This window comes from Ischnura elegans, chromosome X (genome assembly GCF_921293095.1).
Source record: "Ischnura elegans chromosome X, ioIscEleg1.1, whole genome shotgun sequence".
Taxonomy (NCBI): domain Eukaryota; kingdom Metazoa; phylum Arthropoda; class Insecta; order Odonata; family Coenagrionidae; genus Ischnura; species Ischnura elegans.
Window position 1 is genome coordinate 74,019,367 of NC_060259.1, and position 105,375 is coordinate 74,124,741.

A 105,375-nucleotide genomic window follows, 5' to 3' on the forward strand; every position below is an offset into this window, starting at 1 on the left:
ATTGTTAAATATAAACAAAAATCCTGGATAAATTAGTATATGGACTTAGTCCCCTCCCCCCCCCCATAGATCCGCCACCGTCTACCACAAATACTGAGAAGTTACAAATGAGACGTCGTACTAGTAATTTAGTTTGCTAACAAATACATCTTTCCTTTCATGGATCATGGTTAGCGTTGGCTATCATTTGAAGTAAATGAAGTATGGAATAATGCAGCGCGATGGACAAATTCTACGTTAATGCTGAGATAAAAATGTAACATTTGCATAGTTTTTACAGCGATTATTAATCCATCTTTGTGTGAAAGCACTATGCAATGCTAAATTCATAATTTCAATATACAAAAAGAATATAAATCGTCTCTTTATCTAATTTTGAAACGATATTCAGCAACCGTTCAATGCCATATCTTAGAAACGCATTTCTATTGGACGGTACACCAACCATTCTTTTTCAATCCCTATAGGAGGTATAGTCCGCTCAAAGTTAATTTATATCTCGTTCACTGGTTTCAACAACAGTTCTTTTTAATTATTCTAGAGAAATAAATATTTTATTGACTATTATCGCGGCGTCTTCGATCGATGAAACGCAGCGCATTTTATTGCATTCAAATATCTTCAATTAGGTGCATGCTTTTCGTTGTTCAGTAAAACAAATGGCTTACTTCAATCCATACAGAATAATGCTATTCATGGACACCATTGAAGGCTGTTCCTGGCGATCGTATTTTGCCAATTAGTTTCTAACATATCACTTCTGTATTGAAAATGTAACTGCATTTCAGCCATAGTATAAAATAAACAATTTCCATTCTTTATTTAACGACCATCTGGTGAACCCCACCATAGTGACTGTCTCCTCTTACTGAACTTTCTGGGCTCGCAGCGGTGCCTAATTCAAGGTAGGGTTAAAAAGACCGGGTCATCCGTACTCCGCACATTTTACCTACCTCGGCAGATAAGAATGTCCGTTTTTCTGCACAGCGCCCAAAGCTGCCTGAACACAGACTTTACATTTACACACATTGCCCCTAACCCAACTTTCCTGGCCAAGAGCGTCCAAATTTCGAATATTGTTGCTATTCCAACAGCAACAGATCGTCTCCTGGATCTTAAGTAGGTGTATAGTTATAAATGTCTGGTATCCATAGGCTGAAAACAGATTTGTTGTGTAAATATAGTTTTTTGTTAGCTGTTTGAGACGCATAATATACATAACCAACCAAAACAAAAACTAAAATCAAATTTAACTTTCAAATTTCAGTGAAGTGGAACAGTAATACTATAAAAACACAACTTCGCAATATGCCATGCACAGGGGCGGTCTGAGGTGACTTGGGGATCTCCTCTAGGGCCCATGATGGGACTCTCATTATCGGAGGATTGAGGCGTCCTCCCAACGGAAAATATAGGAAATCGCATTCCCGGTAATGGATTTTGACGCTATTCCGGTTCTTAAAAACTAGATAAAAGTTAATAAGAAATAGCAATTTCGAAAGAAAAAATACCATGAAAAGAGAGAATTTCGCAGCTAAAAAAATTAATGATGAATTAAAGTTAAATTACCAATTTAGTGATTTTTTCCTTGAGACTGCTCTGAAATATAAAAAAAACTAAAGTAACCTTTTCGAATAACCCGTTCAAAAAGGCATCAGGTTTTCTTTTATCTCCTGACACCTTTATTTTATTTATTTTCCATATGATATTTTTACAATGAGTATGCTGCGATGAAGCAACTGATAAAAACGTAGAATTTTATAATTGTAAATAAGGTTTGGTTCAAGTAAATTGAGTTTTTCTTATACAGGCTTCACGATAGACGCGAGAGCTGTGGGGCCCCCCTAAGCTCGGGGCCCTCGGCTATCGCCGACCAGCCGACATGGCCAGACCGCCCCTCGTCATGTACCTAGCATACATTACACCAAGCAGGAATATCCCACGCACAGCCCCCACGCACGTTCCGAGCAACTGGTCATTTGAAAAATGTAAACGCAAGGATTAGTGAACCTTTTTCCATGGTCATAAAATGTTCGAAACAAGGATGCGAGCTAATAGACCTAAACTTTTAAGCTATAGAAATGAGGGTCACTGCTAGCGGGTGGTAGCTAATGAGCTCCGAACGGGGATAAAAGTCCTGCGTTACCCAAGACACCTAAGCGAGGGTATCCTCAGGAGAGACAGGATCCCTGCCGAGGCTTACAAGTTAATCTCAAACTGGAGGGAAGGAAGAAGAATGGCGTTCTGAAGAGTGCTTCCGCGGGAAGATGTAAGTGATGATGTAGCTTTACTCCGCGTCGGTAAATATTTGTTCCGGACGACAGTTTTGTTGGCGTTGCAGTCGCCTTTTTCAGGTCACTGAAATAAGGATGCAGCATTTTTTCCGCTTTTTAAAGTATAGCCGTCGCTCCTGATTGGCTGTTAGAGATTGCCTCTTTCCTCAAAACGCGTTTCCAAGCCTGGGCGAGGGACTAGCCATCTTTTGAAGCTGTTTTCTTTCTATGTGCTCTCTATGGCCTCGGGCCTTATTTCAGTGACCTGAAGAAGCCGACATCAATGCCGGTGAAACTGTCGTCCGGAAGAAATCTGGATCGGTGCTAAGTAAAGCCCGGAAGATATAATGTGCGGGCATAATGGGGATTTCATGCGGTACTCCGAAGAAGTGTTTCTGAGTTCATCATCTGGGGTGGAGGACGAAAACTTTTTGGCCAACGAGGAGACTGCATAGCCAAATGGATCTTGCCGTGCCTGCTCAAATTCCCATGCCAGGTAAATTCAGAAGATTGTAGGTACCTACGATGCTTATAACTTATCAATCCCCGGCTAACGGCTCTAGACGGTATTTTCACGAAAAACAGACGAGCTGATCTTCATATGTTTCTGATTATTTACGAATGCATACCTAGAGGAAGGAAGCAGTGGCATAATGGAACGCTTGGCCCAACAGCTGTAGAGATGTTGGAAAGCCATTACATATTACCAAAAGTATGGTTAGTGGTTAATTATGGTTAGTTTTATGACCAATAAAAATTCAAACGTCAATCCCAAATAAATTCTTATTCCAGAAAAGATAATGTTAATGCATGTATTATGATTGATGGCATTTTATGCTATATGCTTTTTAAATAAGAACGTTTAAAGATATTTCGCTTCCTTGTAGAAATGAGCACAACTTAACTTTCATGACCACGTGGAAGGATTTGTTTGTCCTCCAGTAAAACATTAGTTTCCTCAAGGCGTATGGCCATTCAGAGCAGATAATATATTTTCGGGTGACAGGGGACGAAATTGATGTAAGCTTGGGTTAAATAATACAAAATAAGCACACTCCGTGATATTATACATTCAAATTACTTGTGAAATTAAGTAATTATTTTTACAAAATACAATAGGACTAGTGGATGGATAGGAAAAGCAGAGATAGCTCTAAGTGACGCGCGGTAGAAGCTAGTGAGGAGTGCTTAAACGTTTTCCTCATTTTGAGGGAGGGGACTGGCCCCCTAGAGTATCCTCTTGTATACGCCCTGATTCTGAGATTAGTAGAAGCCATTGGCAATATTCCATGCGGAGTTCTTCACGCTACCCTTCCCAATAGTCCGGCCGCCGAGAGTTGTCCGTTGACAGATAGAAGGGGTAGGGAGCAAGGTTGCAAGGTAAGAAAGGGAAACGCCCGCATCACATGTAAACAAAAGGGTTCCGTGAAGAAAGCAGCTAGAAGGGACGAGGAGCGTGAAGGATCCAAAGGAAGAATCCTTTGTTTTGGCGATTCGCAGAAAGGGCTTGTTTTTGGTGGTTCAGGTTTGTTTCAGTGCTTCATATGCATGTGACAACGTCGTATGACTAGGCAAGAGTATGAGGTGCATTTGGGGGGCAGCGATTGGTTGCAAATCATGTTGGCGCAGGATGACCCGCCTTTTAAATTCGCCACTCCTTTTAAAGTGCCATCGGACAACTCTCGCCGGCTGGACTGTAACACTTAGAATTCTTCTCGGAGGCCTCTTAAGTGCCCGCAAATATTGGGGGCCCAGGACAAAGTTCTCCACTTGTACCAAGCCTCCAGTTAATACCAAGCATACTTGAGAAGAGGCATTCGAATACCCATGCAAGTTCTTGAGAACCGCATTTATCTGGGCGCTCGAATCATCATATGGGCTAAGCCAAACCATTTCCCCTTACATTCACGTTGTACACATCCAGGTAATTCAGCGCTCAAAGAGAAATTCAAGCATCAGCCTTAGATACTGAAGTTTGGTGATATTCGTCCACTTATCTGGGAATTCATGTATTCGCCAGGGCACTCATGGGCGTACCCAGCGAGGGGCAGGAGAGGGCAGCTGCCCCGCCTAGAAGCAAAAGTAAATGCACTTAAAAACTTTCGTTTGTTTTCAAACAATTTTTATACAAGAAAAGTGACATTAGCATAAAATATGTGATTAAAATAAAAATATTTCATTTTTGAGCACCCAATTTTAAAAACTTTTACCGCTCTGTTCTAATTTTCTTGAAGCTTTTGTTTCCTACACCTTTCCTGTGTACCAACTTGAACGACCACGGCTTGCCCTTCTCAAGTTTTGATCCTGGGTACGCCCTTGGGGGCACTCATGAACTCAAATAGATGCATGAGAACTCTAGTAGCTATCTGGGTACTTGAATTCCGGTATCTATGGGTATTCGATTAACATATAGATACTCGAATAAGTATAATTGCGTCGATACAATAGGGTGGTTTCCTATTATTTTTTTATTGCCTAAATCGAAAGATTATTGCTCCTGGAGTTCGCATTTCACGCTCTTAGATTTTCGAGTGACGATATGTATTTTCCGCGATTAAACGAAAAGTGAAAATTTTCAAGCGCACGAAAACGCGACGGCTAAGTAGGAATGATGGGAAAAGTCCGTGTGACGTATTTCTGGTTCCCGCTGCCGCCCAGTTAGGTGACCTTGAGGGGAGGCTTGAGCGCTGATACGACGCAAAGTACCCCGCTAGCAGGTAGCGCTTGGCTTAAATATGGATTATTACTACCTTATCAAACGAAGCAAACTTTCCGATTAGACAGTTTTAATAAGTGATTATTAAGAGATCTTTCTCTGAGCTCTGTGACTCATGCATGCATTGGTAATCTCAGACGATGTAAAACTCCTATCCTCTCGTGTAGAAACTAGGTCCCTGTGACGTCACGTGGAGTAGAATCGTATGGGCGCCAATCTGGCCTTTTTCAAATGCGGTTAAAATTGACTATTGCCATTCGTTTAAACTGGGATTTCTAAAACCAAATAATAATTTGTATATTACGAATACTCCAATGGTGGGTAACGAATAGCAATCAATGCATTTCGTTTTCTTTGATGAAGGAAACTACCCTATTGACGCAATTCCAACTGAGACTATGCTATCTCCATTCTTTGTGGCCCGTGTACCTTCTGGGATACCCTACCAAAGCATAGAAGTACTGTCTCAAGACGAGGCTATAACGCTTCGATTACAGATATTTTAATAGGATCAGAGGCGTCCTGACAAAATAAGTAGTGCCAGAACGCACTTTCCTTAACTTTTTTCCAAGTGAAATATTACTCAATGAGTTATTTTTACTACAAACTACGTCATTATATTTTAAAATTTATATAACTTTGATTAATCTATAATTAAAGTCTGGTTTATATCATTTTTGCTCATATTTTGTCTTCTCATAAGTATGATAAGACAAAATAGGCTAATTTACATGTTTTGGAGACTGAAACGGAACACTTTGTGGTAAAATTAAAACACACAATTACAATAAAAAAGTTTTATTTACATGACCAACTATCATATATACCCTAAAGGAAAGATATGGAACTCAATGTTAAAAATCGCGTAGTAAGCTCGATTGTAGCGGAGCCAATCGTTCCTACATGACAACCATATAAGACATAGTAACCAAAGGTGGTGTTTAACATTTAATGAAATATACAAAAAAATGAGCATATTGATTTTCTTTAAGTTCAATCCAATCGTTCCTACATGACAACCATATAAGAAAACTTTTGTTGTTTCAAGGTTTGAAACATTCATGGCATCTGGGACTTTTTCAATTGTTTGGGATTTGCTTACTTCAACAATCTTTTCGGCTGCCTTGTGACCAGAAGATGTTTTACGGTCGAAAATCTTTTTCCTCACCGATGTGAGTTGAGCAGACTTAGTTTTACCATAAAAAGCAATAGGGTGGTTTCCTATTATTTTTTTATTGCCTAAATCGAAAGATTATTACACCTGGAGTACGTATTTCACGCATTAAGATTTTTAAATGACGATATCTATTTTTCGCGATTAAATGAAAAGTGAAAATTTTAGAGCGCGCGAAAACGCGACGCGTAAGTATGAATGCCGGGAAATCTCTCCGTGAGACTTATTTCTGGTTCCCGCTGCCCCCCTGTGAGGTGACCATGAGGCGAGGCTTAGCGCTGATACGACGCAGGCTGCTAGCGGGTAGCTGAGTACCCTGCTGGCTGGTAGCGCTAGTCTTAAATAGGGATTATTAATACCTTATCAAATGAAGAAAACTTTCCGACCTTAGCCAGTTTTAATAAGTGATTATTAAGACATGTTTCCCTGAGCTCTACGCCTCATGCATGCATTGGTAACCTCAGACGATGTATAACTCCTATCTTCTCGTATAGAAACTAGGTCCCTGTGACGTCACGTGGAGTGGCATCGCATGGGCGCCAATCTGGCCCTTTTCAAATGAGGATAAAAATGGACCATTGCCATTCGTCTAACCCGGTATTTCTAAAACAAAATAATTTGTATATTATGAATACACTAATGATGGGTAACGAATCGCAATCAATGCTTTTCGTTTTCTTTGATGAAGGAAACTACCCTTTTAGGTGAGAACGCCATTCATTTGAAATTCTCGAGCGCTGTCTTAAACGCCCCTAGTGCGAAACCTGTTCACAAACACTACAGCCAAGCTTTCAATCCTTACAATCAATCCAAGGAAATGCTTCTTGTTTCACTCCCTCTTTTCTTGGTTCCAAACATATGGCCACTTCAAATCATAGACCATAGTTCTATCAGACTCATCCGGCTTAGGGCAACGTTCAATTGCATTACACTGTTCAGTAAAATTATCGTTACTTTCCTCACCTGTGGCTGTTGATGAAGGAGAAACAGAATGGGGCTCTTTTTTTCCTACTTCGAAAAATGAAATTATAGTTTTTTGCTTCTTACTTTGAGATTCCATTGCGGTATTATCCACAACACTTATCACACTTGAATAAAGTATTCTTCTACGCTCGTTAACACCTAGGCCGAAAATAACTATTTTAAATAAATATGACATAACACACGCGAATTACCATGACTTGTTCAAGTACATTATACACAAACTGTAAATAATCTGGTAGTTGAGCATAATGTCACAGTTGACATAGACTAGTGCAGAACTATCCAGTAAACAAACAGACAGTGAACAACAACAGGGCAAGCGGCCGCGTTCGGAAGAAGTGAGGTTAGGGAGTTTTTTTAGGCCGATTTCAAATGAGACGACTTTCCGCCGGCCAATGTTCACAGCTCGGCGCCGTGAAATCCAGAGTCGTCTCGTCTGAATTCAGTTGCCATGTGCCTTAAGGCAGTCTGAATTTCAATGTAGCTCTGTGTGTATTTCACGCCGTCAACGGTGCAACGCAGGGCCGGATTGAAATGGGCGCCGTGCTGTCTACAAGGCGATTCGACTCGTTTGAAGCTTATGGTTATTTGAAGGCAAGGCGCCGTGCGTGGACGATTCAATAAAAATATTGGTCTTGCATTTTGAAATAGAAAAAAATATGGGCTAAGACATAATGAAGGCAAAAAAAAGTTTTCACATAGAATATTTATTAAATCATCACAGATGTTTTCCAAAAAGATAATTTAGATTTAGAGCTAACTGCATACAGACCACAATTTGAAATTATAAAAGTACAGAAAAATCATATAAAATTCAATCCATGATAGGTTTATCATGGTTCACATCAATATTCCCAGCAGATCATTTCTTGAGCCTAAATACATAAAGGTATTATTTACATATTTCATACCACTCGAGTGCTGTGGAACTATAAGTAACAAAACTGAAACATTATACCAGAATACAAAGGTCAAGGGGAATTTTTTCTCATGGCAACTCATTTAAATTTCCCTGTCGTTCACACAGCTGGCTTGAAGTATCACACTTCCAAGATTGAATAAAGAATCATCAAAAATATTCCTAGCCTCATGTAGAGAACTACTTCAAGATAATCCACAAAAACTAAAAATCATGCCATGTATCTTCCCAGTTCCCAATCGAAGGCTTCCTGATTGCCAAAGCAGTCATCAACTTTTCTCGGAAATTAAATCAATAATGCTGGGGAATGCCGAGAAAATAAATGCACAAGAATATTATATTTCAGAACCACTTCCATGTTGGCTTAAATTCACCTTCAAGGCAACTTTAATTTTTAGCTAAAACCCACAAAAGTAATACTTACAGAGAAGAATTCCTCCTGTTGGAGCTCTAACCATCAAAACCAAATTCTTTCAGCAAGCCCAATAAACCGAGTGGATACATACATATTTAAATATATTATTAAGTACATATACATGGACCCATGAACACATTATGCATAATTACACCAGCAACACCCCTGCCAAAAGTCACTGAACCATATAGACATCATTTGCAATTTACTGGGTAGCTTCTTTCAATCACCAATCTCTAGCTTTTTCTAACACCAGCTATCCATCTAAAATTAGACATTTCTGACCTAATTTCACTTTCTGCATACCGAGTAAACCTAATCAGAACATATATATATGTAAACATAAGGCTGTCTATATATTTACATAAGGATGTAAAGATGATGCCAAAAGGGTGCTGCAGTGACTTGATACGTTGCTGGAGCACTTAAACATCACGTTTCATTCGGGGGTCAGCTTAAATCACATTATCTCCATCTGTAATGCAAGAAAAACATTTCTTAGTAGAGCTATCCTAAACCCACTTTAATACATATCTATTAAATAATATTAAAAAAATAACATTAGCATAAAGAGCATTGAACATATCATTACTATGCATATAGTGGTCATGGAAAGCATACCAAACCCCTAATTAACCTTGCATTGAGTAAAGTATTTTCAATCAGGGAAAGTTTTTGCTTTCCCTCAAAAAAGGGTACATGACTCAGGTGCGCAGCTAGGAATTAAGGCTAGGGGGGATTTTAGGTGCAACTAACATCAGGGGGGGGGGGGGATAGGGGGGGGGGGATGGGGGGGGGGGGGTCTGAGGGTGTGGAATACCCGCCAGGGTATGCCGGAAGGTCGGTGGTTCTCCCCTAGAAAACTTTGCAGTTAAATGGCTCAAAATGGTGAGTTTAACTGCTATCTAAGGGACATTTCATGAAACCTTACACTATTCTATAAGTAATATTAATCCAATTAAGTGAATCGGATTAAGCTAAAGGTAAAGAATTTCTCTGAGCTATGGGGGGGGGGGGGGTTTCAGCCTCCAAAACCCCCCCTCACTGTGCCACTGACATGACTTACCCGTTAAATGTTACCAGGAATGAATATAGTCATACGATAACCAGAAAAAAATAGAATCAACTACTGTTATGCAGTGCTTAATTGTGGGTGGTTAGCCTAAAGTTGATATTCCTACTTGTTTTATGGTAGTGATTATTCTCTATGGGCTGATTTACGCAAGAAAGGTAACAGCACAATTCACAATGGCATTTTTTATCTATCTGGCATACAACTGCACGAATTCAGAACAGGCTATTTTGCTATATAGCATTTATGCATGGGTTCTAACAATTCACTGCTTCACACAATGCAATTTGAAATGCACTCTGATAGGTTCGTCAGATTATGCAAGTACATGTCCCCTGTAAAGTGGGCTTAACACAACTGAATCCAGCTTTAGCTCTTTGAGGTGGCCAGAGTGGCGAGATGGCCAAAAAATGTACCATGGGAAAGAATTCTGACGAAGTTTGTGCCTTAACAGTAGGTCTGAGAGAAAAGCAAAATCCTTCCCTGTGGCATGGTATTCCCAGTCCAAATTCATGATGAGGACAATTCATCAAACACATTGAATATTCCTATGTCAGGAGTATTACCTCCACTGCTTCCCTAAGGAAAGATCATGGAAGCCAAGTGGATTTTGAGTGAATCATGCTGCCTAGCCCAGATGCTAGGGAAGGTGCTTGTTATGAAAAGAAGAGAGGGGGAAGAGAAATGATGAGAATTTATGTCTAGTCAAATTTCAAATGAGTCAAGTGAATTTTGTCAAATCAATTGTTTCAGAATGTCATTAAATATGAACAGAGTCCACCAGATTGCTTCAAGTTACTAAAAAGTAGAACTAGAGGTAGATAATGAGGAAATGGTGTTAAGAGGGCAATCTACAGGACTCAGAATATGAATTCTCTAATGCACCACCACTCATGTAATTGGAACAATAAATGCCCAAGGGGTGGGGCAAGCTACTGGTATTATCTCCGACTTTTACTGTGAAAATAAAGTATTTGAATTGCCCTCATCATAAATTCTGCCAAAGAATAACATGCCATCAGAAAGTAAGCAGATTTTTTTGCATAGCAGTAGTAACTGCACATGATTTGTTTGGTATACTATTTTCCTTGTGGTACATACTGGCAAGCATGAGGATATTTAAATCCTTAAACTATCGTTTACAGCTATGTAGTTCACTTCAAAATATGAGATTAGAAGTGTTTGTTTATGTAATTACAAGAGTAAATTGCATAGGTGATGGTTTTCTGGGTTTACACCGCGTTGATACATGTTTTGCGGACGACAGTTTCGGGCGCGTTCCAGCTCCCGTCTGGAACGCGCCTGCAATTTACTATTACGGAGGCTTCCGCGTTTAGTTGATTGGTGATGGTTTTCCGGGTTTACACCGCGTTGATACATGTTTTGCGGACGACAGTTTCGGGCGCGTTCCAGCTCCCGTCTTCGGGTCCAAAAAGACCCGAAGACGGGAGCTGGAACGCACCCGAAACTGTCGTCCGCAAAACATGTATCAACGCGGTGTAAACCCGGAAAACCATCACCAATCAACTAAACGCGGAAGCCTCCGTAATAGTAAATTGCATAGTTTAAGTGGGGCTACTGCAAGCCAAAATAGGTACTCTATTTTAATCTTACACATTCAGTGCTTTGACTCGAAACCTAGTTTGAATAGCTGAGGGTTAAGCTCATCCCAGACTAAACTAAAAATATGTGAGTCTAATGTATTCAGAGAAGGGGTGCCAGTTCTTTTCCCAGAACCATATCGCACCAGGAGAATTTTTGTTGGTGTGTCCAAGGGCTCCCACTGCATTTCTTCACCCATGACAGCGCATGTAGTGTATCCTTTGAAGGCTTTTCTTGACAATGGGGTAGCCTTTACTGACACAATTTAGACCAGGTGCATGTTGAAGCTTACCACTGCCAAGGCATTCCTCATGGAAAACTCACTGGCAGTATCATTGACTGCTGATTGAATATGGCTAGAAGATTAAGAACATCAGCAAGATATCTATCTTCAAGAATCACTTGATGCTATGAAATTTCACAGTTACTCTTCATTCACCTTTGGGGTTGTGGCATTAAAAAGAGCCATGGAAATGATATAGAAATTCAGAACACTGGAGGGCACCTCAACACCACTTCTGCACACGGCCTTGGACGGAAAGACAAGAGCACCAAAACAGGGACGTCAATGGACCCGAGAATACCTTGATCATCTGTGAAGTCTAGACCAATGGTATGACAAGAGTAACACCTCTGTGGACAAAAGTCTGAGATCCAGCCATATTTCTAAAATGGATTCAGACTACACTTTATGAGTCTTCAACCAATCTACCCATCAAACCAAATTTTCCCGAAAGAGAATACTGGATTAAGGAAGGAGAAATCTTCATGATAGGGCCAACATAGAGTTCACCAATCACTACATGAAGGATGGATTGGCAAAATACAGTATTTATAGCTGCTACCCAAGTAAGAGGATTCCAGTCCCGCTCCAAAGATATGCCTCTATCTTCCAGCTGGAGGTGTGCATAACTCACACAAGCACATATGCTGCTAAGAAGATGGGACCACGTGACACGCTACAGTACATACTGAGTCAATTGGGTCTAGATGCCCTGTTATCACCAAATTCTGCTGCAGGTATCCAATATAATAGGCAGCCATGGTAATGTAGTATATTGAGTACCACTTCATATCTTGAAATGAAAGACTAGAAAGACTTACAAAGGCCCGCTACAGTATGACAGGCCAAGAACCAAAGGCACCCTCAACAGGGATGATTACATTGCAGAACCTCACCTAATACTGGCATTTAACTCCCCACAGAGAGACTCTGGACTACCAAGGAAACTTCTGCTCCAAGGCCATAATGAGCAGAGAGGGGAGGTATGAATGGTCACCCACGTTGAAATGTTAAGAAGATGTTATCTTAGGGTGACCACCACCAAGTGAAGCTCCCGGACGAGATGCATTCTTCAAACCCCCCAAAATATAATTTTACTACATCCAAGATCTTCTCTTAAAAAATCAACTTAAAATGACAGTTAACCTTCTAATTGGACACTATTGTGTTATCAGACATCTACAGGGGAACATGGATTCTGGAAGATGTAGACAGCGCAAGAAATGGAATGGAACTACATCCCATGAGCTATGCAAGTGTCCCAACATCATGAGGACATCACAGTGCTTCTAGACACCAGGGTGCACCATTTTTGGAGCCCAGGCAGATCCTGCTGATCTTTATCTCCCTTGACAATATTTAACCACTCCAGTTGACCTATGGGTAACAACTCCAGCATTGGTGACAGACACCCTGGTGCATGAGATGAAAGAGTTCTCTATTAGGAACCTATTAGTAACCACAGAAGTCGTTCATCTAATCATCGAAGTACCCCCATGAAGTCTAGGAAGAGGCACCTGCGTGCACCATTTATGGAGCCCATGTTGGTCAAGGATACTCCCAAAGGGAACCTACTGATCCTTAGCAAAGGGTTTTAGAGGTTATGTAGCATGTGCATTCTGAAAACCATGTTTCCTACCCTATGAGGAGAATCCCTGAGAATTCTTGCTGGCTGTAAATTCGCCAGTACATGCTGTGGCCCACTCATGTCTTCAAGAGGGTCTGAGCTGCTCTGTAAACTGTTGTGACAACCAGAAGTATTCACATACTTCCAGAAAAATGCAAGGGATCTGTAATAGCATGAGGAAATTTTAGTCCACCCACATACAGTGCTATGTGACTTGGAGATTATAATTTCAAATTTACCTGGAATCCTTAATTGCACCAAGTGTGAGAGAGTGACATTTTTGGGCAGTTATATTTACATATTTCTTATAGAATCATTTGATTTTCTGAGGAAGTGAAATTATTTCCAAGCATCGTAATCTAGTTAAATAAATTAATGCCTCAGAATGTGCTAAAAGCAATCATTTAAACAAAGCTACTAGGTGGCAAGAGAGGAGTTGGTTCATAATGAATCTCACTTGTCAACTATAATGGACAATATTTCCTAGAAATAATCATGTAGCCTCCAGGTTAAAATGTGTGTGAATTATATGCACCCTAATTAATCAGTGGTCAAATATAGACAGAGTAAAAATTCTCTAAAATAATAAGTGTGTGAGGCACTTTGCAGTCCGCTGTTTCTATTTTAACATAAATTTTGTAAAATTGTAGCCATTTTTCATTCTCTTTCAAATTGGCTAACTTGTACTTGAGGAATGTTAGGAATATAGCGCGGGAAAAATTTTCAAAAGGTAAATATGCTGCCAGCTGCACTTACAGGAATAAATAGAATCATCGAAATACATATCTCTCACGCCTTCTTCATTATTTAAAGAGCTTATCGAAACATACAATATCTATTTGTTAACTCTGCATTCGATTTCACAGCCACTAAGCAAGCATATTTGGTGGCAGAAGCCCCTTTGAGATAGAGTGGTTACTGTTGCTTATTCTGTTACCTTACTTTACCATATTTCCTTATTCATTAGTACATAGTTATATAATAATATATATTAGCATGGCTCAATCCTTTCATTTCAAAGAATTTCATCAAATATTCCTCCACCAACACCATATTTCACTTCTCCACTTCTATATGCTACAAGCATAACTCAATATTTTCAAACTAGCAATGCTATTGGTAGAGACAGGGCTAGGCTAGAGGGGGTTTCAGGCACAACTAATACTGGGGGGCCTGTGGTATTGCATACCTGCCAGGGTAAGAGGGATGTGTGGGGACCCTCCGCCAGAAAAAAATAAGATAAATAGTTCAAAATGGTGAGTTTTATGGCCTTCCGAGGGATATTTAATTAATCTTCACACTATTCTATAGGTAATATTAATCCAATTGAGTAAAATAGATTTAACTTAAAAATTTCTCTGAGCTCTGGGGGGGTTAATATCCCCCAAACTGCTGCGCCACTGGGTAGAGAAAAGTATGCACAGATTTAAAAAATGCATCTATACGAATATAATTTTTTTTCCCAAATGTACTTAACAATTCTGTTTCACTTTAGATAGTCATAAATGGCTCACATCTTACCCTTCCGCATCAAGCATGAACAACTACATGCATCCACAACTCGTGGTTGAATACCACTCAACAACTTGATTTAATCATTTAAATATCCCCATCAGCTAGACAAATGTGGGTGACATAGAATACTCTTGGTGACACCGCCCATGTCACATGGGTGCAACTGTAGGAGCCACACAAAGGGCAACCCACATAGAGTAGTCATATTAAAAACACAATTGGATAAATCTTAACAACCACCTCCCCATTTAAACATGGAAGGCTAAATAGGAAAATGAATCCCAGCAACTTTGAGACAAAGTGCTCCAGTATTAGTGTCATGCTCCAGCAAATGGGGAGCCAAAATCTACATTGGTTTCTCCTCTGCTAATATGTACTACACAATTTTAACTATTTAACGACCTCCTACTTGCTTTATTAAGTCAGAATGAAGTTATAAGTAATCAATATTTTCAATTCAGTAATTCAAACAATAATACCAGCAATCATACAGTGTGTGGATTCAGACGTAATATGACGAATTCCAATTTTTTTTAATTAAAACTAACTGGAGATTTTCCACAAACACTTTTATTCACACAACCAGTTTCAAAACATTTGGTATTAGAATTGGGCAACTTTTTCTTGAAGAATGCACCGGCTTGTCAACAATGTCAAACCCTGTCCCTCACCCTGCACTTTTGTCCCTCACCTTGCACCAAGTTTGCATTCCACCATCTTCAATGCACATTAGCCAAAGGATGAGAAAAACCTTCCTCCCTACCACATGCAACCCAGCAACACCACTTACATACTGAAGACTTGGAAGAACTTTCAGAAAACTTAACAGCCAGATCTCCCCCCTCCTTTGCTAACCTCTCAGTGTTTATATTCTGTGACCTTGTTTTGAACCACGACTGATATTTCCACCAGACTTTATGCCTTCTTCTTCTACATTGGTTCTTTAACCTTCCCCCACACGTCTCCCCCTCCTCTGTCTCTCCTCTACTTGTTCCCTTCCAGCATGTTTAAATGATGTGTTTCTAAAAAAGTCACCAGACAATAGTATAAAATATATTCATACTGGTCGTGTGAATGAAAGTTGTGGTGGAAAATAGCCAGAAAGTTTAAACTTTCACACAATCATCATCCCCACTGAACACTGTAACATCGCAAATTTGATAACTTTGGGATTGGTAGAGAGTATTTTCTAAAAGCTGGCGGACGTGAGTGGATGATAACATTGATGGAGTTTAAGATTTTTGAGGCTAAGTATGAAATGTCTCATGCAGTCAATGAATTTGATTTCTTCCAGCTATTCACTGCACTAGGTTATGGAGAGGGTGAGTAGAATTGTCCACTTTGGGTTTTATTTCTTTACTGACACACTATTTCAGCTATCCTGCCTGCCATGAGCTCACTTAACCATCCGTTCCCTTCTCTCTCATCATACATCTCCTATTCGTTATATGTATTTGGAAAAATGTAAGATTTCATGAGGACCAGACAACTTGCAATTCCACTAAATCCTATTTTCTTAGCATATTTCACACCCTACACAGATAAGTTTACATAGATGAATACCCAATATAAAACAGAATTATACACCTTGTAAAACTTCTAGCTATAATCTGGTTCCAAGAATAAAAATACTTGATATTCTTACGGGAAGAGACTCATTCATTAAATTTTTTCCGTGGAGGGTTACTACAGGACTTTTTCATTTCCCAACTTTTTAAGATGAATTCAGAAAAAAAAATTCACAGTTTAAAAAATAAAATAGGGTAAATAATGCATCAAAACAACTGATTGAGGGAATAGTTGATGAAACTGCATATGAAATAAAAAACCTTAATAAGGTCCTACACAAAATTTTCATTCACTGAACCTGGTTTTGAGAGAAGGTACACATTTTCAGGGTCAATATCCTTTATCATATCCATCTTTTGAAAATGAATTATGTCCTTGACAATTAGTTTTTATTCACCAATATTTCATTAAAAGCACAGAATTTTATGCAGTAACGTGCATGGGTGCGAAGTTAAATACACCACAGGATGAAGTTCATCTGACAGGCAATTGGAAGATCTGGGTTCGAATCCTGGTTAAGCCGAATATTTTTACATAGCGAACATCATCTTTTGGTGTATTTCATTAAAAGCCTATCCTCAGTAAGCCTTCTTTCCTGCCCTTCATCACACTATGCGGTAAAAATTATTTATTTCCCTGAAAATGCTCATCAAGGTCCAATTCCTAATGTTCGCATCAATGCCCAAAGGTATATTGATTTTTATGGTCTTACAGGTCAAAAAATGGCCAAATTAGCAGTAGTTCCATCAGTATGGCTGCTTTACTATAATAGTCAATACTAACATCCCATAATACTCTTCATCAGCAGGTCCTGGCAAACCCAACACTACAAACAACCATTCACAAAGCCATCAGCCGCAGAGAGCCCTACAAGGATCATCTAAGCATACTAGGCCAGCGGCAGCATCTAACCTCGACCGTAGTTGGTGGCTTGGACAGAACAAGGTAAGTATCCATCTTGTCCAGTAGTTGTGTAGTTAAACTCATCACGAACTGAGACATGCAGCAGCTTCTTAATCCTTCAGGGGTACAAATATACATACACTGGAGAAGGAACATGTGACTGCTACAAACGTGTTCTCATATGTTCCACACTTAATTCTACAGTCATCTTCATCACTAGCAAATACATAAATGTGCAGTGTAGTGTGGCGTAGTCCAGAATTACTGATACTGAAAGCAGGATCATGACAACAGGCTGTAGGCACTTGATGGATGAGGATACATGGAGGAGGAGCAGAAGATGGAGAAGCAGCCGATGAAAACTCTTGGTATATATTGGGTGAGGAGGGACTTAAGGAGAGATTAGGAGAACTTCAGGAGGCTGAACGAAATGTTGATGGGATGGGAGAAGTTTAGGTCCAAAACAGGAGGGATGGGCAAACTGGAAAGAGGAGGATGAAATAGGTAAATGAACGAGGTGATGATTGAAAATAAAGTGCAACCATAATAAAAGGCAAAAATGAAGAGGGCAACTGAGTAACAGTAGGCATGGGTTGGATGAATTTGTTGTCTGGAAAACCTATCATAAAGGGTACTTACTTTTGTTGGTTTATAACTTTAGAACATATTAATATCATTTTAAGTAAACAATTAATAGTTTCTTCAAATACTTTGTATTATATACCAGAATGGAAGGAGCTAGTCCACCAATATCTTAACAAAAATAGCCAGAGTAGAGCACGATTTTTGTGCTCCCGTGCGAAAAATCCACAGAGAAAAAATCATTCGCCTTGACCGGGATTTGAACCCGGATCCCTCGATTTCCGGCCGAGTGCTTTAGCCAGTTAAGCTACCGAGGCGTCATTCATCCCTGTGGAAATTTGTGGATCCGGGTTCAAATCCCGGTCAAGGGGAATGATTTTTTCTCTGTGGATTTTTCGCACAATTGTGCATTGCGGGTGACTCCCGTAAAAGTTATCACCGTGGCTAGTCCCGGTATACTTAAATTCGTTTTGTGCTCCCACTTTTTATAATTTCCAGCGTTTTGCAAATTTCTTTAGGTTTCCCATACAAATGCAAAAATTAAATTATGTACATTGCCATTTATGGCATTTCCCAATTTTCTATCACTTTTGATCCATTAAGAGCACTCACTATGGTAAATAGTTCCATAGATTATTCCCAAGACTCTGCTCTCTGACAATACAAATACAGAGGTGGATTTAAAAGACTGCCAATATCATCCCTATACAAATAGAAAATAACACCAGTTACAGTAGAGCCTCGGTTACACGACCCTCAGTTATACGATGACCTGACTAATATGCTGATTTTTTGTCCCGTGAATAACCAGATATTATATATTTATTTCAACTATAGTAGATGATAGTTAATAAGAAATTATGATCTACGGGATACCTCTTGGAAGATTTTCTAGAATTTTTCCAAGGTTATGTTTTCCATCGCCCCAGCGAAATAACGTCCAAATGAGCCGTTAAAAATTCTCCCATACCAAAATTTTGGCTTCCAAGGTCATTTAAAAAAGATTATCGTATTTGCAGTATGGACGTAAGTCAATAATGAATCAGCGCGATGGTATAAACAGCATGCATGGTCTCATTCCGCGGGCTAATGCCGCATCTGCAGGACGAATTGAGCCAGAGGGAAGTTGCTTACGCAGCGGGAAGATCAAAACTGACCCAACTTGTATGTCAGGGGGTTTAATGAAACATAGTTGGACCTTGATAGCTAGTAGTTCAACTCTGCCTTGGGGCAATTGTTTATTTTTTAACAGAACGAGAGTTCGTGCAAATACCATCGGAGAATAACTCGCGTCGTCAGTTGTCACGGAATCATCTAAGTCAAATTCAAAATGTGAAAGATAAGGCAGTTGCTTTTGACTCAGAAATGACATATAACCATTACATGGAAGTCCAAAAAGTGTCCGGTGTTGCTATCAGAAATGGAAAGTAAAATATTCCATGAAGATAATTCATGCGGCTTGTGAGTTGAAGTTCCTGGGACTGAATTTGTGGAAGAATGCCGACAGAGAAGCTATACCCGGTAGATTCAATCTACTATGGCTAAAATTTCATGGGGAAATTCTTATTTAGTTCGTAAACATTATACAGAGGGGAGATTTTTCTTATTGCTCACTTAAAAAAAAGTTATCTAAACACTGGTAATATTTAATTACGGAATATCCTGGGTGACAGTGGCATAACTAGGAATATGCTTTGGGTGGGGGGGAGGGTAGTACCTGAGGGCGGCTCCCCTCACCCCCCCTCGAGGGAATGGGGATTCCCGGAAAATAAAAAAAGACATGCCTGTAAATATATTTTACATCATTTTGGCACTTAAAATTTAATTTTAAGCAGATGGAGTTACTGTATATCAAAACTAGACAATAGTTTCAAATATTTTTTTTCATTTCACTGAGGCTTTGGGGGGGATCTATTACCTCATCCCCCCATATACTTACGCCACTGCCCGGTGCCGTGTGCTGCATATGGTATGATATGTTATTTAGAGGATACGTTGGTACGTTATTTAACCGACAGCTGGGGTCATTTTAGCCATGAGGCAAGGGAGGGAGGATAGAATCCCTGTGTTGGATTTAGCCAGGTTGTAACAAGAGGCTTAAGTAGGGCTAAACGTCCCATCAGCAGGACGGTGTGTTGCACTGGAAGTTCCCTCCACACTACTCTCAAGCAGGGATACTGCCATCTCTGAAAGGTTTCTGCCACTGCCAGGACTTGAACCTGGGCCCACAAGGTGTGAAGCCTTCGTGATGCATCAGTGAAATTTTGCACCCTAATCAAGGGGTTAATTTGGATGACTTTCCTCTGGTATCTCATTTCTTCTATCTCCAATCTTGGGTTTGTCTTTAGGAGGTGAAATGAATTTCCTGTAAACTGCTGTTATTGAGCCAACATTTTTCTAAAATCTTGGCTTCTCTGTGAACATTTAGTATCACCATTCTGAAATTTCTCCAGTATGATAGCCCCGCGGCTTAGAGCCAGAAATGTTAGCAATTCGACCAAGACATTCAACCATGAGTAATGTTGTTCAGGAATGCAAAGTTATGTTTCTCTTGAAGTAATGCATCATCTGTGGTGTGGCTTGTGAGTAAATAAGATTATTATGCTTCAATTTCTTGCCTCAAAATGAGTAATTGCATCCTGGAAACAAAATGGCCTCTATTGAAAAGGATTTCAGGCTAAATACCGAAAAAGCTCACACATTAAACTTCCTCACTTATGAAACTTTTTCGGTTCTCCTCTGAATGTTTCATAAGTGAGGTTCTACTGTAATTCCATCCAGTAAGTACGAAACTGCTTCAACAATGAAAGAATCTACCTATAAACTTAAGGCTTCATTCAATTTAAGGCTACTGAAACTGTCATAAATGAGCATAAGAAAATTCAATCTGAGAATTGGTCTTAGACAGTCTGCATACTTCCACCTGACTGAAATATCAGCTTAGATATACTTTAGGGGATAAGTGAAATATGAACCTTACACAAATTCCATCTCATTTACGCAAAGAAATGATTAGTCCAGACGTATTTATGATGAAGAGCAACATATTTAATACATATTCTACCGCATTCTGCAAAGCAACAGTTAAATCATATTAAATTTATTAACCCAAATTCACATATTACAATTTAATTCAGTAACAAAGTAGTAAGATCGATGAAGATGATTCCATTTGGCTTGCAGTTGTAGAAACGAGTTGGAACACTGATGTTTTCACTAAAAACCATGATAAGAGAAGTCCATGTCCTCATTAAAATCTAGAGTTAAAAGTTTTCACTGTAGTTACATCACACGTTACAATATTTCTTCTTAAATACACATGCAGCCTTTAGTCTTTCAAGCCTGCCTCTAGCAGGCTCATATTGTAGATAATGTGAAAGGTTCACTTTTCTCCATGATGCTCCAAGGTTATTGAAACATCATTTCAACATGATAACAACAAAATTTCACCAAGACACTATGCCTTACAAGCATATCATCAGACTTTTTACATCACTCCAAATTCCACCACCATTTCACTACTGTAAATGCTGACAGCATCTTGTTGTGTAACTTATCAAGATATAGCAAAAGATATAAATAGCAAAGAGTGATATCGGGAACTAATTGCAATGAAAAGTCCTTTCCATTTCAGAATTTTGACATTTACTTTCAGGAAAACTGAGAGGAATTTGTAATATTAGCAGAACAAAGAGATGTTTTGGTCAGCCATATCCAAGTGTGTCAGGACCTCAAGGCACATTGACCAACACAAAAGAACAAGTTATCAACTTCAGATACAAAAGATGCTAGCAATATCTGCAGGGTTTGTGCAGCATACAATAAATTTCGGCAAACTCCCATTACTCAGAATATAAACTCATTCACAATAAACATAATTTGGCTTAATCCTGGTTCTCTGATACCAAATCAATTTTTAACTTCCTCGACTTCACCTCTTTTACCTAAGCAACCCACTAGGGCCCCTTGGTTGCCTTCAAACGCAAACTTCATCAGTCACCCTGCAGGGCCAAGACTAATATCAGCAACTTTTCCTGATGCCTTCATCAAAGCTTAGAAGTTAGGTGTGGTGAATGTTTCAAAACAATGATTTCCATTCCGCAAATCATTAAAAAAACAAACAAGATGGAATATACATCCATTGCTAATTCAAATAGCTCTGGTAAACTGAAACTATTAATTTTGATCAGCAAGTAACAAAAAAATAATAAAATTGAAATTTCAAGTATGCAAAAATATTTTTTCTTTGACAATATTTTGATTCTATTAATGCTGCTCACAGTGTATGACTTGGTAAAGCATAAATAGTGATCTTCGCATAGGTAATGAGAAGAAGAGGGCATCATTTGGGACCTGAAAGCTGAATATTTTGGCTTAGCCATGACGATCAACTGATGTAATCCAGGATGAGACTCACATTATGAATTACACAAATTTTCTCCCAAGAACAAAACCAAATAGAACCCGATCCTAGGCCTAAAGTTCCCATTGCATTCGCTGACAAGCCAACTCGCTTCCTGACGCTAACTCATAATGCGCTAGTAATTTTGGTGCCCTAAGTTGCCATTGTCTCCTTTCACAGCTGCATTTTCTAACCTAAAATATGAAAAATTGGAATTACTGATACCTGTTATGGGATGAAGTAGAGCAAGAGCTAAAAATGGATAAAAAAACCAGTGTTATAGTTAATAATCGTGGTGCCAGTGGTCCATAAAATATTATCAATATAGTAAGGATTAAAAAATCAAGATAACTCCAACATAAGAGGAAAGGCCGTGATAGTAGCCATGCCATGTGAGCTTAAAAATTATTTCACCAAAAAAAATGTAAAAAAAAATTGAAAATCATATTCCTACAATTACAAACTGTAGTAGCATAAGGAAACTTTTTCCAAAAATATGGACAAAAGCTGAAAAATGTGGGCGAGTGCAAAAACTTGGGGAATGACTCAGGTGCACTTTAGAGGTAAAATAGGCAAGTGAAAATGCTATATGCATGCATAATTACTGAACTTTCTTGATATCTATGCAAATACTTATTACATAAATATTATTTTATAAATGCCACCCACTACCACTGAGTAAATAAAACTCCGCGACCTGTTAAATGCCTACGGCTAAAGCAGTATGGAAGGTTTGGATTCAGAGATAAAGGAAAATTTGGCACTCAATATTTCTTGCAGCTACTAGACTTTTCCCTCCTGTCTATTTTAAGGTAAAAGGTATGTTTTTAAAATTCACTAGTTTTACTATCCCCATTAAAATGTTATGTTGGTAAGCCAATGTGAATTCAAGGGAACTGGGTGAGACTAGAGTCCCTCAGGAGATAGTGGTACGACCCACATTGTGTAAATTTCATGCACACTATTTAGCTGAGATTATGTCATGTGGAACAGTGGAACTAGGAAAAAGTGGTTATACTATAACCGCTACATGACAAATGTTTTTTTTCCTTAAAAACTGCAGTTTTCCAAAATAAAGTGCTGAAAAAAGGAGCTGGAACCGAGAACCTATGCCTTTGGAATGATTTATTTGCTTCTCAGATGATCAATTGATTGAAATTAATGCTGTGGACAATATTAGCATTCCTAAAATATAATTGTCTTAAGCGATAGTTACTTTAGCATATACAAGTGCTCATTTTGGCTTACTAGTCAAAAACTTAAATTTGCCATGGCTTTTTTATATGATGGCTTAGGAGCCATTCCTAAATTAAAAACGAAACTGGGTTCTCACTTCTTTTTGCATCAATTAATTTCAAAGCTGATTCTTTGTGGCACCAGTTCCTACCTCAAGAACTCATAGGGAACTAAAGAACCAAACCGACCCATTCCTACTTGTATTAGTACTTGCGTTCCCTTGCCAAATCCATAGAACTGCTAGTAAATACTTATAAAATACATGCCACTGGCAAATCCTTGATAGATATAAAGGGTGTGACTACAGGGCTCAAGAATTAACATAATTTTGATGATACTCTGTTCTGTACTTATTGTTAGCCTTCTTGTAACTAAAATATAAGGGTTATATGGTAGTGCCATTAAATGGGAATGCCATGAAACAATAGCCATTTTGTTCATTACACAAAATAAACCATGATTAGAGAGGATTTATAAGCATGAGTGAAATTTCTCTTGCCCTAATCTGTATATAAACCTTACCAGGATCACATAAAAAAATCAATTCACTTGTATTTGGATTAAAAAAAGGGTTCCAAAGTTAATTATATCCTTGCAAAACATTTCCAAAAGCCAGGCAGGAGCTGAAGATACAGAATAAACACACTTAAACTGTGTTAATACTAAAAAAATATGCAGGAGGAATCTCATGCTATTAGGGTCAAACAGGTGTTAAATTTTTAAATCACATTGAAGAGAACAAGGAGTATAGCAACATTTCTCCAACCACTCTCTTACATCCCATTTTCCCAACCGTAGTGAAATCGAATGTCAATATTGTGATATTTTAACATGGATTTTTCATTATTTCTTCGAATTACCAAATACAGTGCAACCTCGATAAAACGACACCCCACGGTGCACCAATAAACACTCGCTATAGCGAATTGTCGCTTTACCGGAGGTGGTGCAAATAATAGGCAATATACCTCATATTACTCCTTTATTTTTATTTTCTCACTTAGACGTGTTTGATGTCTTTTGGCCATGGTTTGTTCCATCAAATGCTTTCTATTCATGCAACTCATGGACGTGCAGGTATGCTGACAACTGCTTTCTGCCGCCCGAGGAACAAAAGAAGATCAAGCATTCGCGAATGCTAATGCCACAATATTTTCACCAAAATTAACTACTTATTTATCGAACGACAGTTTACCACATAAATTTGAGACTAAGCACTCCATTAACTTCATTTCTAACAGATCGCTAGCAATTACAGAGATTAAGGAGTCTTGGTGTAAGTTTTTCTGGCGGTGAAACCCTCGCTATGGCGAGAGCCAACACCAAAAGGACCTCGTAAAAACGAATTTTTTAACATGCTTATAACAGGATCAATTGACGGTGCATCGGCTATCTCTCGTAATAGCGGGGGTCTCGCTATAGCCCGTACTCGCTTTAACGAGGTTCCACTGTATGCTCCACTATCTGAACACTACATAAGTCAAATTTCCTGTCCACATCCAATCAACTAATCCTCATAATCTCTCCTTTCTTCCAGGTTCTCTCCCAAGCTATGGTTGCACATCCAAGTCTTGCAGGACTTATAAGCAGTGGAAGCGATGCATAGTTTTAAATATTAAATGTCCAAAGCAAGATGCAAATAATGCACGTGTGATGAAATTCTAGATTTCATGCACCCAGTTTGGTATCGCTGCAAGCAGTGTGGCCAATCAGAAACGAGAAAATCAATGCAACTACAGCTGTGATCTAAATCAACCAACTCCAAACTTTTTACCATTGCATAATGATCCTATTAGTGGAATATAAGAGAGCCCAGTCAGTCATTCACTTTAAGTGAAATTAAACATTATGGACTAATACACAGCGAGATGTTGCAGATTCAAGTCCTGCCTCAGTAGGTTACCTCCACATACGACATGGGTATTTGTCACCATTTCTATAGTTAATTGTTAGAACCAACAAGGTAAATGCCATTACATGCTGTTTTTTTGGGATAGCTGGAACAAAGCATTCATCAAGTTAACTAGACAGTGTACAATGAACTTAATTGCATTCCTTGACAAAGCATCGATGGGTAAATAAATACCATTGAAATACATGGAGGGGCCCAAATGCATTGCCCTTAATGACTTAATCCACATGTTGATGAGGGTGACACATACATGAATACATTTTGTTTTCTGGATCAGGCTCATGCAACAGTAAAACCTACATTTTTACCACTTATATGAAATAAAAATGCTCTAGCCAAGCTACATGTGCATTAACCATATACTGCATTTGTTATACAAGAAAATTTAGAAGAATAAAAATTCCAGATCATCAAAAGCATTTCATACAAAAATGTTATAACACATGCTCTTATACCTTTCTTTAAACATCTCAAAATACATATGGACTCATTCACCCAATATAGAGCACTGATAATGTTGGTTGTCAATTGCTAATACACCCATTCCAATTATCAAAAAGTCCCAATTTTCAAACCAAACAAAAGCTCTTTTACGCCTATAGCATGAAGGAACTTTGCCAATAACTGTAGAGACAGAAATTCAATTTATTACTGAAGTTAAACAGTTGAAGCTGAAAAAAACCGTAATTGATTCAAACTCATTACGTACTTATCGTTTTAATGAAACATTAGTATGAAGGTTTGTATTTTTTGCCAGATGTTAATACGAATTATCAGCGAATGAATTTTGACATCCTCATTATTGATACTCAACTGTAATCATACACTACATAAATACAACTTAACCGTTGATAACCCAATGTTGCTTCCAAGCAACTTCAAAAATGTATAAATTTAGTCCTATTTGGGGAATATCAAAACTACCCATTATTTTTGTGGTGTTAATTTCAATGACGAAATATTTAGTTACCATGATAAACATGATTTAATGGAAAATTTTCAAGTTTTCAAAATGAAAAGTCTTGAAATTTAATTTCTCCCTGAAGTAGCTTCGGGTTAGAAAGGGTTAAGGAGAGTTAACCAATTCAGTGATAAAAAATAACAGAAGACAAACAACACCAGTGACAAGGCAACACTTCAATGCTCCTTGAAAACTGAGGAAGCAATGGGACAAAGAGAGGTGGAGGATAATGAAAGCCGAAATGAGTTTAGAATGTAGAGGGTAGAATAAGGCTTGACTGGGATTCCAATGCAGAACCTAGGGACACCTCATGCTCTATCATCTACCTCGAGATCCCACGACTTTATAGTGAATTCGCACAAACCCCACATATAGAAGTTTTGGTGCAAATCCTTTTTTTAAGATGCAACATCAACAGATTGTAATCAAGGAATAAGTCAGTGGATAAAAACTCATAACTTGCCTTAGTTTGGGAGCAGGTACCTAACATAAGGTACCTCAACATCTTCTCCATCTGCATCATTACAGCACAGCTCAAAAACCAAAGCTTTAACGTGTGGTTCGATCTTCTTTTTGGAGACCTTTTTCACAACCTCTTGCATCCTGATAATAAAACAATGTAAGAATGAGTGGAACACAGATGCATCAGCCAATCAGTTTCAGATTACCATGATGTTAAATTACCATTATTCACTTCATTTAAGGATCACTCATGGATGAATGACCATCTATATATGTAAATAAGCCAACACAGCGTCGTATCACATTCAATAAAGTATGTAATATTCAATTAACAGAATTTTCAGCCATTACAACAAGGGTTGTTTGCAAAATAAGGTCTACAAGGCCCCAGAGTTCCAAGGATTCTCTAAATTCAAGATTTGGCAAAACAGGTGTTTAGCTTAGTTTCCTGCCTACACATTCCAACCAATCTTTAGCTGTATTGTTTGGATTTGCAGGCACTGACAGTGTAGTGTCCACTTACCATAACCACTATGCGTGAGTTACATTCAGTGATTTGTGTGCTAATGACACTATACCTATAGAAATATATCATTAATGAAATGTCGTGTAAAGAGACAAAAACGTACAAAAATTATGCCAGGAGTTTAAAAACAGACTGGCAACATACGTGGGGAACAACATCTGTTTTGGACAAAATGGTGGACAGAGTGATACTTTGAATCTGGGTGACAATTCAGGAGCCATGTAAATTGATCCCTAATACCATAAAGCCTAATTATGACATGATTTTGATATAAGATTTGTAATTATCATAGCGTGTTCAAGGTGGGTTGCCAATATATTCACCAAATATCACCCACACCAAGACGGTGAATAGACTTGCAAATTCTTGAGTGCTATGTAGGAGAAAGTGAGGAGTTTTAAGGCCGTGTTCCAATTCATAGGATGCACCCTGTGCTTTTGTGCTCTTTCGCTCTTCCCTGCTCTGATTGCAACTAGTGCCACCACTGTCCAGTGGCAGATTACAAAACTGGAAAAAGTTGAATAACAAATTTTGAGGGCATGGCAATGTTGCCATTGTGCAGTTAGTGATGCAATTATTAGTTGCACTAAATGGAATTACAGAAGTGATAACGCATAAAATACGGCAAAGGCGACGGAGAGTGGCTGAAATTGTAGCCATTAAATTCACAAAAAAATTTATTATTTGTGACTACTGATTTCGTACAGCATAATGATCAGACAAATTGAAGAGGTTTTTAAATCTGAAAAATATTTAGTAAAGATGTCGTTAAAATGCAAAATAATGATCACTGCGAGCAGCTATCCGTCGTAATATTTTAAATGCAGAGAGTTGACAGATTTAGGGTGTCCAGACAATCAAAGCAGGAAAATTCATCCATAATTCCAGCTTTTCCAGGGAAAGTTTACAAAATTGCAGGTTAATATTACATGATTACTGCGGTAGATAGGAATTATAAAACATCCTAAATTAATTCAATGCTTTTAAATCATACTGTGTATAGGATATATATATAAGGACAATGAATAGGTTAATCAACATAAATTGTATTTAAATTTATTCAATGCAAGCCAAGAAGCTGCTTTGACCTCATAAGTACATGTTGACGCCACCTGGCATTCTATTTTTTGTACTTGATAATGACCTAACAGTTGAAACGTGTCGTACTCTCAATAAAATTGTGGAAAAGTACCATCCCTCTAGTCTTTTAATACTTACATGATTTCATTCCACTATATTTCACCTGCTTCTGTTACTTTCATGTTTTTGAATCTTACTTGAGTCAAGAGTGCTAGACGTTGCAATTCTGTTGTCTTGTCAGACATTTCACGTTTCGGTGCGACTGTAAAAATTCTACTCAGCTGCTGCACTTAAAATTACGACAAACACAGTTTACGCCGGAAAATGGGCACTGAACTGGAAAAATTATCTGTGAAATGAATTTCAAATAAATGATTTTGAAATTCCAGGCTGGAGCAAAAATTCACGCACAATTCCCGACTTTCCCAGTCGCTGGACACCCTGAGATTCACATGTATTCAAGATTCACTCGGATTAGAGATTCATTACAAACGATTAACACACTGAATCATTGCCTAGAATCAAATCCCATCCGAATCCACAAAATGAACCGAAATTTCCACCTCCAGCGGTCGTAGTCGAATCCTTGCGCTCTCGTGCTCTTCGACTATGCGCTCTTCAGAGCAGAACCTGGAGCAGGTTGGAATCGCACTACGTGACATCACTTCCAAAATGTTATGGTCGAAATGTGCTGGTTAGAGCGAAAGAGTGCATTTACGATGGATTGGAACACAGCCTAGGATTCAGTTGTCACTGAAGGCAACACCACCCACCTCCCCTACAGCCCGTATCTACTTCATAGAGATTACTTCTCTCGCCAGAGTGGAAGCCACACCTGAGTGGCATTAATTTCAGGAATTGCTAAAGGGATTATGTAGTTAAATAGTAGAAAAAATTGATTGCTGATAAACTCATTTCTTTTGCAAGAGAAAATTGGAGACCCTCATATTTACTCTTCTACACTACTATCTCTTGCATATGACGTAGACTTTTAGAGTGAATAGTGTGGAATTATTACTCGAGCCTAACAAGAAATCTGATGATGTACCTTCGATAAACTATAACTACCAACTGAACTGGGTCATTCCTAAGCTATTCAAATTATTCTAATCCAGTCCAAAGGACATTAATTAGCCAAATTAATACAGAATTGTATAATATTTATGTTCAATAAGCTTGAGAACTATTGGATTATGATTATCTACAAGCTAACTACAGAAGACAGGTGTGATTAGTAGTATGACCAAATGATTCAAAATTGTGGCTCATCATAAATTTCACTAATTTTTTTGCAGGGAGGGAATCCATGGAACCAGTATGATAAGTCCTCAGAGAAACGCCTCCTGAATCCTGATGGGGACCGGGATTTCATCACAGCAGTGACATGGTTATTTGTGAGTAGTAGTACTTTTATAGCTAATTTGGAAGGATGTGCATCCACATAATCCCCACTGAAAAAATTACAGCAGACTCCCTATTATCTGGCTGCAGTTTATCCGGGTTGCGGATTATCTGTGCACAATTTTCACTCTCGCTCAATTTTTTCTGCGATCTTTATAAAAAATAAAATCGGATGCAAAATCATCAGAATTACGGCATTAATGCTAGGATACACCGGGCTTATTATTTCCTTTACAATCCCCTTCGTAAAACGGAAGCGATCACGTGCTAGCTGCATTCATGGGAGCACCGTGTTCCTGTTTTCTAAGACCCAGCGCACACGGAGCGACTATTTTGTAACCACAGTTGGGAATCAGTTGCGTCTGCAACCAGTTTGCAACTGAAACATAACTTCTGTCCGCACACGGATGTAATGACAAAGGGCTGGTTGTAAATCAGTTTCGTCCATTGTGCAATCAGTGAAGTGTTTATTTAGTGCGGTACGTGTTGTTATTTAGCCCTTGCCTTGGCCGTGAGCGCTTACGATCACCGATTCATGCGAAGAAGACGCTGTGAACTATTACCAACAATATGTTCATAGCGTGTGCTCGTCCCAAAACAAGGTGCGGAATGAGGTGCCATGAGGTGGCAAGTCGAAACAGAAGAATTTTCAAACGTTTCGGATTTCTGGTTTTCCGGGTTTCTGGATTCCGCATTTGAGGTCCTCAACTGCATTGTTTGCCTTAAAAAGGCAAATGATTAAAATGATGTTACTATCTTTGGATACATTAGTCAATGTCCCTGTCATTTTGCAAGCATTCTCATCAACCTACTGCAATAGTCATTGACTTAATAGACTGCCTTGATGTTTTCATTGTGAATATTTCATATACAGACAGTCCTCGACTTCCGTACACTAGACTTTCATACAATTCACACTTTCATATGCTTCAAATTAACACCTTGTACTTGACGTATATGCCAAATTTTGACTTTCGAACATTTATCTGTACATAAATTTTTGAAAGTCCTGTTATGTTTACTGCACATCCCAACATTCAACTGTTTCATGTAGCAGTATATGCGGACAATATAAACGTATATGATTGAGGGGAGTGCTGACTTTAATCAAAGTTATTTTTTGAGATAGACTCTGCCTGCTAAAGGGTTCTTTATCAAGACAAGAAGGAAGATGTAACTCAGCCTTCATTGGGGAGATTTTTCAAAAAAGTTGACTCGACACCAAACATAGCTTTCAATAAAATTAACAAATACTAATGCTTCCTTCTAATAGTGTTTTCCAGTTCGAGTGCTGTTTAATTCATGTACAAAATTTACACCTTCAGCAACTATATTGCATGAAATATAATCCTAATTCCAAAAGTCTTTTGTCTTTTTTGAATAACATGTGGAAGATACGACATCCCGAGATACACTGTGATGAGATGTCACCCGCCAAGGAATTTTGGTGCTAAAATTTAAAGATATCTAGAGTGAGGGTTCAGCACTTGGATTTTGTTATACTTCTTGATATGTCTTTTTATTTATAATGGACATTTAAGTGGAATATCAACTTAAACACTGAGAGGAAGTTTCACTAGGTACCCAAAGGAATTCTTGTTTTTTAACTGTTATTTACATTTTCTGCATATTTTTGAAAGGCATTATATAACGTAAAGAATTATATTAATTTATTATTAAAAATTAGATAGTCCAAATGAAATCTGTGAAAAAAATAAGGTTTTACTACATATCTTTCGCTCTTATGGAACGTAACCCCTAATTAGTATGGAACTCAATGGTTCGACTTTCTTACATTCGACTTTCGTACACGTTTTCAGGAACGCATTGTGCGCGAATGTTGAGGACTGCCTGTATTACATTCATTCTCTTTCTTTTCATTCACATGTATTTCTGTCAATGTCAATCCATTTCCTCTCATTTCCATCCATTTCTTAACAAATTCTTAACAAACATACACCATTTCTCAGAGTTGTATATGAATCCCTCGCTTGTTCATAACAAAAGGAGACTTAGGGGTTAAATTTGACAATTTGATGTAACAAACGATACTTGCCCATTTAAAGGATAAGGAAATAGTGGTTACCCACGGTAGTTATGTTATACACAAGAATTTGGTTTACTTACGACAATTGCATTCTTTCATTACGCTTGGCAGGGGGCATAAAGAAAGAGTACAGCATGCAGACGCCTTGAGAGAGCATTGTGATTTCAAGTTTGTATTCATTTTTGAAGTGCTCAATAAACTGCTGAAGGGTCATCTCTCCCTGAACTTCAAAGCGATCCCATAAGGTCCACTCGAAGTCATAGAACTGAAAAAGAAACCAATATTAATAAACTTAATCAAATAAAGTGGTTAATGGTAAAAATACAAATTTCTAAATGTTTAAATGGAGGTAGTGATTGATGAACTGAAAGTCTCCGTAGACTTGTTAGGAGATGAAAACAGTGAATTGTAAAAATTTTATTTCTAAACCCTAAAAAATCACTCTTTCCAGCAAATTATCTCTATGTCTCACTCATATTTAACTTTTAAATTGAACACCACCCATAATCATCATCATTTGTCAATAATCCTATGATTGGTTTGACACAGCTCTCCATTTCTCTCTCCTATCCGCTAACCTTTTTATAGGGATGTATTTCTTCTCTTTTACATCCTTTATAATCTCTCCTATGTAACTCATTCGGGGCCATCCCTTGCCCTTTTTCCCTTCCACTTGTCCTTCAACGATCGTCTTTATCTGCCCATCGTGCCTCAAAATGTGGCCAACTAAGTTGTCCCCTCTTCTGCTTAAGGTTTTTAGGAGGCTTCTCTTTTCTCCCACTCTTCTTAGCACTTCCTTGTTACTTACACAGTCAATCCATTTTATCTTCATCATTCCTCAGTTCCACATTTCGCACCACATTTCGAATGCTTCCACTCTTGACTTGTCTGCTGCTGTCAACGTCCAAGCCTCACTTCCATAGAGAAACATGCTCCATATGTAGCATCTGATGAATTGTTTCCTTACTTCTATGCTTGTATTCTCAGCTGTAAGAAGATTCTTCTTTTTGTAGGATGTCCTCTTTGCCTGTGCTATTCTACGGACTATTTCTTTCTTGCTTTGTCCTTCGTGCGCAATTCGGCTACCCAGGTAAGAAAACTCTTTCACCTCTACAAACTTATGCTTTCCTCGGTTGATGTTTGTCTTAGACTCCTCTCATTTGCTGCAAACTAATATCTTAGTCTTCTTTTCATTTATTTTCATCTGGCCATTGTCCTTTTTATATTTTTCAAAGTCTTCTTCAAATCCTTCTCTGTCTCCGCATTGACTGCTATGTCGTCAGCAAATCGTAGCATACTAATTTTTTCTCCATGGATATTGACACCCAGAGCTTTCTTCTTGATTTCATTGATGGCTTTCTCTATGTAAACATTAAAAATTACAGGCAAAAGTGCACACCCTTGTCTCACCCCTTTTCTTATTCTTGCTTCTGCACCGTTGGGTCCACATTTGATCACAGCTACTTGGTTTTATACAAACTATGAACAATTCTATTATCATTGTAGAGCACTCTGATTTCTTTCTGAATTATAAGCATTGAATTCCATTCCACGTTATCAAATGCCTTCTTTAAATCAACAAATGCTATGAAAGTCTGTTTGTTTTTCTGCATTATCTTCTCTATGAGCAGTCTAAGTGCCAAAACTGCTTCTCTTGTGCCCTTGCTTTAACTAAATCCAAATTGGTCCTCATCCAGGAATTCTTCTACTATTTGTTCTATACTCCTGTAAATGATTCTTGTCAAAATCTTTGATGCATGTGTTGTGAGGCTTATGATCCTTAAGTCTTCGCACTTCTCTGCTCTCTTCTTTTCGGGTATGGGAATGATGATGTTCTTCTTGAAGTCACTAGATAAATTTCCTGTTGAGTCCATATCGCAGATAGTTTTATATAGTTGGGTTAAGACCTTTCCTCCTGCATTTTTGATTAGCTCTGCTGGAATTTCATCTATTCCTGGGGCCTCATTCTTTCGCAGGTCTCTTATTGCAGCATCAAATTCTGATCTTAAGATGCTTGCTCCAATGTTATCCTTTTCAACTTCACTTTCCCCTTCTATAATTTATGAGCTAAGCTTGCTTCCATTGTATAATTCTTCCAGGTATTCCTTCCATCTCTCAGCCTTGTCTCCATTTTCTATTAGAATATTTCCATTCTTGTCCCTTATGGTCCCTTATCTTGTGCTTCATTCCTTGAAATGGTTCCTCACTATTCTATAGGCCACTTCCTCTTTCCCTTGTAGAAGATTATTCTGCACGTCCTCGCATAATTTCCTCATCCACGCTTCTCTAGCTTTCCTCGCTTTGCGGCAAATCTCGTTCTTTACTCTCTTGTAGCAAGCCTGTCCTTCCTCAGTATTCATGTTCTTGTACTTTCTCCGTTCTTCAATGAGGTCTAGGACTTCATCCATGATCCATGGCTATTTCTTAACACTTTTTCTTCTCCCTAGAACTTCTCTAGCAGCCTCCTGAAGCCCACTTTTGATATTTGTCCAGCTATTCTCCCTTGATTTTTCAGTCTGATCTAATCATATCTTACTCTCCACTACTTCATAAAAAGCCGTTCTTCACCGATTTCTTCAATAGACAATAAAAATTAGCATGGTGGACACATATTTCCAACATTAGCAACTACCATTTGAAAACTGCAGAAAATTCTAGAAAGTTTACTTAGTTTCTCTTGGATGTCGTGCAAAACCAATTTTAATACAACACCCTTTAGTATTTAACAGCTTTTATAGCCTAAATATTCAATAATGCAAAAGAATTGAGCTAGTTTCCCCGATGCCTTGTGTAAAATTAATGTTAGCAATACATAAATTTTCTGTATTTGAAAGAGGAGTTATTACTAGGAATGGTTGGATTGGATACCTCTGATCCAAATATCCACAGATAATGCCCTTCACCGGATACCTCAGATCCACATCGGGGACCTGGATCTAAATTAATGCTTCAGTGAATGTTGTGTTACATAAGAGGGAGTGGAAAGAGTTTCTCATGCACGTCACAAACTAGCAAGATCTGACATGTTCGTCCTTCAATCCCTCATTTGTAGCCTCGTCGCTTGAAAGATTGAGGGAGCGCACTCCTTGCCCTCCACCTATCCTATACGTGCCTCTTGCTGAGCGGTTATTCCTTTGTATTCCCACAACTCGTCGCACGTGACATCAATGTTGTTCTTAACATTGTAAATTGAGTTGTAGATTGCACAGTTGCAATTGAATTTAACAATATTCTGATAAAAATGTCGTTCAATGTGTAGAAAAATTTTTATTGAGATAAGGAGAACTCAATGTATGCCACATTTGGGTTATGTGGCGTGTAACTATCGCGAGGAAGTGCAAAATCCACCTTACCACAACTTAAGGATTTGCGGGTAAATCACAGGACAGTATGTGATGAGAAAGTGATTAAATTTCGGGGAAACGTTTGTGAGGAAAATTAGAATACATTTGCTTGGTTTATTCACAGATTGACACCGATTGTCATTGCCAAACGCAAGCGTAATAGTTTAGACCCTGAGCATGTAAAGTTTGGTTTTAAAATATAAAAATGTGTGAGACAAACCCAAATAGCATTCGTTTGTACAGTCGGATTCAAAAGTATTGCAAGGAATGATGCGGTGCCACTTTCGCTGCAGCTTGGGAACCGAGTTTCTGTATTTTCTATTGTACCCAAAGGAGGGAAATTTGAACAACATTCCCACGTCCCGCAATATTTTTATTACAACATCATTAAAGGGAAATGTATGCGGGATATTTGCAATGTTTAATACCACATAAATTATGCAGCTCATGCTATATAATAAATCTGATTTTATTTTATCAGAATCCAGATCCAAAAAAAATCCTGGATCCATACACTTGTACTTGAGAAATTTCCATAGATTAGAGTAGCTATCCAAAAATATGTCTAAGTTCTCAACGACTAATGTGGTACGCAATAACTTAATTGAAGAACATAGTGAGAAGCAACACAGTGAAAATTAAAATAAAATGAAGATATTCAATGATTCATTGAGTTAAAAAAACTAACCAGTATAAATAAGGAACAGGAAAATTATTAGACGTACCTTCTGCTTAGGTGCTGGTAAAGGTTCTGAGAAACCAAAGAAGGGAAGGGCCAAATTCACAAATCCATTTTTATAATACTCCAACTTCTTGTGTCCCTGAACAAGCTTGATTAGTTCCAAACAAACCAAACCAGATACAACAGATGTTGTTGTGGCTATGGCAGGAATAATCTTCCCAGCGATAAGTTTGCTCTGTTGAGGAAAAAATGAATTAATTTAAGGTATTGATAAATTTAAAATTAGCATCAACAATGAAAAAATCTTCACTGAAGCATTATACATACAAACATACACATGAATCATATCCATTTGAAAAGCTAGTAGCCTTTGTAATATATATTTACCCTAATCAAAAGACAGAAAACAGGACGCAAACATAAATTCAAGGTTTCCCTATGCATCTCTGTATACTTTCTTTTCAATTTTTTACACCCTAAAACCATTCCAATAAAAACTGATACAAACATTCTTCCATCCATTTCTTGAACCCTTAAAAGCTAACAATAGTTTAAAGACTCTTCAGGAACAAAAATTAAAGTAACTTTCTTACAGATAATGTGTCTCACCTTATGCCTATCAGCAATAGGTATTTTATAATTTTGGGCACGTAGATTAGATGCTGCAACAATGAAATCCATGTGGAAGTTTCCATCGTCATCCTTCTCAAATTGCAGAGGCTTTATGGCTAAATTTTTCATCTCATTTGGGGAGGGGAGCGATTTTTGAAGAGTTTGCAAACGATCGTGGTCTACAAAAAAAAACATACTGAATCAGCCAAAAGTTTTTGTTAACCACCAATGAATATTCACGCCTTGAATACAGCTACTTACCAACATTGCCACTGGCATTCTGGGCCTCTGCATCAGTCACTGCAATCTTGATGCCGCACTTGGGAGTAAAAGGTGGAACCTGGACTGAAGAGGCCATTTGTATGATCTCATTCCTGTCAACATTCTGCTTGATTCCATAAACTTCTGCCTTCAAATTAGCTGCTGCATATATGTAATCCACATGTAAAGGCTTAAAAAAATTATTAATTGTAGATTGTAAAACCCCCCACTTTGCACAGGACTCGCATGCCAAAAGGACAGGTATCATGTCAATAGTAACTTACATCCTCCACTGAAAATGTCAGTGGCTCAGGGCAGCGCTTTGGACCAGACCAAAACGGTTGACCACTCGTTGTGTTTTGATCAGGAGGAAAATTGAAGAGTAACTGCCGAATTTGATTGTTGTAGTGATCTTCCCATTGATTCCTTGCCCATTTCACACAGTCGTAGAAGTTTGAGGGGCAGTCATCCACCAGGGCTCGCTTTACCAACTCCAGAGTTTCCACCTAAATGGAAAAAATGTGTCACTGGACGTAGTAATAGTAAAATAGAGATTAAGCGACTTCCACAGTTTTCACTGTGGGTCACTAGTCCACATTCTATTACCATTATAGGGCTCTTCCACTACATCAAAGATTTTTTGATTTCTCAAATCTTTGTTCATGATATTCAGATCTGAAAAGTCACTGAAAGTGGTAACATGCTCAGATTTGGCCCAACCAATTAAAATGCATCTACATGTGTCAATACAGCTTTGAGGCCTGCACCTCGATTATGTGAATGTGACAACGAAGACTGCGATAGATGACTATCACGTTCTCCTATCACGTTCCGCTGTATCGAGCGATCATGTAAGCCACCGGCATCACACGTATCATATAGGTACGAGCGTGCGAGGTTGGTATCATTGTGAAATCTGAAGAGCCAATGGAATCCTTCACATCTCTGTCCGAGAATGCATTGTCTGTAGTGTCTTTGAAATAACAATAACAAACAACGAAAACATAAAATGGAGGCAGTTCAAGGCTAAGTACTTTGCTTTGCCAATAGGTAATATTATGATAAAGTATTATGGCAAAGTTATGGGGACTTTGTAGTATTACTTTTTGATGTGTGATCATGTAATGAAATATGCTCATGCTCGCCGGGAGATGCTGCAGTTATTATATTTGCTATTTCGTGGAGAATGGTCGAAAAGTCTTAACCCTGGATGGAGATTAATTAATGTTGAAATGCTGATGGAAGTGTAAAATTTGAAGGAAGTGTTATTGCGCTAGCGATTTGAATGTAAGCAGTTAATAGTTGATTCATGATGATTAAAAAAGTTGATAAATTGGAGAATGTTCTAGGCAAATGTTGATAATAAAACTTCGACAAAGTAATTAATGTTTAAATCAATGTACTTCAATTATTAATTGGAAAAATCTCTGATTTAGTACTGTTTATGGATTGAAATACGGTTTGTATTAAACCTCTGCAATATTATTTATGGCTTAAATATTACTATGTAGATAAAGCTGTCACATATGAATTAGAGAAATAACAAAACATTGCACAGACTCTGCGTAACTTAAAATTATCATATTACATTAACTGTTTCATACGACTTAGCTCTTCCAGTGGTTTACCTAAAAATGTAAAGAGCTGAAATATAAACTGTTGTTGTGTTACAAATGAATAAAGTGCCTCCATTCTTCATGAAAAATCCAACTTCTTTGAAACTTACCTACTTCTAAGAACTATGAATATAATTGGCATGTCCCATTTACATTTTACATTAGTATAGCCTACCATTATCTCGTGAACATGTTCAATGTGCCCTTACAAGATTAATTCTCTGTTTTTACAATCCACCTGAATCTTCCCGCTGGGGACGAGCCTTATTGCGCTTTAATTTTGAATTTGTAATTATTACATATGAAGAACGAAAATATGCTCGCGCCTGTATTTACATTACGGTAAATCAGAGTAACTTACGAGTGATTCGTGATGTCGTTTTAGGTCTTATCTCCGCAAAATATTGACTGGAATGATTTCGATTGCATAAAATGAACCTAATGGTAAATTGAAGAAAAAAAATGGCTCAAAATTTTCAACGAATTTGACTCTTATTTTTTCATGTGAAATACTCTCCACTTATTTCAGGAAGTATTTAAGAATAAAAATGGACATGGACTATGGTAATTAAATATTTTTTTCAATGAAAATTGACAAGTCCGATGCCCCGGCCACCGGGATAGAAACGTATCACCATCAGTTTCAGACGTGATAGGCCGACGACGACGACAGGGTGATAAAAAGTGCTTTCACGGAAACATAATCGCCCTGATGACCCTCCATCGTCAGTATCTCGTTGCACCTAGCAACGATGTTGATCTCACCCTTCTCACAGTTACATAATCAGGGTGCTGGTTTTACAAAATACTAACTCATACAAGTTATAGGTTATAACCAAGCACATTAGAATAAAAACAAAAATTCAGCATTTAACCACATACATAGCTTCTATGAATGCAGGAAATTGACTTTGTTCAAATTTGATTGTTCTACTGTCTCTAAACGGTTCCCCCAAAATATGAAGCTAATTTTAATTACTGTATTTTCACGAATCTAAGACGCGGTCTTTTTTATTTTCTAACTCCTGCAGAAAAGAGGGCTTGTTTAACTAACAGATGCAAAATTCTTGACTTCAAATGCAGGTTGCAAAATCTATTGTGGGTTGCATAATCAAAATTATGGGTACCCAAGTTTGCCACCAGATAGCTTTGCAGCAAAAATCTATGCTAAAAAAGTAGCACCATAATTTAAATTATTTCATGTTTTATTCAATCCAAAAAAAAACAACATTTTTTGCAGGATGTAAAGAATCAGCTGGCACAGCTAAGATGTTGCGTGCACTTCGTACTGTCTGTAAATTTTCCAGCATTACCCTCAGACTGGCTGAGAAAAGCAACCATTTTTTAATTGTTTCTGAAGTACCTGTGTGTGGCAAGATATTGATTTAATTCATATGATTTCAAAAACTAAATTCCTTTTTGATTGACCATGAGTTAGATATTGTCCTACGTAACTTTTCTGGGCAACTTTCTGGTTTCCAACACACAATAAAAGGCACATTAAAAATCTTTCAAAATGACAGAACAGAATATAATTACATACACCACACCATAATTTTTACCTTGATGGAAATGTTCAGGTTGCTTAATTAGTCACTCAAGCACTTGCACTCCAATATAGTCATTGCCTCCTTAAGAAGTGCCATACCAGTCATTTTGACCGTTTTTGAATTTCAAATGGTCTCCTTTACCTTCATGATCGTAAAAAATCGTTGATATTTTGTGACTTTAAATGAATTTTTGTCGTCCGACCACACTCCAAAAATTTTTATTATCAGTTGCATGAATTACGAAATAATTACTGACATTCCTAAAAGTGCCAGAGCAGTCATTTTGACCAGTAACATTTATGCTCTGTACGTTATTTGTGTCCTTTCAAACCATATTTTCTTATAGCATTATGAATACCAGTCACGTTAACAGATAGAATTTGTAACTGACTTTCATCATGTTTCTATTCAATTTCTTTTTTTAATGCTAAGCAGTTATATCACAGAATCATTGCATTGACTACCTCAGAGTTGACCAACCAAAATTGGTGTTCATGTTAAACACAAAATTGTTGCAAAATATTATTCATCTGAAAACATAATAATTTTGAGTTCAAAATGCAATAAACTTACTCCAAAATAGAGTATATGAAAGAAATTATTTGCACACACCACCACAGCAAGAGAAAATACCATCCAATCAAAATTACCTCTGCTGGCACATTTAGGCAAGCGAAAAAGACAGTGCTTCATGAGTTAAAACTAAAATGTTAAGAGGCGGATATGATATAGACCATGCTATTACTTATCTTGTGCAGATTTCGGACAAAACAGATGGATTGATGGATGAGATATAAAGGATGTCAAGCAGAATAATTATGTATGTGTTAAAAGATAAGCTGACAGGTAAACTGAGTGAAGATCTGCATCAGACCAGCCTTTGTATTGATTACTGATGATGAATCTGGGCTGGAACCAGGATCCCCAATATTTACACTAAGTGCTCAGTGACTCCAACATGAAGGATGCCAAGCAAAAGATTTATAGGTGTTAAAAGATTAGCCGAGAGGAGAATCGTGCGGAGAGCTGCATCAAATCAATCTTAGGTTTAATGACTGTTGATGATGATGAATCTATATATTTCCTCATATCAAAACACTATCGTGCAACTGTTATATTGCCCTGTTATTGTTGTTATGCGGCCCTATTATACTCTTTTCTAGTTAATGAGCGAAATACTTCTTTATGTACCAATTTTTAACCATAACATTATGCCCACCACAACAAATCATGCAAATAAAAATAGCTATACATACTGGCTGACACCCAGGCAACTTCAGAATGCGATCCATGTATGTGGGATCAGTCAAGTACTGCGCAGCATTTGCAGCTGCTTGCCTGAATACTCCTTCAAACGTATCTCTAGCCCATTGCAAAGTGTGTTCAATAGCATAGGGAAAATTCTTGAGGGTACAAATAGGAATGCTCTTCTCAGGAGGGTCTTGGGATGAGCTGTAAGATTCAGTGAGAAATGGAACCACCACTTGTGTATTGCCCTTAGTGCCCAAGGTACCAGATTCAAGCAGCGGTTTCCTATAGTAAACACATCTGCGATCCATGTAAATCCCTGTAAAAAGAATAGGCATATTACTTATGTCCCACCTTGCAACAAAACAAATGGATTCACAGAATTTTACTTACTTGCATCCACATTGTCCAGTGCATTTGCAACCCCATCCATGTTTTCAAAGAATCCATCATCATAAACCTTCTCTGTTTCAGTTCCAACTCTATTCTCATGAGCAACAACATTAATTTTGGGGTTCATTCTCTTCACCTGTTAAAAACCCAAATAAATATGGTTATTGCAAAAGAAACTATTAAGTAAATAGGAAAATAAAAAATTATGCTTCTACAATTTTATACATAAAAACACAATATGGTTGACTTACTGCTCTCGCGGCAACTGTTGACTTAGGCTGCTGAACATCCCAGGCACGGAACAGGAACTGTCTATTCAGATTTGACTTCTCAATCAAGTCCATATCCGTCACAGTGACACATCCATCGCCTGCAAAAGAAAAAATCATATAAATTTGGATGAACTTCAAGAGAGAGGTATTCAGGCTAGTTCTTACAATGTATCTTTTAGTAAAGATTAAACTTTCGGCCACCACATGCTCACAGTTAGTTCCTCAACCATATTTGAGCAGTAAATCAATAGTTCACAGTTTATCACCAAATACTATCTTACAAGTGCACAACATTAGGATTTCATTATAAAAATGAAAGACACAAAAGCAATTATAGACCAATACATTGGCATGGTACTACTTACCTTAAGAGAGTCTGCAATTTTACACAAGTAATTCACAAATGTTACTAATATTTTGCTGAAACAAAGCCATTTTTTTCAACTTAGTTTGGGATTTCCTGGTCTATGATAGAAAAAAATAACCAATAATAATATTCCCTGCCCTCGCAACTTTGTAATAGGCTGTCTCAAATTAGGGGAAAGTGGATTTTGTTGTAAAAACTGTAGCCAGCTCAACTTGTAGGAGTGGATTTTGCCACTTAAAATTTAACTTTAAGCATATGCAGCTGCTGTGTATCAAAGCTATACAATTTTTTTTAAATATTTCTTTTTTTCTCTGAGGCTTTGGGGGGGGATCTATCCCATCATCCCCCCAAGATATCGAGGAGAGAAGGACCAAGCCCATGTTATCAGAGCGTATGCGTTTTTGACATAGTTCTGGAGCTGTGGCTCAGATGGCTCTAAGGCTCACAGCTCCAATCGCGCGGGCTATTTGACTCTCGTCGTATAGAGCGCTCCACATTCAGTTGACAGTATGGGTTCTTATGGAGATTCGTTTCCCATGTTATTCTCCATAAGGCCGGGAGTGCGGTTCCAAGCTGTCAATTACAGCTTGAAAATTAAGATTGCACTCTGCATTAGTTAAAAAATGTATTCTAATGTAGAATGAGACGTTGCATTCATTGGTACCAATAGTTTTTCGATAAAAATTATAACAAAAGCTATAAAAAACATTTCCTTAAATTTCCGTTAGAAACGTGTATTTTTTTTACTTTGTCTTCTTCTCGCAATTGTCGCCTGACCGTTGAGTGAATTGAATTGAATCTTCTGCATAAATTTCTTCATACTATCTTCTCTTTGAAGGTTTTCACCTTTTTTCAAAGTTTTTGGGGAAAAAATTGTTATACCGATGTTATACCCAACAGGACAAGAAAATTGGGATTTTTGTAAGGTAAAAAGTATTCGCCTACTAACTTACGTTTCTTACGTCATAGGTCCCTATATGCTGTGAATCAAATTTGAAGAAAACTATACAGCTATTTTTATTGAAAAAATCATTTCTATCTCAATTTGGAAGGGAGTTACAAGGTTTTGATATTACGAAAAAATATTACGGCGCCACTGAGCCGAGCTTCTCGCAACCTCCATGCGTGCGGAGAGAAAATTCTCGGGCGGGAAAGGATATTTTTGTCAATGCTTACTAGGAAATATATACTCCTTCGTTATATATCCCTAAAGGAGAATATTTCAAGACAGTCCATACATAATTTGATAGCATATAATATTTCAGAGGGCTGTTGCCACTATTCACCTGAGTTACCATTTGAAGCTTTTTCTCTGCCACTGTAGTTTTTTGCGTATTACAATACAGTTATATCAAGTCACACCCTGAATCTATCCATCTATCACGTAATAAGTCGAACTCAATTCTTACTTCTTGAATTTTTCTGCGCCAAAGAATTTTTACCTCATTCGAAGACAAATATCCTAGAAAGTGAACCGTTAACTTTACTGTTTCAGCTTATGATTGATTCCAAGTATTTTGGAGCCATGATTTACTAATTAAGAAATTCATATAGTATTTATTTAATGTAATTAATTGCCATGTTAAGGTCATTTGTCTTCTACCTTATCTCAAAACGTTCAAGCTTGGAATCATTGAAAATTACTTTCCATTTTGGTATAAATAAATCCGATGACCTCCGATATTGTTTTTATAATCGCTCAAGAGATTTTCAGAGAATAGTTTTAGTAAAGAGTTATTTTATAAAAAATGAGTTTTTTGATGGAGAGAATAAAATAGCATGATTTGTGTAAAGGAGAGTTTACTAACTTCAGTTTTTTACTACAAACACATATTTACCACTTTTTTTTATTTATGAGACAAAATTCTTATCTTATCTCTGCTATTGCGTTTACCGACTGACATCCATTTACAATTTTTTAATTGGGCATGTAAATAGCAGGTCAAATATACAGAATAGATGCAATTTTCATTCAAGTGGAATGCTCGCGTCGGTGTGGCCCTCTAGTTTCTCTTTCAGATTTCTTTTCAACTTAGAAATTAAAGTTTTTCTTACATTTTGTTTATGTGAAATTTCTTTGAAAATTCTTTTGAAAACTTTCAAGGCAGCTTTAGTAAAAACAAAAAAGTCACTGGATGGGTAATGAAGACCAGAAGATGTATTCTTCAGGCCAGGAAAGGTCTTATATAAAATTAGGAGTTGAGACTTATCGCTCATGTCCTCCTTGCCTACAAATATTTCCTTGCACTTGGGACAGGAAAATCTTTCTATCAGTCTTCTTACCAAGTACCCTGAGAAGTATACGTCGGCGCAATCCTGGAGGATGATCACATCCGTTCTGATATCAGAGTTGACGTCAACATGCTCCTCGGAGGAGTTTGTTGAAGTGTCTTCTTCATCCTTCTTCCATATCGGTAGGCAAAGTTGAAGAGCATGGCTCCATTGATCTAATCCATTCCTCATTCTGTATGTCCAGCATGTAGCTATCATCCACGTCGTAGCCTGAAGATCTAGGAGGTTTCAGCAAACTTCTTTCAGCACTGAAACTTGTCTGTAGCTCGTTCTGAATCCCTTTACTGTGGGATTGCGATTAAATCCCCCCTTCTGCCTCATCACGGAGAAAAAGTTTTCCAGGGCGTATTGGTTTAGTTTTGCTGTCGCAACTCCCTCTTCTCTAGATTCTAAAAGTGCCATAATGGACCTAATCGACAATAGAAAGCCGACGAAACACGGAGGTCGACTTCCATCTACTTTTGTTATCCCACTCATTATCCGATACCCTTCATGCAGCAGCTCCTTGGTTTTAATATTGCTATCACAAAGGCGGACATTTTATTTACAGTTGAAAAAATCAAAAATGTTGTTTATCATCTCAATGAAGTCCGCAGTAGAGGTAGCTGATGATAGTGTCAGCGCTCCTGTGGAGCAACTCGCACGGATTGCGGCGGCGACGGACAAACTGAATATTTGAGTAACCAGCTTCACTGACATCTTTTGAAAGGCATTTGGCCACAAATGAGCCGGCGTTAATTTCCACATCGCTCTTGTGGTTGAGCTCGAAGTGTCGCTCTTATAGACACTGCGGATATTTTCGAATAAAATTATTTTTCCATCCGCTACAAAGTCACTAGTAAGTAAGTTATTTCCTAAAGATTTGACAAGATGAAGCACATCAAATATGCAATAAATTTTTCTATTTTTTACCTCGAAATAAGGTTTTTCAAACGAGACGACCATGTCATTTAGAGCTTTTGTTTGAGCTTCCTGATCACAAATAAAACTTTGTGGACTTAATCCAACATCCAAAACCTTAAACCACCATCGCGTAAGTATTTTGAGTTATCCATTCATTGAAGGCTACAAAATATTTGATGTTATGTACCTTAGATATTTATTGACGTTTTTGCAAAGAATGTAACGAGCCATAACTAATTGTTTGTCTTAGATAACAAATTATTCAATACAATATTGATTTTCAATGTTAGTACAGTATTTGTTCTCAGTGTGCAACATAAAGTTCAAAGTTCTAGCTGCAAACGACCTGTTGACGAGCCCCTCCGTAGATACTTTCACTAAATAGCTGACATGTAATCTATAAATAATTTTCACGAGATAAAGCCCTCAATTTCCTCCATTGTTAGGGACTTTTTTCCCTACGATTGAAAACTAGTAAAATGTTTTCAGACATTAAAAAAAACTTCCAACAGAGGAAAAACATTTTGTAGGAGTGTGTGAGTGGTTGTTTACTTTAGAATTGGCCCGAAAATACCCTATTTTCAGCGTATATAAAACACATCTGTTCGCAGGAGAATGTTTGAGTAAATCAAATGAATTGAGATAGTGAACTATTTTGTGTGATTCTTTTCGCATGTTGTTGTGCGCCAACTTTTACGTTTTATACGCTCTTCATTCCAAAAATACAGAACATTTTCTATTCCAGTGGCTTTAAAATACCATGTTTTGTGGGTAAGTACTTCATTGCTGCAATTTCTGATTGTTTCTTTCAATTACAATTTGAATTACACCACTTGCAATGTGTGAGAGAGAGAGAGAGAGAGAGAGCGCCAATTGTCAATAGATGTTCTCTGCAGTTGCAAGTTTTAACCCAATACCTGGTGAAATTAATGCATTTCAAAGGAAAAGATTTTTCTTGAGAGAATGATCTCAATGGAGAGTTACAGTGAAACTTCTTTCATTATTTTGAATCATTATTAGCATGCACAGCATTTCTTTCGCATCGACATAGCCACTCAGATTTGGTTGAGGATTTGATGAATTATTTTCTAAACGTACATCTACACATGAGTTAGTCCACAAAAAAATTCATGCAACCATCCACCACCTAAAATATAAGCAAACAAACTCTACAGCATTGTCCGTTGCTCCTCCTTGATTTTGGTCCAGATTACCAAACCAGTTCCTCCCTCCAACTGCCCCATCTCCAGGAACAGTGAAATTATGGTGCCTGTGGCTGAGAGATCTGTCGTTCTGAGTATGAGTTCCTTACACTTCGCAGGCATCCAAAGAATAATTTCAGTGTTATGCCAGGCTAAGATCTTATGCATTTAGTCAGAAATGAGGAAATTCAACGGAAAATGTTTTTTTTCCATCTCTGCCAGCATCAATGTACGGTTTCTACATCTCTCTTCATGGCCAGTGAAATCTCCCATTTACAATACTCATTATGGCGAGGGATCTTTTTCAAATGAATTCAATCCTTGGGCAAGGATTCCCATACTTCCTCATAAAACACAAGTACTAACAGCAAATACTTTTCAACAGTCACGGGAAAAAGATATCTTCGTTCATTTCAGAATGCGTCAGTCTTACAATGCAAAATATATTGTTGTTATGAGGACACCACTCCACAGCAATGGAGAGCTGTTGGCTCTGATTAAGACTAAGAACATATCTATAAGTAAGAAAACCAACTGCCAATCTATTCAGTGGAAGATACTGCAGTGCTCATTAATACATTATACAATTACCAGACAGTGGAGTGTTAACCATGCTTTATGTGAACATGAAATTTACTTGGTTATTTAGTAAAACCTCATCTGACTGTGTACTTAGCATTAATATAACTTAATAGAAAAATTAACATGCATTATCACAACTAATAAACTAAGTTAAGTGCACTGTAAGAACTATTTAACTTTGAGAGCTTCACCCGTTCACAAAATGCAAGCTTTAGGCTTATCAGTCCCATCAGTACATGAGGAAATGGAAGAACAGGTTAAAATAATATACCCTTGATGAAAGAGTATTTTTTTAATATGGGTACCTACTGGAACTCACGTTAATATTAAAAACCATCTAAAATAGCTGACATCTTGAGAACATCAAAGTAAAAAGTTATGGGGCCATGAAACATATGAATGAATGTAAAAGCATACACGATTAACACTAAAATGTGTTCACTTTATGATTGCAGGTGATTTATTAGCCATGCCACTGCCAGTTTCATAATTGATGATTTTAAACACTTGCTTCTTTTTCCCTTTCCTCATCCTCCATGAATTCCTTTCTACTCCCTATTCGTACACTGCTTCACAAAAGTATGCCTTTTTATGCCAATGGTGCCACATCCAGTGCAGTAGCTAGCAAAGTCCAGGGCTTCTATGAAGGGATTAGACTCAATCCCCTCCAAACGAATAGGTACATTGTCTTGGCACCAGGCTCAAAATACCAGTGGCTATGCCTAGACACTCATGTTTTCAGTGACAAACTAGGTGGCTAAGTACATTTGGCAACACTGAGTTCGCTCCTGCTCTCTCGGTGCAACCCCTCCCCAATAATGCTATAATAAATGTATATTATGCTGGTATAATAAATGTAATTTAATGCTATGTTTGGTATATTTGCACAAAAATATGTATCTGTATAAGTTTATACATTTATATGAAATTAATGTAATTTAATGCATTGTACAAGTGGCATATTGTTAAAAAAATTTGTTTAAGTAATATTTTATGATTTGTCTTGTTGATTTGCTTGTATCACTTTATGCTTTCTTGTTTTGATTGCATCACTTTATCTATTCTTGTTTTGATTGTATTACTTAGAAAATGGTCCACTAAATACTGGTATATTTGCACAATAAGCACAATTATTCACTTGTACATTTATAGATTGCTCACATGAGGCTGAGTATGTCACAAATTTTTGTTCGAAATTCTGTGTTACGATCACAAAATAAAAAGTTTTAACACCTTATCCCCACCCTCTGAGAGTGCCAGAGACCTCACAAAAGCTAACCCTCAAACATAAAGTGAACACAATATAGACAGATAGCAAAGGGATTTATTATCCTGAACATAGAATATTTTTTAATTTGATGACTTTTATTTCCTCATTTACATCCCAGAGACAATAGTTTGACGTGGAAATATTTTTGTTAACTTTTACTGAAAGTTACAACAAGGTTGTCTGCAGACTTCTGACAGATGGCAAACAACTCCTTTATGCTTTTTGCCATGTGTCCAGCCTGCTTCTGTGAGCCTGTGCCTCCCTATCCTTCCAGGGCATAGGAAGGGTAGAAGTTGTAGCCACACACCTCAGAGACACAGTTATGTAGCTTTTGAAAAGCTGCATGAAATATGTTGACCATCAACCCCACATCCTCTTTTTTATTCTGCATGTTTTTGTCATAGCTCAGTTTTTTTATTGTCTGAACCTACTGGAACTCGCATTCATCTTAAAAATCATCATATATTTCTGACACCTTGCCCCTGAACTCCAGAGTGATTAACCATAAGGTGAGTCTTCATTTTATGTACATCCTGAATGAAACTTCGAGCATTAATGGGAAGGTAAGTGGAACCTTTTAAAACCAATGAATTCAATGTGCTTATAATGAATCATTATAAGAATCTGCTTATGAGAATTATATGATTCAAGCAGATTATGTTCCTACTCATAGCTTTCTTATTTTGCTAAACTTGTTTTATTAACCTCACTCAATACACTCTTTTTGATATGCTTCTCTTTCACTAACTTGCCAATCATAGGGCTATTGCTTATGCATTGAAATCAATCAAGATGGCAAATAAGATGTAGTATAAATGATGGAGAAGATGATGTGACCATGCAGATGCAAGTGGCAAGAAGTTCTGCAGCCACATTTTTGTAGTCCTCTAAAGCAGTGAAATAATTTAGCAAATTTAAGTTGTTTAAAAAAAAACAAATCGAAGAGCAAGAAAAACTACTATGATATATTGTTAAATGAGGACACAATGCACTATCGCTTTAAACAAATTCAACTTCAATCATGGACTGACAACAAACCATGAGTTAATTATGTCCCCTGATAGATGTATAGCTTGTTTATCTGAGTTTCTTAATTCAGCTTATTACTAGGAAGACATGCAAATAAAAGAACTCACCTGCTCCAATTCCCATCATGGCAAAGTTCTTCAGCAATTCACATCCAATGGCACCAGCGCCCACAATGAAGTATCTCAGAGACTCGAGCTTCTTTTGAAATTCTTTCCCAAATATGGCTATCTGCGAGGAATACCTATTCCCATTCTAAAAATAGCAATGAAATGGAAATTGTGTGTAATAATCGTTTCTTTAGAGAAAAAATTAGTATAGGTCATCACAACTGACTTACAAAAAATCCCCTTTTACAAGCTTTGCATTTTTCCATTAATTTTGCTAGTACTATCCATTACTATATGCATCATTCTGTTCTCTCTCATGGAAAAACAATGATAGTCAAACAGGTCAATAAGTTATTAGCAAAAATGAATAAACTCTTGATCAAAAAAGTTAACACCCCGGATGCAAACATTTAATAGAACCGTAGCCGACACCAAAATGAAAACGTAGATAGGCCACACTTTCCTGAAGGGCCATTAACACTCAAATGCCCCCTATCAAACAAAAGCTCTATACTCTTTGAAAGAAAAGACCCAGTACCCAAAACAGGCAGTTAGCTTTGGAGCAGCTAAGGGATTATTTCAGAATACAGGCATCCCCCGAGTTACGTATGTCTCGACTTACGTAAATCCGTACTTACGTAAGCGATAACCTTATTTCAAATGATTACGTTAATTTTCGAATGCGAGCGCAAAGAAGTAGATATTCGCTCGTACAACCCATGGTAGAAAAAATATCGAATTTTTATCGAGTTTTTTACGTGCTAAAAATGACAAAGTGACCCATTTTTGTCATTCCCCGAAGGAATTTTCATTAATTTCTGTAGAAAAATCACTTATGAATCCCAAGTCAGCAATCAACTTGAAAATTTGCAGTTCTAGCGATGGATGTGGTTGCGCTCATTCCTGTACGATACAACTTGTTATACAGCATGCACATCCGAACTCCGACTTTCAACTATTTAAAAATTGTACCCTTAAGTTTGGACATTTCCATCTGTGGAATCAAAAGAAAATGAAGTTCAAGCAGAAATCTTTATTGCGGAAAAGAATTGTTTAGTACCCACGTAAAGGCATTGAAATTTTGAGTGTTGGCAATGAACGCCGCGAAAAAGTTAAGAAAAAGTTGACACACGATATTAATTGCGTAATTGCTTACATGTTTCTGGCGGAAAATTTTATTAAGCTGCATTTTCTCGTTCTCTCATATTGTGTGCAACTGTAAATGAATATTGCGTCATTGAAAGATTTACCCCACTAACTTTGTTGCTCGTTAATGACGGAGTTGGCTGAATAAAAGCTCACTTTTAATTAGCTTCGTGCTTTGGAAATACCGTATATCTCCAAATATAGTCCCCCCCCGAATATAGTCCCCCCCCCCCCCCAATTTTGAGACCTCAGTTTTGGGAAAAATTTTAAAATGTAAAGGAAGGCAATTTTTCTGTGGTTAGCAAGTTAAGATTCTAGATTCGATAAAAACTATTATTTTCTGTGAAGATTAAGAACAAATCTGTTCACATATTTTCCATCACAACAAAATAACTATACCTAAAACATGTTGTGATCCATTGCATGTATCAGTAATTTATAGTTCCTTAACCAGATGTAATGAAGAAATGAGAACTTTTTTAAAGTATCCAAGGCTATTGTATTTTTTAAACCTTCACAAATTATTGATATTTTTGATTTCCAAATGACTACAGACAATGTCAATATATAAGCTTTAACTTAAAGCCCATAAACAGTATTGCATTTGGCCCTGAAACTTCCTTAGATCCAGTGTAACACACCCATCAAGTCATCACAAATCCAAGTGACCTGAAGAATTTAGGAAATCTAAATAAAATTGTGTTAAATAAATTATAAATATTATAAAAATATTGCTATCAAATGCCTGCTAAGCAAAACAATTAAACTACAGGACTTACAAATATCAAAGTAATAAAATTAAGAAATAAACTTTTTCCAACAAACATTAAAACTGAAAAAAAAATTATATCAATTTTCAATGCCTCGTCGCGAATCATTGCATAAGTTACACAAAGAGCTTCTGCTCTGCATTTGCGCTCAAATTCGACGATATTTTCCTCTAATTCTTTGAATCTGCCGCATCGAGACCCCCGAAATGACTTCCGCGATGTATTAGCGCTTTGCTAGCGCCGTAAATACTATGATTTACGGCGTATTCTGCAACGGCTATTTTTAAATCGGCATCGAAACTCCGTCTTTGAAGGCCTCTAATCTGCGGCAGGATTGATCCTCATCTTTCTACTTGATCCATCACCTCACTGTTGAACGTAAAATTATTTTTAATAAAGAAAATATCGCGGAAATAATTGCGAAAGGTTATGCGACGTAATTTATCGATCCTATTTACCCTGACGAATTGAAGATATTCCTCAATAAATTGATTACACTTTCGATGCTGAGTCGCTGTATTTCGATCAAATGCAGTAATGCCGGCGCTAAAGTCGTCGATTATTGCGCCTTTTCAGAAACAAATGCATCACCTATTGCGCATTCTTGTTCTGTGAAGGCGGTAAAGGCAGTGGTTGTAAACACGAACCGCACGGACGTATAGTAGCTACGGACGCAATGAAATGCTAAATCGTCACGAAAGGTTCACTTTATCTGTTTATTTTTCGCAATTATTAAAATCGTGTAGTTATTAAATGAGCGACGGGTACATATACTATTGATTCAATTCTAGTGTTCGATTAATGTAATGATAGTGTGTGTTTAGTTTTCATTTTAATTATTTACTGTTTTGCGTCATTAAGTGATCAGTGTCGATTGAATTATTCTAACAATACTTTTCAAAGAAAAATTAGCGGCTACCCGATGGATTCCGTGAAAACGCATATTCGATATGCTATTTGAATCGGAATAATCGTATCTGTACAACATTTGTGGTAAAAATTGTCTTAATTTCCGGTAAAACGTGGCAGTATTTACTAATATCTCCGATTATAATCCTCATAAATATACTCAAATAGAAAGACTACGAGAACATTAGCCATTATGCCGTTATTTATTACTTTATGGTCACCTTTAGTATGCTAAATTGGATTACACTCGATTATAGTCCCCCCCCCTTACTTTTCCGCGGCCATTTTTGGAAAAAAAGGGGGGACTATATTCGGAGATATACGGTACTCTTCGATGTTTCCAGCAAAGTAAATATTCAAATGATGATATTTTCACGTTATTTGATTGAGATATGAGAGAATGAAAGTATGTTTCCGTGCGTAAAAGATTGAGTGTATGTGCGTGTGAATGTATCTAAGAATATAGTAATATACTGGCATTTTTTTTTGTGTTATTTGCTCGTAATTCTAGACACTCCTATTACGTGTATTAACTGTGGCAGTGAACCCACCAGATTCATCGATCAACGTAATATATAAAAGGCAGAAGATATAATGATTAAAGGTAGGTAGACGATGCATTCTTTGGGCCCTTAGATCGCAGTATAACATAATGAATCAATTTAAGTATTCAGTTATGTAATGTAGAGTTGAGATACCGTTCTTTCCCGAATCCACGCGATCGGTCAACTCTGGAAATAATATCACGCAGTTTGATTGGCAATGCTCAAGATGCAACTCTCAGACTATATTATTGTTTATTGATTTTGTATCTAATAACGTAAGATACGCGATAGAGTTCATGAATATCGCAGTGAATTGAATGAAGCTTCACCGAGAATTTACCGCACATTTCTCCGCTGAGAATTTCACCGCGCCGATCGCAATCTCTGAGGCACTAACGCAAAGGTTCGACTTACGTAAATTTCGACTTACGCAGAGTCTGCCGGAACGCATCTCTTACGTAACTCGGGGGATGCCTGTAGAGGGGACCTGTAATACAATGCTGAATTTTTAGTGTTATTATTATAATCGAAATGATTTGGACCAGGAATTAGAACACAGTGAATAATTTTTAATATCCTGGATCTAATCCTAACCTGCATTCATTAAATTTCCCTGTAGAAAGCTAGCGATATTATTATTGAACCAGATGGGAATCACCCACCATGAGACTGCAACCTCAACCTCTCAACATAAAACCTTGTCATTTTATCTAGACTCATTGGCAGATAATTTTAGCAAGGGAAATATGCTGACAGGCCTAATATTTTATTAATAATCAATAGGGATGAGTTTCTGAACTTAAATCTGAAAGATATAGCAGCTTATTCTTAAGTTGTTATGCATTATAATGCCAAAAAAATATTCCTAAAACCATATTTAAAACAAGATCATATCCTGCATATTGTATACTGACAGGAGGTCATCAAGTTTAGGTGAAGATATAAATCCTCATTGACCAAATCATACATATATCTACCTCATGTGTGCGTTGACTTTTCATTAATTTTTACCTTCATTTTATCGACTGAGTTCGTATTAATAAGGTTAGAGTAAGGTTTAATGCAACAATACAGCCACTGAAGCTTATTCTGATATTATTAAACTTTAAGAGTATTTTATCAATAAAACATATATGCATTATACAGTGAAAATATTGTGAATTGAGATAAATATCTTGTTTTTAATAATGTGCATTAACAGCTAGTTGTAAAGCTATGAGGTTATTTGTGATTTCAATAGTTTTTATGTTGTTTTATCATGTAAAGGTAAGTATAATTCAGTGCCAAGGTATCACACTGCATTGATATAAGAAGTGCTATATCCATCAACAGTTCATTTAAGAACGAGGTATTTTACCTTTCTCTCAAGCCTAGCAGCAAAAGCATTTCATCTATGTACTATAAAAAGTTCAGCAAATTATGACATCGGAACAAACGCATGTGCATCTAAAAACTGACACCTACATAGTGATGTCATAGGCAGCCAAAACTCCAGAGAAAGACTGGAATAAATATCCAGCACTGGATAAACTATTTGAGCTACAAAAATAAGCTAATTACACCATCACTGGAGGACTTACAGATTGGAATTCCATGACATCAGGTACTTCATCTGGCAAGCATTCTACAGCATCGAAGTACAACCACTGGTATATTGGCATGAATTTTCCACTGGATGCTTTCAAAACCTAGGAGTAGAATATATTTTTTAGGAAGTGTCCAATTGTAAAGAAATAATCAGTAACTTTTTAATCAAATCCATCATTTATATGATTACCTCTTGAGCAACAATTCCTCCAATTACAGCATTCATTGGGCAAATGTCTCCACTGGCCAATTTGGAGAACCTCAGCAAGTCCTCCTCTCTGAATTCGGAAATGTTCAAGGCTTGTGAATGCTCTTTACCTAGTGCAAGAAACTCGCGTGCATCATCCTGGAACAAATTCATTTATCCCTTGTAAAAAAGAAAAGGATTTTCCTTGCCAAAGATGACATAGCAGAATCATTCCATCTGTGGATAAGGGAGTTGGAGGAACAAGTACCGATGCATCGATGCCTATCTGCATAACGATGAAGAAGGTGTGACAACATGAAAGGTTTTACCCTGGTGTAGCAGTGCTTGACTAGCTAAAGCTATTATGTTTACCTTCAGCCAAAAATATGGAGTACAGCAGGGAGATAAATATGGAGTACAGTGGGGAGAAATGGGTAGGAATAGCTGGCGATGTGTGAGGGCATAATTAGGGAGCTGACTACCAGTGACAAGGTTGATTTAATAATGAACGGCAGGAAAGAATCAAACCTTGGATGGGATAGGGAAAAGGGATATTTGTAATAGCAATCTCATAAAGGGTGAGGTACTCTCTGGGTTTTTTTTCCTGCATTTCAGAATTTGGGATCAAATTTGGATGATGTCACACATACACCCAAATATAGGCATGGTATGGAAGTTCAATTAGTGACCACGAGTAACAGCTCACTTGAAGGGATCACTTCCATGAGAACAGCTCATTTCCATTGTTTCACTGTTGCTGCCTTAAGCAATGAATGACTCATTGAACAATTTATTTGAAGGTATGATACGTGGAGGATGCGACCGACAGCTGATGTCATTTGCACCATGAGTGAAGAGTATGGAAGGAATGGTAGAGAAAAACCCAGCATCAGCTTTACTTTGCTTTTAACAAAAGGCACCCATGGGACCATGGCATAACATCCAATCCGATGGACTGTGTGAGCTTGAAATGCCCTCAACACAGCATTCCAGCAGGGATCAGGTAGTCTATGAAAATTTTCTCTGCCACCACTGGATTTTAACCAGAGCCCACAGGGTAGGAAGCCAACACTCTAGCCATCATACCAACCCGATCCACAAAGTCATTTGAAGATCAAACTGTTCTCCAGATGAGGTCACTTTCAATTGGAAATGCAGAATAAGCCCCCAGAGATGGGTGATTTTTGATCTTGACTGATCAACAACAGGTTCTGATCATGGACAAAGCCCTTGGACAATGGGTTTCAACAGACATTTAATTTTCCTTGCAAAAGCAAAAATAATTCATTGGTAATGCAACTGAAGATAACAAATTCTATTTCACAACTAACATAAATAAAAAAATTTAAAGTCTCATACAAATTTGGACAAATTAATTAATATATTCAGCATGCATAACAACAATAAAAAAAACATGAAAAAAGCCCAGGAATTGTGTTAAATAGCAGGTTCAAAATATTTACTTTCCTTCACTAAATAAACTAGTTTGTGCAAACAATAACAGCAGCACCTTGTGAAACATTTCAATTGAAATGACAAATGCATCACACATAGGTAGGTAATAAGGACAAGGTAACATCAAAATGATTTCATCATAATTTTGGCCAATAGTTTATTTGGTCAGGAACTGACTTTTAGCCAATGGAAATGGGGATCATCATGGTCACCACTTATCAGTTTGGTTTGGCAACACCTCTGCTGGAATAGGGTGATTTCCTATTTTTTTATTGCCTACGTCGAAAGATTAGTAGTATGTATTTCACGCTTTTAGAGATTTTTAAAAGACGAATTCTATTTTTTGCGAAGAAATGAAAAGTGAAAATTTTCAAGTGTGTGAAAACACGATGGCTAAGTATGAATGCTGGGAAATATCCGTCATTATGGTTCCAGCTGCCACTGTGAGAGGCCACCTTGGTGCGAGGCCTCGAGCGTTGGTACGATGCAGGCTGCTAGCAGGTAGCGCTTGGATCAAATAAGGATTATCAATACCCTATCAAAAGAAGGAAACTTTCCGACATTGGCAATTTTAATAGGTGATTATTAATAGATGTTTCCCTGAACTCTGTGCCTCATCCATGCATTGGTAATCTCAGACGATGTAAAACTCCTATCTACTCGTATAGAAACTAGATCCCTGTGACGTCACGTGGAGTGGCATCGTATGGGCGCCATTCTGGCCATTTTCAAATGAGGATAAAATTGACCCTTGCCATTCGTCTAAACCGGTATTTCTAAAACCAAACATTTTGTATATTGTGAATACACTAATGGTGGGTAACGAGTCGCAATCAATGCCTTTTGTTTTCTTTGATGAAGGAAACTACCCTGTTTCATACACGGAGTGCCGAGGGGGACGCATACACCAAGTACATTATGGTAACTGGCATTACGTAAATTATGAACATTACAAGACATTTAAGTGAAAGTTTGGGTTATCCGTGTTTCCTGATTATTCGTGCCGTCTCTCCCCATCATTAGCCTGGATAATCGGGAGCGCGCTGTAGTCAGAAAAAGATTTTTGAAAAATGTTAATTAATTAGTTAGCCAGAGACGCCTTAATACCAACACCCTTAATTTGTCATACGACTTCACAAAACTGCCAAAATAAGGGTAATCAGGGTATGCTCCTTACCTAGTTCATTTCAAAATCTGAATTTTGGAGAGTCACTGAAGCATGTGAGCATGGTGGGCGACCGTAGGAGAGGAAGATGGGGAGGGGAGGGGGATGGCCTCAGCCGTCTGTTGTGCCACGTCGGGCAAGCTGCATCGCTTAGCGCCACTCTTGGTGCCAGGCTGCGCGGGTCGCAAAGCCTAAACGGTGAAAGATACACAAAGACCAAACAAAATGTTTGTCCTATGAAGATGGAACATAACTTACCCCGATTACCCTTATTTTGGCAGTTTTCGCAAACGCGCATGACAAATTAAGGGCGTTGGTATTTAGGCGCCTCTCTCTAACTAATTATTCATCATTTTTCAAAAATCTTTTTTTACCTATCCTCGTATACCTGAGGGTCATTGAAATCTGATTTATGATTTTGAAAGTTAAAAAAAAATTTTTTTTGGGACATCCTAACCATCTTTGTGCAGCAATTTCAACAGCTAAGGTTCACAGCAATGCTCAAGTGACCATGCAGCCAGCACTTGTTCATGCAGACACCAGGCCATATGGAACGTGATGGGTTTTTAACAAGAATATACTCTTTTACATAAGTGAGAAATTAATTTTATGCAATTATTAATAAAATATCCTTCTCCTCATTGATAAAATAAGGTAACAAAAGGTTGAAGTTTATGATACTTTACTGCATGAAATTAAGTAGGGAGTAGATTAGTACCAAGTGCAAGAAAAAAAATACAACAAGAACCAGATGTGAGTCACAAGTAATTCAATCACATGTAACAAAATATATACAATGGTAGTAAACAGAGCAGCTATTGTTAAACAGAATGCACTATGTTATTTAGTTGCACTAATGCTCATCCTCAATGGGTTTTCAGGTCACCAGTAGAGATGACTCAGTCAGGACATGATATTTACCTCATCCCATGGTTTTGGCAGCCTGCTGTGTTTCGCTTTGAAATGGTGTAGAGTGAAAAAGGCCAAATGGGTCGTGGACAAAGAATCCATCTTAGCGAAGTCCGTGATCAGCATTTCTGGAGTGTTGATTGACTTCTTCATTTCCTTGAAGCTCAACATTTTCGGCATTTTCACTTGGGAAACAATTCCACCTCGCTCATATTTTGAATAAGATGTAGTGTCACCAATACTGAACGTGTAAGGACCTAAAGATGAGAAATGATAATTCAGATAACCACAAAAGATAGAGATGATGAGCACTGACAAAAAAACAACAAAATTTAATGAAACAATTAATTCATACCGCTTCAATCATGAAGTGAAAAAAAACAGACTGCTAAAAGTTAAAGATAGAAAGTTTAAAGCAAGACCCAGTACAATGCCCCACATGAAAAGGATCACATACAGTAGATCAATAGTCCAGAATTGGTGGGACAAAGTTGGATCTGTAATTCAGCAATCATTGATTCCAAATTATGAAAGCTGAGTGCCAATAGAAGCTTTATGTAATCAAGGAAATTTGTACCCACCTACATTATGTGTAAAGAGATTTTCTACATGAAGTTTACCTAGTTGTCACTGAAGTTCTTCCATTGTTTCAAGTAACCCTGGTTCCCTTGAGATACAATGAGAGCTCAGCCAGCCATTAGTGGCGACGGAGTAAAGTCCTCGCATGCAAAACCGAAGGCTGTGCTTTCGAGTCCCACCTGGGTAGGTTGCCCCTACCCTGGGCGTGGTTGTGTGTGATAATCGTCGTTTCATGTTATATTCCCCTAATGTAAAAGGCCTTAAATGAAGGCCTTTTCAGGGCGATGAAAATAAGTAAATAAATGAGAGTCATACTTGATCTTGCGAAAATTCCACTGAGAAAAAATCATTCGCCTTGACCGGGATTCGAACCTGGATCCCCCGATTTCCGGTCGAGTGCTTTAGCCAGTTAAGCTACCGAGGCGTCATTCTTCCCTGTGGATATTTTGTGGATATGACGCCTCGGTAGCTTAACTGGCTAAAGCACACGACCGGAAATCGGGAGATCCGGGTTCGAATCCCGGTCAAGGCGAATGATTTTTTCTCTGTGGAACTTTCGCACGATTGTGCATTGCGGGTGACTCCCGTAAAAAGTTATCACCGCGGCTAGTCCCGGTATACTTTGAACTCATACTTGATCTGGTGGTGAGTGTCGAATGTACAGTTTATGTCTGAATATAGTCCCCCCTTTTTTCCCAAAAATGCCTGTGGTAAAAGTAAAGGGGGGGACTATGTTCAAAACGCATTTTTTTTAACTTTTCCCGAAACTGAAGCCTCAAAATTAGGGGGGGGAGGACTATATTCAGAGAAATACGGTAATTTACTAACCCCTTCCTTCATCAATCCTGCACAAAGGTGAGATACGCAAGGGGATTTTATGACTTAAGTTGCTGATGCTGTCATGGAGACTTCAGATGACAATGGAAGACAAACAATTCAAATAGCAGCCTTTATAATGGCTCATATGGCAGCCATTTTGCCAAAGCTAAATAAAAACCGGTTTTCAAAATTCCAGAAAACCTTCTGTAACACAAATACTTCCATAGTTTAGAATTCTGAATAAAGAATCTTACATTGTACATACAGGATAATTCAAAGAAATTAAGAAAATACTCCCAAATAAAATTCAAGCGTAAACAAAAATATTATATTTGACAGTATTTTCCAGCATAAAAATTTTAAAAGCTGACATCTGTTCATAAATCTCAGCAAAATCACATCATAAGCTTAACCCAATACTTGATAACTTCAATTTTTACTGACCTCAGCTACATTGCTGTTGCAAGAAGATATTAAAATAAGGTGGAAGCACTTTGAATAGGGTAACACAGTAATATTTCAACAGCATTTTCAAGGGCAGAAAATCTTTTCAAGTGTGTTTTCACATATAGATCATAAAAGTCAACATGTTCATTTTTTTCATTCATCAAGAACCGAAGAACGAAGTTCCATCAGAACTCTATATTTTCAAGGCTTCATTTACAAACCTTGTTTTTGCACAAGCCAACCGAGTTTTTTTATGTTTTACAAATAGATTATGAATTTTTGTAGTGAACTCATAATGGATATAAAGTAATAATATTTACTGCATAAAAGAATTTTATTTAAAAGGACTGAGAAGAGCGAGGTTTACATAAGCCCGAAAATAATAAGCACACTTATTTGCTATAAATCTCTATTTTTTAAATATTTATTTTTAGTAAATGCCCTCCCTAGAGTCAAAAAGAGAGTGAGTAGAGCTTCAAATATCCATGTAGGGAAAGATTCAAACCCATTCATGACCATTTTCTCCAAAATATTTTCTTCAGTTTCTGTATCACACTTTCTCAACATTGTGTGTTCCAACACCATTGATCAACCTGTTTTGAGGAGAGTAAGTCTAAGAAAGGGAGAATAGAGGAATAAAGAAAAAGGAGAGTACAATAATATTTTAGAGAACTGGCAGGGGAGGTGATTGGCAAATTCAAAAGAACAGTTAATCAAATAATGGACATTGAAGGCTCTACTGTGTACATGGATACTGTAATAAAAACTTGAATAAGATAAGACAAGTAATAAGAAATGACAAAACTTATAGAGATCACCTTGTCCTCATTAAAGACCGGATGCTTTTTCAATCTTAAAATACAAAGGCAATGTTTAATACATTACCTACCGATGTAAACATATTAGACATAATGGTTATGATGTATCAGTACAGGTGGCACATAAAGGTGGAATGTAGAAAACACGAGTAAACTCGTGACTCGTTCTTAACAGATGGCGTGTGAAACAAGAGTAAACTTGTGACCCACCCGCAACGTGTTAGCTTATTTTAGAAAGAAATCATAGGATTATGTTAGAAATTATTTAGAAAAAGTGATATGATTAATAAACTAGTGATAGATTATACACAATTTTAGACAACTTAGACACCCAGTAAATATATTCAATCCCAAAAATGAAAAGGAAGGAAATACTTGAGGAAGACAGATATTTAGCTTGAGAAATAAGAAATGAAAAATGAGCCAAAGAGGTAATGGCACAAAGAAGAGGCAAAAGATTTTCATAACGAATGTTTTAAGAAAATACTATCACAATATTTAAAGTTTCCTCAATCTAGCACACAAAAAAAAGTAATTATCACCACAGGTTGCCAGTCACTTCAAGTAATAATGTTTAATTCAAAACAGAAGATGTCATTGGAGATATTTCTTCATGGCCACAATAGTGTGTCAGTAATGAAAACTCTCTATTATCCACAGTTCCTTTCACCGCTTTCCACATTGGCTAATTTGGTGAAAAATGGATTGATTCATCACCGCTCCAAGTTGAGAGGCAATGATAAGACTCATCACAATTGGTTTAATATTAGAACACAGTAGTTATGCTATTGGTGATCCCATAGGTTCACAGCACACTTGATTTGTAAAGTGGGGAGATCATCAGAAAATTCAAGCCACAAGGATTTGCACTGCACGAAATCAGTCAAAACCTCTAAAAATAGTTCTGTAAGAGTTTTGTGGATTCTTCGTGCAAATTCAACCCAGCTGAAATGGAACTTCAGTCATATGGCACAGCCAGTACCATTGCTGAATGGGGCAAATGCTTATAGCATACTAAAACAGGAGGTGGATGGATCAAGTGTCGTTTTCAGCAAAGCACTAGATCTACATTGGAAAAACCATTTTGAAAGTTTAAAGATTCACAATTTATTTTCATGATCTGAGTTCTTTTTTTAACTGGGATACAATCATCTACTTCATGTAGTGAATACTTCAGTACAGAACACACTTTCAGGAAATAATGAATCTCAATAGGCACTTTTATGGATTATTGATCCACCCTCATACATTTAACATGAAAAATGCCCATGGCTGCAGTGTTCTTCATTTGATAAACCTAAGACCAAGCCTTTTCTAAACCACAGACATGATACTTGGAAAATCAGGTGTTTAAAGATGCTGGTCCATCATTCAGCATTCTTTTACATCAAGTTTTGACAGTCCTGGCATTAGAAAGGTCACCAAAATAAAGCTAAGAATTCCAGAGGTTACAGACTCATTCCATAATTAGGTATCAAGAACTCACTTCCGTATTCTGGCTTTCTGCTCTAACAGTAGAGCTTAAAGTGTGACTTCTCGCTGGCTAATCAAAAAAATTGAAATGAGAAGAAGCACTACTCACTGGATCTTTGATTCCAGGATAAGTAGAAACGAATCCGTGAATTTTCCACATGAAGATCCATTTTTCCCTACAGACATTCTCTTACAATTTTCTTAGTTGTTGATGGCTCATCATCTGCTGCATCTTTGATATCTTTTAATGGGGCGATGCAGCAAACTGCAACACCCGAGTAGTGGATGGTTGCAGGACACTCAAAACTCCGGCAGTCCCCTGCAGCATCACCTAGTCCCTAGATGACATAGTGCCCTCACTGTCACTTCTTACAAACAAGTTTAACATTTCCTCCCAATAAAGGAATTTCCTTTCCATTTTAAAAGAGATTGATGACAAACTCGAAGAATGAAAATGAAACAACACATGCACATTAGAACCAGGTTAAGATGGTACAGTAAACTCTTGATTTTACGAAGTCAGTGGGACCGGAAAATTGGCACTTTGTAAAATCGAGTTTCGTAAATTCAAACCTTTTTCATAAGTCACGAAAAAAATGTTCGCTTTTGTTTCTTCCGCCGTTTTTTGTCTTTAGTGGTCTTATTTAAATGTTTTCGGTGGTTATTCTCGGTATAATTCATAGAAAAGGCTTTTTGCTATCGATTTATGATGTGAAAAATCGTTAAATAATTATACCACCATAAAATTCCCATTTCTTGTTCATACTTCAACATCAACGATCGCTAAAGAAATTCCCGACCAGTTTAGAAAACGTAATCAAATAATGAATTGCAATGTTTATTATAAGAGTTGACAGTAATAAATTTGTGGTTAGGAGCCAATAGCTACTATTAAGTATGCAAAAGATAGATATTTGTTTCTGACACCCACGGAATTTTAGCGGCAGCCGGCCTAACCGCCATTTATGTCGCCCTCTATCGCTCAGTGACGAGAGAAAAAGAAAAACAAGGGTCTTAGCCCGTTTCCAAAATAACCTTCGTAAATTATTATTTCGAGTTACTTCGTATTTTCAGCAGAATGTGCTCTATTTTCACTGAGATTCAATTACGATCATAAATAACGTAGGATGTGATTATCTTCTGGCGAATATTTGCAGTAAATTCTGTTTGAGTTCTCCGTCCGACTACTGTGTTCCATCATCTTCGCAGACGTTGCCATAAAAGACTTAATTCTTCATCAGGACTGTATTCTTCATACCGGGTGTGAGGTGATCTGTTCATATAGTATGTTTCTCTCCTTTTATGCCGACAGGAGCAAGGTTCCAACCGGAAAACGACAGGAGAAACATCTTACAGTATCGGAGAAATATAGATAGAAACGTTATTATCCACATTGATTGTTTTCCTACAAGAGACGTTTTATCATTTCTCAACGTGGTTAAGTATTGGTTCACTAGCGTGAATTCCCAAAAAATGACACGCAAAAACCTGTACCGTCACCTCATTTAGTTTTCGTGTTCCTTTCTCCGCCGTATTGAAAGTTATGCAAAGGATCATTGACATAGAGAAAAGATTTTCTTAGTTTTAGCACTAAAAATAGTCGCGCCATAATCGTTAATAAATATAGTGTGGAAAGAGCAAAAAAAATAATTTCAATTGAAAAGTCAGCTGAGAAGAAGAGAGACAATTATAAGCGCGGCACCATTTTCCCGATAGTGGAAGATACTTCTTCCGCCTCTCTCCGGTGAATAACTTCCCCCAGTTGCAGGTAAAGATGAACCATGCCCTTCTCCACAATCGGGGAACGTTCCCAGTGTGTGGGGTGAATAAGAGTGGGATGGGGATTGCCTTGAGGAAGAAGTGTGGTCATCACAAGGACTGGTGAAGGGGGCAGGACAAAGAAGGGTGGGGACATGGCCTTCAGCTCTGCCTCAGTCTACTTTTGGGGGCCGTATGTATTTTTTTGCGACGCGCACAAGCTCAGTCACCTTAGGGAGGGAGTGAATGGGAAATGCTGGGGAAGGAGGGGTTTGGGATGCGTAAGGTGGGTGTCAGCAAGATCAGCCAAAGGCGGCAAGAGGGAAGGGACAAAGGCTTTTGAAAGACAGAACCCCAGCATGGGAGAACGGGGAAGCGCGTGAGAAGAAAGTTCATGGTTAGACTTGGAAGTGCGTCTTCATTACGAGAAATATAAATTGGCGGCCTGAAATATAAATTGGCGGTAAATAGAGCCCAATACTTAAGATATTTAAGTTTTTCATTCACAAAGGCCAATATATACACGAAAAGATATTATGGCGCGGATTGCATGTATCAACGTCCATTTCGGGATGTTATTAATTTCTGTTCCCATTTATAAAAGTAGCAAATAGATTTGAAAGAATGATAATCATGAATAAAAATATCTAAATCGATATCCAAACGCACATGAGCAAAATAGATGAATGTATACATACCGATCCATCGCAAGTAATACCGCTCAAGCTTCTTCCGGTACAGGACTTTAAAATATTGGATAATGCCTTGGTCCAAGGGCTGGGACTTGCTAGTCGAGTTCGGGGGTAAAAAGAGGACTCGAACATTAGCCAATTTTAGATCCTCCACGTATTTATGAACGGTGGCATTATCCATTGTTAAAACAATTTTGCTGTTCTCTCCAGCAATTTTTCTCTGTAGACGTATAACCGTTTGCTGGAAAATTTCTCGGGTCATCCAGCTGTTTTTATTTGAATGGTAAAAAACGGGGAGGGCTTCCAATTTTACATGTTTTAAGCACCGTGGCCTTTCAAATTTCCCAATGACATCGGGCTTATTTTGTCCGTGCCCGTTTGGTTGACGCACAGCCCCACAGTAACACGCACTTTACTCTTTTCCCCCCATGGCACCTTTGCCCTTTGAAACCCAGGGTTGCGTCAGGTAATGCATTAAAAATAGCCCAGTTTCAGGGGCCAGCGAGGGTGAGCTCGTCGAGGAAAGGGTCCCGGATTAGGGACCCTTCGAAGTGCTTCGGCGAAAAGTAGTCAAGTAGTCTTCGTTGTACGTTCACAGCAGTGCAAAGGGTTAATTAGGGGTGTACGAAATACTCCGCGCGACCTTCCTGGCATGTTAAACTACGAATTATTGTCGATGCTATGTTTACGAACAGGCACATAAATAGGGGTATAATGTCAGCCGCGATATTTTAACTGAACTCCTACTCCCCCTAAATTCCCACAGTGAGGTTTTTGGCGACCCATTTCTCTCCAAAGTTGCATTATCATTTACGATTTCGCACTTTTGATGGACCACAGTTGGAAGCGCTGATTTTTTAGCTACTTACGCCGGCGTAACTAGTTTTGTTGACAAATTTTTCGCCGTAGTTCGTATAAACGAATGCCATTTGTTCCTAGGGACCGAGCCGAGGTTCGTAAATTCAAAAAATTTCGTATAATCGAAACTTCGTATAATCGAATAGCGCCATGTATTTAGCATAGGCTTTTCACCGGGACCGCAATATCACTTCGTATAATCGAAAACTTCGTAAAATCCTGCTTCGTAAAATCAAGAGTTTACTGTAGTGATTAAAAAAATCATAATCTTCAACAAAGGATTTAATATTTTCAGAAAGAATAGCAACAAGAAAATTCACAATTAAAATAACATCAACTTAAAAGAACCCTTTATTAAAAGGGAAACCTAGCAACAGAGAAGAAGCAAGTGGCAAGGAGTGGTTTAAGTTCTTATGTCCCATATTAGGGTCCTAGTGGAGCTACCTAAAGGGAGGATGCTCATCAGGGAACAAAAAATTTGACACTTAACTCATTGTTAGGGCTGTAGACGTTAGAGGTACAAATGCATGTGTAAGCTTAGTGTTCTAGACTCCAAAGGTTCACAGGTCCTTGAAGAATAAAAATGACCACATTTTAAAATTTCATTCCACTTGAGTCATCATCAACTGTTTCCAGGCCAAGAAATTCTTTCAGATGGTGTTTTGTCACACACCCTAACATCTCAGCCACTGCCAAGGCAAATAACCTAAAAAGTTTTTCCAATTTTTTGGTTCTCAATCAGAATTATTTAAACCTCTGGTTTTCCTTTACGTAGTTTAATATTCACTTTCTAAATGTAACCACAGGCAAAATGCGGATCTTTCAAGTTTTTTGGCTATCGTCTTCAGCATTGCCATTAACCTGATCTTCCTGAAATCCTTCGCTGGATGGGCGCAATTGGTTACGCTGAATGATTACAGATGGTTTTGTTTCCAAGATTGTGGATAATTTCATCTGCTTCAGACACCATATCAGTCTTTCAGTCACCAATACCTTATAGGTATCACCAATTGAAAGTAAGCCATGAAAGTCTACTTTGATTAGTTTCTCCTTTGTACTTCACCTGTATTACATGACTTTCTGACCTTCCACTCCACCAGTTCAACCACTTTACAATGCCATAATCTTCCATGAAAATTGTTCAAAGAAATTCTGTCACTATTTCTCATTGATGTCTACTCCAGAAGTTATTGAAAATTTTTTTCTGGCCGATGGCTTGGAAATGGCATGCCAAGTATGGGCGGAATCATTAAGTTCGCATGCTACATCATTTTTTCCACCTATAAATTTTCTGTACGTAACTTTATTTTCATACAACTGCTCTTCAGTGTCTTTTCACCATCTAACAAATTCTGGTTACTGACACTTTTTTTCAGAGTCCGTCAGCATCAACTCTTTTTTAGCCTTCATGGCTTTTCAATAGACAAGCACTCCTCCTTTACATCACATGGAGTATGGTATTTTCATTGCTTTATTATTTTCATATCTAGTCATTCAATGTGACCAATTCATTCCCACCAGCTTATCATAATTTATTTAAATAATTTGTCTTATCTCCCAAATCATGGACATAAATGGCATATTCCATTTGATGCAGAGCTAATTAATTTTCATTCATGATGTTACTGCGCACATAGAATGCTGAGGCAACCACCAATCCATTTTCCAATGCATGTTATACTCATACAAGTTCATCTTCCCATACTTGTTCAAAAACTGAAACAAGTCAGATTAACAATGCCCTTTTTGTCTGTGTCAAGTACCAATTCAAGAATAACAAATGACAGTAAATAGTTTTTTTTACATCAAAAGGCATTTACACATTTTAATTAATATTCCCAGTTTCTCCCGAAAGAGGAGGGGGTCTGAAGGTGAATGGGTGATTCTTTGATGAGTCCTGAAAAAACTCTCAATTGATATTCACTCCCCATCCCATTTCCTAAATACTGGCTTACATTTAAAATAATTACCCGAAAGCTACGAAAGAATTGCTTAGCTTGTGGTAGCATAATAGATTTGTATTTTCCAAGTATTTAAGGAACCGAAAAATTTTCAAAGTAAAAGGGTTTTATGGTACTAGCGTAAACCAGAAGACTACAGAAGGTTACACTAATGAATCTAGCTTAGCTTTTTAGTCTACCGTTACACTTTCCAAATCATAAAGAAGGACTTGAGAGTTTTTAGGTCCATAAAGACCATGTAGAAAAAATACTTATAGGCTATTACTCTTACCCATTGCCTTATGATTTGAACATTATTTAAATTTCAGAAGTTTGACCAAGTACACCAACTCATTATTTAAAATTATAGCGCTACCTTAATATCAACAATTCTTACCGAGAACTTTAATCTTTTTTGGTTCACAGCCATTCAGCTCCTCCATTCCTTGAACTTCTGAGAAAGTAACATAATCTCCATCTTCTAAACCATGACGAGAGTCATCAATGCATGTTACAACGCCTTCGGAATCCTAAAGGCAAAATTCATCAGATTAATTGATGTTGTTCACAGAAATCCAACAGTTTACGTCAGGTAAAACAATGAAACCTACCTGAGAAATACCAGCCACCATGGCATAGACAGGATTTTCTCCAGTTTGATCAATGACCTTAAACTCTTCCCCAAAATCACAAAATATTTGACCATATAGGCCTTTCGCGTCCGCCACCACCAGTGCTATCCCAGTGGAATGAGTCAACTCCGAGACACGCAGTTGCTCATCCAAGGAGGAGGAAGTCAACACAATCACCTAAAATGGAAAAAGAATCTGATTTAAATTTGGAAACATATCAGTCTTCACTCATTCAGAGCTTTGAAAATTCCCATTACATTGGAAAAAACTTATGCAGGCAGTCTCTTATAAAAAATACAGCTTCAAAGGTATGAGAGATAATGATTAGTAGGGCCTTTAAGGATTTGGCATGAAGAGGAAGCCAATTACAAAACCCAGGAGGAAGTAGGCTCATAGTAACCTGGCAACATTGCAATCCAGGCACTTCATTGCTTATGTTCTCATGATGCACAAAAGAAATAGCCAAGAAACCATTCAGTATTGTGGCAAACCAGGAAATGGAGAAAATCCCTTCATTTACTTCTAAAATTCAAATTTAAGTGAGCAACACTCATCAAAATTCAATACTTGAGACATAGTAAGATTGAAATCCCCTCTCAAACAATTACCCCTTCCAAATTTTATTCTTTGTTCTTTGCAATAAGCTATCAATGAGGAAAATACACGAATTGATTACCTGAAACTTCTTCAGAAAATCAGCAATAAGTGGACCTTCATATGCCGATGTCTGCACATAATCATTCAGTTCAGCCAGCTTTTGGACACATGCTTGAGCTCTATTCTTGCCAACGTCATGCTCCTCCAAGAAGAACTGAAATGAGAAAGAAGTTTAATATACTAACAGTCCCACAAGACATTCATTTGAAGAAATTGATTCATTGCAGCATATTAAGAAATCACTCATTGACCATGAACACGACTAAATTTAACCTCCATTAAAATTCAGCCACTTCCTTCAATTACAGATTTTCCCATAATAATTGAGTATAATTGTTTTAATAATTTACAGTGTATTTTAGTGCATGAAATCGACACCTTAAAATTAATTTGACAAAATATACAATCCATTATCAAATACTACATAAGAAAGATGATATAATGCTTTCCAGACACATGTTATTAGGTAATATTATATGGGTTCTCGACCAGGTCAATTAGCCTTTTTATACCAATATTTCAATTATAGAGTCACCCATAGAGCCTTCAATAAATACAGATGATGCTGGAGTCCCACTGGGTATGAGGATGAGGACTTCGAGGCCTGCGAGAGGTCGAAAGCCTGTTTTTTTCTTGATGGTTTCAATTTTATTACGCATGCCTGCATTAACATATGTCCATGTAAAGCAGATTCCCTTACAGAGAATTGAGTTTCTCTTTTGCACATTTCTATCCAGATGGAGTGGGACCATATTTCATGTTTGGATGCAAGGACAAACTACAGTGGAACCTCGTTAAAGCGAGTACGGGCTATAGCGACACTCCCCCTATAACGAGAGATAGCCGATGCACCGTCAATTGACCCTATAATAAGCGTGTAAAAAAATTTGTTTTTACGAGACCCTTTTGGTGCTGACTCTCGCCATAGCGAGGGTTTCACCACCGGAAGACTTTCATCAAGACTCCTTAACCTCTGTAATTGCTAGCGATCTGTTAGAAATGAAGTTAATGGAGTGCTCAGTCTCAAATTTATGTGGTAAACTGTCGTTCGATAAATAAGTAGTTAATTTTGGTGAAAATATTGTGGCACTAGCATTCGCGAATGCTTCATCTTCTTTTGTTCCTCGGCCGGCAGAAAGCAGTCGGCAGCATATCCGCACGTCCGTGAGTTGCGTGAATAGAAAGCATTTGATGGCAGTCACCACGGCCAAAAAACACCAAACACGTCTAAGCGAGAAAATAATAATAAAGGAGTAATGTGAGAGTGTCGAAATTAATTTATCTTCCTATTTGCTCTTCGCAATAAAAAAAGCAAAAGCGCCCAAGGAATGCAGACCATGAAGACTTAGAAGGAGCTTTATTCGGGTGGTTTTGCCCACTCAAATCTGCGGGAACTTCCGAGAAAGGGGCTACGCCTAAGCCTAAAGCGGAGTATTTCAGGGATAGATTGCGAATCGAGAATTTTAAGAGTTCGGAAGGTTGATTATACTAATGCGAAGCACCAAAGCGTTATCTCCCCTCATAATTGCTGGTGATGCCTGCGGTGTAAACCCGAAGTCGTAGAAGAAAGGACTCCGATCATAAGAATCTTTAGAAGTATTCCCCGCGTCATATAACATAGACGAAACGGAACTTTTTTACATACAACTCCCCGACAAAACCCTTGCAGTATGAGGTATTTCTCGCAATGATGCCTCCAAAGGTAGGTAGTGCGCCTTAGCGATGATGTAGGATGTACGAAGCAATGATACTCAGCGTGAATTGTCAGGATGGACGTATTTATTCTCCGTTGCGGATTTACAAGGGTGAACTATTCGCGTCAGTGGTCGGAGTCGTACTGGCGCTCTCTTTTGTAACGTGGGTAGCCGAGCATCCCCTGGTGGCCGCTGGAAGAACTCACAGAACAACTAATTCTCGTTTGCAGTGCCGTGGTAAACTCTGTGTATTATTTCAAATACGTCGCGAGCGTAACACTCAAAAAGAAACTTTTTTCAACAACGGCAATTTAAATCACATCACTTTTTAAGCTTAGCAAACTTTTTACCGTAGATGATGTAGATATTACATTATCTGATAGAAAAAGTCTTCCAAGGCAGGAACGTTATACAACCTTCCACCGTTTTCGCGTGTAGAAACAAATTTAATGCGTTATTTCACTTCACTGCCGCTTAACGTACAGAAACAATAAACATACACCAATGGAAACATTTGAGGCATTAAATAACCGCGATATGTACTGTTTTATCAGTTAATTTTTGAATTTTCAGTGGAAAATACCAAAATAATAGAATGATCACGTAAATGAACTAATTAAGTGCATAGAAAAATGGCTTCCTCGGTTGCGCATTGGCATAATGATTGACGAAACAATGCTTTCCATGATTTTTATTCAGTGCGGCGCTTATAAATTGTTTGAATAGTAAGTCGTTGTTTGAGTAAGGAAAATAAGTGATGCAAAAAAACATCGCCATTCGTCTGGATTTATGCTTACGTTTATCGGATAGATGATTATCTGTCGCCGCACCACTCCTGTTCCTGTATATCTGTTCGCAACAGGTATATTGGCTATTATTTGCTCCACCTCCGGTAAAGCGACAATTCGCTATAGCGAGTGTTTATTAATGCACCGTGGGGTGTCGTTATATCGAGGTTGCACTGTAGATAATTTATCCAATATACATCCAAGTCTCTTATTTTACCAAAACAACATCAAGGTAACAACAAGCATCAAATATGTCAATTATCCATGAAAAAAGTCAACTTTTATAACTCTTATGGTACATTAATCAAATGACAAATAAGAATTGCATAAGACACATAAATACTCCAACGTTAACAGAAGCTGGAGCCTTCCCACAAGCAATACATCATGAGAAAAAATGTGATCATATATGCAGAAACATACAGCTAGATCAATATGAGTGCATGATTGCCAATGCCTGGACTGAAACTGCTCAAAAATGATAAGTTCTAGTAGACCTGAGGTTTCATCAGCAAATAATTAACTTGTTAACTTTCAGCATGAAGGATAAAATGCCAGCCAACAAAAACATTGAAGTGATAAATGTAAAGCTGATACCTATTCTGAATAGTTGATAGCAATTTTGTCCATCTCTTTTGAAAAATTTGTAGCTATTTATATCCAAACTCTTGGGCATATTTTCCACACTGACAATGAACATGGGATTCAGTCCAATTCTATCGCACCCATGAAATAAAGATTCAAAAACAAATAAAGCAGGTTATATACACAAGCTAGTAATGCAGATTTCATACTTGTAAATTCATCTCCTTGAATAAACTTCATTAAATAAAATACAATGTCATAAGACAAACCATTCAAAACCAATATTTGCCGAATAAGAAAGCACTATGTACTAATAAAATTATAACTTAGATAAAATAAAAATGAGGATGACACTTCTAACTAAAGAAAGATTTGAATTTCTGACTAGATTTCATTTTGATTTATATGAAACAATAAAGACTTAGATTTGAAATTAATGAAGAACAATGATATTAAAAAGTGAACTGCTTTCCAGGGTAAAGCCTACTTCCCCCTAAGCCCTTCAATTGTTTAATTTGTGAGCAGTGGTGGCTCGTTCATAGCATAATAACTTTGCTTACTTTCAAACCCAATTATTATGTTTATCATAGCCTATCATAGCTTCGTGGTCAAATCGATACCAACTTTCAGGTGGGCAATGATTAATATTCTTTTCTGATATCCTCTAATTTGTTGAAACATGAATTTTTCTCATGCATGCTTAGTGATGTAAGCTGAGATGTCCCATTAAATTCAAGAAACAGATCTCTACAACTTATAACTACAGGGAATTTGAAGATAACAGCAGAGAGAAAAATATAGTTGTGATAATATAGTTATTGAAGGGATGAAATTCAGGTGGTAAATTACCATGAGTAGAGAAATGGCTCTGCTGTAATCCTTTGCTTCCCAATTAATATTAGTAATAAAAAGGATATCTTAAAAACTAACCACCATATAATCAGATACCAAGTTGTGCAGAAAGTTGCTATTCCTACCAGCCAAGAATCCTCATCAATTTAGCACACTTTCCTAAATGAGACTTTTCATCCTCAGAGCTAGGCCATGGGTACAGAATTCTCTTTCATTGAAGGAGGGTGCCCTCCAGGATATGCTAACTAACCGGATTACAATTTGATGATTTCAGATGATAACTTTTTTTAGGATAATGACTACAATGATTCATCCACATGAACAAAGTCTTCGTTTAATTGCAAGAGACAAGATCGAGGGATTAAAGAAGTTAAAGGCACAATTTCTATACATTGGAATTTGAGGTCATCTATAGCCCTTCCAGATACATTTAGTTTCGGCGTTTAAAAAACGTAATCATCACAATAGAAAATTTAAATCAAAGAAGTAACACTAGAGTTACCAAGTGACCCAACCATTATCTCAGAGGTAACCCTTTCAACTTGAGTAGTGTATTCATTATTCCATTTTTTAAAGTCACTGAAGAAAAAGTATTGCAACAGGAATTTTGATTTTTCAAAACCATTTAATTGGCTATATTGATGAAAATAATTTGTATAAATCAGCTATGAGTAATTTGTACTTTTCTGGAGGAAATATTACATAAATCATTAGATTGCATGAAAATTGCAGAGCATGTAGACTAACACTGTCTCAACCTTCCTCCTAAGATAGAGCACACTGACCAACAAGCTCAGCCACTGTAAAACTTTCCGCGCCTATACAGTGATTTTAAAGTCATTTGGTAGAAGAAATATAAATGATTGGTTTGTAAACCTTGCACAAATTTTGAACTTGGATGTCCTACTAACAATGAACACCAATTTGTTATAAGAATGGTTAGCTAAATATAAAATACCATGGGGGAAGGAGATGCAAAATTTAGACAGCAGAATAGCCTATCCAGGTGGACAAAAAACTCCAAAAAGGAAAAAACAAAAGTAAATCATAAAATGATGGGTACTAGGTTAGGCTTGGTAAGAATAAACAAAAAATCCGATGACATTAATTAAAAACCTACCACCTCTGCTCGAAATAATAATAAATGGAGCTTTCTAATGAGTGATTATGAGGGTTTTCATCAAAATTCGTGTAGTTTTCTTATATTCATTAAAGACTTTAATTCGATCGAGTCCCATGTCGCTAAGGACTTCGGTTTGTTTTACACGGAAAACAAATCTCATTCCACCGTCGTTAAGCAACTTCATAATAAAAATTTTCTACTAATAAGGGTCTTATTTATATTTCAGTCGACGCTTGAGTATTTGCACCTACGGCCAGGCGTGTTTACCCGATGCATTTGCTCGCAAAGGTTAACATTAACACATCCATCATAAAAATTTCACTATATATACGCCCATGCATGCTCAGAAAACGGCCCGTGCTCTAATTTCATGCATCTATTCGAGAATCTGTCTAGTCACGGCCTTGCGCGGGCAATTGCATCGTGAAAACACAGGCTCTCACATCGCAGATATCACCTATCCCGTGTCATGAGAATATTTTTATCATATTTCTATATAATTTATCATAATTTTCATTGTTATTACTACTTGTCAGCAAAATCCGCATTGAAGTAAAAAGACAATTTCCGAAATTCAAGAGCTTAAACTTGTTAAGTTTCTGTTCTGCTCAATGAATTTCATTGGTTATGGTTTTCTGGGTAAACAAATGACGCTCGAAATACGATGGGATTAATGTCCCATAAGAATGCGCGTAGACAATTAATGTGACAATCTAATTGTTGACCGACCAACCATTACAATAGTAAATACTCATTTATATTCTAAGTAAGGTGATGAATGGCATGTCTCAAGATAAATCATTCATTAAGGTACGTTTCATAGCAAGTTAGATCTCTCCTCACTCTAGTCACCCGTGTTTGAATGTTTATATTTTGATTGTATCTCCTTCAACGAGAAGTTTGATAAGTTATTTGTTTAGCGGTTATATTTGGCAATGGCACATTTGTGCAAAAATCGAAAACATTAGGCTATCGTCCTCGACAGTGATATAAATAATTATCGACTGCGTTCTACGTCTCCGGTATCAGATTCGGAATAATATAAGGACAAGAAAAAACATCCGAGAAAATAAATTATACGCATAAGCGATGCAGTGCAATGTATGACGAATGGACGAGACATCTGCGAGTATCATCAGCAAGAATCGCAGAATTAAACTCTTGTTATATATGTAAGATAGTAATTGATGATTTAGCCATGATTTACTGTCACGACGAATAACATTATAACATCAAGTCGAAAGTGTTTGCACGTTCGGAATTTTAGAGATTACTACGAAAAAACAGACGTAAAAGAAACTCACGTAATCTCCTTTGTAAAAGTTTCCAATCGCCGAGTGAAACAGCGGAAGTATATGTTGAAATTATCGTTAATGCGAGCTTAAATACTATTCCTATGACTGCCGTTAGAGTACATACATACATCCCTTTAAGCCGCGATATAAGCGCGTAAAATTACTTTCCAGTACAATTATAACGACACATAATTTATAATTTGACGAAGTAATCTTGTTTTCCCAAAGACAGCCAGGAAAACTAGGTAGTGTTGACACTATCACCGGATGTAAACAAAAGCTACCATCTTAGCTTCGCCGGGTCAAGAGCCAACTTAAATTGATCAGGCAATAGTCAAACGTCAGCTGAACTTGAAGGAAGCCCTCAGTCCTTCAGATTTTTTTAAATATTAAAATAATGACAGCAGCAACCAAAATGACAAGCATCAGCACAATGGCAGGAAGAGTGTGGGCGATAGAAAATTTCTGAATGAGGCTCAAGATGATAATATATGAATCTACAAGATGCAAACCGGACAACCTAGCCACTTATTTAAACATTGAAAGAGTGAAGATGAAAAGAGTGCAAATAAGCCAGACACAAGTGAAGAAATACAGGCATCCTGTCTTCATGCACTAAGACACCCGAGCATAAAAGCTCATTTAGAAATTGCAAGCGAAGCCAAAAAAGACAGCAAAGAAATTCCAACTGACACTGGAACTGTAATAGGTGTCAAAACTTATTATCACCCATTACATTAACTAGACAAGAAAGCTGACGCTGGATTCCCCTACTGACAAGTGGCCTTGTCCATTCTCATTCTTCCAGACCAACTTTCGGTCAATACTAAATTCAAAGAAAAAAATTGTCGGAAATGATTAGGCTAAGACCTTACATCACATATTTTCCCCAGAAAATGAAGTCGATTTCCAAAAGAAGTAATGGCAAACAAGTAAAAAAAAGGCAATAATGAAGTATGACATAATTTCAGGCTAGAGCTATCTACTATGCAAGAATGGCCCTTTGTATTATCTCTTAAAAATCATTTTATAAAGAAAAAAGAATTTTAATTCATAAAACTTTCCGTAATAAATTCTTGTTAACCTGTTTAAATGAGAGGGAACTAATCCAGGGATGAATAAAAAGAAACATTCAAGATCAGCATTCAGAGAAATTCTTAAATTGGTATCCAAGCTCTTTCTCCACATCTTTTATGCCTATTCCATTTTTTTAAATTTGTTTTAATGAGGGGAAGGGTAGGAAAGAGAGGAAGGTTATGCGGAACTGGCTACAGAACTAACAGATGGGTATTCCAAAGAATTATTGATCTAAAAACAGATAAACCACACTATATTGTAGTAACTTTATCAATATAAGCAGGTGTGCGAACAAGTGGCTTACAGGTGTTGGAATGAAATAGAATTGGCAGATGTGGTAACGTTAATAATCAAACCTAACATCCTTAAAAGCTACGAAAGGCAGGATACAAGCTCCCTCAGTGATAAAATGGACAAAATCGCAATTGGAACATTTCTCAAGAATATAAAGATGGACCAGACCTAAACCTTGGCGGTTTGTGGGGAAAAAACCTAGAGCCAAACTTGGTCAACTAGGATACTAGGCAGTGATGCTGATTCCATGGGGCCTGAGGGGGCCCGAGCCCCCTTGAAAATTCATTATGGGCGTGAGGAAAAAATATGTCTGGCTTGTCGATTTTCCCCAGTGTCCAGATATCGAGATACGAGTTATCAGGGTTCTAATGTTGACCGTATGACTCTTCTAAAATGCTTAAAAAACTTAAAACTCGCTACTTTACCTGGGGAAAGATCCTCGGTTTGGGCCCCCCCAAATATTTTTTGTAAGTCGGTATCCCTGATACTAGGTCAACGCAACAATGACACCACTTGATGAGCTTGTAAGGAACTTAGTTTGCAAAATATCAGCTTCAAAAGTGCAATCCAGTCAGCCTTCGTACACAGACATTTAATAAATAGGAAAAGGCAAACGTGATGGGAAGAAATATACTTTGAAAAATATTTTTGAAGTGTATTGACTGACATGATCCCTTTATGTAGAAGTGTTAATGTTGCGCACCCCGAGCACACAACGTAACAAATACAACCCCAAATACAGCCACCTTTATTCTGAGGAGAGGCCCACACTACCGATCATTTGGTGGAAAGCTTGCCATATTGGGCAAATGGCCACAGTGGAGCACCTAACATTCAGTGTGGAACCTGTTAATGGATGTTGCTCCATGTATATTTGAATGTAGTGACCACATCACTTGATATAATTTTGGAAACTTGGTCAATGATAAAAATTTGTAACAAAATTTAGTAGAAGTTTAAAAATTATGCCTGGCACTTGATGCAAGCTCGCCCAGGGCAGAGTCAGCCAAGCAGGAGTTGATGTCATTTGGTGCTCTATTGCAAGCTTCTACAAGTTTTAGATCGCTGAGACTTGAGAATACCTTTAAAACCCCCAGTGATGGTTTACAAAAAGCAATTCCACGCTCGTGACAAAAAAAAAACTATCAACAAAGATTTCTTAGACAGGCTTTCCATATGCGCACGTCCAACAATTCTACCAGCAAGCTGTAATAAAAATCTTCAGTTTTTCGATGAATCATATCGCAACTAATAGCAACATAAAATAAATGTTTTATGCGAAATAGCTTGCAATTAACGGCAGGGATATCTTCACTCGCCCTATCAATCCCATAGTTCTTTACCCATTCCAAATTGTTCCAGCTCAATTCCATGTACACCAAAGGGATTGTTGACACAAGCCACAAAATCACAATGCATTACGAGACTTTGGTAGTTGGAGGGAAAGATGAGTTACCATGAAAAAAATCATCCCGATTCAGCCTTTCCCACTCTCGTAAATTTAAAATAATGAATATGGGGGCATCCATTAATAAGTTAACACATTGCGTACGGGGAAATTTAAATTTCTAGGAACGCCAATTTGGAAATATGCTCCTACTAGGGCGTAATGCCTTCGGTTTAAACATGGTTAAAAAGCTAATGTTTAGAATATAACTTTACCCAATCAAACGAAACGAACGAATAACGAACAACAACTGAAAACATACTAACGAATATGTATTGTACGCTTTAAAATTGTTTAGGTTGACGCGCATAAATGACGAGAATCTTTGTCATCCGTACGGAACGTTCGGGGAAAAAATGACGAGAATTCTCGCCTTCCGTACGCAACGTGTTAAGGTGATTTTACGTCCCTCCCTATAATCACATGTGAGATTGTTAAAAATGCATATTTAAAGTGTAAATACGTTAATCTATGATACATTGCATTAGATTTGTTACAGAATGTTTAATCCTTTCGAGCCGGATGTTAGGTGGAGCCGATGGGAATTTTCAAACACATAATACCTGACGTTGGGCATAGCTGTCGCAGATTTTTCAACGCAAATGAGCGGATGTCAGCTCTGGCTGATGCGAGGGAAAAGAAGCGGCCGCTGAAGTAGCAACTGTCTGATACATTCAGGCCCAGCCGGGGACCCAGCTTAGCGAGTCCTTAGGGCCACTCCCCATGCAATAAAGCCTGACCCTCCCACTCATTTATGATCATCCACACAGCAGGAATCCGTTTCGAAGAGGTTATATTGTCAATAGTTTTTTCAATGATATATTTTGTTGGATACTACAATTTTTTAATACAGTAAAACCTCTCCACATCTTAAAGTAGGGGACCAAAATTTGGGCAATTTGATGTATGGAGGTTCACTGTAGAGAGGTTTTAGTGATAGGCACCATGTTTTCATATCCTTTGGAAATGGAAGGCACGACTGTCTTTTAAGCCATTACATTTATGTGTTTAAACACACACGCATGCATCAGTGAACATATATTTATTATTTAATAATTACAGAAAGCGAGAACTATCCCATGATTTTTACCATGATTCGATGAGATCTCTCTTAATTCAACAGTCACTAACAATTGATTAGGATAGTTGGATACCTTTTTTCTTATTTACTGTTAGGTTTGCTCTCATAATGAACAATATGGCACAACTAATGATTAACGTAAAAATTACAGCATAATAAGGTATATAAGAAAAAAAAGAGTGAAACATTTATTGCTGAAAATGTCACTCCATGAACGTAATTGCAGCTGCATTAATGGTCTCTTGTTGTCTCGGTACAATTTGCGGAGGTATTTTGGCCATCTCGGGGGTATCTCCTTCGTATGATAAGTGGAGGCTTTACGATATAAAGAGGTTCACTACAAAGAGGTTTGCCTATAAATTTACATGTAAATCAGACGGGACCTTAGGGGGGTGGTATGATGTAAAGAGATTCACTACATAGAGGTTTTACTGTACTTTGAAATGAATTCTTCATTTTGTTCTGTGCGTTAGCAATTTTAAAACGAAATTTTAATGTTAAAAATAACGTTCTTCCAGACTTATAGCCTTATTAGCTTTTATTTACTAATTTTGTTGTTATTAACTCTAGAAATCTGTTTAAAATTCGAAAATGCTGAATAAAATCTTAGTAATTCTTTTAAAAGAGTAAATTATTGAAAATCAAATAGTGCTTGGTTGAAAAAAATACTGGTAATGCAATAAGATAACCGTGGATTCTTGCTATGATAAGGTTAGAGGGTGTAGTCCAGTGCCCGGGGTAAGGAACGGGTTGGTTGAGCTGGGTCTCAAATCTGAGGGGCGAAAATACCCAGGCAACTTACCCCCACAATAGAGCTCCGTACAGGGAGGTTTATAATATTTTCATGCTACCCGTAGCATTGAAAATTATTTCCAATAGTAGGCGCCGGCAGGAAAGGGTGAATTATTTTTATTTTTGATTAGCTAAGACTAGTATTTCAATTTACCAAGAACTTAATTTTACAGTGTCTCTTTCAAAAAAAAAATTATGTGATACTGCAGTATACTCCCTTAATGCCTCACGTAATTAATAGCCCCCTAGGTGACTGCAGTAGCATTCTGGTTCATTAACTCCATCTAGGAGAACTATTCATCAAGGGAAGTAATCACTCACTTAAGTGTTACTAACAGTGACCCACTCATTTCAGTTCATGATATTAACTTATCTAAAAAGAGGGTGAAAGCTGTCAATTTTTTATTCAAATATCTTCAGAAGAAAAAAGCTAATCAAAAACAGGAAAGATATTAGTCCCTATATCCTTTAAATCTTACCCTAATAAACAATAAATATTGGTAAAAGAGTACATTCAATTCCAGTAGAATGTAAAATACCAAACTTAATCATGTTGAGTCATCCTTGACCACAACTGTTACAATTCAGGATTATGCCATGGATAGTTGTTCAAATTTCCTATTATGCAACTTTCTTCTAATGTTTCACTACTAAATGAGTGAATTTTAATGGCTCCAAGAGTACAAAAGAAAAAGTGAGACGCAATTATGGGGAACAAAACATAAATTCTAATAAATTAGAACTCAAATTTGATAAGCAATTTCATAATTTAATAATTTAATATAAAAATCAAATTTCATAATGAACAAAGTAACAAAAAATTCATAATTGAAGTGCAGCACGAAAATTTTGTGAAAAATTATAAAATTGGTACAGAAAATAAATATTAGAATAATTTTTAAAACGTTAATAATAAATAAAAACCACCTGGATATCAGAAACTTGAGTTTGTATATACAACACACAAAATTTCTAGATCCTAGTGTTGAATAAAATTTAAACTACAGCCCAATATAGAGAAGTATTCTCAACCCATCTTAGATCCACCTTCCTCGAATTCAAACTTTTATGAAGTGAACAGAGACAACAAAATAAAAAAAGATATTCGCAAAAAAAAATGTTTTTTCGCTGGTAACAATTTGAAGATTTTCAAACTGAAAAAGAATTTAAGACAAAGATACCGCTGTATATTAGCAGAAGACGCAGAGACCGTAATTAGCTAGAAACAAGTAATCATCAGGACCACTTCATCTACTCTTGAGCAGTATGTCAAGAATTCACCTGCCATAATAATGACGACAAGGTTATTACATACTTCGCGAATGTCGGCTCTTCAACAGCGGCAGATACAATTTGGCAAACGTAGTTCATTGATAGCGCCATCGCTTAGCGAAATGCATCATTCGTAGTACAACTTTTCCTTCAGTAATTCTATAATGCGTATGTCATTGCTTCCGGCTACTTTCTTTCTCTCCCCATAATTCAAACAAACCCCCTAGACGTAGAGGAAAATTAGTACATATTGAACAAATCTACGAATAGCGGTGAATGAATTTATGGTTAATTTTTGAGCTTCCCTCCGGTCAAAGAATATAAAAATGCAAAATTGGCGAGTGCAGTGCAGCATGGTATCAGTACCTTGATATGCAAGTCGTTCAGTCCGCCCAATGCGGCAACAACAGCCTTAACATGCATGTAATGGGTCACTTCGTTTCAACAACCTGTATATTCGTCACACTCATCTGATATTCTCATGACTACATAAATAAACTATTGTTTACATCAGAGCGCTCTCCGCCAACCGCGTAGCGGCGTGCCTGATCGGAGTCTGCAATCAGCTGACTCCGGAATTTTGGATAACTCATCATTGACTCGATGACCTTACATATGATTCCACATTCATATTTTTAATTAAAGAGAAATTATTTACCTGCGATGAGAGATCACTGTATCCACATATCTCTTGATCGTGAAGAGTGACACTTCTCACTCCGGAGAGGATGACATTTTTCGCTACCTCCACTCCCAATCCTCCCATTCCCGAAATAAGCACATCACATGTTGCCATTTGCCGCATCGCGTCATGTCCCAAAACATACAGCTGCCGGGAATACAGCCCCTCGTCGATATCAACATGTTGAACTCCATTTGTATCCATTGGCTGTGGAGGAAATGTTTACAATTAGAACTTTAATTATAGTTTTAAATATACAAAGAAATTGACGGGCATAATATTGTCATGCGGAGGCGCACAACAACTTCAGCCAACTAATAAATTTCAATTTGAAAAAAAAATATCAAGCCCTATAATTACATAAAGGAAGTCGGCTGTGTTCCCGAAACGCCTGCTAAACGGCTAAAGATGCGGAAAAAATAAGGCGCAGGCCAAAGCAGAAAAATTAACAATATTTGGCAAGGTATTCAGAGATTTGCAATCAAAATTTATCACAATACAGGAGAAAATTCATGTCAGAGGAAGAACACACATGCAGGAAACTGTTCTAGAACCTCGTTCACACGACCATAGACACCAAAAATATATGCTACGGCAACAACGCAAGCATTAAAATTCACTACTCCAGTCACCCTTCCCCGCCGATTGAGACGGTAATTGCCCGATTGACGTCACTTCTACACTGTGAAAAAGCAGCGGAAGGAATGTTTCCAACTAACTCCCTAAAAACGTGTCAAATACACACCGGAGACACCGATCGATACCAACATCTCCATGATAAGGCTTACCTCCACCTTTACTGATTTAGAAATGCACCCGTGCGCTGTATTTCACTACTACCAGTCAGAAATATATAACATCCAATTTCCTCTTGTTTCAGACGACGCAACACTACCCTAAGTGGACAACGATGTATAAAATTAATGGGACGCTTAAATGAGGCTTTTCGGAATACGATGACTCTCCACCGCAAGTTGACAATCGACATTCACATACGGGTAGGCTAGGAGCTGCTGCGCTACGTCACGGTGACGCAGAGGGGAATTAAAATAACGGGAACCAACCGAATCGAATAAATACGTCAATTCATTGAAATAGTCACCTGTAAAACGGGAAAGCTAAACAAATCGGACGAAATGTCAGAGCAGAATTTAAGGGGTGAGACAACAGTTCAATATCAAAAACATTGTAGGCCGCGAGTGAAGACTTCGGCCAGCAGAGAACGGACCAAAACAGCGCGGGAGTCCTTCGAGTGATAACTGCAAGAATGAATTTAAGTTTGAAGATATTAAGACCCTCTCGATCCTGGCGCATGAAAAATTTTCATCGCCCAAAAAAGAATCTAAGTGAAATAATTGGTATTGCAGTGAAGAGAAATTTAACACAACTGGAATTGAGTTCAAGTGCATTGTTTTGACGATACAACACATACAGAGAGATACGTACTATCGCAAACTTGGACTGGAAAGAAGATCACTTGGGGATTACATGCACGAATTCGGAACTAGCTCATCGATCGCCACGCTTGGAAAAATCTTATTTAAAAATATATAGCAGGACATGGTGACGGAATCTGATGGCCAAGGTAAAGTTTGACTTCAGTTACGCATGTTATCAATCATTCACATAGATCAACTATAAATACTTATGAAATTGGAATAAGAGTATAGATATGTGAAAGCAAAACATCCTAGCAATTTTGGAAAACAACTTCAGGGTTGTATGCACATCCAATGCAGTACCACCTCTCAGCAAAGTAAATTGAGATAGATCCATCACCAAATGAATGTCATAGTGAATGACTTCCGCAAAGAGAAATTGGTCTTAACAGATGGCATTTCTCTGGCTCGATACACAGGGCAAAAAATACAACACCTGAAATTGCGACTACTTTCGCCGCGTAGCTCTTCATATCAGCAAGGTAGGCCAACGGCCACAATATGAGCAAAAACTGGAGGTAACTACTAGTGCCTCTCCAAAAGTCACCTGGCAAACCTCTTGCCGATACGGGTAAGAAGAAGTAAACACACGAATCCACTACAGTCCACAAATAATCAAGAGAAATTCACTGCTACTTAACATGTGACACAACTGGCGCCATGTAATAGATAACTAGATATCAAGCTAAAATTTACCTGTTCCACCATGTTACTTGTACTTGGACCGTCAGAAGTACTTCTTCGTTTATTAGGTGTAGGGGGTGAAGACGATCTTTTCCTTTTCTCTCTTGAGGACATAATACGTAACCACAATGAAGGTCTTAATTCGCATTAATTTATCACAAATTAAGCAAACTCATGCCAAAAGCTAATCTGAAATGAAGTCACTGCAATTAGAATGAGGGGAATTTGCGACATGACTCTTGCCAAACAACGCTGCGATTGCCAATTCAAAAAAATCATGAATCCAAGTGATTACCTCAAACCGGCTAAGAATTCATGTGCACCTTGATAACGAAAGAAACCAGAAAACCATGTATAATTAGCGAAAATGAATTTATCAATTGTACTGTACTTCTTCCAAATAAAAAAAAAGTATTCCCATGAATTCCTCGGAAGATTCTCTGACTCAAAACACGTTTACCCAGACCCAAAATTAACAATGAATTTCTTTTCTCACTTGTTGATAACAAGCGCCACTTGCTACTGAAAATGAAAGTTATACAAAAACAAATGATAGACGATTTACTCCTACCCCACTTTCATAATTTTGTAGTAGCATATTATTCGTGGTTGGTGATTATAGTGAAAGGTTGATTAACATTCTTTCTTCGTTATAATATCTAATAATCACGGAACAAAAAAACTTTCCTCCGAGAACGAGAGATAAGAGATTCTATAAAGACTCATCATTATGAAATGGCCACGATTACGAATGCTGATTGATGCGCCATGCAAGGAGATTCGACTACAAAGAATGAGATACCGTAACCTCGTTTTAAGCATGCGCTATTAGAGCCAAGTTATAGCTCTCATGTTATACGTTTCGCTGCAATCATTTAAATGGACAAACTCAGGATATGATGGGAACAATTATGTGAGTGCGACTATGCGCTGGCGGCCATATTGCAGAAAGTCAGTGTTTCGGGCTTTGACCTGTAGGTGGCGGAGAAGGCGAAGAGTTGATCATCTACTCTGGAGTTTACTTCGATCAAGCAGCGCGGCATTTTTCGCATATTTGAAAAAGCTGTAATCAAGTTAATGACTAAGATTGCCTTTTGGGAGCATTTCCGAAATATTTTAGACATTAAAAAAATTTGTAAGGCGATATAAATAGAGATAAATAGAAATTTCAAATATTTAAAGGCAAATTAGATTAGGAAGTAAAATTTATTGCAGTGAAATTGGAAGAATGTCCTCATTGATCAAGGAATATTCTAGTTTGTCTACGTAGAAACAGTTGGTGTGCTCAGTCATTGCCAAAAACATGTTAATAAAAACTGATTTAATTATAATATTTTACAAAATATGACCATTAATTAGCTTTCGCCATTGACATCCCATGAGAGTGGGTGGTTCCCTTGAGCATTTATGAAATGGTCACGATTACGAATGAAGATTGATGCACTATATGCAAGGAATGAAATATCGAAGCCTCGGTGGGAATGAAATATCGAACATTTGCTGTTTGCAGTTGAGTCACTTCACAGAAATGAAATAAATTATATTTTCCTACGAACTCTTAATTCACATATCGTCGGTAAAATTTTACCAATTTGATTAAAATAACCTGCATGATTTGTAAATAAGCCATTATGAGGCCTAAATGCAGACAACATCAACTTATCTTTGACAAAAATCCGACGATATATTGTCGCAAATAACTCAAGGACTAGACGACGGATCTAAAAACATAGAAATAGGGGTTTCGTTATTTTTCTAACTCTATCACATTAGACAATAGAGGAAAATTGGTGAACAGGCCCTTAAATTTTCCCCATATCAATCTATTAACAATGCTCACAATTTCTCGATCTTTTGGAAACTTGTCCTGGTCTAGTTGCCCTGAGGACCTCATTAGGTCACCCTCGGCCGAACGATTGGCAACACCTTCTCAATCAGGTCGCCAAGAGCAAAACACTTAAAACCTATTCGCCCTCACATTAGGTCGGCCAACTGTCGATGGTGAAAATCATGCATGGATCCTTGCAACGCCTGAATGAATTCTTTAACGTCACGCCTTGCGCGTACGTATGGGTGAATGAAAAAGTTCGTCGCAGCACAGAAGTGCGAACGGTCCTCTCGCTACGCTCCACAGTTTTTTTGTTCATTAACGAAGGTGACCTCGCCTTACACCGACTGTAGACTGTTCAAAATATCTGTGCGGGTGAGAAGGTGGGGTTTCAAGCAATTGGGGTGGGCGGAGGATGTTTCTCGACATTAAGATATTTCATTATCAACGAAAGATTTCAGGTTTTATCACAGGATAATATGCAAAAAATTATCTGGAAATGCCAATCGGGTGAGTGACAACCATTCAGCTAGAAAATCCGATAAGAATTTCTGCATTTAATTATCTTTATTTTGTTTTGTATTAGACCAGTATATCAATTTTTCCTTATAAAACGTAGATGTGAATACACCTAACGGCCAACGGGAAGTTCGCCCCGTGTGTTACCCTCAGTACTCTCCCTACCCCGCCTGCTGAGTCCACCCACTGTGTTCGAGCTTTCAGGAAGGGCAACCACCCAAAATTGCTTCATCCCAGTGGTGGATCCAGGGTAGTGACAAAGGGGAGGCTAATATTATGATTCTATCTAGGGTAAATTGAATGCCCAAGGGGGGGCCCTCCTAGCCCCTCTCTGGATCTACCTCCGGATTGTAATATACCAAAAGTATGCAAAATAGGTCCTAAGTTTAGAGCTAATTTGTATTTCAATTCGTCAAACAAGACAAATACTAAGGAAAATATAACTAAACACTTTTTTGCAAAGTGGTAACCCCCAAATACTTCGATTTTACCTAGTGTGTGTTTCCGCCCAATGGGGGGGGGGGCGGGGGGGTGCTATAGCCCCCTTTTCTGTCCGTGAAGCAGCACTCACCAACACGTGAAGCAGCGGCGGATCTACCGGGGGGGGGGGGCTATAGCATACTGCATACGCGGACCCAGCCCGAAAATGGCGACGTCATCCTTTCATAGCCGCGGAAACCTGCAAACGCACATCATTTTTAATAACCCATTCTACTACACATACATGACCCTACCCGAAAGGCAATAATAAATAATTATACGATGGACACTAACAATAAAAGGCTGCAAATGCCTAAGTACATGCCTATTACATGCTTTGGGTTGGGATGAAAATTTTACAAAATAAGCTACCCACTTAGTGAAGTCAGATAATAATAGAACACCTTCCCAAGCGTTTCTCTCCGTAAATTCTAGGAATACGATGGATATCACAGCAGTGAAGATGTGCCTTGCTCTAAGAGCGTATGGCTTGAAAATAGTGTACAACATACCTGTTCTAATTCTTACCATGATCCATATCGAAATTGTGCAAAAATAACCAAAGCTCTTCAAAATCAGAAAGCTTAATAAAATTTCCACTATCAGGACTCAAAGCGACGACATAATATAAGTTGAAAGATTATTGATCATTAAATAAAATTCCAATCTTTCAATTATGTAAATAAATATCGCGTGTGCAGTCTAATGCTGAGTATATTCTGGGAGATTCACGATCTTATTCTTAGCAAACCGCGGCGTCGGCGGCGTCCACCTTTATTTGCAAATGCCAACTCACTGAATACACCAATGCCATCACTGCTTAGAATTCCTCGCAAATAAAAACTTCTTCTACTACCCTCTCTTTACAACCACTTCCTCTCTATGAACGGATATAAATACCCTCCACTGGAAATCTTGTGCATTCCCATTGAAAAAGTCAGCTACGGCCAAGAAATGTTGAGCAACAGCCGATATAGTGCGCGGGGTAAACCCGGAAACTCTAAATACAGCTGGAAAGACCCACGGATGCTTTGAACAGGAAATAGGATATGGCCATCAAAACCGTCATATGAGGTACTTCACAGAATGAAAATAATCGCTCATAATGCTGGTCCTTTCTTGGACGCTTTAGGTAGAGTAAGGCGACAGTGGGATCCCTATTTCTGTTTAAGGTTTGGCTACACCCCGCACAAATATTTTCGTCGCTCCTGCATTCATTCGGTTGGTGACTAAGCCCTAACGTCGCTGTTGCTGATGAGGGTAGACCGTGGAATTAGCCACGCGCGAGAAGTTAACACAGTGTTTCGCAAAATTTCTCAAGCCACCGCCCCCTTATATTCATATACCTATACTCAACGCCCCCGAATCGGTAACTTTAAAATAATAATGAAAATCATAGACTAAATAACCAAATAATAATTAAATTAAAAACAATTACTAATCGAATATTTATTCAGAATCCAATGGATGCATAGTTTTCATAGTACATTTATGAAAATAAGCTCTTATAGAAATTTTTTTTTTAAACCAGCCTTTATATTTAGATTACAGGGGATGAGCAACGTTTATATATGACACAAAGCAAAAAAACTCAGTGACCCCGAAAAACCAAAAGTGACGTATTAAAAAAGTCACTATATTTATTAAATTTTCAGTGAATGGTAAGCCCCCTATGTTTCAAAATGCCACCCCTATGCTTTTAAATGCCTACTATGTGGATATGCCTGAAGTGGATAACTTTTACTGTGGTCGCAAAACACGAAAATCGACCATTTGGAACTTCTTAGATCAAAAACATGTTTTGGGGGGCTATAGGTTGACTGGGGGGTGGTTAAAGGGGGGTTGGAGAGAAAAAGTTATATTTTCATGTATTGTCATCGGAATTGAAGAAGTGTGCAAAATTTCAGCGTTTTTGCTTCACAGGAAGTGAGTCAAATTTGAGTTACAAGATTTGTACCAGACAAGCAGACAAACAAACAGACAAACAGACAGGTTGGTGAGTTGATATAAAGGCTGGAAAAATTAATACACAATAAAAGGAAAAGGAAAGATGAGAATATGCTTTTAATATAAAAATAAATTGCCCCCTTGCTGCCCACTAGACTCTTTTCGCCCCTATTGACTGGAGCACTGGCCCCCAGGGGGCGGTAGCGCCCCCTATATATATAATTTTTTTTGGAACCACGAGTTAACACACACACAGGGGCGGTCTGGCCAGGTCGGCTGCTCTACGATCGACGAGGGCCCCCACAACGCTCGTGTCTATCGTGAAGCGTATATGAAAGGTGAATTAAAAAAAGATTCAGATTACATGAGGCAAAGTTTTTTTTGCCATTATAAAATACTACTTCGTGATTAGTTGCTCTATTTACGATGAGTTTAATCCATTTCACTTAATTGGATTAACAATACTTATAGAATTGGGTAAATATTGATAAAATATCCCTCAGAAGGCCTTAAAACTCACCATTTATCAGAAACTTTTTCTAGGGGAGGGCCCCCGCACCTCCCGCTTACCCTGGCGGGTATTTCACACCCTCAGACACCCCAGTGTTTTGCGCCCAAAACCCCCCTAGCGTTAATTCCTAGCTGCGTACGCAATTCAGGGACTTTTTATTCTAGCGCGAAAAATCCACAGAGGAAAAATCATTCGCCTTTACCGGGATTCGAATTCAGATCCCTCGGTTTCTGGGTGAGTGCTTAAGCCAGTTCAGCTACCGTGGAAATTTGTGGACTATACCGGACAAGGTGGTATGGACTGATGAGCATATTATGCGACCAGTAGTCCAATTCGTGCGCACGGCGCCACAGCCGGAGAGCAAAGCCCGAACTTTGAACACGAAGAGGTGTTCACTCTAGACTTATTTAAGTATACCGGGACTGGCCACGGTGATAACTTTTACGGAGTCCCCCGCAATGTACAAATTGTGCGAAAAATTTGTGCATTGCGGTTGACTCCGTAAAAGTTATCATCGTAGCTAGCCCCGGTAGACTTAAATAACTCTTTTTATTCTTACCTCAGCAGGGGTAGGAGACGAAACGAAAAAAGGAGGGACCGCGTCACAACGCCTCCATGGTAGAAGATAAGGAAGGAAGGGCTGGAAGAATTCTGCGCCGTAATTTGTGCGACGCGGGGCAGCACTACCTGAAACAGATATACCGTTCCCTGAGAATTGGAAGATAATCCTATTAACCCCTTGCATTGTAATGACGAGTCTAGCTCGTCATGAACTTTTGACGCCATACCGAGCAATGACGAGTGTATCTCGTCATAGGATTTTCATAATTTTAGCACTTTTTAGAAGAGCAATATAATTATTTTAAAATCTTAAAAATGTAAAAAAAAAACATACATGGTATACGTAAATAATTCATATTTCATGGAACATGATTCATTGGAATGATTATAATTATTGTATTAGAGTAGCGATAGCTGTGTTGCCCATGTTTAATAATCACATTTTATTTCACGATTCTACCTCGATTACAAATTACAAAATATCATTTCATTACCTACCATTTGAAAAAGAACCACAGAAAAAATAAATAGAGAATAGGAGCACGATATTCCGAAAATTAATCGAAGTGGAAGGGGTTAAAAGAATGATCCAGATTTAATGCATTCCCATTGAAAAGCTAATCAGCTACGGCCACTGGCGTAACTATGGGGGGGGGGGTGAGGGGGATAGATCCCCCCCAAAGTCTCAGAGAAATAAAAATAATATTCGAAAACTATTGTCTAGTTTTGACATATAGGGCCGGTTTTATAATGTCTGGTCAAAAGTTTGCGGAGCATGAGAACTGTGGTTAACTCATCCTTGCGTTGGAGATCATGAGTTTAACGAAACGTTATTTTGAACTACGTTTACTTACTATAACTTACTAACATTCTCCAGCTAAGGTTTTGGCTGTACCATGTTCCGGTTAACACGTACCAGACATTATAAAACCGGCCCATAATAAATTTTAACATAACCACTTAATGAAACCCAAATTTTAAGTGCCAAAATTAAGTAAAATCATGGAGTAAGTATACACTTACTCAATGGTAAAATTTAATGGCAGGCATGTCATTTTTCCAAAATTTTCCCATAAGTGGGGGGGGGGGGGGTGGGAGGTCGCCCTTCTCCATTCCCTCTCATCCCCCCCCCCACAAAGCATATTCCTAGTTACGCCGCTGGCTACGGCCAAGAAACGTTGGGCAACAGCCGATATAGTACGCGGGGTAAACCAGAAAAACTCTAAATACAGCTGTTAAGACCCACGGAAAATTTGAACAGGAAATAGGATATGGACATTCTGCGAATCTGCATTCCAAGAATTCTGCGCCGTAATCTGGGCAACGCGGGCCTGCTCTAGCGAAATCAGATATAATAAATGGAAGATAATCTTATTAAGAGAATGATCCAGACTTTTCTTATGCATTCCGATTGAAAAAGCTACGGGCAAGAAACGTGATCCAGACTTTTCTCTAGAAAAATATATTCAGCACTAGGATTTATACTCAAAATTTAATTCTAGCTATGCAATTCGTAATTCAATTCTCAATCACTCAAACTCGGCTCAAAACTAGAAAAAAGAAATTTTTGAAAGGACTAATCACTTAATTTTTAATACATATATATATTTTTTTTTATTAGATCACGAGATTTGGGTCAATTGTAATTGTAATTTTGTATCATACATTATCATTTTTATAGCCCTGAGGATGGACAAATATAATGTCCGAAACGTAGGCAAAGTCTGAAAAAATAAATAATAATTACAATTGACCCACATCTCGTGATCTAATAAAAAAAATATATATATATATATATATAATAAGGGGTCGTTAAGCATAAAGTTTGAATTAATTTTTAATCGTTAGCAAACGTCGGGACAGCAGGCAGATATACACGTCACCAATCTCAATCTCTACAAAAAATAACGCCACTAATCTCAGTAAAGGTTGTCGGGTAGAAATCTTACGAAGATGAAACAGATTACGAGACTTAAATTCTAGTTTCCACCGCGCATAATACGATATCCTCTGACTCATTACACGACGCTTCGGTATGGCGAACGCAGGAACACTCATTCTGTGACTCATCATCACGGGTCTCGGATTCTTTGATATCCGCATTCGAATCACTTAACTGTCAAGTTCCCTTTTCGATTAGGATATGAGTCACTATACGTATTCATCACCAACGTCCAACTTAGCCATCAAGCTTGGCTTAACGCCAATTTCCACTAAATCACCTGATCCTAATACGGCGTAAAATATAAAAACGGAAATACGGTGTAAAAATACTCTCTGATATTATCTGAAATATGAAATAATAAAACTCTGATATTATCAGAATAAAACTCGTGCATAGAAATATTCTGCATTCAAACGCACATTTTGCAATACTTTTGGAATAAAATCCATTCCTGCCATTATTTTCGTGTTTTTTTATTGCTTGCGTACTTCCAGATATGCAAAGGTATAATTTTAAAAATATATTTATATAAATACGTCCGTGATTTCATCAAATGACTGGATTGTCCTTTCAAAAATTGCTACCTTGATAAATATTGTTTCAGATGAAAATTGATGAGTGTATTTAATATTGGCGGAGAATACTCTTTACAATAATTGAAGAAAATATTTTTCGTGATATTCATGATATTTCGTGATGCTAATGGTAGCAGACATGTTGGACTATGAGTTCTTGGTAGCGCCGTGTGTGTCGCTCCGTGTCGCTGGATAAACAAAAGGGCAAGATGTATTCAACGGTGTTCGGATAAGGGCAAGGACACCTTAAGGAAGGGTGGAGAGAAACCCAGCGTCGGCATTAGCCCGCCCTTAACGAAAGGCGCCCTTAACGAAAGACGAACGGCCTAACGTCCCATCCGACGGACGGAGTGTTGCGCTTTAAATGTCCTCCACACAACACTCAAGTAGGGATCGTGTACTCTCTAAAAATTCTATGCCACTGCCGGGATTTTAACCCCTGCCCGCTGGGTGGGAAGCTAACATTGAAAGGAGGAGAAATTGTTGTTTCGATATTGAAAGAAAGGGACGGGAGCATGTTTGCAATAGCTTCACTCGGAACCATCGAACAATATTGAATTTGATTTATTAATTAGGTGAGTTTAGATCACCAGCCGAGATCTAGGACGTTTTTTGGTGGAATAATATAATATCTATATTTTAGGATAAAGATAATAGGTGTTAAACACAGGCTATTAGCCAGTCGCCGAACAAAGTTTCACCGTTATTCGCCTGCCTCCAGATACACAATACAACTTTGAATCTCGACACCACGGGATTATTAAAATAAAATCCTCGTTACATTTTTTAACATGTGAAATTTCTGACCAGAGATTTAACTAATCGGGAAATTTATTTGGAAATGAGATGGGATTTGAAATCGGACGAAAATGAATAAAAATATCAAGAAAGACTGTAGTGGAATCGATTATATTGATTTGGCTCACAAGTTGTAAGAATGTAAACGAATAAAGCCGGAATTTGATGATATGAAAATTGAGTTCTAACCTGACAACAGAAACATAAACCACCTTTCACCACGATACCAAATAATTGTAATGCTTCAAAATAGATCGCATCTTAATGACACGTGCCCATGATAAACTTTCTCGGTTACTATTTTGGATTTTAATTGAAGTTGCGGTGAATTAATGGACGCGAAATGAACGACGGGAAATCATTCAACAAAAAGGAATTACCTTAGTAATGAGCTTTCTGAATCTCCTGCTACCGTCTCAGCCCGATCACCTCATACGGTCAAGTGCTTTTCTGATTATCACCACCAAAAGAGTCATCAGTTTGTTCCGTATTTTTGTGTCGCCACTTCAAGCGTATTTTGATCGCTTTTCATAATGTCCGCAGCGCTCTAATGCTTTAATTCCCTTTGGAATAAAATAACTATCCTTTTACGGTTTAGTGCTCATATCCGAAACACAGATGTATGAAGAAGCGTTAAAAGGGTTACAAGACTTCTTACGTTCGAGGTACCAAGGAAACGTCATTGGTATTACGTCCCTATTTCGATGGGGTTGAGTATATCAAAGCAAGCTCTAGATTCGTCAGACGGTGGAAGGCTATTCCGATAACCTCAGCAAAATATCTGATCTAAGTCAGCACTGAACTGCACCACAAATTTCTGATCGCATGTCCTAAGAGTATTTTCACCAATAATTCCAATAGTACCATTTTAACTGTAACAACACTTAATTTTTAGCCGGAAGTGTTGGTGTCTAAGACTTACGTATTTGTTTGCAAGACCTATAAACCAAATCGTAAGTTGGCTCATCGGTAAGTCTTTCCTCAAGAATCAACTTTCTCTGGAATCACTTACAGAGAAAGCTAAACTACACTTAAGCTAAATATCTTCATGTTCATACTTCATATCCCGAGCAGAACTGTTAAAAAATTTTTTTACCTGATACGCTGATAGTCTGGATTGTGAAACTCTTATGAAGCCCAGCGACTTCATTTGAGAGTTTAGGTAAAAGTAATATATTTTTTGTTTCGAGACATTACCATGAGTTTTTAGATATCTAAAACCAATATATACCATTGCATTGAACCTTCCAAGCTTGATGCCATCCTCACTGTACCAATCTTACTTCTCTACGCTGCACGGCCAAAAATCCTCTCCCACGTCCACCCTCGCCTCCTGGCAAATACATTCCCGTTCATGAAATCGGTAACCACCCTATTCCAGTAATCTCCGCTTACACTCTATTTGTTCTCTTCAGGACGATGTACGTATTTTTTCGTTGCGTAGATGGAATGAGGTGCTTCCACGCAGGATTTAAAGATAATTTTCTACATGATGCTCATCAGTGCCGTAGCTAGAAGGGGGGTTTGGGGGATAACCCCCCACCCCCAAAGCTCAGAGAAATTTTTAAGTTTAAGCCATTTTACTTAATTGGATTGATATTACTTATAGAAAAGTGTAAGGATTAATAAAATATCCTTCAGAAAGCCGTAGAGCTCACTATTTTGAACCAATTATCTTAAAATTCCTCAATTTATTAATCTCGCACCTCCCGCCCACCCTGGCGGGTATTCCATACCCCCAGACACCCCGGTATAAGTGGCGCCTAAACCACCCCCCCAGCCTTAATTCCTAGCTGCGTCCATGATGCTCATAATCCTTCCGAATTTCTCCTACGAGCTGTGACTACAAATTTGTGTAACGTTACTAGTTTTCAACTGAAAACGTCGGTGGACTCTCGTTTAAAATAGTGCTACGTATCATGACTTAGATGCATTAATGCGAAACGAGGACTACCCAACATGTTGCGGAACATCACCGGCGTAAAACAGTAAACATGCATTCATTTTTATTACGTACTTACTTACTTTCAGTTTGACATAAAATTATTTTAGTGACGATAATAATACTCCATAATATATTTAAGAGCCCATAAATACCTATTATACACGACTAAAATAAAATAATAGAGGAAAAATAGTCACTTCACTTGATCAAATGTATTTACATTTCAGCACCATTTACTTCTCATGATACTACTTCTTTTCTACTAATACCTGCAATTTAACCATTCTTTTTTATTCCCGACGAGAAACAACATTTGTGTGGCTATTTCCAGCGATTAAGCTAGAAACAACTGAAAGTAGATAAACAAATCTCCATCCTGTCGTTGGCAAAAGTTGCCACGTATGACACCCACAAGTGCGTCATATTACGGTACTCATACTTATGGGCGTACCCAGCGGGGGGCAGGAGGGGGCAGCGCCCCCTTAGGAGAAAAAGTTAATTTGATTCAAAACAAAAGTTTTGAACAAATTTTCTTTAAATCCAAGAAAATGATATTAGTGTAAAACATGTAATTAAAATGAAAATACTTTGTCCTAGTAAATTATTTAAAACCCAAAAATAGGGCTGCTATAATTTTCTTGAAATTTTGGTTTCCATAACCTTTTCTGTGTAATAACTTGAACGACCTCGACTTGCCCCCCTCTAGTTTCGATCCTCGGTACGCCCTTGCTCATAGGTCAGTGATAGAAAAACTCATTCGTACGAAAAATTAACGCGAAAAATAGCATGGGGTTCCGTAGATCTTGAATAAGTGGGTCTCTAACGACATCACCAATTCATGAAAAGCGTCTGGCAACTTTCAGGCTCTTTCATTTTGACCTAACGGAGGAATGGCTGATTGAGGAAGACATTTATTGTATCGTAACTTATCTGTCACAGCCATGGACCATATTCTTTCAATGAATTGTTATTTCGCGACTGGAGGTATATTATGCATTTTGTCTTTACGTATACGTTTTATATATTTATTGGTATGGACTCTTCCATCACCTGATCACCAGCCATACCGTACCAACGAGCCACCTCGGACTGACAAACCCTTTCCACGAGTTTCTGATTGGTTATCATTCTCGGAAAATAATAGGGGAGGGAGTAAATCGTCGAGGGCTCCCGAGGGTTCGTATCACGTAATCCGAACAGGAGATGTAGGGGAAAAAACTCTCCCGCCGAAGTGGCGGGGGAACAACTTCTCCCGCCAAATCATTGTAGTGGCGGGAGATCAGCTCTTACCGCCAAAATCAGAGTAGCAGTTAGCCTGATATTTTGTATTGGCATGGGAGGAAATTTTGTTCAGGGATGAACGAACGTAAGAAATCTTTTATAAACTGGGCCAAAGAACTCTTTCCAAAATATTTAAATAATTGTGACAATCACAATGCGAGCAAATGGCTACTTCACTGCGAACTATAGCATATCGCATATACTACATCAAGTTTAAAACTTAACATTCAACAAATTATCAATCTAGAGCACTTTCCTTCCTCTTCGAATGCTTTCTTTAGTTTTCTCTCCTTCTCTCCCACCATAATGTTGCCTCGCCTTCTTCTTTTTTGAACCAGCTTTCAAGTAAATTGTATTCACACACGCAAGACACACACGCATGAACTACAGCCAGCCACGTTCGGGAAACGGCGGTTAAAATCCCAACCACGGTTAACGATAACTTGCATTCACACCTCGTTTTGTAACCATGGTAACTAGGCTTAACCAGGGTAAAACAGCGTAGTGTGGACGGGGCATTGCAGATGACCACGTGGAACAGAGGAGTTTTTGACTAAGAAACTTACTTAACATAAGTAGAAAACTCACCTTTAACCTTCTCAGCAGAGATATCTTACGTAATGTGTCCAATAACTCCATATCTTGCCGGAGAATTTTCACGTTCTCGCAATTAAATAAATTTCACACTGATCCGATCACTCAGTCAACAAAACTAAGAACTACTTGGTTAGGGTATGCTACCAACTGGGGGCAGGTCGAGCGCTCACCTAAGGGAACCCTCCCGCGGGTGGAACTTGTACCCCGTGTGGTAATGCGATACCTTCAAGATCATATCACGAAAGAAAAAAATGGTTATATATACGAAGTCTTCACGCTATCAGCGGGGCATGTGCGACAGATGCAGCCTGAAACATTACTGTTTCGTTTCCATAGATATGCTGAATACTGCTCAACTACTATCTCAATACTTTGGTGCTGTATGTTCTACGTATAACGGTGTCTCTGTCAAGCAGACCTTTAAATGCGTATCTTGTTTCTTGATCTTATCCGTAATCGTTCTTCTGGCATCTCCCACGTAGACCCTTCCGCATTTACATGGTATTCTATTAAGTGACCAAGGATATCGAGGCTTCCAAGTCGTTTTGCGTGAAAAAGTTGGCTTTTTAGTCAGTGACGTTGGATAAGATGTAGAATTTTAGCCGGCGGAAAACCCGTACAGCCTGTATATTCATAAGTCATTGGCTAAGAGGAGAGATAACCTAGACTTGGCAGGCATCCATACGTAGTCTACCTGAAAGTACTCCAGCCACTGCAAGGTGTCCAATGGACGTCTATTTTACACCAGACGTCTCTTATGGACATCCTTTGGATGTCTATTGAATACCATTTAAATGGCATCCTGTGAAGGTCACTACAGGGATCCAGATGGAGGCCATAGGATGCTGTGTCATATTACATATATGGACGTTATAGAAAATATTTATATCGAACTCGCGGCGCTCGTTAGAGAGCCCCGCCCCCTGATGAGCGCGTTTTATATATGGACGTTATAGAATAAAAATTAATTTTTTATAACTTCGGCAATTAGAGATTGTCATGTTTTTTTTCCTTTTACGTGCAAATATGTCTCTGCATGGTCCGCGTTGGAGTCCATTTCGCGCGCGCTCTTTCCCGCGCCCGCGAATTCTGTATTTAGTGGTAGTGGGAAGAAAGTCATATTAATACTTTATGGTTACTATTTTAATCTTTTTAAGAAGAGTTATTACAAATTTGATATAAAATTTGAAATTTATCCATGTGGAGATTTTTCCACATAACAACAAATTCGATAAAAATATTAAGTATGAGAGTGTACTATTCCGGTGCTTCTGATTCCTAACCTTCCTAACATTTGTACTCGTTGGCTGAAAGCGTGCACCTGTTTTTTATTTTGATTCTGAGTGAATCAAATTTCAATTCAGTGGTTTGAAAAAGGTACCCGAAACGTACTAAGCATTTCAGGGGTAAGTAGAGTCGTTATTTTTTTAATTGCATTTTTGAATTGAATTAAGAGCTCTTTAACCCGTTCAACGTGCCTCACTCTTACAGATGCCTAAATTTAGGTGTCTACACAAACCGGAGGTCTCAAAGAAACACTAAAATAGACTGTGGCGTCAGCAGCTCTATGATTCCTTAGAAGATAGGAGAAAGATACGGAACACTGAAATTACTGTTGGCGAGGGGAGAGAGATACAGAATGCAGAAAGTACTGATAGCGAGGCTATTGGTGATGGTCATTATTGCTCTGATGATCGTAATTGCACGCCAACGGAAGAATTGGGAAACCATGGTACCTATGTATTAGAAAAAATTCCTAGTTCTATTTTTATGTTGAGTTAAGAAAATGGGATAATTCACGATTCTACATAATAATTGCAGACAATGGATCGAGGACGAATCATGCTGAGGGAGGGAGCAGTTACCGTTCCGTCGATTAATGATTTTGGAAGTGGACTTCGTGATAACTCTCCAGTATCGACCATGAAGCGTAAGCTGGCCAATTGGGTTGTTAAATATTTATATGGATATCCAACATCTCGAGGACAAGTGTCTCTGAGTTGCTGAAAATTTTGAAATCTGTTCCAGCCTTAAATGATTTGCCGTCAACGACCACATCATTGGTAGGGACTCCCAGGTTTCTGCCCGTCTCTGCTTGTCCTCCTGGGGCATATTAACATTTTGGTGTGCAAGATGGAATTGTATATGCTTTAAGGTATTTAACAGAGAATAGTGTACCTAGTGTTACAGAAATTCTGGTCAATGTAGATGGAATTCCCATGTGTAAAAGTTCTTTAAGTCAGTTCTGGCCAGTATAAGGGACATGTACCAATATTAATTCATGCCAACCGTTCCAAATTGGCTGTTACTACCATTGCAGAAGGAAACCAGAAAGCTGCAACATTTTATTGCGACCAATCGGGAATGAAGTTAAACATAGTTAAGAATGAATGGGTTCCTATTTAGCTCCAAGAGAGTGTTAGTGTCGTGGGTTTCATTTGCAATGCCCCAGTCCATGCTTTCATAACAAGAATGAAGTCTCATGCAGGGTAAAATGGGCGTGGCACGTGTGTGCAGTGTGGTTGAGTTTGCTAACCATGTGTTCTTTCCCCAGAGTGACTGTGTGCTTCGAAATGATCAGTCCTTTAGGTTGAGGGCTGATGAAGACCATCATTTGGATGGAGGAAGAAATATTTTGGAGGAAGTGCCAGGCCTAAAAATGGTTGAGTACTTTCTGTTTGAATACATGCTCCTAAGAAATATTTGGGGGTTATGAAGAAGCAGTTGCTCCTATGGTTGCATGGCAGTTTACCCAATTGTTTGCCGCAGTCAATGGTAGAGAAGATATCAGCATATTTGCAAGAAATGCGACCCTTCACAGCCTCTAAATTTTCCCGAATGCCACGGCCATTGAATGAAATTGATAGATGGAAAGCTGCGGAGATAAGGTAATTTCTTCTATGGTAATGCAGAATTTTTTAAAAGAGAAATTTAAGCGCTTTTACAGACATTTTTGAATTCTTTTCTGTAGTATGACGATTCTTTGTGATGAAAGGGATTATGTGATTAAAAATAACTATGCCTCACAATTGTTCAAGTGCTTTGTAGACAATTTTCACTCTCTTTATGGATTACAGTTTATCTCTAACAATGTTCTTGGGCTAATACATGTGTACAATGATGCACTTATGTTTGGTATTCTTGATAAGTATTAAGCCTTTCAATTTGAAAATTATTTGGGTAAAATTAAGAGGCCCATTAAACATTATGACAAGCCATTAAAGCAGTTGATTCATAGAACTGTGGAAGAGAGAAATGTACCATTCTTCGGATCAAGTGCTGAGTCTAAGTTTCCAATGTCCCAGCTTCAACATGGCAATTGATAACAGGATCCACAGGACCACAATACAAGAAAGTTTACTTTCAGAAGTTCACCATTTCTGTATCAGAAAAAGACAACTGTTGTCTCTTGAATGATGGATGTATCAGAGACGTGAGAAATTTTGCTCAATACAAGAACACAATAGTCCCTGTAGGGCAAAAATTTAATAATGTGGCTGATTTTTTCTTTGAGCCTTGCGAATCAAACAAAGTGGGAGTCTTTAAAGTGAGATCTTTCTCTGATTTAGTGTGTTGGCCCCTAGACTCAATTATTGTGAAGGCTATGAAATTGCCTTTGGGAGTGGCAGTTTTTACGTTGCAGTCCTCTAAAATGTGAAGGAAATGGATTCTCCAAATTGCTCGCTATGTAATGTCATTATTCAGTACAGTCATTTTTTTGCAAAAGCTGAAAAGGAGTGCTTTAATGTAGGTGGTTAGATTTTAGCATGATTTAGAAGGCAATGGAGCCTGAGGATGTACAGGTGTGGAAGTACAGTGGGGGGTTAGGACACAATATTCTGCTAAGGCACAATGTGCACACAAAGGGAAGAATAAAAGAGGAAGAAAGGCCGTCAGATGGCAAAAAGAGTTAGTTTTTCTGGGGTTAGTTTTTGAACATTAACGCTGTGTAGCCTTAAGTACTAAAGCATATAGAATATGTGCAGTATTAATATCAAATTTCAGTGCAATAATTTCTTGTGGATTTACTGCTTGTGTCACATTTTGCCTTGAGTTTTTGCATGATGTTATTTGGACATACATTTAATAGAAGTTAATGACTTGGTACACCACAGTTTTTAAATGTGCATATTTCTGGCAACAGATCAACAGTTTTGCAGTGGTGCTCTTTTTGGGCAATGAAGATACATTGGCTGTTGTGCCTAAAAATTGATAATAAGGCATAGTGATTATATACTGAGTGCTATTGGCCTAATGGACCAGACAGAGAGGAAGGTGTGATGCCAGCAGGAGCCACAACGAATGTGGGATGTATTCCCTGAGCAAGTGTTGGTGGAACATTGTGGTAAGAAAATCTGTTCATGCATTCTTGTTGAAGTTTACCATCTCTACTTCTTCAGGATGCATTAGTTTGTATATAGTTTTCTTGTGTAATTATTAATAGCGTTTATTTTTCTCCATCAGTTTTCTTCTTTTAAGTTGTCAAAGTTTTTTCCCAATGTATGCATTAATACATTCATTTTAAAAATATTTTTCCTAGAAACTTATGATCGTGCAAGGCAAAATGTAAGAAGGTCGAGAGTACCTATGACCTTAACTCTGCTGATGAATTGGGAAGGGGATGCAGAGTTAAGAAGAGGAAGTGCATGGATGAGGAAGGTGAGAGGGCAATTTTCTGGAGCTTAAATCAGTTGGAAATTTATTTTAACATGCAAAATTGTTCTCTGAACTCAGTACATAATTGTTAATTCTAAGGAATCATTAGATTTTCAGTCATCACAGAAACTAGTGGAGAGAGTGATGATGAAAGAAGTGCTCAGTATTTTCTTCCTCCTCCTCCTCTAAGTATTCCTCGATGAGCCTTGCTGCCAGAGGCTTGCACCAAAGTGAGAGTCGGCATGGTGGTAGTTCCACAAGTGATTTTCAACATCAGTCTCTGATTGAAAACTCATGAAAGCCAGAAAGTTTTAAGGTGAAAGAAAACAGACCACAATCACCTGTGGCAAGTTGCTGTTTAGGTAAGTTGGAAAATTAAGTATTGCTTATTTATAGACATAAATTACAAATGGAATATATTCTCTCTTAATTTTTGTTCTGTTAATTAATTAATTCTCTGTTAGTTAATTTCTGCTTGCATTTTCCTCAGATGGAATGACAACTAGAAATGGAATGAAAACTTAATCAGATGCTGCTAAATCAGCCAGAAATACTACTAAGGCTGAACGAAATTGCTGGTAAATACAATGAGAAGATCAAAGAAAACTTATTTGAGCATTTACCTTAACAGTATTTGCCCCTAGTCACAGACTTCGACAATGAATTGGAGAGCCCAAATATTAGAAATCAATTTGTAAGTACAGGTTTGGTCCATTTGTCACTGAATAAAGTCTTTAATCCTTATTATAAGTCTACAGGTATATGTAAAGTGATGCACGTTATGTTTGGGTACATGGTGGATTGTAGGTTAGCTTCGTATGAAAAATGTCTTCATGATGATGTAAAGAGTTTTGGATCAAAGTTCCGATCAGGTAATAGTTATCAAACGAAAAAAAATTCAATCAATTTTGTGCTTCATTTTTTATTTTTTTTTAGTTCAAGACATTGCTGTGATTTTTGTCAAAGTGGGGATAAATAGTGGGATTTGATTTGTTGGAGGCAACTGGAGTCATTAAGCATCTCGCCAAATTTAGTGAAGTTGGATTTATCAAAGAAGTAAATATTGCTTTTTTGGTTTAACGGCTGACACTACATCAATTTTTAATGTTGCAAATATTACTCTGTGATCGCTTATGCCGTCAATAACACTTTTGTGCACATTACTCTGGGATAAAACCATTGAGCCATAATGATAAAGTGAATATCAGTTTTTCTGTGGTACTGTTATTGCCCAGCCCAGTATTGGAAATGGTAAATATTCATCTTACTGTATGTCTGCTTGATGCATTTCTCAATAGAGTGATAAGAGAATTCGAGATGTGTTGGCTCTCTAGTGTTGTTTTTGTCTAACCAAGTTGACTGTTTGGTCTTGATTCCCATTATATTCTTCATGTGAAACTGTCATTCAATTTGTTATATTTGTTTCTTTTACCTGGCCCAGATGTGGCCACAATCTGGACCCCTCTTCCTCTGGGCCAGGGCATAGTCAATACATATAGCCTTTGGTTCAGTGAATTATCCCTAATGCCATTTTTATTTCAGATTCATTTTTTAAAAGAGTTGGGGTTTCTACTCCACCAGATGCAACAAGGTGTGCCTCGAGAACAAAATTCTTGGATGATGTTGCAAAAAATTATTCCTTGGATGGCCTAAAAGGGAATATATATTAAGTTTGGAGATACACACATTTATTCATCTCTAAGCTATAAGTAAAGTCCTCAAATTTCTATTACTTATATACTTCAATAAGATCCAACATATGTTGGTGGCTTGAATATTTTCCTTGAGAGGCAGAAGCAATCCCTCCACACATTTTTTTGAAATTCTTGTGAGGGCATTACTGTTGTTATTTTGAGCTATCAAGCACCCAGAATGGAATAAGGCTCTCTGGCCTACCTCCCTTTCTTTATCTCCTCACTTCACTTTCTTCTCCCTCCACTTTCACTCTAAAACAACTCAGGTCTTCAATTATTTTCATTAGCATTCCTCTAGTTTCCAAGATTGGCTGTTGTAAAAAAATCATGAGATAATATGATTTTTTCTTTATTACTGTTGTGCTTACCTACCCATTTGATGAACATTTGGAATTAAAATTGTATTTCTTTAAGGTAATAAAACTACTCTCCAGCCTTAAATTTATTAGGTGGATTTTGTGGGAAAATTAGCTGCCCAGGCCTTAATTGTCAAAGTCATTTGAAGATCTCATTTAATGATAATAGAATTATGCAAGAAAATGATTATTGAAAGTATATGCAGCCAAGCTCATGTCTCAGGCCCTTTTTTGTCATTTCATATGAAGTAATTTGCCAATTCTTTTTGGTGAGAGGCTGTGTATATAACAAGCAGTATTACTTCAAGCTATTCACCACAATATAAAACACAAATCACAACTTCAGGTTGTCAGAAAATGCTTAATAAAAATGAGGAATAGGTTCCGATAAATCAGAAACCTTAGATAATCCTAATTTGTGGGCTCTGACCTAGGAATGAGTATAATGTATTTTAAGCTGTAGAGAATTATCATTAGTGGAAAGCAGTCATTGTATCTAGTATGATAGCCTTGGCCAGAAAAAAAGAAAACAATAAAAGGCAAAGACAGGACCATGTGATGTAGCAGCATCATGACCTGTACGTGACCCACCACTGGTAATTGAGTGTGTTTGCGTATTGGATAGGATTATGCCTTTTTCTAGGACAGTAAGTATACCATGCAATGTTAAAAATATTTCATCATTCATGTCACATAGGTATATATGTATATGTGAGCCAGTATGCAGCATTCTTGTTGTATAATTGAACAGCATTGTAGGCACTATAATGTTAATTAATTCAGGATTGGTGGCAGTTAGTGTAGCCAAAAGGTAAATTTCAGAGGAATCAACATAATGTCAGGTGAGAGGCTGTGTACATAACAAGTAGTATTACTTCAAGCTGTTCACCACAACATAAAACACAAATCATAACTTCAGGTTGTCAGAAAATGCCTAATAAAAATGAGGAATAGGTTCCGATAAATCAGAAAATGTCGGTATGTGTAATTAGTTATTTAGTGATCATGCTACTTTAAGAGATTCATTTTCTTTTCTTTGTTATTTTGATGTCCCTAAACTTTACCCTTTATGCCATTAGGACATCACTTATCCTCATCATGGGACTATTTTCGTAACATTTCAGGACATTTACTACACTGCAATTTCTGTAGCTTTTTCACTTCATCATTTACTTCGTTTTCTCATGTAGACTCACTTCCTATCAATTCCCCTTACTTTTTTCTCAGCATCTATTTCCCCTTACTGAGAAGTTTTTAATTGTCTTCCCATGCTTTTCTCCTCTATTTTCTCCAGAGGCAGATCGAGGTTCTTTTGGGTGGAGGGGCTTCATGCAAGGTTCATTATTTTCCACTGCACATTGGTGGTATACAGTTCCTCTAAGTCAGTCGTTCCCAAAGTGGGCGCTACCGCCCCCTGGGGGGCGTTGCTGTAGTCTATGGGGGCGAAAAGTGCCAAGGGGGCAGCAGGGGGTCGCCGGAGGGTCCTGACAATGTGACAAATGCGAATGTTCCGTAACCTTCATTTTGCCTTCGTTTTCAAGCTTCGTTTCTAAAGTTTACTTTTTTTCCCACATCTGGAAGTAATTTAAACCATGCGTTTTCTTTCATTTTAAAGTAAGAATGGTTGAAAAATATTTCCAAGTCTTTCTTGCACAAGGGAAACGAAACATAGGTTGTGCCATAATGGGCACTTTCTCAATCCCTCCGAGACTCAACCCCTCTGAGACTTGACCCCTCTGAGACTTGACCCCTCTGAGACTTCACCACGAGGAGACGATTCGCGAGCTCCTGAGTACCAGTCTCGCGAAGCTCCAGAGTACGTCGTGCCTGACTGATCCAC

The 105,375-nt window shown here is 37.8% G+C and overlaps 1 protein-coding gene and 1 long non-coding RNA gene across 5 annotated transcripts; one reads left to right on the forward strand and one right to left on the reverse strand.

Moving 5' to 3' along the window:
- Positions 1-7,834: 7,834 nt before the first annotated feature.
- Positions 7,835-84,351, reverse strand: LOC124170990 (ubiquitin-like modifier-activating enzyme 1). 3 transcript variants are annotated; one of them, XM_046550101.1, is made up of 20 exons: positions 84,138-84,351; positions 83,855-84,031; positions 81,696-81,926; positions 68,757-68,891; positions 68,060-68,257; positions 67,846-67,978; positions 58,077-58,321; positions 54,539-54,694; positions 54,342-54,449; positions 49,392-49,536; positions 41,619-41,737; positions 41,368-41,503; positions 40,983-41,293; positions 36,845-37,066; positions 36,561-36,750; positions 36,297-36,478; positions 35,731-35,922; positions 31,742-31,926; positions 26,609-26,748; positions 7,835-8,956 (listed from the first exon to the last, which is right to left on the reverse strand). In XM_046550101.1, exons 2-19 carry the CDS (start codon positions 83,954-83,956, stop codon positions 26,610-26,612), a joined length of 3,129 nt encoding a protein of 1,042 aa, XP_046406057.1. In that variant the 5' UTR covers positions 83,957-84,031; positions 84,138-84,351; the 3' UTR covers positions 7,835-8,956; position 26,609. The 3 variants fall into 3 exon arrangements, with proteins under 3 accessions (XP_046406057.1, XP_046406058.1, XP_046406056.1); XM_046550102.1 differs by lacking the exon at positions 7,835-8,956 and adding an exon at positions 20,719-21,742; XM_046550100.1 differs by lacking the exon at positions 7,835-8,956 and adding an exon at positions 20,719-22,230.
- Positions 84,352-98,332: 13,981 nt separating this feature from the next.
- On the forward strand, positions 98,333-105,131 carry LOC124171743. 2 transcript variants are annotated; one of them, XR_006867945.1, is made up of 8 exons: positions 98,333-98,561; positions 98,651-98,759; positions 98,858-99,717; positions 100,974-101,174; positions 101,370-101,488; positions 101,595-101,847; positions 101,976-102,179; positions 103,028-105,131. It is a non-coding gene; the product is annotated as an uncharacterized LOC124171743 (long non-coding RNA). The 2 variants fall into 2 exon arrangements; XR_006867944.1 differs by having other exon boundaries at positions 98,651-99,717.
- The last annotated feature ends 244 nt before the right edge of the window (positions 105,132-105,375 follow it).

Bases quoted from the DNA above. Each gene is read 5' to 3' on its own strand.
- LOC124170990 (XM_046550101.1), bottom strand. From the start codon at position 83,956: ATGTCCTCAAGAGAGAAAAGGAAAAGATCGTCTTCACCCCCTACACCT. The intron at 68,258-68,756 runs GTAATCAATTCG...TTTCCATTTTAG, and splicing joins ATTTTCTGAAGAAGTTTCAG to GTGATTGTGTTGACTTCCTC. The intron at 41,504-41,618 runs GTAAGTCAACCA...GGTTTTTAACAG, and splicing joins CAACAGTTGCCGCGAGAGCA to GTGAAGAGAATGAACCCCAA.